We start from the raw sequence: 140,707 nt of genomic DNA, 5'->3' as shown, positions 1-140,707 counted from the left end.
GCGCATTCTGAAAGAGGGCACTTACATGGCAAAGAATTCAGAGGAGGAACCTGTTAACACAGATGGGATTTTGTCTGTATATTCGGTGGCGCCTTGGCTTGTCACTGTTCCTCTCAAAGGGAACCCTGAAAAACAGCTTCAGAGTGATCATCAGACTGTGAATGGTAGAGAGGATCAGAGGTGATGTGCTGAATGTTGCCAATTTTATGTGCAAACAGCGCTGTGAAGCTCTTCTAGTTGAATGACATGATGTGCCTTCACCATTTTTCTACCTCTTGCTGTTTTGTAGAAGCTGCCGCTGTCTCTCCAGCACGTGGTTCAACAGGGAACACTTTTAATAGCCACTGTGATTTCAAATTTCTTTTGAACAATGTTGGCAAAGGCAGTGATATTTAAGATGATGAAAAAGAGAGATCATTGTATCCAGCAAACCCAGGAAATTAACTTTGGATATTCCAGTTCGGGCAATTTAATATTACTTAATGTTGTTCCTACAACATCACAATGAGTGTTGCTCCAATTCTTTGACTGTAACTGACTAGCAATGGTTTTGTGAGGTCATAGCTTCTAGTAATATTTATAAGCTTGTGTTCTGGTGTATGGTTTTATTGTTATCTGAGTATGCTACATTTTATTTTTCTTGTGTTGTCTGAGTTCTGTTTTTTATGGAGTTTTGCATTCCTGTTAAGATGGCTAGTGTTTTGAATTCCTGATTCATATTGAGCTTCAGTGTCTTTACGTTGCTTCCCTAATTTGACTTCATGTAAGGTATTTATAGTCATATTCTAATTATAACATAGTAATAATAATATATTATAATATCTCTTGTTTATTTCTTGTTTTATTGTAAAGGTAAATGTAAATGTAATGTTCTGTTATGTTTCCCCATGTGTGATCCTCCATGGTCTCCTGTGGGTTCTTTTTTAGATTCTTGTTTATTTTACATTTTTGTCATTGCCAAACAAAATATCTCCACATTCAATCTTGACATGTTTACATTATGATATTCCCCTTATTCAGGATCTCGTCATGCCTGGGCCCTATACTAGCAAGTTCAGCATCTTTCCATTATCTCGATTCACTTACCTTAATGTCTTCAATCAGGAAAAGCGATCGCACAAAGCTCCCCATCAACTTGAAAAGCTAACCCAGGGTTTCCCCTGCTCATTCAGCAAGAGGTGGCTTTGGCAGCATCTGAACAATCACAAATATTTGCAAGTGTACTGGCAGCAGAGGAGAAATAAAATATAAAGGAATTGAAAACTATACTAGTAAAAAAAAAAATGAAGCGGTTAAACAAATATTACAGGCTGAAAGCAAAACAGCTACGGCAGATAAAGCAGCGCTGTGTGTGTGAGAGAGAGGAAAAGCACTGTACAGCAGTTCAGTATTAAAAGCTCTGTATGGACGTGTGTGCACTTTAAACGCTTTAGTCAGTAAGACTAGAAAAGTATATTAATAATGTTTAGCTTATTTCACGTTCAAAGAACAGTTTCAGTTTTTATTCTTTCAGCTGCAACCCTGGTGTTGTTTAAGGGTAAGAGAGGGAGCAAGGAACAAATAGAAAAGTAGATTTCAAACGAAGGCTTAGCGTATGTACACATTTCAAATTGGGCGTCTCCTTTTTTACGATTAATTCTAGTAATGCTTATGAAATAAAATTGCTGTCAAATTGTTTGGATATTCCAAGAGTCTTGATATATACATGCTGATTTCATACCTGTTGATCTCTAATCCATACCCTATCCTGCTCCAGGATAGGTATGTTACCATGGTGATTTACCCCAATAAGAAGGCCCGTACTACAAAGCAGGATTTTGTCTTATCCAGGTAACTTCAGAGTTAATCTTTGGTTTTCTGTACTATGCAGAGGACCGCTTCTTAGTGAGTGAAATCACCAGAGTAACTTATGCTGCCGACCTAACCTGCTCTGGAACAAGTTATTTTCCAGATTATAGATTATCCACCTAATGACCAAACAATTCTCAAAAAAACTGAATCTGCACTCAATTTCCCTCAGACTTCTGTGCATAGATACAGCATAGATATAGCATCTAATGCCTTTGTGATTACCTGATGAACATCAGTGATAAATATAGGCTCTTAAATGCAACTTTATTCATTGATTTATTTTTTTTTCCTCTTGGCTGCAAGGAATTAATAGCAAAGCATTAATATATCGTACTGAAAAATACACCCATTTCTACCAGCTGACCTTATATCACGTCAAAGCCTTGTTTAAATTGTGAGTTCACATTTGGTTCGTCTTTACGGACTCTCAGACCCTTCAACACCAAGTCTGCAGCTGAACCAGTAAAAGCTAAAACTGTCTTTTAATTACTAATTTAATAAAATACTCGATCATAATCTTTTAGAGTCTCCTCTGTCTTAATGATAAAGTTATGATATTGATAACCCTCTTAACTTACACAGTCAGCCTTTTTCCGGTTTCAAGTAGACTTAATTAACATAGTAGCTTTTTCTTCTTTTGTAAAATCAGTCGCTCCGTTGCCATTACACACTATTTGGTCTGATGCTTCCTGTGCGTCACCTTTCGTGTCAACACACAAGGGTTAGCTTTTCAAGTTTGTGTGACCGCTTATCTAGATTGTCAGTGTATGTGAATCCAGATAACTGAAAGATACCATGGGTATGTTGACCTCACTTCATAGTACAGGCCTAAGATGATGCTAATCATCAGACTCAGCTTCCATTTCTATCTCGGTTACACTTCTGTAAAGTTCCATGACCGAATGGTTAAACGGCCATGATGCTAAGTTGAATAAAAACATGTTAAAGACAACAACAAAAACAGCAGTTCAAATGGGATTTGTCAGGGGAGCGAATCCAAAGAAACAGACCACCAAGGAGACTCACTTTGAAATACATCCAAGGATTGATTCAGACAGTGAGGTCCGGGACCGTTTTCTTTGTGCGTACGCCATGTGATCAGCTGACCTGTGCTACTTCTGAGTGGAGTTTTCCAGCTGTGTTCTACAACACATGACACACACTCTATCATATACAGCTTTCCAACTATCGAGCCACAGTATGCTATGAAAGTGAAATTTGGTATACTGAAAATCATGATCTTAAACTCAGACTGATGACTGCTGTCCCTAACCTTGAGGCAGACCAATACCACAAGCTTTCCTGCTCCATAGCCTGCAATTGTTTCAACCTTCTATAAATGTTTCCAGCTGTTTAGCACAAAAAATAAGGTTATTTTATCACAGTTAAAGACAGTTTAAATGATGAATTATTCATATAACTTCAAAGACACGTCACGTACTAATCCATGTCTTCTTCTTTTTTTTTTAAAATACATAATATGATGCCTGCAAGCTTTAAACATCTTCTGGTTTATCAAATGTCATTTACACTTAAAAATAATCTGTCTTCTTCCTCGTCTGCCGTCTGCTAACTGGGAAATGTAGCTACAAAGGAAAAACAGTAGAGGTGCACACCAAAAACAGACCTCAAACCTCACAAGCATCTGAAGTTCACATAAGTTTTCATGCATCTTTCAGCTCAGCTGCCGCTAATAAAATAATATATGTACATTTTAATGTGTAAAACGTGCACACTCAATATTTGTCAAAACCACATCAGCTCAGAGGAATATCAGATTTCTTCTTTTAGACCTGAGTTTAATACATCCTCACCTTCAAGCGTTCCTGTGTGATTTTTCATATCATGCGGTATGACTGCTACATTGCATAAGTATGTTGGGTTTAAAAAAAAACTTTTTTAAAAAACTTTTTTTTATTGCTGTGCACATGCACATTTCATTGCATTTTTCCCCATTGAGTACTTAAACAGAATTCAGACTTATTTCCGTGGACATGCAGTCAGGGAGGATAAACACCACCTCGTGAATGACTCAGTGCAGAAATGAAGTAGACAACAGGGTGACTGGCCCATTGCACTTGAGAAGAGACAGAAAACAGAGAGCGTCTTTTTCTTCTTTTTTTTTCTCCCACCAATTTCCTCCAGAGAGGAGAAAAGAGGGCAGAAGGTGTGTTATTCTGTGTGAGTGAGACAGAATGAAGAGATGGGTAGTGAAGGGAGATAAGGTTCATTAGAGGAGGTGCGCGGGAACAAAGCGTAATCTCCATTTTAACCTTACCTTTAGAGGAAGGCCGCAGTTACCGCTGTGATAAAGGACTAGTGCAGCCCTAAGCTATGCACAGAATACTGATTAATCCCTTACTATTGTTATCAGGAGGTGTCAGCTAATGCTGTGATGGTGAATCGCGCCGCCGCTGCTGCTGCTGCTGTGGCTGAGGAAATGTTTCTCTCTATCTCTCCCCTCTCGGTTTCTTGCTCTCTTGCCCCATTCTCTCTGCCTATCCATCTCCCTCTCTTCATGAGTGCAGAATAGGTGCCTGGGGCCTTTGATGGCGTCAGGGGGTGGGGGGGAAGGGGGGGTTAGTGTTTTGATAAGTATTGATATCAATCTTATAAATCTGAATTTAATGACCTGATGTGCCTGGACTGCAGACATTTGTCATGCATTCCTCATATGAGGAATCAAGCTAAATAGGTTCCCTGAATTCGCATTGACTCATTCTGACAGGAGATTGTTTGCTTGTGCAATATAAACTATGACTATGACAGCCCCGTGTACTTGTGTTATTGACTTACCCTGCACCCAAGTCTGCCAAATAAAGGAAGGGCGCTTTTTGCTTGTGCCAAAGCAGGAAAGAGCAAGGAGTGATATGAGAGATGTGAAAGGTTTAAAACGGAAGAACGAGAGGGAAAAACACACAATTATGCATGCACGCACACACACACACACAAAGGAGACATCCTACATGGGAATAGTACTCAGCATAAGTACTTACCGTCCTTCCCTTTTTCCCTCCACCTCCTCCTCCACTCTTTCAGGCTGTCTCTCTTGATGGATTAGCCCATCAGTTAGAAATAATTAGGATGAGCTGTAGTCTTGTCTTGCTGAATGCAGTATTACAAGCGAGCAGGGTCAAGCCTTAAAAGCAGAACTCCAACCAGCTTTTACTTTATATTCCTAAGTGTGGTGGTGGTGGTGGGGGGTACGTGCATTCAATTGTGTCACTCTACTTTATTTCTCTGATACCTCTGCACAGGCGAAGACAAGCAGTTCAAGTCAAAAACCTGCTTTTAACCTGCTTCTGCTTCACGGAAACTGTATTAAGCAGTCATTTCCAGCTAAATTGGCGTTCAGCCATTATCTTGATCAAACACAACACCACAGAAAATCCACACAATATATAACACCTGTCACCGTGTTCAGTTTTAAGCCCGAAGGCGTCATAACATACACATTTTCACCTTCCCTCCGCTTCCCTCTTTCATTCATTTTGCGGAGAATCGCTCACTCATCGGCAGATGCTCTTGTCCACTGGAGGCCAGCACTCAATTCTGCAGATTGCTGATTAAATCCATTTCCATACTTATATCCCTCAAGCGTTCGCTGTTTATTAAAGTCCAACATACCTGTGTGGCTCACGAACAAGAGGCACAGAGCGCCGAAAGAAAACTTAAAGGGGCGAAGCTGGTTTAAAGGAGCTCTGCTGAGTCACTATTATATTTATTTATTTTGTAACTACCCAGTAGTGTTTTCTGGAAAGAAAGAAAACACCAAAGAAGAAAAAATGGCTGAATTTTTCCTAAGCACAAGTATAATTCAGTACTTTTAAAGTTACTTAAAGTTTGCAAATGGGTTATATACCATTAAACACACTTCGCTGTTGCTTCAGTCAAAGATTTTAAGGGCCAACGTCTGACAGGACTTATTTAATAGTATGGTCCCACTCAGTGTCGGAAAACAGGATGCCAGATAGCACTCCCGGCTCCTAATGACATTTATTTCCACCTGTATGGGTTATTATTACCATCCTTGGCTGCCTTGCTGTGCCTACTGTATCTGCTGTCTGCAGCCTCCCTCTGTCCTTTACAATTATGAGCCCAAAACCCCAGTGGACCACCTCACCCTTCCCGATAATGGCTTTTTTTTTGTCAGAACAGAATCTGACCTTCTGCTCATGCAGGAGAACAATGCTGTAATATCACAGTCATCATCGTCATCATCATTATCATTACTCCCATCTCTTTATTTAGCATCACATCAGCATCGGGAGGACATAAATAGTGTGTTTTTTAGGTTTGTGCTGTGTTTCGTTTTTTGATTCGGACTCTACCTCGTCCTTGTTTCAGCGAAGTATTTTCTAAGATGGACATTTTAAGCTATCCCTGACAGGCGCTGATCCCATGGTCACTGCCTGCAAAAAGAATAATCTTACTTTAAAAAAAAAAAGATCGAGAGAGACACCGAGACTGAAGTTCATTCCCAGCACAGATTCATTATTCAAACATGACCTTTCTTCTTCCTCTTCCTCTTCAAAAGTGGTACCTGCATGAATTTTGTCAGACAGGCAGTCTGGTTGGCACCTTCAGCAAAAAAAAAAAAAAAAAGAAGGGGGGGGGGGGGGGGAGGAGTTGGTAGAGGTACCACAGACAATCCTAGTGCTGGCACTTTTCCTCTTCTCCATTATTGAGATGAATTGAATTCTTAGAGCAGAGAAGGAGTGCGGAGTGGGAGGGAGCTGCGGCGTGCGGATTGTTAGTTTTTGTGTTTCGAGCCCTTTTTTTGGACAAAATGGAGCGTACATGAGAGAGTGCCTGGGTGTTTGCATAGCCTTTCATGTTCACTGCGTGGTGCCTTGTCCATGTCAGGCTCCACATACTGATCAAACTCTGAGCATGAGTGGCTCAGCTGGCTGCAGGGACAGAGCAGGAAAGCTGCACATAAAGAAAAAAAGACTGTTCACCGCTTTTATTGCTTTTGTGCTTTAATGTCCTTTTTTTTCTGCTGCAGGTGCAAACCCTGACCATGCGGTGGATTTGGCATACAGCACTTCATATGTCACATGCCCTTTCTGCCCCACATCCTCCAAGTGTGCTGGAGCCCGTGGATGGAAGCGTGAGGTTAAAAAAAAAAACAGAAAGAAGAGGTGATGTTCGAAGGACCGAGCCGCCCGTGGAGGGTAGTGATTTTATTTGCAAACACTGTAATAGCTTTTGTCTCATGTTCACCCATCTTTCCTATTTATGCTCGGTCCTAAAAGAGAAAAGATCAGCCTCGGAAAATAACCCATAGGAGGTGTTTCATACATACTAAGCGCTGGAAACGTGTTCTCTATCAGTAAGTCGTCTCGTCTCCACAGGCATGATGCATTTTACATGGCAGGCGCAGTGAGACCTGCTTCGTCCTGGTGATGGAGCTGAAAGGAGGAAGATGGAATTCCATCTACTGAACGCAAACCCATTTTCAATTACACAAAAAAAAACCCTCAGTGTGTGTCTGTGTGTGTCTGTAAGTGTGTTCGCATTAAAAGAAAGGGATTGTTCTAAAATGCAATCCAATCTTTGAACAAATGAGAAAAAGAAGTTGCTGCATCCCAAGTTTGGGAGCACAATCCACTTAGTAAGTCGAGTAAAATCGCTGTGTGTTTTACTCGACGTCGTGATAAGGAAAGGTATACCATCTGTTTTTAAAACAGAGAGTGGGAAAATATATATTTTGTTCGAACGTTATCTCAAGGTTTGAATGTTTTATGAGTGCAACAGGAGGTTAGCGCCAGGCCAAGCTGAGTACCCGCGCATGGATTTAATAGAGGCTGATACAGGCAGTGAATCACTTTTGGACAAACACCTCTAGAACAAACCGGGTGTTGCCAATGAGTCGGTCTCTAGCTTTAAAAATATAGTTAGCCACATAACTGTTATTGAAAATCAGGCAATGATTTCAGTGTTGTGACTCACTGTGATGAATGGTGCTCCTCATTTCATGTTTCCTGAAATTAAAAGCCAGAAAAAACAAAACAAAACAAAAACCAGCCGCTTTCATGATGCGCACACGTCACACTGAAATTGAATTAAGCTGTGGAAAATAAAGCTTATCATGCAAACCCCACGGTCTTGACATATGCCTTTCACTGTCACTTAGTTCTGCTTCTGACTCAAAATCCTTCTGCAATCAGCATTCCCTTCACCATCACGATCCATCGAACGTCTCCACTGTGTGGATTTGTATTGAGAATTTCAGCATGAAACGCACACACAGGCTACGTACCTCATCTCAAGGTTGGTAAATAGATATTAAAGCTCTGTTTATTGATGGGTGTTTAGGGCAAAGGCGGAGAGACTGGATGATGTGTGTCTGGATAAGACAGGTCCTTGATGTCAGGCTTTTTCACCCAGCTGAGTGAAAAAGCAAAACCCCGTGATAAACATGATGGTGTGTTTAATGTACACTGCTCAAAAAAACTTAAAAGGATACTTTTTAATCAGAGTATATATGGAGTATTACTTCTGAGATATTGATCTGGTCAGTTAAGTATCAGAGGGGGTTGTTAATCCGTTTTAGCTGCTTTGGTGTTAATGAAATTAACAACAGGTGCAGTATGAGGCAAGCCCCAAAACAGGAAGGGTTAGGATAGGGTCAAAATCACTACCGGTAGCACTTCAGGACGGCACAGCAGTACATGCCATTGCCAGAAGGTTGGCTGTTTCTTCCAGCACAGTCTCAAAAGCATGGAGGAGATCCAGGAAACAGTTATGCTAGGAGAGCTGGACAGGGTCATAGAAGGTCCTTAGCGCATCAGCAGGACCGGTATCTCCTCCTTTGTGCAAGGATGAGCAGAATGAATGCTACTAGATGATAAATAGACTGATTCTTATATAGTGCTTTTCTCCTTCCCCAGAGCACTCAAAGCGCTTTATACAACATCCCACATTCACCCTTTCACACAAGTGTTTTCTTCTATGCTTAAGTGCTTTCTGTCTACTGATCACACACATTCATACTCCAATAGCTGCACCCGACCACAACTTGGGGTTAGTATCTTGCCCAAGGGTATTTGGCATGCAGACTGGAGCAGCCAGGGATCAAACCACAGGACACAGAGGCCTCTGCAGCTTAGGCAACTGCACTCTGTCTGCCATTAGGAATCTGGATGAAATCCTTGGATTCTCAGACCCTGCACTGGTGCAGTGAGTTCTGGGCTCCTGCAAGTGTACAACAAAGCTCGGCTGCATGTGATGAATGTCTGCAGGCAGGATAGAAGATGAAGATTGAAGACACTCACCTGGCCTAAAATCATTTTCAGTTGCTGCCATGAAATGTTGGCAAAGATTCAGCCCCTAAACGTTGTGGCATCATTTCCTTCCTAACACATTACCCAGTCCACATCAGTATAAATATCCAGCCTAATTTTTCCCCATTAAGATCTGATGCATTTCCAAAGTGTTCCTTTAATTTTTCGAGCAGTGTATTTGTTATCATGAGAGCAGGGGGCTTGTTTGAATTGGATGGAAACATAGTTTCAAATGTAAGTTTGTGCGCTTATATTATGTTGGGATGTGCAGGTACAGGTATTCCCTGTATTTTTCTTTTCCTTTTGTCAAGCGAGTGTTTATCTACACTGGCAAAATGACTGGAAATACACAAAGAGCACAACACAGACCTGTTTCACAGCAGGCATTTTTACTGCAGGCATTTTGAAAGCAGGAACGGTGGACCCACAGAGCAACGAATGTTTGGTGCACATCTGCAGTTCTCCTCGACTACATCTCCAAGTGAGTCCTGCCGCTCCAGCTCGGCCACAGGTCCACCTAATCAGTCAGTCGTGGGCCACATCTGGCCCACACAACATTTATCAGTGCTGTAGGTACCAACAACGCAAGATGGGATTCTGGAAATAACAACAAAACTGATTAGAATTGTCAATAACCCCACCTGCATGTCTTTGGGCTGTTGGAATATCAGCCAGAGTACCCAGAGGAAACCAACTCCGGAAATCCACACAGAAAGGCCACAAATAACCAGAACCTCCTGGTTGTGAGACCACACTGCCAACCACAGAACCCCTGTGCTGCCTTTTTGCAAACTAAAACTATAAAAGTGTGATTTTGTAGAGGGTAGAGTTTAATAGCTCCATCGTGCAAGTGTTCGTCTAAAGCTGGACAAAAAGAGGGGGGAAAAAATGTCACGGCCAACCTTCCACTTACACAGCAGTTATAATAAACCCCATTTCTTGAGATGCAAAAAGGGAAAGTATGAGCCTCGTGTTGTCCCAGAAACGCAGTGTTTTTAATGGCAGAATTTGCACCGAGCATGCAGTCATGAATCTCTTTGTTTCGATGCAAACGCACAGCGTGAGAGTAATGTGAGGAGACAAGAGTTGTCGGGAGACCATGTGGCTCAGAAGTCTGTCCCTTTAAGCCCGGTGTGATATCATACCGGGATGGGTTCCAACTAAAACTTCAAATCCATCTTTTCTCTTTGGTTTCTAATTAGCGGAAGAACAGATGATGCATCCCGGAGACAGAAGGGAGAGCACGCGCTGTGGCGTGCACCAAAGCTTCTGGTGACTGCTATCAACCTCTTATGCCACCCGGTTCTTGTGATTTGGGGGGATTGTTTTTAGGTGAGTGATCCTCCCCCTCACCCCCCACCCCCTCCCTTTCTTTTTGCATGGCTCAGATCAGGGTTGGGCTAATCTCAGTTAAACTCTTAATAAGACCCATTTCACGGCATGCGGCCAAGAGATTAGATCTGACAGGGCAGGCGTGGGTTAGTCCTGAGACTACAGATCTGCAGCCTAAGCTCTGGATTGGAAATGTTCCAAAGCATGGAGCAGCCAGTTGAATGGAGAGCTCTCTGTTGCATGATGATACCAGGAGCATGACTAGGAGAAAGCCCTTATACTTTTTTACTCATCTCCCAAGAGATGCAGTTATTGTTTTTAGAGGGGTTTTTTCTGTTTGTTTGTTTTACTGGTTCAACTTTCTCGCCACCAGATGTTGGTGGAAGTTTTGACTGCTAACCTAGAGCACCCCAGAGGAGCACCGCCGACCTCACAAGCACTGCGAGCTGCAGCAGCAGGAGCAGCATATGAATCATGTTCTATATGAAGCTTAAAGACATGCTCTCGCAGTCCTGAGTGAGGCAGGTGAACTCAGCTCGCCATATGGCTTAGAGGGAGCTTATTAGGCTCTGAGGCAAAAAACACATTATCCACAGTGGACCAAGGCCACCTAGGGATGATTTCCATTACGAAAGCCTTTAATTCTGTTGGTATAAGTAGGAGAAAAGGGGGGGAGAGAAAAGTAATACTTTAGCAGAGGAGCTGCACTCTGGCCGCTTGGCTCGTGCAGGGATGGATGACTGGCAGCGAAGGTGAAGTGTGATTAATTATCTGAGCGCACTTATGTAAGTTATTACACTGTAGATACAAACAAATGACTCCCTGCTCGACCTAACTCCTCTCGTCTCTCTCTCATCGCATTATTACTGAAAGAAATTCCACATATTAAACTGACCCCGTGATAAAACAAAAACAAGCAAAACATCAACATCAGGCATTTATAACACAAACAGAGAATGAACACCATCCAGCCAGACAGTGATTTGTTGACCCTGTTGCACTGTTTTCCCCTCACTATGTTACTTATTTACACTTTTTTATGGCACTTATTATTGTTGTGCTTTTCAACTGGCTGAATCGTTTTCCCTCCTGCCAAGACTCATTATAAACCTTATATCCAGAAACTACCTTTTTATTTATTTATTTTTTGTAAATGTGGAGATAAATCTGCCTCGCCATATCAACACTATGCCCATAGTGACCCCTTGAGGTTCAATGCTGGAACTACAGTCAGACTGAACCATTAGACAGATTTGGTGTTTTGCATCTTGTCCTAGCAGATAAGATACATGTGTCACCCATCCATTTAAGTGTCTCTGTGGCCAAAGAGTTAACGTAACTCTGCTATAATTGTATTTAAAATTTGAACCTACAATATGTCTGAATCTCTTTACTTTTTAAAATGCCTTCAAACTCCTGGGCTCTCTGTCATATGTAATAATTTTGGTAAATGGGCTGGTTCTTATATAGCTTTACTACTCTGCTTGAGCAATTCAATCAATTTAGTTCAGTTTTATTCATATAGTCCCAAATTACATCAATAGTACCCTCAAGCAAGCACTTGGCAACAGTGGGAAGGAAAAACTCCCTTTTTTAATAGGAAGAAACCTGCAGCAGAACCAGGCTCAAGGAATGGTGGCCATCTGCCACAAGCAGTTGGGGGTGAGGGAAGGACAGAGGATACACTGTGAAAGAGAGCCAGGGATTAGTAATAACTAACAAGCACTCTAAGCACTTTATACAAGCTTTCTATCTAACATTCACACTCCAGTGAATGCTTAGGGAGCGACTCAGGGTTCACCACCATGACCAAAGATGTTTTGGGAGTGCATACTAGAGCAGCCAGTGATCAAACCACCAAACTTTTAATTAGCAGATGACCCGCTGTACCTCTCTCTTCCCCTATAGTGTAGCTAGGACAGGCTCCAGCCCTCAAGTGACCCTGAATTATATGAGTGGAAGATAATGGACGGACAGACTGCTCCACCTCCTGACCCACAGCTGCCCCCAAAACAATCCAAAACTGTACCTTTATTTGCAAAATAAAGGTACAGTTTTGGATTGTTTGACTAATAACTCAACACTCTGGCTCTCATTCCACTTTTGGAAACTCTTGCAACTCCAAGTAAGCCTGCAGTCTTAGAGTGAAGTGCTCTGTTGGCATAATAGATTTTTTGTGTTAACTAATGTGAAAGAAAGCATCCCATGTGACATCCTTTTAAAAAAATTACGAGAGCTGAAAACTGGTCTGATGAAAGAAGCAAAAATTCTGCTGCAGTCTTTATGGTTTGGGTTGTACTCTCAATAAAACCAACAAAAAAGGAACTTCCTTCTAAAACTCATCAGAATGTACTTGTTCCCAGAAACAAAGGCTTTTCTCTGTAGGAAACTGTCAAAAAAGGGAAAGAAATTCACGCAATAGTGTGTTCTACTCCCTCTAGGAGAACAAATGTAAACTTGCTCCAGTTCAGACTCAAACGGAAAATGTTAGACCCTGGAACGAAACCTGAGCAGGAGGACAAGCATATATTAATCTCTAGCTTAGGAAACAGACATCTCACAGGTCCCCAGCTGTCACCTTTATTAAATAACACCTGTACGAGCCGGTTCGCGCTGTTCTGTAAGGGAATATAACGCACAGTTGAATGACATCTTCCATTTTTCAGCAATTTCCAGCATCGAAAAGCTTTTATTTCTTAAAACAAGAACACTTGACAAGTTCAGAAAAAAAAGCATGTTTTTTTAGGATATAACTGAGCTCACAAAGGCTTCACTGAGTAGTGCACCTTGTAACGTGACTAACTGGCATTGCACACCATGCCACTGCTGTGTAGCCATTACAGGATGGTAGTGGATCCTGAAAATGGGCCTTTAAGCTTATGTAGCTCTTACATTCAAAATCATGAAAATAATTAATTAATCAATCATTGTTGGCAGCATTTCTAATCAATTTCATGTCATAATAGACAAAAGAAAATAGAAAAGAAAAGAGGCGACATTCAAAGATAAAGCTGTTCCAAATCTGACAGAACAAGTGTTAGAGGGAGTTTAACTAAGGACACACTTCTGCAAATATTACTGCAGGATTATATTGTTTGTAATCTCCGTGCTGAGGGGCACATCTAAGAGAATGTGTATCGCTTGTCTCTATAACCTGTAGATGTGAAGAGCTCTCAGGAGCTGCATCAAATTAAATTCCTCCCTCACTTGATATGTGAGCTCATTTAAGCTTCTCGGCTTTGCTTGTGCAAAAAAAATGAAATAAATAAATAATTTAAAAAACTTTATCGCAAAGCAACGCGCCAGACGTGAACCTCAGGTGTTTTTTCTTTCTTTTTTTCTCCCCAAACTTCCTGCGATAAAAGTTTCATCCACACACTTCTGAACTCTTAGAGAAAAGATTACTGAATAAAAAATAAACCGTATCTGAAGATGAAAAACCGAGAGTGGCCAAGTGAGACGTGCACATGACAGATTCAGGATGTCACCTGTAAAATGAAATAAAAATGTATTTATTTTTTAAACACACAGTATCAGGAGGCAAGTAAGCTCAATTTATTCTGGATTTTCCCCCTTTTTTACAGATTTCCTTTCTTTTTCTTTATGCCAACTTATCTCTGCAGTTTGCACTATTGTAACAATCCTTCCCTCCCGGGCAATAAAGGAGAAGGAATGAGACCTGAGAGATTTCCTCTAAAGAGATAATTATCCCTCTCCTCTTCCTTGTGAGCTTTTCATCCAGTGTCCCTCTTGTTGCCAGGAAACCAACCAGGGTAAAGACTCTTCGCAACCCTGCTCTCCAGCTGAATGTAGCGGTGGAAAATCGTTATCATCTCGCTGCTTTTCGAGGCTGTTGATAAATAGGAGATAGCGAGGACAGTCACGGGACACGTGTGAGGCCTTTTGAAGCTGCGCTCTCACTGTCGGTGAAGGTGATTTCGAGGCGTACGGACAGGGTGTAATAGATGAGGTCGGCGTGTTCGCTCTGAGAGAGACATCACAAACGCGAGAGGGGGGTCTTTGCTGTAAGTCATCCACATCTAAGTCCTTATGTGGGATAACCCTGTGCCTGGTTGGGAAGTGTGTAGTTAGACTGAGAGCACCTACAAGAGAAAGACCATAACCAGAACATATCAAATGTTCTTTACTTGTGGCTACTTGTCTATATTGCTGCACTCGTCTTAATTACATTGGTTTAACCTGTGAAACGTGAACACATAAGATAAGGAGCACCAGTCTTCCAAAAAACAGAACACTCCTCTTTTGATGTTTTCATGGCGAAGCAGAGTGCTGTCCAACCATGGATGACCACAGTATGAAATATACATCATTTTCATACTTATCAAACTGGTCATCCTGAAATGAAAGAACACTTCCATCATTAGAGGATAACAGGGACCATTCAGAACAACTTTACATTGACTTGTAGTGGCCATTCTCTCTACAGGGACAGGTGACCTGAACCATGCCGGTAAAATGCTCCCAGGAGCATAACACTGTAATGAGACAGCAGGAAGAGCAGTTGTTGTCTTTAAAGTAGCCAATATGGAGACAGATAAACAGATAAAGGAAACCTGTTTCCCACAAGCCTACATTTAGTGGCTCCGGCTATTCGGGGGGAGCTACTTTGAAAATGGAAGCAAATGACATCAATCCCCCTGAAAAATACGGAGGAAGAAGAGTCCCAATGCACAGGAAGTTTAAGTGGGGTATTCAATAGATGTGTTGCTCTGTAGACTGTGTTGCATCTCTTCCACTGCAGACGGTCAAAAGATTTAAAAAAGAAATGCTTAACACGCCCAAATGAACTATGCATGCAGGAAGTGATCTGTGTGCATTCTCTTGTTAATGTTATTGTGTGGAGGAGACACAGTTTGTTCTCGGTGTAACTGGATATATTAGATAAGTGCTTTAGTTATCTTGATAGAAGTCACGTGTGTAACTGCTGTCATATCTATTGGACAGTTAGTTGTCCACTAGACGGCGGTATACACATCAGGCAGTTATTTCAATATTGCGCTATATAATATATCCATCCATCCATCCATTCGCTTCCGCTTCTCCTTTTCAGGGTCGCGGGGGGCGCTGGAGCCTATCCCAGCTGTCACAGGGCGAGAGGCTATATAATATATATATTAATATATATGATGATAATATAAGCAATACAAATGTATCTTATATTTCTTCATTAAACTTTTATTCCGCGTTTCACGGCAAAATGTGCAGAAACGCATTTCTTATCGTGCACTCGCAATAAAGGTCATCCGGGAAAAAATAAAAATACATTTAAAAATAGAATTAAAATTTTTTCATTGTAATTTGGTGTGAAAACGTTAAAACGCGGTTTTATATTGCGCACGGAGGTCAAAGTTCACTAGTTCGCCTCTCAAAATGGCGGCTGAGCCCACACGGGAATGGAGCGATGAGCAGCTCAAAAGTGATGATTTGTCCAAAAAAGACATAATAAAGTTCCTGCAGGACAATGCGGCCCACTCGGTATGTTTCTCCCTTTAGTCTCCTCGGGATTCCGGTTGGGATATCTGCAGGTTACCGGTTTGAATTCTCACTGTGAAGTGCAGCATGCAGCACGGCTAGCTCCGATGGGATGCTTTGCTTCAGCACAGCAGAGCACAATGTTCAGCACTATCTGCACATTAATACGAATGCAAACAGCTTCTCTTAGGCTTTGACCTGCGCAGCTCCTCGTGGCTTGAGCGCAAACGAGTTAAACTTTCTCCTTCTGTTCGTTTGTTGTTATTTCAGTTCCTCAACGAGCACAAGCTGCTCGGAAACATCAAAAATGTTGCCAAAACTGCAAAGAAAGAGCAACTGATTATCGCCTACGATCAGCTCTTCGAGAGCAAAGTAAGTCACGATTGTCATCCGCCTCGATGATGAACCTTGATAACGAACATAAAATGTGTAAACGTGTGATTTGCAGAGGTTTAAAGGCACAGAAGCAGTGGAAGAAGTGACGGAGAAGGTTAAAGCTGTGAAAGTCGAAGAAAAACCCAAAGATGTCAAGACAGAAGTTGTGGATGAGGTACTGATCCACACCATCAAATATCAACTTTTTAATATCATCATTTATATAAAGAAGGAGACCTATAATATGTTGTAATTTCTTTTGTCCATTCGCATATCCCACATGGGGATAAGTGTATTATAACCACGTGCATGATACTGATGCTCAATGTTGGTTAATGGGGGGGCGTGCAGATTTTGGTTGTGTAGATTATGGTTACTGGAGTGAAAAATTCAGGTGTACTCATGAAGACTCAAAAATGCTGTAATAATAATGTGAATTGGGAAATATTTTTTCATTGTATGCTAAAGTACAAAAGGCCGATTCTGGTGAGCACTCAGCGATTATTCACATTTATTGACTACTGCTTCATTACTTCTCTCAGGGTCCTCCAAAGTACACCAAATCAGTGCTGAAAAAAGGCGACAAGACAAACTTCCCAAAGAAGGGCGACACTGTGAGCTGCTGGTACACCGGAACCTTAGAGGATGGGACTGTCTTTGACACCAATGTTCCCACAGGTATGACCACATCGCACTCGTAAGGTGATGCTCTGTCGCTAGTCGTGCTTTTGCATTATTGAAAATGTTAAACTAAGTAATTTGTACTTTTTAGTTATGTAGATAAAATCTCTATGTAGCGATGAAGAATCTGTCCTTGTTGTCTTCGATCTGCAGGGGCGAAAAAGAAGAAACAGGCCAAACCACTCAGCTTCAAAGTCGGCTTGGGCAAAGTCATCAGAGGAGTAAGTTGCTCTGCTGTTGTCATTTAGTTTTCTGAACTTTTATTTCTATGTCTAATGTCTGTAATCATCACAGTGGGATGAGGCCCTACTGACAATGAGCAAGGGTGAAACTGCTCGATTGGAGATTGACCCTGAATGGGCTTATGGAAAGAAGGGCGTCCCTGAGTCCAAGTATCCTTTTTTCCCTCCCCTCTTTGGTATTTTGTACCCTGCGTGCATGTTTCATAAATATCGAAATATTTCTAAAGGGATGTGATGAAACTACACGAGCTGTCTGCACGTAAGGTCAGAGCTCAGCTTGTAATGTGGCTTGATTCTTGCTTATAACTGTCCTCCTTTATTGTTTTACACTAACATAATTAAATGAAAGCCAATTTTCCTTAACTCTACCTCTCCCAGAATTCCACCCAACGCAAAGCTGATTTTCGAGGTCGAGCTGGTGTCTGTGGATTAGCCCAAAGCATGCACTACATTTCAAGAATTCCCACCTAATTAAAGGCCTTGAGGTAGAGGGGGATATCAGCATGCGTCTTGGATTGCAATATTCCTGGGATGCCTGTGCTTTAGCATAGCATTACACATATACCAATTGGATTTTAAAAAAAAAGTTTGATTTGGACAACATGGAATGGCTTGTTAATAATGTACATATAAGAGACTGTGAAATGTTATCTTTTTGTTCTTTTGCATGTACAATGTCAGAAATAAATCATTTTCCCCAAATTTGTTCATTTCAGTTAACCGGTCACTGTACAGATTGCACCTGTCTACATCGTGTTCTTTAGCCTGAAGTCAACTGTATTAAGAGAACTAGTTTGTGTGGTGTACGAAGTACTAAAACCTCCCAGTAGTTTTATGCCAACTACTAATTGTTGTTCCTGGAAGATTTTAATAAGTTGTAAATACAAGACTTTGTGTCGCACCCATAAGGTGCGAGACCATTCTAAATATGTAAACTAAGGTATTCCATGTACAGTGATGCACGTCTTTAGGGTCTAAGCATCCAGTGTCTGAAGTTTAGCTTCAAAGCTAAATTTGCCAATTTTAGCTAGCATTAATTCCTAGAGACAGATGAACTTTGGCTCAAATACAGGACAATTGTCTTTATTAAGAAACCGCAAAGATTATTTGCTAAAGATCTAGATTTACATTGCAGGACAAATCACTCATCTAGACCAAGTCAAAATTGTTTTTATTTTGTACAGGATGACATTTAACTTGGTAAAAACTGACAGGTGATGATGCGGTTTCTCCTTTGGGGCAGTGAACCACTTAAGAGTTGGCATTGGGTCCCTTCTTCTTTCCGAAGGTGGGAACGACATTCACAAAGCGCCTGTTGTACTGGATGCGGCGCTTAGCACGGCCAGTCTTCTTCTTCTTCTTCTCCTGCTTATCAACCTGAAGAAAAATAAGTGGATTGGCATCATTGTAAAAGTGAAGTAAAAGCAGATGTAGTCTGTAGTATAGCTGAAGGCAGAGTCCCCCCAGAATTTTTTTTTGAAGAAGAAGAAGAGGTGAGGTTACACTTACTTTGGGAGTCTGTCCCCGCACTTTTCCGGCACGGGCCAGAGAGCCGTGAACCTTACCTGGTAAAGTGAAAGAGAGAAACAAAGATCATGCTATCAAGGTGGTTTTGTTAAGACAAACTATATTGGTGCCATCCTCGGTGTGCCAAGTTTTGAAGTCCCGAAGAAAACAAACATTCAAATATGTGAATAGCTACATGTCATGCACACATACCTCCCAGAAGTCTGCCAGCTACCTCCAGGGTGCAGTGCTCGGAGACACCGCAAGACACCAGAGAGGCATCATTCTCCAGAGGGCACCCAGCAAGCAGCAGCACCTGATCCTCAACCAGGAGACCTTCCAGAGCCTGGACATGAGCCTGGGACACAAACAGGTTTTCTCATAATAATCCTTTATTCAATATTGCCATTAATAAGGTACAATTTTTACACTGGTACAAGTTTTACCTTGATCTGGCCGACAGTCTCCTCTCCAGTCACCTCAAGGGTGTGAGTGTTCTGGCCACGTAAGAAAAGCTGCATCTTGATGCTGGGGGAAAAAAAGAAAAAAAAGGTAGGGCCAAGCATCTTTAGTCATGGATAAAACTTTTATTAGTTTTCATATAAAAGCATAACTGTAACGTCCAACTACCAACATAGCTATTTTATGTTTACTGGACTTGACTATATAACAAGGACTTTGACATCAATTACAATAACTGCTAATTAGGACATCTGATAAAACGCTGGCATCCCTTGAAAATGCTGTGTGCTTTACTTGGTGTGACAAGTAAAAATGTCTACCGTGACGATCATTGCGGAAACATACTTGCGGCATTAAAATTTATTATAACAAATCCCGACTACCAAACCTTCACTTTGCCTTCATACTTCATAGAATATGAAACCCACATATGATCCTCAAAGTAAATATCTCCGGTGGTAACCTGAAACTTATTAAAACTGTGGAGAAATAATGCACTACCAGCCGCCGGGAGCTGAACTGAAGCTTCTCCCGGGTCCTAGCCAAAGCTATGCTAACTTAGCTAGCCACATGGGGCACGCGTATGGTAAAAGTCCAGTAAAAACATATGAAATACACCTTCACTCGTCAATAAAAAGCCAAACTTATGGTTACGGATGACATATGTGCATCAATCGCAAGATAAAACATGTGACGACAAAGCCAAACTGGGAAATTTTTATTAAAAGTGCACAGCTCTCACCTCGTTTGATGCTAGTCGTGCAACGCTAGGCATAAAAAGGACTGTTTAAGGGTCTACACAGCGCATGTGCGGATTTACGTAACGCTCGTCGGACGCGGTGGCCACGCCTCTTGTACTTTGGTAGTGTCGCAGATTTATCTGTTCTAGTATAGCAGTTATATTTACGGGTTCATGTGATCTTCATAGGTTGTATTTATCTATTTTCTTTGATGTTTTGCAGAAATGCCTGCTCTACTGATATTTGTATTTTATTTTATTAAATTTTGTTTGTTTATTCTCACGGTGTCCTGTTTGTTAAGGTTTTGTTAAGTTTTGTTCTTGAAATTAACATTAACAAATATGGGGGAGAGGGGGGGGGGGGGGGTAAGTTTTTAAAACTGTTTGACTCATTAATATAATTAATATACACTAAATTATTCACGAAATCCTGGTCCTTGTGGTTTATACCAATGTCCCACAACCAACATCAAATTATGTCTTATGTATTATGTTTCATTTAATTATTTTTTTCTCCTACACTTCAGTATTACTGACTGCACATGGAGAGGGTTATATACTCGTCATATTCTTGTGTTTATTTCTTTACAAAAAATACTAAAAAGTTTGTTTGAATATGAGTGGATAATAGTCCTGGGGTGGCATGTCAGCATGTGACTCCCATGGCAATAACAATATTCTGTTACCTTCAGCAATGATTTCAGTGGTTTAAGTGTGGCTCATTTTCACATAAGGATCAAAACGATAGTTCATTTGTATAATTTCAGCCAACTGCTAAACAGTGATATACTTTTTGAGAAGGTTTTGGGTTTTTTTGTTTTTTGCTGTGAAGCAGCACCAGTACAGAGCTCATGTGATGCTGAGATTAGAGCTTCATTTTTACAGAAACACAAAAGTGGCATGAGAACATCTCATTTATCTTTGAGCTCATATTTACCACAAAAGATTCTTCATCCTACTACATTGTAACTGTTCTACATGTTAACTTTGTCATATATCTAGATGTAATGTGTATTTATCTTTGAGAAAATCTATTATGCTTACTTTGTATGTTCATATCAAACCTCAAAACCCCTGAACTTTATTTTTGTCTTCTATGACAGTTTTTGCCTGAAACACAGCTGGAAAAAAAGTTTAATTTCAATCCTTCAAAAACCACTCGAGCTTCAGCTTGACTAGCAATGCTTTTTGCACATTATTGGGGTATGTTGTGGGTGAAAATGTTTTCATATAAAATGTACTCATAATTATTGTCGTAAAGTGTAATTATTGAATGAGTTGCCAATGAACAACAAAATGTAAATTAAGGTTTTTTTGTTGTTTTTAAAGGCAGTTACCGTGTATACTGTTATATTCAGTTACCGTGGCTCAGTGCAGCATCTAGAAATGCTTGTCAGGGATTTCAGCTTTTGTGGAAACCCATTATTCAAATATATTTCATATTTTAATTACATTCCCGCCTATTGAATATTGGAAAGGAAAAGTTGTTTTACTTTGAATGACAGTAAAAGTGTAAACTAAACAGCTAATGACAATATTCATTCTAGCCCTTTGTGAATTATTTAAAACAAAACAAAAAACATTTAAGGATATCAATCTCTTTATTATGAAATCAAGTCAAAATAAAAAACAAGGAACTCTTTGTTGCTCTTTAGGGAAACATAACCATGAGTTATTACAAATCTTTGTGATTGGGGGGGAAGAATGATGACAGATACATTAATGAAAGCTTCCCCTTACAAGTTCTTTAACACAAAGACAGAGAGCAAACTAAGTCATCTGGCCTAGAAATTCCAAAAAGAAAAAGCCTTTGTCACACAGGGAAAAAATAAATCTGCCTTAACAAATAACATGCATTCAAGAACCCCAAAAAGAAGCCAGTGCTGGAGAGAATGACTGTAGCAATTAAAGAACTGATAACTGCTAAAGAGGGCCAAATATACTTCTATCAAGAGCTACAATATGTGGTAAAGTTGATTAGCACACTGTGAACCAGCGAAAAGGGGAAGAAATAAAACAAAAGAACAAAGCTTTTTGAAATCTCCATGACGTCTTGGTAAGAAGCCCCGTCCCAAGATGTAAGAAGGTCAAATGGATGGTCAGGCCACTATGTTGTCCATCATGTAGAAGGAGGGGGGTAGTACTGGTTATACTGGGCATACTGGTTGTATTGCCCCCAGGAGTTTTGTCCCCAACCACCGTACTGTTGCTAAAGAGAAAAGTGGGGGGAGGGGGTTAGAAGGGCTGTAACTGACCACACATACTTCTTGTGACAAACTAATTTCTAAGTGCTGTAAATGTAACTGATCTGTAACCCACCTGGTACCAGTTATAGTTGTAGGCAGAGGCATTTGCCTGCATGTCAGTCATGTTTGCTACAGCACCAGAGCCGTCATCCACACGCTGCCTCTTAGCATCAGGTTCCTGAGAGCTGGAGAGGTAAAGTTTAAATTAGTAAGATCCAGCTTATAGCTGACAAATGAAACAGCAGTTACAGCCAAGTTTGTTGTTTTTACTGTTGTTCTAACCAATTTGTAGATTTTCACTGAGATATCAAGAAATACAAGACGCTCTAGAAAATAGACTAGTAGTAGTCGTCACATGTGTCTTTCTAAAACCTTGTTAGAAGGGGGTGTGAAAATTTTCTGAAAGTGTTTGTGGGGATGTGATGGACGCTGCGTTTCATTAACCACCTGTCATACCCGTTCTCGGCCTTCCTCTTTGTCGATTCATTTTCTTTTTGTAGTTTCTGTTGTTCTTCATAGGCAGCAACAAGGCTGAAAGATGTAAAAGAATAAACATGACTCTTTACAAAAAAAAACAAAAAAAAAAACAAACAAAACAAAGAATGAATGTATTCATTTCTCCCTTTACCACTAAAAACAACTTACGCATTAATATCGCTGCCAAAGTCTTCAAGAAACTCAACTTTGCGCTGGGCAAAGAGGAGTCGTGATTCAAGAGGCATTGGGCTATTCAGGGCTCGGTCAAAACAAGCCAAGATCTCTGCCTCATTCTGGGTCACATCTCGATTGTATTCCAGCTCAAGCAGGTTTAGATACAGTTTTGGACTCGTCTACAAAAACCACAAAACACACAATTTAGTTGACAACTAGTGCAACACAGTTATATTTATCATGTGAACAGAATTCATTGCAAGAGAAACACAACCAATGCTATAATGTGTTGACCATCTGATATAGTCAACCCTCTCTCACCTGGTCTTTTTCAATAGCATCCAGAAGCACCTTCCTCGCCTTGCCCAGACTCCTCTGCACCTTCATCAGCTGCCTGGCCAGCTTCACAGCATAGAACGATGTCTCAGTAGCATTCTTCGCAGACTCCATCGCCTCCCTCAACAGCGCCTCAGCTTCCTCCAAGTTTCCGTGGCGACGCTCCAGGCTGACCCTCCGAAGGCGCACCATGGCGAGACCTGGGATCGATGCCTCCAGGGACTTCAGGATGCTCTGAGCCTCCTCTATGCTGCCTGGGTTAAAAAAGAAGAAAAAAGAAAGAGGAATGTCAGCTGAGCAGTTTTCCACATTTGTTTCTTATTCATGATCTCCATGCTTTATGTTGCTTTTGCATTTAATTTGCATGCTGCTTTGACTGACTAAGGTACTCACCCTGCTGCTCCTCAAAGGCTGCCCACAGCAGGTGGATGGCTGGTTTCTTGGGCAGATGGACGGTACACGCCTTCTTGTAGACATGTCTCACACCCTCAGTGCTGTATCCCTCTAGATATTTTGCATACTTCAGAGTGAAAAAGAGAAAGCAAGTTGGAAGAAAGCCAGGAGAGGACAGAGGAAAAAAAAAAAAAAAAAAAAAAAAAAAAAAGAAAGAAAGAAAGAAAGAAAGAAAGAAAGAAAGGCAAAAGAGACAAGACATTTTTAAACTACATTTTGAGTTCACAGACAGGCAATTTCTTCATTGACAAGATCGTTTTTAGAAATTTTCTGTGTAAACCCATCAGCACCTTCATGGAACCAATTAGATAAGTTTCTGTAAGGTAGTGGGAGACGAAGAAGATGCAACGTAGTAGTTGGCATATGCTGCAGTCAAATCTTGTGTGGCAAGCTGGCCATCCCCTAATACAACAGATACAGTCACATATCAACGTTACACGCAAAGAGTGCAGGACTGTGTCGATGTGATATCATCGTTGATGGGGGAAGTGCAGGGAGGTAGCAGGAGTGTCGGAAAGGCTCAAGGTCACTTTACCTTGATCCAAAACTCCTCATAGAGAGCGCAGGCGATCAGGCATCTTTCGAAGAGAACCACCACACGCTCCGGAGTCCCATTCTCAATTTCGAACTCCAAGTACTCCTTCCAGTTGTTCAGTTGAGTCTTCTCCAAGGCTTTGACGTGGAAGTACGGTCTCTTAATCTAAAGAAACACAAATTGATTAGTTTGATAGTAATGAGGGGGGGACTGAAAGAATAAAACATCAGTAAGGGAAAAAAAAACAAGACCCACCCCTTCTTCAAAGGCCCAGCGCTTGCTGACTTCGTGTTCATTGTGGTTGAAAACTTCCTGCCGCACCTCAATCACCTTGTGGCGCATGTTCTCAATCTCCGTCACTCTCTACATACAAACACACAGACAAAAACAAGGTTAGCACCCTTATTTGTGCTTCTCCGTATCACATTCTCCACTTGATGTAAAAACTTCTATTCCTGCAGCCAACGATTTACATCACCAGAGATAAGAAGCCTGCAGAGGGGAGAAGTATTTATGCACCCTGCATATCAGCCACTGGGTATAGGTGCTGGGATCAACGGGCCCCGGGTGATCCTGTAAGTTTTAGGGCGAGTCCCTGACTGGATACCAACGTGAATCCCACCTGGCATTGATTGGCCTGGCTGCTGACATAAAGACACCTCTTCAAACCTAGGCAAATTATCTTTTCCCTTTCATCATGGATAACATCCAAGCTCCTGCTAACCCTGCAAGCAGCAATTTTATAAATTTTTTTCCCCTACGGGATTGGCAGAGAAGGTTTTACCTTAGCAGGATCCGCAAGATCCTCTGTACCAGGTGGAAGCTCCTCCTGAGCAACTTGTGACTCTCCACTGTCACCAACCATTCCCGACAGGCTGGCTTTAGAGAGCTCGAGCCTTAGCTGGACAAACTCCTCTTCTGACAAGAAGTGCCTGGGGTGATTAGTCTGCACATGGTCTTTGAACCTGCAGAGAGAAAAGAAAATGTCAGTGCACAGCTCTTTCATACAATGATGTTATAATTTTCAAAATGATTTGCACCATGACTATTTATTCCTTTACCAAAGCATGAAATCAACTTTCAGTTAAGCTGTTCAAGATGGAAGATTAAGCAAAACCAACCAAGCAGACCATGGGCAGAGGTAGAAACTATTATTTGTGCAGTTCCAAAACAAACATTTCAAGACTGCAGAACAGGATATGTCCATCACTGGGTTTGGGGCTTTGTAATTTTAAAAACTTTATAATTTTAAAAACTTTATATTTGCCTTTTATGATGATTTTAATAACACACTCCTCAAGTGAATGCAAACTTTCAAACAAATCTGGAAACTGTTCTTTTACTGTACCTCTGGAAGTGCTGGGAATACAGCTGGGTTGGAATGCCCAAGATGCGGTCATAGATGGCGGTGACGTTACCCAACTTCTGCTGCTCTGTCTCCCAGTTTATGAAGGATTCCCACAAACGGTCTGAGCGAAAGTCAGTGCCTGCTGCAAGCACTGCATGCTCATAGGAGCTAATAGGAAAACAAAAAAGGAAAAAAGATTCATGAAATGTCTCATTAACTCATTAACATTTGAGAAGAAAGTAAAACAGTAGAGTGTGTGTGTGTGTGTCTATATATATATATATAAATAAAGACTTTACTCACGCTCGAATGCGCCCCTCAGTCTCTGGGTCATTAGGATCAGAATTCTCTTTGATGAAGGTCAAATAGTGGATCCACAGGTCGACACTGAGAGGGATGACCTGCAAACCTCTTCTGTACACCTTGGAAAAAAATAAATAAAATGAGTTTGTTCATAAAAGTCTGAGTTTTTATGCCCCAAATTTTGGTTCTTAACAGATTATTCTAGCTGGTCAGTTATTGATGACACAGAAAAGCAGGCACACCAAGTTAAAAAAAAAAAAAAAAAAAAAAGAGCAACACGTGTACAAAAGTACAAGAGGCATACTTACTTCTTCTGCAACTTGTACATTGCCATGCTTTTTCTCAATATCTGCATACTTCTTCCAGTAGCCATAGCAGTAGGGGTAACGTAGGAAAAACACATCAAATGCCTTCCTCACTGCTGTAAGGACATTCTGTAAAGAAGCAGAAAGACCAAATTGCAACAATTTAACCACCTCTTTTTAGCATTACAAGTAATTTCTGTTCAAATTTATTGGACAAGAATATATTTTCACTCAGTTTTGTAAATGTGTGTGCCTTCTGTTTACCTCTTGTTCTACATACTGCAGCAGATAGACCCACGCATTGAAATCTTCTGGGTTTTCCTCAACTCCCTTAAAAAGCTTTTCAAACTCTGAGGGCAGTTCAGGATCTGTAGGAACAGCTGCTTCTTCTGTTGTTTCTTTGGATGGGTCTTCTAGCTCCATGCCATCCTCTGCCACCTGTGTAGCCTCTGTCCCATCTAGAGAAGTTGACAAGGAATCATCAAGTGAGTTTAACTACAAAATTACAGTTTATGATTTGTGCATAATGTGTCATTTGTTGACAGTTTTCTTTTCAATAAATTAGTTACTGTAAGCACCGACAGAAAAAAATAGAGAGAGACACTATGCTGATTCTACACAGTACCTTTCTTGGTTGCTTGTTGAAAACTAGCTAAATCTTACGACGTTACACTAACAATTGGACCAGAGTCAACTTCATGACTAAGCATTTATTATTAAATCAATTGAGCCAACTGAAAAACAAGTTTTAAGTTACCTTGACTGTCAGTCTGTCCAATGGATTCAGACTCAATATTCATGTCCTGGCTGCAAGGCTCAGACCCTACAGGTTCTGTTGCTTGCTGTGCATCTTCTGTGGGCTGTGGAGGGGGAGGAGGTGGCGGTGGTGGAGGTGGGTGTTCTTGGAAGAGCTGAGCATTGGCAAGTTGAAATTGTTCCACAGCCTTCTCCACAGATCCCAGATCTGTGGAATTCATTTGCTGACCCGGTTGTTGCTCTTGTCCCATGGCATCCTGAGACACATCTGAATCCTCAGGCAAGACATTGGAGAGAGGCTCTGGAGCAACCTGGTCTACTGACCAGTCAGTCGCTTGGCCTACGACAGGAAGGTCTGGAAGAAAGGCATCCCCATTGCTCTCCATGGCAGGGGACTCAGTATCCAGCATTCCAGGAAATGTACCCTCTGAGATTTTCAGGTCTGTTGGGACAGAAAAAAAGTAAAGACAAACTCAGGAAAAAGAAAATAGATTTTTCCACACACCGAATACTATTACAGTTTACTGAAATATTAATGGTTTGTACAACTTAACAAAAAAAAAAAACTAAGAAAACTAGCTCTGAAATAAGCTAAAGTATTCCCACCATTTAAATAAATCAATAAATAAAAACATCCACTGAGTTTCCAATAATTTCTTTAAAAATACGCACTTAATGATACTAGTCAGGACAGCACAAAAACAATGTCAAGTACAATTATAATAAGGAACTTGGTGCCTAAAATAAACAAGTAAGAAATATCCAAGTGTGAACTGCAGTTATAGGTAAAATATCTACAAACAAGAAATTACTTTCAACTCACAATTTAAGCCAGTTTAGTTCTGACAAAGAATTTTCCACAACTATTGACAACGTGCTGTATTTTAAACTTGCCATGAACCTTCACTACTTAAAATGATACTTATAAATCTGACGCAACACGACGCATGTTTTTCGTTTCAAACTATTTTTTTTTATTTTACTTCCTTTACGCCTAAAGGGGTCAACCCTAGTAAAAACAGCCGCTAAAGCAACAGTTTACTTCCTTGTTCTAACATTAAACCAGTGCCAGTTTAAGCTTCAGCCCTAATTTAACTACTAAAAATAATTCCGCGTACTCGGTTGCTTACTCTTAGCTTCTCGCTTAGCTACCTTAATACTAAAGTTGTTTTCTTTTTTAATTTTACTTTGGGGATTTTTTTTTTTTTTTTTTTTTAAATGCAATATTTCCTTTAAAAAACGAGTAGCTTTAGCTTTGTTTGCTCCTCGAGGCCTTGTTGTTGCCGGGAGGTCTTTTCCATGATCAAAGTTCAATCAGAAGTTAGGCCTGGCGCCCGTCTATCTCAAATAAGTATAATAGTAGAGGTCGAGGCATGTTTCGTGTACGCGCTTGCTTAGTACGGTCCAACACAAACTATTCGTCTTTAATTAAGTATCTACATTTTTCATCGATTCTTTACGTTGATAGCAACGTTTACAGAATAGCGAATAGGAAACTGTTACATACATCGTAACTAGGACATTTACATGTACAGCCTTTGCTTAGGCCTCCAGGAAATAGTCGGTAGCAGTTAGCTAACAGCAGCACGTTAGCTAACAGGCTAATGTTACCCATTTCGCCACTAGCGATTGTTAAATTCGTTACTAACCAGATAAAACCAAATCAACAAATAAAAATACGTTTAAGAATCTTATCCGTATCTGTTGCGTCAATTTACTTACCCCCGTGGACTTGAGTGCAGCTTTTGAATTCACTTTATCTACACTATTGCGACCGGCCGCGTTTCGCATACCATTCTTAAGTTGGAGGAAGATGAGAGGGACAGTGTACGCATGCCCAGTCGAACTACCACCCACCAGCGACGGCGCGCTATTCGTTGTTCTTGATGTCTTGCCAATTTACATTTTATGATGAAATTAAAATGCAGAAACAATATTTTGAAGTTAGCCCATAGCTTTTGTGAATTCCTCCAGAAGTAATGAAATAAATAAATACATTTCCTGCAGTTGCAGTGTTTGTTAAAAGTGCTGCATATAAACCCTACATATTTTAGTGTACACACACTGACACAAGAATTCAACCGCTTTTAAACCGCATGACGCAATATTAAACGTGAGCTCTAAATCTTCTGTGGCTTTTGTACAATACGTTACACTGCATTGAATTTTTTTGAAAGTAACACTCTTTACTTTTATTAATAAAAAAACAAACATTTACAATCAACCAAGCTTTATACCACTTTATACTTCCATACAATAAATCCCCCAAACAACTTCTCTAGGTATAGAATTACATTTTGTATTTCACTTTTATTATATTTATTAAAGCATTTCGTTTTATTAAACAAACCACTATTGATCTAATTAATCACTTGGGACTCAGCAAGCTGCAGCAAGCAGGTAAAGTCAGGTAGGTCTGGTACTGTTGTGTGGGAGCTTTCTAGTTAACCTAACCCAGCTATGTGCCAGTAAAGGTGTTATTAGTTTTATTACTATATTTTCATTTAGACTTTGTCCCTAGTCAGCATCACTTCGTCACAATCCTGACATTTCTCCACCATATCGACTTCAAGAACTTGTTTACTTGCTTCCTAATATATTCCACACTTTGTTGAGTGCTACTGTTACAATACAATATTACCAATTTAATATCTCAGTGGTTATATTACTGTGGCAGATCAACATGTGTTGCAAGTTTATGCACCACACTGGCATGTTTGTTATTCAGCTGCCTCGCCTCAGTTGCAAGTAGACAACAATTTCAGAGATCCTTATCATGAATGTTTGTGCCTGAAAATGTGGAGCGGTATTTGAGATCCTAGATTTGACTAAATCTATGAAAATTATGTCTTTTTGCTTTTATAAAGTCATTGACAACTTTTTTTATTTTAAGAAACTTCTAAGAACAGTAATAATAGTTAGATGTTAAACTGGCAGGCACAACAGAATGAAAAACAGGGTGAGGCCCCTTTGTAAAATCTCACATTTAAACCCATTTCAAAAGTAAAGTTGGGACGGTTATTCTCATAGCCTTATTTTTGAATAAGGCTTATGAGTGCATGACTGTTTTATGATATTAGAATCACCTCTCATAATTTATTATGGCAATAAACACGAGTTCACTTATATTTATACTGACCGTGTCTTTCTTTAGGCAGCCTAAATTAATAAGCTGGTGTCAGGTAATGCTTTCACCAATGAAATACTGTAGTTCCTCCCGCCCTATTCACTCACATTCTCCACGTCACAGACTAATAATACAGGAACTGTTTGAATGGATGATAAGACATGCCAGAAAGACCCGAAAGTAAACCGTCTCCTGAGACCACCGGGCCAACTAAATCATGGCATGTGTTTCATGTGTGCGGTCTTGTGTGTTTTCATTGCGGTACGTTAAACCAGAGGCGATTACATCCATAATGAACGCCCAAATGGCGTCAGCAATAGTGCCTAATGGACCGGTCTGCAGTTCTTTTTTTCTGGGCGCGCATGCGAAATGGCGTGCAGTGCGTTTAGGGGCAGTCGCGTTTTTTAAAATCTAAATGAAGGGTGTGTTTTCCCAACGTCCACGGTAGTTTCTACGGAGCGTGGATTTTGAAACAATTACAACGTCAGTGCATAACTTTATTAAATCAATAATCTGGTGCAGATTTAAACGATTGTTTATTTCGTTGAACGATTTGATTTTGGGCTGTCTAATAAATCGAATTAAAGATTATTTGAGTGTTAATTACCTAATTTACTAATTCTCTAGCTGTTATGTTTAAGGAGGAATACGGACATGAAGATGGATTTGTAGAGAGTTTCTGTGCACCATCCTTCTAGTCTTTTGTTTTCAATGTAGCCAAATTTCTGAGCTCCGAGGTAGCCCCTGAATGTATCAGTAGTGTGTGTGAGCGGTATAGAGGAAGTGGCGGCTGATCTGGGTCCGCACCTTTTCCGGTAACACAGCACCGCCACCGCTGTGACTGAACGGCTGGAGAGAGAGAGAGAGGGAGGAAGAGAGACAGAGAGCGGCAAGAGCGGGGAGAAACGGTCCGGGGACAGGGGGATGATTGCCGCAGACGTAAGTATTTACCGCGGTCTTCGTTTTATCTGTACCGTGTTGCTTTTCTGTGTGTGAAAAGAGTATTTTTTTCGGATCCAAAGTTGTCCTCTGTACTAACACCCCTCCCTTCTCTGGACCGCTCCTGTGTCACAGGGGGAAGAGAAGAAAGTCGGATGAATCAATGACCTTTTGAGCGCTCTTCCTCTGGATGTCCCGGCGCAGAAACGGACCGGAGAGGTTTAATTTAGGCTTTTTAACAAGAAAATTACCGAGCTTTGAAAATTCACCGACTGGAATTAGCTAAGGCCAATTGTGGATACCCGGCAGCCAAGGAGGAAGTGGGAACCCCCGGGCTTGAACTGGGCCTGATTTTTGTATAGTCCGCTTCTGGTGAGAAGGCACTACTTTGTGTCAGTTTCCAGCTCCGCTGAGAGCAACAGGATTTCGAACGGAAAAAAAACTTGAAATGTGGCTTTTGACGGAAGTCAGTGCTCATAGGCGACTTTGAAACATATCGGGCTTTTTTCTTCTTCTTACTTCGGAATCCATTGGATCATGAAAACAGACCCCCACTCAAGTCTGTGAGGGCTCCATACACACTGCTTCTACTGAATGCTCAGGTCAGATCACCACAGACCAGCTAACTGTACTGTACAAACTTGCAAGCCACCACCTTTTGAACATTGACACTTGTGTCAGCCCACCGCTGCCATCACGTGGAGGACTTTCAGTAGCAACACAGTGAAACTGTAACTTCTCAGTGATATATCTCCCCCTATTTTCTTCTCATTGGAGAAGCTTCATTATATCTTCTAAAGAAGTATTTATGAACAGAAAACAAGATGGGGAAAATGCTTTCAAAGATCTTTGGCAACAAGGAGATGAGAATATTGATGCTTGGACTTGATGCTGCTGGGAAAACTACCATCCTGTACAAGCTGAAGCTGGGACAGTCAGTCACCACCATCCCCACTGTTGGTTTCAATGTGGAGACTGTCACCTATAAGAATGTGAAGTTCAATGTGTGGGACGTGGGGGGACAAGATAAGATCAGGCCGCTCTGGAGACATTACTACACGGGCACCCAGGGGCTCATTTTTGTGGTGGACTGTGCCGACAGGGATAGGATCGACGAGGCGAGGCAGGAGCTCCACCGCATCATCAACGACCGGGAGATGCGGGACGCCATCATCCTCATCTTCGCCAACAAGCAGGACCTCCCAGATGCCATGAAACCACACGAGATCCAGGAGAAGCTGGGCCTGACGCGGATCAGAGATAGGAATTGGTACGTTCAGCCTTCGTGTGCGACGACAGGGGACGGACTCTACGAGGGCCTGACCTGGCTTACCTCAAATTATAAGTCTTAATGTTTCCCTCCCTCCCTCCTCCTTTCTCACCAGCCTGGACACTTGGAGGCAAAAGAAGTAGCTGAGAATGAAAAATAATAAGTAAAAAGAAAAAAAGATGCAATCTGAAGCAATTAATACCACGACCCCTCTGCTGAGTGTGTATCAAAGAGGGTAGCATTTACTTCTAGTTTTCTTTCTTTCTCTTTTTTTGGATAATGTTGACATCACTATAATCACAGATTTCATTTAAGCAAAAAACCAACATATTTCTTGGCTTTTTTTTTTCTTTGTAGCTTGCTTTGGTTCACACTCTGTATAACCAGCACTGTTTAAATATACAGTACGCTTTCTTTTACAGCAAATTCTTTATTTTTTTAACTCCCCGTTTTTTGTTTTTTTGTGTAAATTTTTTTTTTTCAGGGGACTATGGGGGACACGTTTATATTTCCACCCCATGCTTAACCCTCATTCAGTATTCTCAGTCATCACCCAGCTACATATCCAAAGGATGGGGAAAGTCCAAAAAGACAAAAAACAAATGAAAAAAAAAAAGCCCATTGCCTAGCACAACCGCATATCACCTTCACTGGTCGAAGTTGCCGCTGTAATTTGTTAGAATGCGTGTTTATGAATATGTTAGGACCTTCCTTTTGTATTCGATTGTACTGGGATGAATGAGGACGTGTTAGTTATTTCATGTGCAGTGATTCCATCCATAATGTCTACTGTGGCGGTTTGTTCGAAAGACACTATGTGGACGCTTGATATTCTGACACACACACGTACACACTGTGATATGGATATATCTATACATTTTGTTGTTTCAGGGTTTGAATCTGTTACAACCAGTCTTATCGTTTCCTCTCGAGCTTCCGTTACTGTTGAGTGTTTGTAGTTTCGGCTGCCTTAAGAGGGACCTGAGTTACAGGTGTCCCCACACCCCCCTCCCCAAAATCAAGACAGCAGAAGGTATTCTTAGTCACTGAGTTTGCACTGCAGGACAGAGCGAGGGAGGGAGGGAGAGGGGTTGGTTAGCAACAAGGTGGCTGTGCACATTTTTACTCTCTGTGACTGACTTTTGGACCCCAGCAAATGTTAACCAAATACCCAACCCTCCCCATTCACCACCACCACCTCCTCCACCTCCAATGCAGGTGCTCCAGTGACTTCAACCCCCTTCTCTTTTCTTTAATTATTATTATTTTTAAAATCATCAGCCTGTATGGTCCTGCAAACACCAAACCGGCTATTCTGTTAACGCTTTATAGATGCCGCTGTTTTATTTCTTCTCTTTTTCTTTTTTTTTTCTTTTGCTATTGCTGATAAAATAATAAAAAAAATTATATATCCAGATCAGTACGGAAGTGATGCCTTTTCAATGAGCAGCTGCTACCGTAGCAAAAGTCATATTTCACAAAAAGTTCCCAAAAGAGGAAACGAGAGCTTCAGGGCGTTATAATGACTGAAAGAAACTCGAACGAACACGAAGTGAAGTGAGCCTCAGCCTGTTTCCTTTCTGCTGTTGAGTGTGTGTGTGTGTGTCTGAGTCATTTGCTGTGAATAAATGATGAGATCTCTAGTTTCAGAGAAGTGATTGTCAGGTAAACTACTTTGCCTCAAGTCTTAAAGTTTCACTCTGGTCATCAGAGTGCCGGATTCTTAAAGAAAGCAAGTTTTGCTAATCTGTAAGCCATGGTAGGTTAAAAGCCAGAGGGAACAGGACCGTAATTCACTGTCTTGGTAATGGTGAGTAATACTGAGCCTGAATCATAACTTTAATGAGGAAATTACACATTTTTCTGCTGAAGATTCTGCCTAAAATACAAGTACAATGAATTTATTCTCTTTTGAGTAATTGGGCAGTGCCTTTCTTTGCCTTTGCGCAACATCTGAGGTTAGTCAGCATCACAAAAGATCTTTACCGCCCTGGCATTTTGCCCTGAGTAAGCGAGCTGCCCCGAAGCACACATTTGAGATCAGGCCACCGTTTCAAAGCCATGCTTTCACCTCCGCGCCGCGCAGAGCAGCACAGACCTTCGTGTGTGTTTCCACTGCATAACAAAAGTAGGGACATGGCTGCGTTTGGAAGGTCAGGTTCCTCTCTCTGTACCAAAAAGAGGAGGGTGTGAATTGCGGGGAGTGACATCACTGTGTAGTCAGGAAATGCTTTGAAGGAAGAAGATAGTTGTCATGGAAATTGGTGGTTGAGGAGTGAATGCCTGAATGAAAACAGGTTGAACTACATCAACAGACAGGTGAAGTCCTGGCGCTTTTGACACTTTCTAAACTTAAGGAGGAAAGAGCTTCCTTAAAAGCTGACATAGCTGAAGGTATGACAGTGTCCCCAGCTATGTTAATGTAAAAATATTCAGAGGAGTCAGTCCAGGAATTCCTGCGCAGGAATTCTTGCTGTTTATCTCTGCATTTGCTCCGTTTGCTCGCGAGCTGTTTGCTCTGTGAGTGTGTGTCGGTTTGAAGTTTGACCTGTTGCTGTGTGGAAAGCACACATGTGACGAAGGACACTGAGATAGACACACAAATGAGACGGGCTATCTCTCCTGAAACCGCCGCTGTGCTCTGGATTTTTCTCTCGTACTGAAACCACTTTAACAGAACGTCCGAGGGGCCGTGCCCCGGCGCTCTCAGGCGTGATCTTGTTTGCTTATGACTTTCCATTCATGACTCTCATTGTGGATGCAATCAAAGTGAAACCCACAGAATGCCTTTCTCAAGAGGGTTCAATGAGAGGAAATGTGGCAAGGGAGAGCATTTTGAAACCGTTCCTGATGTTACATCAGCGCCGAGCCAGTTCATTGTGCTGCACATGTCGTTGGCCTTTTGTACAGCTGTCACTGCGTTCGGCAGCAGATGCACTGCACATATTGGCTGGTGTCAAATGCTGTCAGGCTCACCTGTGGCCCTCACTTAAAGGGCAGGATTTAAGACTGTTATTTTAATAGATTATATAATTTCATGTTTTTATTAGGAAATACCTGTGTCAGTGAGAACAGCTGCACTCACACAGCCTTCCTACACTCAACCCTGTTTCATTTTTATATGCATTCAGTATTTTTTTTTTTTTTCATCTGAAGCACTGCCATTGTATGTCTCAGGGTGGGGGTTGACTTAGACCATTGTACGCCTGAGAAGGGGGTGGTTTCAAACAATACTTTAAAACCGAGCTCATTGGCAGTTCCTCCGTCCTCGTTTTGTTTATTCAGGCGTTCCTCTTTGATTTCAGTCTGTCTTCAGTTCTTCATTCAGCAGGGCAGGAAACCATTCTCGTGCACGTGTCATCAATAACAGGTCTGTAGCTCGTGAACTTGCACAATCAACGAAGCGTCTCGCGCTTTCTAAGAAGCATTCACCTGCTTGTTCAGCGCTGATTCGGCATTCTGTGTTTTACGTGCCGCTGTAATCCTTGCTCTGCTTCCTAACTGCAGCACCGGCTGGGGTTATGTTTAAGTTAACTTCATGTGACACACACACACTCAGCGGCTACGCAAGCCGACACGTTGCCTCTCACACCTCAGGCACTTGCTGTCTGAATCCTCCCACAGCCGTTTCCACAGAGTGTGCTCACTTTGCTGAAAGAGTCAGAGGCCAAGTAAAGAACTCCACCGTTTTCTCCTCATGTTCATACAAATATGTTTAGGTGGTGCTTTGCTGGTGTGGGAATAGATTTGAAAGTAGGGTGTAAAGGAGGTAATTATACTTTAATGTATGTAAACAAAACAAATAAAAATCAGGTTTTACATTAAAAAACAATATGATGCATCTTTTCAATTCACTGCTGCAACAGTCCTACCCTTTGAGGCTTGAGCTTTCAGCCTTAAGCTTCCCTCTTAAACAAGGACATTATATTCAGTCATGTCCCCATGTCTCTTCGACTTTACCACCCAGTGATTGTTAGCGTGTCAGGGATAAGTATCAAGCTCGGATACTTGTCTTCTTTGTCTTCTGATTGAATCCTTACCTGCACTTCTATTTAGCAGAACACTCCTGACACACCAAGCTGCATCAGCCAGAGATCCAGCTCAGAAGGTTACAGCGTCTTGGTTGTCATGGGGCCTGTTTCAATAGCCCCGTTAAAGCAGCATGCAGAGTGACATTCAGCTTCCAGGCAGTTGTAAGCTCTTCAGAGTCTGTTGCACATTGCATTTCCCTCCTCCTTGGACAATGTGCTAATAATTATAGGGAGCCCAGGGCCTGTGTTTGCATTTGGCAAAGAAGCTTTGCAGTGGGAGGGATGTGAGCTGCTACAAACCCCACGCTGCAGCAAAGATTCAGGCTCAAATATGTAATTAATGGAGGCTTTTTTTTTTCTAACTGAAGCCTGTAAACGAGAGAAAAATTATTTTTTTTACAAATTTTACTTTTAATTACTTAATGAAATTATTTTAATTACTTTAATTTTACTACTATTTTTTACTAAAACTATGAAATGCCAAAGCCTAACTAACCAACTCTGAGGTCTTTTTTTTAAAATAAATTTAAGAAAAAAACTGTCACTGTTGGAATTGTGCTCAAAGTCTTTTCTACGTCAGTGAAAATCTGATAACTAAACGATTAGCACAAAGAGAATTATGACCTCTTGTCTTTTGTCAGCAGAAGAAACTTTATCAAATACATAACAGGAAGCGAGACGATTTTCTAATTACAGAGAGAGAGAGAGAGAACAAACGTTTCCTTTATAGATTAAGACAGACAAACTGATGGGTAAAAGCAATGTTGCGCTTTCGTTTGTGACAGGAACTGACATATGCTGCAACCTTCCTGTGTGACACATGGCACACCACAGCAGCATATGGACAAATTCAGATAACCAAAAGAAGATTAGCAGAATAGTGTGGAGACAATAACAATAGCAGAGTCAAATTATTGTTATTATGGACTAAATGATGTGTCTGCTAAACAGCACTGTAATTACCTTGACTGTCTTGCTGCTGTGTTTTCTATTGTGAAACCCTGATTGTTTTGAATATGGGTTTGGACACTGAAACGTAACCAACATATGTTAGTTTCCCTCTGACTCAAATCTCCCCTGCTTTTTTTTTGCTAAAACAGTCAACAAGTGTTACTATGCCTTCACACGTCCTCTAAAAACTGTGCTAATAAAACATAATAATCATAGGTTACAGGCTGCCATTTACACTGTCGCACTCTGAAGGGGGAGACAATTAAGCTAAATGTCCCCCTCTCTCTCTCTGGGGACTGTTGTCAACCTCCCACTTACACAAACACAGAAGCAGAGTCACCAATACAATGTTCATCCCTAAATAACACACAGCACTAAATCCCAAAATAAACTCACCACACACAGCCTCCCCACTGGCTCTTACTAATGTCCAATTTGGCGAGCCACCTTCTTTTATGTAGGACACAGAGCATATAGCTTCACACACCAGCAGCTGTGTGTTTAGTCTGTGTACTCGGGTCATGTACATTAGGGCTGCCACAAACGATTATTTTGATAGTCGACTAGTCACCGATTATTTTTGCGATTAGTCGACTAATCAGATCATCATCCATTAGACGTAAAACTACAGCTTATTGCACCAGCAGCATCTGCTCTTATATAACTATCATTAGCTTACAGCTTTAAGTGTTTAAGGTCTGTGCTAACTAAAAATAAAGACAAGATGATAGTTTATTAAATTTTAATGAAATTTGCAGATTGTTTCGGTGAAGTTTAATAAACTCCTTGCTATCTAAAATATAACAGGACACTGGAGTATATTCTGGAGCATCTCACACTTCTGATAATCAGCTGTCTGCTTGAAGTTTATTCAGCTGTGTAAAAACTATAACTTTAATCTCAGACAAACTGATTTACTCAGGAACAAATAAAATACTAAAAAAAAAAGGCAAACAATAACATTTTAAGTTATCTAAGTGACTCATATATATTTAACCTGAGTAGCGAAAGACGGCGGTGGGTTTGAAAACGATTTGCGGGGAGTCCGGTGTTCTCAGGGCGCTAGTGAGCCTAGCCCCCGGCTCGCTAACGAGCTAGTGGGTAACAGATGTCTCCGAAAACGTCGGAGCGCTTTTGAAAATATGTGGTGTCCTGATAAACTGAGCAGATATTTGAGGTTTACACAGCTACATTCTCGCCTGAAAATATGTTAAACGTTTATTTTGTGACCCAGAAAGAATAATAAGAGTAACATTAAAACTAACTAGCTGCCGCCATTGTTGGAAACTGCGCTGGGCCGCGCTATGAATTCTGGGACACAGCTGCTTCTTCTTCTTCTTCGGGGTTTAACGGTAGCTGACATCCTTGTACATGCAATGCTGCCATCTTCTGTTTCAGTCCGTTATTACACTCTTAAATCCTGCCACTTATTCCTGCGTCTTTTGTGATCGTACAAAGTTTCAAACGACGCCTCGACTATTAAATCAGTCGTCGACGATTTTGATAGTCGACGTAATCGTGACTAGTCGACAAATCGTGGCAGCCCTAATGTACATGTATGGCAGGTTGCTGAGAGGTGTTGGTGAGACGCTGTGCGAAAGGCTGCTGTCTCAGCTCACCTGTCAGTGTTTAAGCTGGAGCACAAGTGCATTGTCATAGATCCTTGACACACTGAGTGTGCACACTGATCAGCCACGACATTAAAACCGCTTACAGGTAAGTGAGCGCCATTGATCACTGTCAGATGGGTATGACCATGCATCTAAACAAGGTGGTGGCCAAAGCGCACCCCACATAGCAATATCACTGCAAATGGTAAATGGACTGATTCTTATATAGCACTTTTTTTTACTCTAACTGAGCACTGAAAGCGCTTTACACAGGTTTAGATATACCTTCTTGCATCTAAACCTTCTAGATCAACCATGCATGCAATGTGCACACTAGGCCATGACGTACAACCTGCAAAGAACTGTTGCAAATGTCCTACAGACAGGCAACACAAGGTAACTCCAAAGGTTTAGGTCCGACACTGGCAGGTGAGCTTCCATTTGTGTCAAAATTCCTGTTCACATGCCCGCTGTGTCTGTTGGCACAACACGTGACCAGATGTTATCTCTGCTTTTTTAGTCAAATGAAACATCTGGACCACATACTCAAATGAGAGGAAGTGCAACAAGACAATCGCGGTGAAGTTGGAAGGACACATCAGGTGTCGGATTAGCACCTGATACAGTTGGTTTCCCAAAATAGTTTTGTTGCAACTGAAGTACAATTCAGAGTTAAAAAGAGCTATGCAAATATTTTACTGTCGACGGTTTAGACACAAATTGAACCAGAAACAACAGATCGGTGAGGGACACGGGGTCTCACGCAATATTAGGCAGTGGTTTGATTGTTGTGGCTGACTGTGCAATTTGCATGTGTACAACTGCTCTGTTCACTTAGGTTAACCTTATGGTTTTTCTCGAAAATGTTGCATTTATTTAATCCCTTTTGCACGTTGGGATTTAATACAGTTCTCAGACTAAAATGCTGAAGTGCAGATTGCCTAACCCACTGATTTCAAAGGTTAATCCTGTCACATGCACAGCAGGTTTATTTGGTCCATCTATGATTTGTTTCTGTGAGATCTTCAGTGACTTCCTTATCTCTTGTTAATCACATGATCCTATATAATCTTTCTTTGTCTTGCTTTGAACCAGCTGGCCTAAAAAAAAAGCATTTGTAAACAAACTGTACGACTATATAACAGCTTGTTAAAGCTATTTCATACACAGTATATCACACTTTATAATTACGTTAGTTTTTAGTATTTTGCAACAAACCTGCTTGTGTGTGCAATTAGTCCAGCTCCGGGGGGGGGGGGACAAAATCACCAGCCCTGCCTGGTGTGTATTTGTCCTGTCATACAGAATAAGAATATGCTGAGCCATCTGCAATATCGTGTCAGCCCTGTGCTGAAGATGGCCTCCTCATCAAGTAAAGGGAGTGCAGTCTCTCTCTCTCACACACACACAGATACACGCTGGGTATCAGCAGGTATGTGTGCACTTGTGCATCACAGGTAGGTGACTGTTCCAAAGGACACACAGCACACATGAATGCATTTAACAGCTTACGAACTAAATCATGTACTGTAATTGTATTAAACATTAGGATCATTGTGTTTAGTGTGCATTATTCCCAAATGCTTAGGGCTCTGCTTCACCAATTCACAAGTTCTTACGACACACAGCGAAGACAGGGTCGCTTAATGACAGAAATACCTTTTCTTTGTTTGCTCACATCACTATGGCAACATTGACAAAGACTTGGCAGCAGATGGCTGGAACACATCTAAGTGGTCCAAATTGATTGTCTTGAATCCCATCTCTTACTTACCATTCTTCTACTTACATGTTTACTTTTTAGATCAGCACAAACTGAATGCAGATTGTTGAAATCAGAACACGACTCTGGCTATAAATCATGGAAACATAAGTCACATTCTGAGCTATGAGAGTTAGGCTCCTAATTCGAAACACCGACAGCGGTGTCAGTATCAGGTGTTCTATTGGATTGAGCTCTGTTGACTTTAGAGGTATATGCGTATAACAGGAGAGTCACTGATATTTGGAACACAGTAACGTAGAGCTATTCCAAAATGGTTCATGCTGGTGTGTCTTCTATTCAAACATCCACTTCTAAAATATTCAGCTACCACCCCATTTCTATTTTTTGCTTTACTTGAAAATACAGCCTGCCAAAAGCTGAAGAATGATAGCAGAAGTAATGCACTTCACATGTTCACAATTAGGCTGACCTGAAATTTGCTTACCAAATATGGTGTCTGGATAACTTGCCCACTAACCCTGTTACGCACGTGATACAGATAAATAGCCCCAATGTAGGTGACACAAACGATTTTGTAATATTGACTTCTAATGTACATTTTCTATGCTGTGAATATAAAAAAGACTGCATACTGTGATAAGCCCATGGCAATGTGTTTGACTGACAATGCAAAGTGGCTGCCAATCAAAGTGCCACGTCCAATCTGTCAAACGAGTTCAGTTTGTCTTCGGCGAATATGACGGGGCTATGAGGTCATGGAAACATGGCCTCTGCTGTTTCCTCTTCTATTTGTGGCAGCAGGATGATGCTGTGAATGAGACACTTTACTAATAGAGTGCCTTTTCAGCTCTCTACGTGACAACAAACATCTATTCTGCGGTATCCTTTAAAACGCAGATGAATCCCTCCTACTGTTCTGTTGCTGCAATCGTTCAGCGACGTCAGTAAAAATGATAAAACACTCAGATGGGGATTACTACATGATCATTAAACATAGTCAGCCAATTACCAGACATGGAGTGGGGTTGTATTCATTCAGAACATTCCTTAAATTCCTGGTTAGACATGACAGGTAAATAATCCCGACAGCGAAAACTGGATCCTTGTCCTGCTGATGGATTATTATGGCCACAAACTATGTAAATTAAAAGGAACAGTGAGGATTAGTACAAAAATATTTTCTAGTTTAATACTGAAACTGAAGCCGAACAAGGACAGGCAGACAAAAATAAAGAAGCAGAAGGAAAAAAGCAGGGAATATGGGAGAGATGGCAGGAGAGACTGAGGAGGGTGTGACCTTAATCTCACAGTGGAAAAGGAAGAAACTCACACTGAAACATGCACAAACACAAACACACAGAGAAGCATGCACATCTGGTCCATCCAGTTTCTACTTTGTATCTCAGAAGAAAAGTATGTTGGAGGTTAACCTTCTGATATCCAGTATACAAAAGATTACTTAGTGCTCACGCTGGTTGATCAGTTACTCTGTGACTGCTGTGGGCTGTCAATTATGAAATAAGGGTGTGGCTGTTTGCTTTGGTTAATTCTGAAGCTGATTCATGAGTCATTACCCACATACAGTGTCATCACTGCTCTGTAGCACTGCAAATGTGTTACTGAGGGCACAGTCATTACCTTTTGAAACTATTATCATAGCAATTAGGTTAACATCTGTAAATTTGCACATGCAAATGTTTTACTGCTGTCCCATATATCCAGTAAAAAGAGGCCCGACACTGCCACACACTGCAGAGTCATGCAGAGTGCTATACCGTTTCGCCTTGCAACTCTATCTGCAAGCTACTACATGTTACACCAGTAAGCCAAACATGAAAAAGGGGACTGCTCCACATGAAGACAACGATGCTGATCAGTGTGTCTCTGGCTTCTGTTCAAAACCCCTGCAGCAAAGGTTTTGCTTTCATGTGTTGGTGTGGGGTGGAGGTGTCATAGCTAAGCTTAGCTGTTCATTCGTTTATATTACTGGACAGTGCGTGTAAATAGAAGTGATATTTAAACTGGAAAATTAGTCACAAAAAAAACCATTCAGACTTTACTGGCTGGAAAGTTGTACTTAGCAAGTGCACTGCCCTCATGCGGTCACAACATGATGCCTTACTACAGTGTGAGAGAAAAGAGCGAGAGAGGGATGCACGCGTGGGTTCCAGCCGTCCTATATCCGTCTCCCGACTCCCACATGAAATCCAGGGAGCGGGGGGGAAGGTGTAGTCTGGGGCGCAGTGGTGACCCACATCTTAGCTCCACCACCACACCCCCCGGAGCTCCTCCTTACGTCAGACTGAATAATGGCCCGTTAGATCAGCATCACTTATGACCATACCAATAAATAAATAAAAAAATCCAGTGAGGTAGTATTTTACTTTAAATATAGTAGAATCCCTCGGTATGGCAGGGGGATGCGGGTACTTCCTGTGGATTTCGAAATGGCTCATTTTATTCTATCGGGGGGAGCCAGCTTCACATCACGGATGCATCCATTCGTATTCCGCGGGTGGATACGTTCATGGCGCTTTTACGTTCTAAATGCTGAACTGCATTTATTTATCTAATAATCGCACGTGAAGTTTTTATCAGCATTTTCAATCGAGAAGTTGCACGTTTTTCCCAACGGGCGTAAATTTTATCAAATTTTTCGACATATGCTGTGGATGGCATCCTCTTCCCCCAATTTATGGTACAGCCCACTCCCTACCGTTAGCCGTTGTTGTATCCCCTGCTACTGAACAGATTTGTCGCGATACAAACTAGCTACACACTGGCATTAAAGCCACGAAAAGATGCTCCTTCACCGGATTAAAACAATGAAAAAAACACCTAGAAGTCTGGAAAAACTTTGCCCAACAGTGCCCAAACTTTGGTAGACTACAACCAAAACCACTTCCCTACAGTTTCGAGTGTGTTAGCATTGTTTTATCTCACCACTATTGCAATTGGACGCGTTTTTTGCCCCATCTGGACCAGTCCAGTCTGATGAATTCACCGAAAAAAGACGGAGATGATGATGTGCCCGTTAAAGACCCGGTAAAATACGGCGAATTGGTCATTTTGGGGTAAGTCTTTTAAAACCTTAAGCTAGAGTGAAATTATATCGTTTGGTGAACAGCTCCAGTGGCAAATTAACCTTTAAATATGTAGCGGTTTCACCAGCACAAATAACCCAGCAAATGACGTTCGAGTTCAGCTTTAATCCACTGCTCTTACAAAATATATCGCGCTTACGGTTGTTTTAGGGTTATTAAATCAATCGTAGTAAGGGATTCTAGCTTATTTCTCATTTATGTTACATTGTCGTCGTTTTCCCTCACCGGTGTAGCTGTGTAGTAATGTTAAAAAGTAAGTTTTTAAGGCATTTTATCTCAAACTACAGCCCAGCATAGTTTCTCCATCATGTTTAAGTGTAAAGGTGCAACATCTGCCTTGGCCATAGTACATAAGGCTACTACGGATGTAGCCGGTTTTTCATCAATGGTTGTAGTGGCAGCGCTGGATTGCTCAGACCTGAAAATCCCAATGATGTCATACTTTGCTGGATCGGTGCTCGCTAAAAGTAGCAGGGAGGAGAACAGCGTCGTCTGAAAAATGCGTTTTGCTTATATTCATAGTCATAGTCGCGCTCTCGTTTGGTATTACTAATTAATAAAACGTCTCAGCCAGATGACCGTCCATGCCAGGGCGGGAGGGAGGGAGGGAGTGAGGGAGGAAGGAGGAGGAGGCGGAGGAGGAGAAAAGCCCTTCTACATCACCAGCGCACGCAAGTACAGGAGTGGGCAGGATGTGCTGATGACAGCCACCAGCTTCCACAGCACTTCCAGCCCTGCAGCTCCACTCTATGCACAGTTTGCAAGGACCAGGAAATTACAACACACATATACACATACACAATCATATACACAGCCTTACACAGGCCTCCCTTTTGCCCTGCAGAGCTTCCTGTGTATGCCAAAGATAACTGACCTAATGGCCTATCTCTTCCCCTCCAGCTGAACACAGAGTGAGGAGGCTGTAGCCCGCCTGCATTAGAATACTGATTAACGTCCGTTTGAACACAGCAGCCCTTTACACGCTCACATCAGAGTAAGGATGTGAGAACTGAATGCCTATTTTGAGAATTTTTTTCCTTTTTTTGGCTGTGGAACTTGAACACCAGTGTGCTCTGCAGTGTGTGCCGAAATGCGCCTCCTCGATGGCTAAAAAAATGCATTTTGTACAACCTCACTTTCAAAGCTGTGGTGATTGAGAGTCGGTTTTGATTGTGCCCTGCCAGACTGGTAACCTGTCTGTGGTTTTGAAAAAGAGCTGACAGACAAGGATAAAGAGATAAAGCTGATTAACTATCTTCCAGTGCCACAGCCTGGTTGTAGTAGTACACGGTACAGTAATATTGTGAATAATTGTTTTATTATATGGGTGATCACAGGTATATTACATTTGGATTTGTGGAATTTATTGCTCTCAAACATACAGCAGGTAATTTTGCCTGGAGGCAGGCAGTGTAAGAACAGGTTGTATCTTTTACTGCTTCCTGTCAGATTTCATAATTTTCTGGCCATGTTTTATGCAACTGTGGTTTGGCTTTGCATCTGTCAGCTTTGATGATCCCATGCCCCTTGTGGTCAATGTCTACTTCACTGCTGGCCATGTGATCTTTGCAGAGGCTGCTTGCCTGCTATCTCTCGTCACCTTAGTTATTCTGGACACCATGTACCACCACCATGCCCCGTCCAGCAACCCCCTCTATTCGCTATGCGAACACCCTCTTGTCTTCTCACACCTTTCTATTCTCCTCCATAACTTATCTCAATATGGTCTCTGTCTCATTCCTCTGTCTATCACCCAGCCCTTTCTCTAGCCGACCATTCAGTGTTTTGCTGAGTGCTGACTTTCACAGAGGCAGGCCTCCTTGGTGACTTGCCCTCAACGAAAATAAACCTCGTGTTGAGGGGCAGAAGGAGTGAATATTTCATATAGTGCCTTATGATGTGTGCACATTTGTGATGCAGGCTGAACTGCCCACAAACGCATCTTAAAGAGCTGCTGTCCTTCTGGCCTTTCCCCCTCAATCCTCTGCTTTGCGTGATCTTTCAGTCCCTGTTCTCCATCTCCCGTCCTTCATTTTATTCACTTATTTCTCTAAAACTTGTGATAGCTTCTGACTGTTTTTCTGCCTCCATTTCGACCAACCTGCTACCCTTTTCTCTATCTCCTGCAGCCTCTTATCCTTTGCCCTATTTTATGTGCTCTGACTTTTGGCCAAAGCCCTGAAAGCTCTGTGCTTGCGTGTCCGTGATTCCTGCACCAGTCTTTTCCTTGTTAGTCACAGTTTAGTTTGAACTGTCAGAGCAGGCCAGGAAGGGTACAGGTTTGCATTGAGTCATGCTCTTTAATTGGATTTCACATAAAAAAAAATCAAAGTTGAATGTGCCCTGTTTGTAGTATTTCCAGGTGACATACTTGATCTGTTCAGCATCATCATCCCACCTTCCTTTCCCGCTCTATCCTGAGGATTGTCAACCACAGAAAATCTATGTTCTGAGATTCATGGAATTGAAATGCACAATATCAACTTGCTCTTAGACAAGCTCACAGATTGAACCATCAAAGACAGTTTACATTTTTTCATGAATACAAATTTATTGAAGTGTTAGTATTAAATAATAAAAGAATAAATAAAAACAGGCCTGGGGTAAATGCAGTGAAAAACTATGAAAAATATGCTAAAGTTGTTCATCTAATTTATTTTCAGAGAGCTCATGTCAAAGTGATATTAGAGTGATTCAAGTGAGCGACATTAGGTTGCTGGAAACTGCTGTTATTAACAGTTTTCCCTTTTCATCCTTACACACAGCTGTGAGCTGTCAGGAGAGGTCACGTTACCATAAGTATAATAGAAGATTACCAACAGGTGTAACACTAAACCAGTGTCCTTCTAGCTTCTTAGATATGGTCGGTGACAGAATATAATGAGAGTGAAAGTAAACTAGTGAAGGAAGAGACAGAAAGCATCTTCATTGTCAGGTGTTGTCAGTCATGTCACCTTGAGCCCAGTTTGCAGCAAAAAAAAAAACAACAACTTTGCAAATTTAGAGACCGAAGCTGTTGCAATGCCTCCAAACTGCTGACATTCTGGTGTTTGCTCGCTCCATGCTACATTAGCTCTGCTGCTAGCTGCTGCTGTCTAGTGAGGAAGTAAACACAGAACCATAGTGAACTGAAATGAATGTATCAGACCACAGATCAGTTCAGTATAACCAATATCCAGACCAGTAACCAGACCAGTTTTTTTGTTTGTTTGCTTTGTTTTTTTAGGGGGGGGGGGGGCTGTCAGACTAATATCTGATCTTAATATTGGATCGGTGCTTTCCGATTTCAAGGAAGCAGTTTGAGATGATTTTACCTTTCTAGCATAGTTTGTGTTATCCTGCTGGAAGCAGCCATCAGAAAATAGGTACACTGTATTATAAAGGGATGGACATGGTCAGCTGCAATATTCTGGTATATTGTGGCATTTTAACAGGGATACTGATCGGTCAAGAACGTATCCCTCACATCATTATACCACCACCAACCTGAACCATCGATACAAGGCAGGATGGATCCATTACCAACATGTTAATGGCAGATTCTGACCCTATCATCTAAATGTCGCTGTAAAATTGAGACTCCAGTCTTCTGTTTTCCACTTTCAGTGAGCTTGTGGACATTATAGACTCAGTTTTCCATTCTTACGTGTTAATTATACTTATACGTCAGATTTATGTTGTAACTTACGCCATAACTGGAACCTTGTTATAACCCTACGCACCGACCTGATGTGTACCTCTGAGAAATGTGCCTACACATTGGGTTGATGGATACAAAAGACTTAAATGGCGTGAAAGGTTGTGGTGTAGGGGTGAAATGAGTTTCCAATTATTACGTAAGTTAGGACATACATTTCTAGCAGAGGTCTAAATAAAGCTTTAGCTCACATGAGTGGCACCCAATGTGGTTTTCCAACTGCTTCAAGTTTAATATGTTGTGCATTCAGAGATGCTCTTCTGCATACCTTGGTTGTATTGAGTGCTTATTTGAATTACTGTTACCGACTCAGTCTGAATGCATCTATGCCATACTCCTGTGAGTGGTATCAATAAGGCATTGTTCATCCCAGAGAACTGCCCCTCATCAGATATTTCCCTTTTTTGGACCACTCTCAGTTAAACTTAGAGATGGCTGTGTGGGAACATCCAAGCAGATCAACAATTTCTGAAATACTCAGACCACCCGTCTAGAACATGCCACTTGCAAAGTCACTTAAATCATCTTTCTTCATTCCTTTTGTAAATTCATCGCAGTGTCAGAGCTACACTTTACTGACACTCAAAAAGTAGGCAGTGCTTCCTTTTGTACTCAAATCAAGACCAAAAGTCAGAAGAAAACCAGACCAGATGGCTTTTCATCCCATCAACTGTGGGGAGCAGTGAAGATGGTTATTGTCAAAATTGTGAGTCTTGCCTGCAGGACTTCCTCTGAATGCTTTTAATAAGAAACATGTCCTGCTCATTAGTCACAAGCCTTACATACTGCCTTTTTTGTGAACTCAAGCTGTGAAAGAAATTACATTGACCCAGCTACAGAAAACATTGAGGACAAATTCAATATCTTAGTTAAGGTGTCAGAAGGATTTTCATTTAAAAGCCTTATATTGAGTTATAAAACAGTAATGGGCTGGACTATGTTATTTACCACCCTCTGAAAGAACCTATCATATCTGCTTGCTATTAATGAACACAAAGCTTCAAAGTATTATTCAGTATCCTCTCCAGACCACTTACTCAACTCTTTATGGTTAATGTAATTGGGCAATGGTGTGATGAAAATAAATCTGTCTTGCTGAAGATGCTTTATATTGTAAGAGGTTAGATGAAGAGCGAGCTCTTCTTTAGTGAACGTGGGCCTTAAGGACAAGCCGAGTGAGTCAGATCAAGTGCAGGTTGTCTTTCTCATTGAGGTTCAGCAGTTTAACATGAATCACGAGTGGCCTGAATGTGCTGCTCTAATTCATTTCAAACGAGCGAGCAGCGGTATTGCTGTAAAGATGCACATAATTAATTGAGCTTGCACTTTAATTGCCGTTATTTTCCTGACATCTTGGCAGCTTCAGTGTCATTTAAGTGATGACTTATGATAAGTATGCAAACAAGATAACTGTGTTTTTAACACAATTAGGCTTTCTCAATAAAGCTAGATGTCGCCTGTATTCCAGCCCAAATTAGATTACTTAAACATCATTTGTTGGTTTCAGTAGATATTTTTCGTCATGTTCTTGTGTTTGTTTATCTTCCTCCAGCTACAATGGCTCCCTTCCAAACGGAGACCGTGGGCGCAGAAAGAGCCGCTTTGCTCTGTACCGAAGGGCCAAGGCCAACGGTGTCAAGCCCAGTGCTGTGCACATCCTCAATACACCACAGGACAGCAAGGTACGTGTCCATGCGCATGTGTGTGTGTGTGCTATAGTTTTCATCATTGTGTAACATGAGTTTCCTTCCTGTAACCCCTGTTGTGTGCCAGAGGAAGGATGACTAATCATGAAGACAGGTTTATGTGGTCTGTCTGTGTGTGTGTGTGTCATCCTACATAAGGCTGTTTGATGTACTGAAAGATGCTGCATGTAAAAAACTTGAGCTGAATTAAGATTTTAATCTGGAGATGACTGATACTGATTACTGCTTGGATACTGTTTTTAGCTAGTACAAAATTCAGGTATCAATAAATCGGCCAACATTTATATTATTTTGGATGGATATTTTTTTCCCACACAGAGACTTTGCTTGGGTGGTCTTTCAAGTATATGAACAATAACCAACAGTATTGTTTATTTATTTATTTAATTTAAGATAACAGTACCACCTATGATCAGAATACCAGTTGAAAAGCCACTTACTTTTATTTTGAAAGTTCAGTCACTGTTAAGGTCCCATTATAACGTCTGTGCAGTACCTGACAAAAAGCACTGTATGACAAATTATTAACATTAAACTTCAGATTCGCAGCTGCAGTTGCTGCAGCTTAATTGAAGAGACAAGTGTAAGATTGTGTTGGTTGTACCGCCATTTTTATCATACATTAGCACAGAAGCTCAGAGATTCACAGAGTTTACAGAGGAAGAAGTTGCAACAATCTGAAATGGTAAATGGCCTGTATTTGTATAGTGCTTTACTAGTCCCTAAGGACCCCAAAGCGCTTTACACAACCAGTCATCCATCCATTCACACACTGGTGATGGCAGCTACATTGTAGCCACAGCCACCCTGGGGCGCACTGACAGAGGCGAGGCTGTCGGACACTGGCGCCACCGGGCCCTCTGACCACCACCAGTAGGCAACGGGTAAAGTGTCTTGCCCAAAGACACAACGACCGAGACTGTCCAAGCCAGGGCTCGAACAAGGCGAACTCCCAACTCTTGAGCCACGAAAAGATGAGACCTTGTGGAGAAAAACTTGGCTGTTCTTTGGTTCTTGGTTCTTGTTTTGACTTCTTCTCCTCCTATATGAGGTTTTGTCTGAATGGTGACACCTGTTGTTCAGGAGAATATTGCAGCAGGTATCTGCACTGTAACAGGGACCATAAATGGAAGAGGCTGTGTGATAATGTTACCAACAGTGCACCAATGTGGCGAGTATACTGGGGCCAAAACCATGTGGCAGGGCCAACCTGGCTCACTGGCAGAGTTGGTTTTTTGGCTCTCCTTGACACCATTCAGCTGTCCACCAGAAAGTTCCTGGCCCAGCAGTCTTAGACTGCCACTGAAAGCAGTATTCCTTGCTGTTTTTTGGAAGTCTGCTATAAGCCGCAGAGCCACACTAAATAATATCCCCATGGAGCGAGGCAAACATTCAGGACCACCTAAAAGTAATGCTGTCATGTTCATCACCACCACCTAATGTGATCTGAAAAAACATAGAACTATCTCAAAACCTGGGAATTTTTGACAGTGTCAAATTTGTGTCAGAGCTGTCGTATTATATTTGATTTCAGTGGTGTACTTAATGAAGCTGAACATGAGAGTGATCAGATTTGTGGGATTGTATTACACAAACTGGTTAACAACTTACCATGAAACCCACACCACACCACCATCTGTTCTGCTGTGTTGTTACATGTGCTTTGCTGAGAGCTGACTCTGTAAGAGAATCTGTGTGATGACACCATGTCTAGACTCTTCCAAGCATCTTATTCAGCAATTTCCAACACAACAAAGAAAGGCTTTTATATCAGCAGACACGTCATCCAGTATCTATATTAGATCAACATCCACCGGCTGATCTGTTTGTCTGGCGCTTAGTAGAAGACCAGCACGTCATTGCTAAATGCTGCTCTTAATGTTGGATGATGGTACCGTGGTTAGCACTTTGGCTTCACAACAAGGTTCCCGAATCATGGTGAGGTGGAGTTTGCGAGAGTTCTCTGACTTTTACCCACAATCCAAAGACATAAGTTAGGTTGTATGATTATATGGGTAAATGTGGCTTGTAGTCTAAAATGCAGTCCCCAACCTTTTTTGTGCCACGACCGGTTTATGTCCAACAATATTTTCACTGACCGGCCTTTAAGGTGCCGCAACAAAATAAAACCAGTACCGGTAGCAAAAAAAGAAGATTTATTCATAACACATGGGGAAAAGACCCAGGAAAACCGAGTTGACGATAAAAACCCTAAAACCGATCAATTTCACAACTCTCACGGCCCGGTTCCAATGACTCACGGCCAGTACCGGTCCGTGGCCCGGGGGTTGGGGACTGTTGGTTTAAAATGCTTGGAGTGGTAAGACTGGAAAAGTGTTGTATAAATGCCAGTCCCTTTGCACAAACTGTTTGAATTTAAAGGCGCCTTTAAAAACAAAAATGTAGATATACTTTATTTGCTTATAACTGTGTGTTTTACTTAAGAATATGGGTGGTTAAATGAAAAGAAAGAAGCTTCCAGAAAATGACTGCTGTACCACATGTTGTTGCTGTTGTTGTTGTTGCAGGCGGTGCACAGCAGGGGGCAGCACAGCATCTCTTTCACCCTGTCCCGAAACCAGACCGTGGTGGTGGAGTACTGCCATGACAACAACACAGACATGTTCCAGGTAACACAGCAAGCAAACAAAGTCAACTTTTATTTTCTTTTGAGTGATGAGAGGATTCACAGCAAAATGTACTCCAAGAAGTGCGATCATGTGCAAGTTTCCAACTGTTATGTAATCCCATCAAAGTCATTTCTACAGGAGGGTAGATTATTTTGGTTCAGAACTGGGACCATTAAGTGTTAAAAATAAAGAGATTTACGTCATAGCTCCAAGAAAGTCTATTTTTATGCACACGCTTGTGCTTTTCTATTGCTCTTACAGATCTTTTTAAACATAAAAATGAACCATCTTGCCCAGATAGCTCAAAGCCATAAAATTATGAGCACTGATGCTTTAAAAGAAATAGCTCTGCTTACCAATAACATTTTAATGAGACATTTGTTTCAGTTAATAAATAGTATTTTTCTGTGCTGTCCCCTGCAGATTGGACGCTCCACAGAGAGTCCTATTGACTTTGTGGTAACAGACACCTCTGGAGGAAAGGAAGGCGAAGATCCTTCCATTGCTCCCAGCACCATTTCCCGTTTTGCCTGCAGAATAGTGTGCGAGCGCAACCCGCCTTACACTGCACGCATCTATGCTGCAGGCTTTGACTCCTCCAAAAATATTTTCTTAGGGGTGAGTAGACTCATACTCCAGCAACAGGTTTCTAATAACAGAATATTTTAGATTTTAAGTTATTGAAAAATCTAACTGAGTCCCAGTTTCTTGTCTACTGTACACATCCTGATGATTTAAGAGAGCTTAACTTTCCATGAAACGATCTGATAAAAATTGCAGTGTTTGACTAGCTTTCACTCATTTTCAGTCCATTCCTTGTACCTGACCATTTTGAGAGTGTTGCTTTGTATGTTACGCCACTTAACACTGACCTATGAATCATTCAAGCATAGAAAAGCACCTGCCTGCAAGGGATGGGTGCGTTGTCCATGTGTTTCCATGTGTATTTGCACATCTCAATAAATTGCTGTACCCATTTTCCTTGCAAAATGGTGCGGTGGCCAAAGACTTTTGCACAGTGCTGTGGGACTTCTGTTGTAGAAAGTGATGCACTGAAGATCTAACTGCAAAGTCTTTTTTCCCTGTGTTTTTGGACTGCCTGTATTTGAAAGTAAGACGAGAGCAGCACTCTTCATGCTGGGAATAACAGTATGATTGACACAATAAAAATACTTTCTGAAACATATCAATATTATGTTTTAATGTCTTTGCTGCCACAGGAGAAAGCAACCAAATGGAAAAATCCTGATGGGCATATGGATGGCCTCACCACTAATGGGGTGCTAGTGATGCACCCACAGGGCTTCCCAGAGGATCCCAAGCAAGGCCTGTGGAGGGAGATCTCCGTCTGTGGAGATGTTTATGCGCTGCGGGAGACACGGTCTGGACCCAGCAGGGGGACGCTGGTGAGTTGCCGCAGGTTTGGTTACCATATCTACATTTCTTCAGTGAACTTTCGGGGTCTGTGTTTGCCTTTTATTGTACACAAATATCTGTTTGTGCGTCACTTCAGGCGGAGGGGGAGAGCAGCGCACTACGTGACGGGTCGCTCGTCGATCTCTGTGGTGCTACTCTGCTGTGGCGCACCGGTGAGGGGCTCATGCGCTCTCCCACTCTGCGTCACCTGGAGGCGCTTCGTCAGGAGCTTAACGCATCCCGGCCCCAGTGTCCCGTCGGCCTCAGCACACTGGCGTTCCCCAGCCTTCCACGCAGTCATAGGTCAGGGCCACACTGATGGTTAAATTAAGGTCTTGTTATTTATTTAAAAACGGATTATTTCCAATTACTAATTTTAGGAGAAAATTCTTCACAGGTTTTTCTATTTTGTTACACACGCATGCATTAAAAAATTTTCTTTAAAATATCGGTACACTTTATTTAACTTCAGCCTTGAAGAGCGTCAACCCTGGGTCTACCTCGCCTGTGGCCACGTCCACGGACGCCACGATTGGGGCCAGAGATCGGAGAGAGAGGAAGATCCAGGAGAGGGTGAAGGCTCCACCACCCGGCGAGAATGTCCCCTGTGCAGGAGCGTGGGTCCCTACGTGCCGCTGTGGCTGGGCTGTGAGCCTGCGGTGTATGTGGATGCCGGAGCCCCCACTCACGGTTTTGTGCCATGTGGCCACGTCTGCTCAGAGAGGACAGCCAAGTACTGGGCTGAGACTCCTCTGCCCCATGGGACGCATGCCTTCAGACCTGTCTGCCCCTTCTGCTCCACTGCCCTGAGCTCCCCCGGCTGGACACGGCTCATCTTCCAGGGCCCCATCGACTAATCACCACTTCTCAGCAACAACCACAATAGCAGGAAGCTACCTGAGCTGCGTTCATGCGTTCAAATGTTGATCAGTATGATAAGCGTGTGTGTTCTGTACAATAACACTCTCTGTTACTGAATGTAGCTCAGTGCTGACAAATCCTTCCCTTTGTTTATCCTTTAGGGCTTGCTGATTAGTGTAAGATCAAGAAAATAGGACAGAATTATCAGTGCTGTCAATTCAAAGTGTTTTCTAAATTTTAAACCATTTCCCGCCCCCCTCGTGCAGGAGTCAGAGGGTTTTAATTCCAGCTGAACACAGTGGCAGTTGATTTCAGTCATTACTCGTCTTTCAGCGAGACACAGCTCTCAGAAGTGATGCTGCACGTTCACAGCTTAAACTATGATGCTGCATTTTAACTATATTATCAAATGATAGCCACATGACTTTCGTCAGTCTTCAACACCATGCATTGTATAAAATGCAAGTAACTTTTGCACTTATTCATCTTCTACCCTTTCACATGAAGCGTAACCACTTCTGCTGCTGTGGAATGAATATATATATATATATATATATATATATATATATATATATACTTTTTTTTTTTTTATTAGTTCATTGGCTGCGGCAGGACTTTCATCACAAAAAAACTTAATGCTTCTGGCATCAACTTCCATAAAAAAATATCTTATCTGACATCAGCATTATAATTAATGGTTTTCCTTTCTGAACTAGCAACCGTTTTATATTTCTAGCTGTGTTCTCAGTGGGCTTTGTTAACTGCGGATGGTTGATGATTATAATGTGGGATCAGTGGCTCGTGCTTCCATACAGCATTTAACACTCTTCCTGATCCATGAAGGAAAACTTCACAACTATTTCTGAAGTTAAGGAATTAGAAGCATATGTTGTTGGAGTCCTTTACATATCACTGTAGAGTAAGATCTATGCACAGACTGCCCATTAATGACAGACCCCTATGTGTTGTAATTCTTTGGACAGTAACCTGCAGATTGTTTGATTAGCTCCGAAGGGCCAGAGGGAACACTGCAGTACTTTTACAGCAGATCTTTTCCTAATTATGAAGCAGGGTAAGGATAAACAAAGGCTTGGAATGAAAACCGGGTATGAACTCCACTTCCCAACTCTGAAGCAATAATAGCACTCCCATAGATAAGCTAGATGTTATGCTATGTTTAGCCAAGTGTTAGGTCAGCAGTCCAATTCAAATGTGGCTGAAATGGTTTCCAGGTAAAGGGCTCAACCAGAGGCGTGTTCAATCCCGTGACTTATTTCCAAATTGGGGGTCATAGACCAGAGAATATGAGTGATACCACAAGCTGCAGATTTGAAAGACTTAATGCCTGATCCATATTTAATTACTAATTCTATCATTTCTTTACTGTGCTGGTAATGCTGCAAAACTATCCAGCTTGTTCTTTGTTAATTTGAACACACTTCTGGTTTCTGAATTATGTTAAACAGGGTGTATGGTAGTGTGATGGAGTGTCAGTAGGCTTGACCTTGTGTAACCTCAAAACATTTTTTTTGGGTTATTGTTTCAAAGAAAACTATTTTGTTAGGAAACGGGGAGGGTTTTATTTGGGGAAGTGGGAGGAATTCTTTTAGATGTTCAGTGTTTAAAAAAATTATACAGCAACTATTTTTCTATCTGACAATTGGTTTTAGTTAACTGTTGTTACTCAGTGTACGTACGCAAGTTGTGTATGTTACGAGATATAATCGTGCGGTAGATGTAGGGGAGCTTGTGAGTGAGAAAACATTGCCAACACTGTGTCTAACGAACACACACACTTTCACACACACTCTGCTACCGTAAAACATTGCCCAGACAATGAATGTAGCCAAAATACTTTGGGCTATATTTAGCCTTCCCTGGTGCTCATATTGAATGGTCTATATTGTGATACTATTTTTGTAACTGAATATTAGGTGTAGCTTGGTAAACTAGCTCAACAAGTAAATTCAATAATAGCCTCAAGTATGAAAGACATAACTGATTTAAAAAACAGAAAAAAAAGAAAGAAATACACTCACGGGAAAAAATTGTGTCTAGCTTGCATGTGCTGAACGTACACATACAGTATGTACACTACACGTACACGTACTCGAAAACTTTGCACGGTGGAGCGCCAACTTGCAATTCATGCTGAGAACGTTTGAGCTGTCTTCCGAGTCCTTCGTTGGTTAAAAACTGCAGCATTTCTGTTTTGTTTTTGTTGTTTTTTGGGGGAGGTGGGCTTTAAAGCAAGAGGAAAAAAGAACGAGCGCCTAAATAGATCCTCATACTTGATAGATCCACGATCTTTGTGAATGAGACCTCTTGAATCCCACTTTGTACTACTATGCTAATATTTTCCACCAAACCAATTCATCACAGAAAGACATTCACATCGATACTTGTTTACATTTTGTATTTGGACCCGTCATGGAGCATTTAAAGCTAATGAAAGACAGCATGTTTTCCATTTGAAGGGGACCTCTTATGCTTCTTCAGTAGCTTTGCATGGTTCACAGTTCAGAATAATCCTTATTTACCTTGACAGCCCACTCAGTTCATTTATTGTGTGAATAAAAGCCATTTTGGCTCCCCGCCCACGCTTTTAACTTTATTCTGATTGGCTGCCCCTCACTCAAAGACTGTTTAAACAGAGGGTGGGTGGGGCTCCTGGTCTCATTGTTAGAGCTGAATTCCTGAGATGACCGTAATCATATGGGCGCAGATGTAGAAGAAAACAGAGCCTTTTGGGTCGTTTGAAGCTTTACCTTGTTATTTGAAAGGTCGACCATTATTAATATCAACATCCACTTTTGTATAAGCATGTGTATGACAGAACAAGAGGAAAGACATAATAGGTCTCCTTTAAAGTCTAAATATAAGATTTGTAGTGTGGTGGATGAGGGTTGTGTTACTGTTGCTCAGGATTAAGGATTTTAGAGTCACAGCTGAAAGATGCCTGATAAAAGGCACTTTGAGTGAAAAAAAAGTTCCAGATTAAGGCGTTCGATGTGAGAGCAGCCACATCTTATGTCCAAATTCTAGAGGGCAAACAGTCGGGTAGATCACCACAGGTCAACCACTTACGGGTCTCATGAAACAGGCAATGAAATCATGTGTATTAGCTGGCCTTCGCAAATCACACCAAATCCAGTGAATCTTGCTTTTGACAAAATATTTATAGAGAGAGAGATATGCATATATACAGTACAACATGTAACACCATTGGCATGTGGATGGAGAACAGTTGCAGCACCCCCACTGGGTTCTAGTTTATGAGCTAACGTACAATATTTGTTTGAGTTTTCTTTTTGTTTTATTCTATGACTCACTTTGGGTTATGGACATCCATATGTAACTTTTTTTGAGTTTTAGATTTTAGTATTAGTTAAAAAATTAGAGACTAAGTATTTTAGCTCAGCATCAGGTTGTTTGATACCACCAGTAACATCATCAGCTCTTCCCTAACTTCGTTTGTTATCATATCTATTAATTGACCTTCATAACCAGATGGCCAAACCTCAACTTCCTCAACTTATGAGCTCGTCTCATCGTAGGCGAGTGAGTAGCTGATATGTATAATACAGCATAAAACCTCACAGTTAACAATGCATTCCTTTAACTATAATCTGTGTTGTGTACAGCTATTTTGTATTATTTTATAACATATTCTTCTGTAATCGTCCGGTGCACAGACAATCGCTATACACATGTCAATAAACCAGTTCAAAGTTTGCCGTGCTGTCCTTTCTGTTTAACAAGGGAAACAAGAAGGCTCCAGCAGAGGGCGCCCTCTACCAGCTCCGAGGTTTCCACACCATGAGCAGGGTTGCTTTGAGTTGCATCACCTGTTTTAAATAATCATCTGTTTTATGAGCACTTTTGGCAGTCGAGTACGGTACATCACCGCGCAAATGTGATAACGAGCTGCAAATGCCGGCAAAATTACAGGCGGCTTGATTTCAAGCAGAAATATAAAAGACTTTGCAAAGAATTCAGGGTGCCTGGTGAAAGGCTCCCGAAGCCCTGCGTGGAGTGGTGTTATTCAGGAGTTTGTACAGAAATTATGTCACTTCAACCATGAGGAGGAGGCTTTCTGCTTTTGAATAAGCGTTTTTCACGGGTGTCGTGCCGACACGCTACATTTAAAGTCTTTCAAAGCAGGAAAAGAGAAAACCCAAAGACTGCTAAAACTCGAGAGACGGTATGCACAGTTTTAATTTGGGTGCATGCACTACAATTTTCATCTCATGAGCGGCAATATGTTCTTAATTTTAATCATAGGCACATTTTTTAGAAGAAAATTTCCGTACACTCAAAAACGCCAACTTTGCAGAAAGAGAAAATTCACTACCAGTTCTCTTTGTCCATTGGTTTGAGTGCAGTTCACTTTAGAACATCAATGTGATGCATTTAATGCTCGATGCTTGCACCAGATGCACTGTAATGACATAAAAAATAGTCAAAGTAAGAGATGTGCTTGAGGGATCTGGCATCTAGATGATATCCCAGCCTAAGACACATCAGATGACCCATTCAGCAGGCTGGTTGCTGCTATTACTGTATAACCAGTAAGTAATCCACTCTACAGCCTCATTTGGAAGTTTTTATCCAAACAGTAACCACCGATGAAAAGAAAACAAGCCAAACTATGTGTAAGACCTCTGGTGGTCATGTGACAAAAAGCATATAAAATCATTAAACGATGGACGTTACCTTTGGGTCTGAAAAGTGATCTGTGCATAAGAACCTGTAACCTGGATTCTTTTTTGCAACCACCAGGGGGCGATACACGTGGTTGCAAAAAGACTGTAACGCATATAGAAACTGCCCTCTGACCCGCCACTATCATATATGGCTTCAAAAACATCAAGATGGTGATGGTGAAAATGCTCAACTCTCGTCTGAGACCAGAACTTCACAAACCAATGGGTGACATCACAGGAGCTGCATCTATCTTTTGCACTATGACTGGTAAATGTGGTAAGCTGTAAAAAGGAGCTACATAACATGTGCTTCAAGTTGTCAAACGGCGCCTTTTAAACCAAACATGATCCTATGAATGTAGCCAAGATTTATTTATCCTTTCATTTTTTTTAATTTTTTTTGATTAACCATAACTTAGTGCTTAACAAATAGTAAGCAAAATATTTCATATTGGAAAGTTGGGACCTGAATTTGTGACCTGATCACTGTGAAGGTCCCAGCATACTACTGCATGGTAGTATGTATGTTCTGCATGTAGGTGCTAATATGTTATCTAGCTGTCTAGTACCACTTTGGGGGCACTATCAAAAATATGTGAAACAGCTACAGATTTTATATAAAAGATACACAAACATACAGTCTGTCAGTATGCATACATATAGCTTGCAGATCCTTTCATGTAGCTAACTTTTCAACCAGCAAGTATCCTAAACATAGCATCGTTATCACTGGGCAGTGCACTGATGGCTTCCTAGAATGCACTCACATGCATCCTCCTAAGCCTCTGCAGAATTCCCATAATGCTTTTCTCTCCATAGTTAAGTCTACTGTCCCTTATTTTTGCTCAACTACAACCTTTGAATACATTAAATGCGTACTGAGCTGGCTATTAGGTGGAGAAAGCTGTTTGCTGGTAATGTGTATGGTACAGGTTAAACTTGTAATGGATTTGAATAAGTTTAAAACAGCTGAACAAGGAAGGATAGGGACAGCGAAAGGGTGCCCAACAGCTTGTTTTTACCCCTGGCCCACTAACAGGGATATCTGGCTGTATTCTGTATGTGGTTGTGTGTCAGGGGATGTGGCATAAATGATGGAGGTATAGTTTAGGCGAACAGAGGAATTCTCAGTGGGGGGATTTGTAGGTTTTGATCCCAGCTAATTAATGTGAATCCCTCAATGGGAGTAATGATATCTGTGACTAGGAAGTTTGAAGGGGACTCTCCGGTCTCTGTGTATTTATATATATATATGTGTGTGTGTGTGTGTGTGTGTGTGTGTGTGTGTTTTCATGCATGTGTACATATGTGTGTGTGTGGAGGATGTGTGATAATCAAAGGCTCTGAAGTACGTCTCTGTGGACTCAGCTCTCTGCTCTCGAGGAGGCAGGGGGCGTTCAAGCCATTGTTCCATCAATCTCCCCATTAACTACAAACACTGGGAAACTTTAATTAATCTGGAGCCACAGATGATTAATTAACTTTAAGACTTTCCCCTTTTTTTTCCTTTCCTGCTACACATTTCACTAAATCCCCAAGCAGCAAAAAGTGCTAATTTAGCCACATAATTTACAAATCCAATTAAAGCCAATATTAAGGCATCACAATATGCTGTCCTGTGTTCTCTGGTCTTATAAGACTATTCTCTTTTGTGGCTCGACTAGTGGTGAATACCAACACACGTAAGCTGAGCTGACTGTATTAAACAGGGGTTAAGAGTTGTAATAAGTTTGATTATTTTATGGAGTTTATTATGCGGTGTTATCCTGTTAGGGAGGTGACGCTGTGGCAGTGGATTGGTAATCCACACAGTTTTAGTCTCACCAAGTGGTCTCCCGCTCTACCACCACGGACGCAATCCTCACACATCCCAGTTTGAGAGAGGGAGGCCCAGACTGGATGTGGGTGGATGAACGTGTTGACATATGACAGAGAAAGGAACCTAAACGAAATGTGTCGTGACACTAGCTTTTTTCATCTTTTAGTTTCTGTTCTGCTCAGTTTGCTGTTGAATCTTTTTTGTATTTTATGTTATGTTGTTTTTTTTTATGTGTAGCGCCTTCCCTCTGATGCTAAATGAATATAGGCCAAACATTTCTGTTTTCAAATATTCCCAAAGTTCCTTCTCTTCCTCCCTGATACAGGCTGCGTGACCAATAACAGCCCTGAGGAGGCATCTCCGTAATTCCCTGTAAATGACAACTAATGAAGATGGTACGTACTCTCATTGCTTTGTGTCTTTGAGGGGGAAGGGTTGTTCGGTTCAGTTAATGCAAACATATGCATCAGTTTTGTTTTATTCAGTCGCCTCATGGCTGGGGAAACTGGGGAAAACTAAATGCTCCTTTTCTCATTTTCTTCTCCTCAGCGACGTCAGCGGTCAGAGACGAGCGCTCTCCTTTTTGGCTGTATCAAGCACATGCTCAATTAGCGTCGCATGGTAGGTGAGAGCCATTTCGAAAACATTTCTCATTACACCTTATCGCAGGGGCACAGAGGGGGGCAACATAAAGCAAATTAGAGGGGTGAATGAGAGTTGGAGAACGAAGGAAGAAGGGAGGGCTGGAGACATCAAAGTGTTCCCACTCTATTTAAATTGAGTGATCTTGTGTGAAAGATCCCCACTACATAAAGATTAACCCCATCCTCCCTCCCACACACACACACACGGGGCTAATATCTCACACCCACATACCCTTGGATTTATGTGTCAAGGGTTAATAACTACGGGGATGAGGACACTGGGGGGTATGTGTGGGGCGTTCCTGCAGATGCACGTGTGTGTTCACTTATATGTGGAATCTGCATTTGTATGAATTATTGGAGCAGGGGAGACGGGACAAGAAGCGGGCAGCAGAGGTGGGGATCGCACAGTGAGTGCGAGAGAGGCTCAGTTTCATCTTAGACCAAGAGACTGACGTGCTACAAATCCCACCAGTAGCACCACCAAACAGACCTGCCAGCACTCCTCAGGAAACCACTGACACACACACACACACACACACACACACACACACACACACACACGCAGAGGCGGAGAACTGATGTGTTGCTTGTTTTCTTCCAGTTTCATCATGTACGTCAGCTTTTCATTACCCCGTTAAATATAAGTTCCAGGGACGTGTAAAGTGAGTGCAGAGACTCACTGAAGCTCCTCTGGTGTTGCATTTGCAGCACAAATGTTAATGTCTGTTTTTCCTTTTGTTTGCCACACGCCTGCACGTGTGTGGGTTTTTTAGTGTTTGTGCATGCATGTGTGTGGATTTGTTCCTCTACCTGTTTGTGCCTGGTGTCTTTTAGTATATAAAAAAATGTGTGTGTGAGAATCCTGTCTTCCCCACGCTGTGTATGTGCGTGTGTGTGTGTGTCTGCTCAATCCCACCCAGTGGATTAGTGACGTCAGAGGAGCTCACCCTCTCCCTCTGATAAGGGGCGTGCGCCGCTGCCGCCCGCTCCCTGCTCCCCGTGCTCAATTTCAGATAGTGCTAATGGAATCTGTCCCGCGCGATTGTAATGCGAGTGAGACTCATTTTCCACGGAGCTTGGAGCTGTCAGCTTGGCAGGACAGTGAAGAGGAGGGGATGTTGGGAAGGAGGAAGGGAGAACCAAGGAAGTGAGAGGGCTGATGGGAGGATGAGGAAGGAGAGGATGATGAGGAGAGTGTGTGTGTGTGTGTGTGTGTGTGTGTGTGTGTGTGTGTGTGTGTGGCTGACATGTGTTTTGGTAGGCCTCTTCCTTCTTGTCAAAAAGCTGTTGTCTAGCTTCCCCCACGCTACTCATTATGGTGCATGCCTATACACACAAAGACACACATTTCCAGATTAACGTCTTGTGATTTAGGTGTTTTTTGGTTAAATTGCAAGTTGCTAAAATGGGTGTTCACTTAATGCTTTTCTAGCATTATGGAACACCAAAAATGGGATCCCGGGAAAGTGGAGAAATTTTAGAGACATTACTTTGCTGTAAGTATTTCCCATGAAAAGTATTCACAGAGACGTCTTTGGAGAGTATTACACTAGATTATGTACTGCAAACTAACCTGTTTATCCTGGACAAAACTACCCAGTACTTTCATGCAACACTTGAATAACACAAAGTTGATATACTTAGTTTGTTTTGCAGGATGTTTCACAAAATGGAAATACATAATTTATCAAAACACATCGTGTACAAATCCAATATGTCATATGATGACATTTCATGTAACCTTTAAATCTGCAGTTTATCAGGTGTCGCTGAGCAGTCCTTAAATTTAATTATAACCTGTCTTCTTTCTCTCCTGTCTCGTTTGCCTTCCTACAGCTTAAAGAAGCAAGTCTGAAAATGTAAGGAATAGAAAGTACAGATATTTGTTTAAGTAAAAAGTTATCAGAAGAAAAAACTGAAAATTCTACCTAAGTACAGTAACAAAGTATTTATACTTAATTACTTTCCACTTCTGTTGCTTTCCATGTGAACCAGTTACTTGCACGCTAATCTTACTTAGCACTCAAAGTGCTTTTAGACTACAAACAACCCCCATATTCAGCAATTCATACACATGTTAAATAAATTCAGTCACATGTCCATGCAGTGGTTTGTTCTATGCCTTTTAAAGTTATAGCGTATAACATCTCACTACTAGCTGCCAGTCCACTGTTATTACGTGTCCCCATCTATTGACTCTGGAGGAGATTTGTGAAAAGAGTCTGACTTGATAGTGAGGTGGGTTGTTGAGGATATCCTGAATTTTTCTCTCAGTAAGCTTTGCCGTTTTTGCTGCTGTTAGCTTCCGTTAGCCACTCCTAGCCTCGATTAGCTGATGTTAACCAGTATTAGTAAGAGTGTCTTTGAAATGGATCTGACAGTGTTGGACACACACTTAGTGAATAAGCTCTCATATGATGTGAGAATGTAATCTAACTATGTATCAGAGACACTCAAGCCAACATTAGCTAGCATAATGTTGGCTTATAACCCGCTGTTGTAGTTGGTTCTTGCCAGCTGTCTGGAGACAGGACGGTTGCATGTCTAATCTGCAGACAATAAGTAATAAGTAAACTGTACCTCCAAAAGTTGATTCTGTTCATCTGGACGTAGCGTTTTGTGGGAGAAACGTTTTGTCACTCATCCAAGCGACGTCTTCAGTCTCAGCTGACTGCAGGTTTCCCCAAATCTTATAAACACTACATTTGCATAATGACTGAAACGAGCCCACTGAAGGAACAATGGGCTGGGAGGTCAGTTCCTTAATCGTAATTATGCAAATTCTCATGACCACTGATCAACAACCGCTGACCAAAACCCACTGATCAAAGACCACTGATCAATGGCCATGAGTCCCATTCACAGAGAGTTGGGGAATGGCTGCAATCACAGCATTGTAAGATGGCGAAAGATGTACCCTTAGGCCCCCTCCTCGATTCAGAGATGGTCTTTCCCTTTTCACGTAAATGGCCTCCTTGACTCCGTGCTCAAACCAGCGTTCCTCCCTGTCCAGGATGTATACATCCTCATCCTTGAAAGAGTATCCACTGGCCTGTAGGTGTAAATAGACTGCCGAGTCCTGGCCTGACGAGGTAGCTCTTCTGTGTTGTGCCATCCGCTTCGCCAGAGGTTGTTTGGTTTCCCCGATGTATAAATCCTGGCAATCCTCCTGGCACAGCGTACACTATGTTGCTCTGTTTGTGTCGGGGGACCCGATCCTTGGGGTGGACCAATTTTTGGCGCAGCGTGTTTTGGGGTTTAAAAGCCACAGAGACCCGGTGTTTAGAAAAAATGCATCTCAACTGCTCCGATACTCCTGACACATATGGGATCACTAGAGGTTTTCGCTTGGGCAGCGGTTGTCCTTCTCTCCTGGATTGGCTGGAGCTTTCTTTAGGTGCCTTTCCAGCTTTGACAAACGTCCAGCTGGGATAACCACATTTACTCAGGGCCTTCTTGATGTGCTGTTCTTCTGCCTCCCTGGCCGCTGTGTCAGTGGGGATGGTGTTCGCTCTGTGTTGTAGCGTCCTGATGACACCCAGTTTGTGCTCCAGTGGATGATGAGAGTCAAACCTTAAATACTGATCCGTATGTGTAGGTTTATGGCACACGTCAGCTTTTAGATGTCCCCCATACTGATGGAAATCTCACAGTCTAAGAAGGCTAACCTGCCACTTTTCATATCCTCCCTGGTGACGTCCAGATGAACAGAATCAACTTTTGGAGATTTACTTTCCTGGATGATTGAGAATACATCAAGAAGTAAACTGTACCTTCAAACACTATAATGTTCAATGACACACACACTCAAACTCTGCCCTTGTACTCCATATGTTGCCCAAGGACACTTTGACTAGGATAAATGGAATCAAACCTGTGACCTCTCCATTAGTATACAACCCACTCTACCTCTCTTAGGAATGAAAAAGCTTCTGTAGCCAAAGCTCTTGCCCCTTTCATACAGATCAAAATTCACTTCAAAAGAAATTCCACTCATTGCACTGCAGGAAGCAGAAATTTCAGATAAATGCAGCCCAAACTGAAACCTGATCTCTCTGAATGGTTAAACACTGTGAGAGATGAGCGAGAAAATACGTTTGAACTGGCTACTGAGTGTGGGTTGGCTTCATTATACACACTTTGAAAATAAGAAAAAAAATGGCAATGTTTACGAGCAGCATGGTTTTAAAAAATAGTACCTGGGGAAAAAATCTATAGTAAGATTTTTTTTTAAAATTATTTGTTCATTTATTTATTTATAAAAAAGAAAAAAAATGACACAGAATTATTCATTATTAGTTTTATTCTTGACCACAAATTTCCCAGCTGTCATGGTCCCTGTGCCTCTCTGGCTTGCTCATGTTGGCCACAAGTTTGTTCTGTTTTTTCTCCTGCTTGCCTGGGTGGAGCTCATTGTGGGCTCTCACCCTTGGCCCACGCGCCAGCAGTGATTACAACACCTGTTGCTGATCAGGCAGCGTCCCTCTGGCCTATTTAACGCTGCGGCACAGAGTAGTCGGCGCTGGAACGTTGAACCTCCCGTGTTCGTGCTCTCAGCTCTCTTTCTGAAAGAAACTCTCTCGGTGCTGTGTGGTGTTTTGATCTAATCGGTCTCTCTGGAACTTGTGGCGGACCCAGACCTGTGATCCCCGTGTGTGTGTGTGTGTTAACATAAGTGGAAATTTGAGCGAGAGTGGCCTTGGAGAAGCGAGCGAGCGTGAGGAGTTTGGGCTGAGTGGAGAGCGAGTGTGGATTCCCTCCCCTGGAGCCCTGAACCCCTGCCTCATTCACTGAATATACACATCACTGTGGTTTTCCTTCTGTGTTAAAAAATTGTCAACCTTTTGCTTACCAGCACGCAGTCTGCACTTGGATCCATCTGTTAGCCGTGACACCAGCAGTGGATATTTTGATTGATACCACAGATGTCCAAGAATTATCGAAATCTCGATGTGCTTCAAACAACAGCCTGCAGATGGCAGCGTTTGCCTGATGAACTGTCCAGTGCACACTGACCAGTTCTCATCTCTGGCTGCAATTCGGGTGATGCTTCTCACTTTTCTGCCTCACCATATCATTTACTAAAACATCTCTCTCATGTTCATTTTGGCTTCCAGTTTCAAAATATTTGTTTTCTGATGTTCGGATGTGCTGCTCTCTTCCCTCGTCTCTGCTCTGTCGGAGTTACATTGCTCACTTTTCTGATGAAGTGCGCCAACTGAAGCGAGGCCTGAAATTAAGGCAAAGAAATTAATTAGATTAAGTTAGAGTTCATTCGGTCCAGGCCATGCACGTCATGCTGTGATGCTCACTCTCAGTGTTGGTATGTTCAGTGAAGGGGAGGGAAGGAAAGGAAATACCAATTTGACAGCATTTCAGGGATTACAGCGGTGGAGGGCATCTTTAATCTGGGACAGACTGTAGCATTTGTCTGCACTTAAAACTGCCATCAGTCCAGTCTTCATCTATTGGCCTGTCACCCAGTCCCATGCAGTTTAAAAACACACTCTCACACACACACTGCTGGAGCTGATTAGACTCTGTAAAATAAATAAGCAGCAACCTAAATCTCACAGCCAGAGCTTTACACAGCGAGGGCCCCCATTACTGAAACTCTGGCCTAAGAGTTTAGTGCCAGCAGACTCTCCTTCTCCAGTGATGGAAGACCGTTTCAGTTCTATGAAATGTCCAGTGCATATTTAGATTATTTTGAGCCAAACACTTTTCAGACCTTTGCAGTTTTTCCTCATGCGACTGCAAAGCTAAAAATGTCTAATGGACTCCAGTAGAGAGTCGCACAAAGAGCACAACAGGACATATATGCTTCTGCACATACACAAGCATTGTTGCACGCATGCAAAAGAGCATATGCTTAATCACCACTAGCGTTTCCCAGGAAATAAAAAAAAAAAAGAAGAAGCCTTGGCGGATTAAATCCTTTTCGAGCCGAACATTAGAGAAGTGCAAAGTTCAGCTCTCAGAGAAAAAAGGCAAATCATTATCTGCCAGAGCGAGAGAGGGAGAATCAGAGGTTGAAGGCGGCAAACTGTGATACTGAGGAAGAAAGGCGTCACGTTGAGAGGAAGACAGACTGATAAAAGAACGGAGCTATCGGCAGAGGAAGAGAGAAAGGGCCCCACAAATTGGCAAAGGGAAGTCAGGGTCTCTCTCTGCTTTGCATTTCATTTACATGGCTGGCCGTATCGACCAATCGGATTGGGAGAAGAGCCCGAGGCTTAGGAAGGCGAATAAAGACTCCAAATGCCTTCACTGCTCTCATCCCTCTCTCTCATAATACCCTGTCTGCCCTTCTTTTCTCTCGCTCCCTCTCTTTTCTCTCCTCACTGTCATAATACCCTTTCTCTCCCTATTCTCTTCTCTCTGGCTGGTACTATAAGTAGACCCTGCCTGATGTGATAGTGGGGTGAGGATGGAGAGGAGAGGTGAGGAGGAGGAAGGGAGGGCTGGAGAAATTACTTTTTCTGCCACCCACTGAAAGTAAAAAGCAATACTGTGTAAGTGTGTTCTTGCCTTTACGGATGTATTTGCAGGGACACGTGCACACGTGGAGCGTTTTTGTTCTTCCAAATACAAACCACACTCAAGCCGGAGATTACGTTTTGGTTTTTTTTGTTGTTGTTCTTTTTGATTGTTGGGGTTTTGTGTGTGTGTGTGTGTGTGTGTGTGTGTGTGTGTGTGTGTGTGTGTGTGTGTGTGGTTGTCCTGTGGAACTCGCAAGCACAATGTAATGCCAGCAGAGCATGCAAGGGCACGCTCTCAGTACATGTTAATTGATTAATACGTGCTCTATAATTATTGGGAATAATATGGTGTAATTGCACGCTAAACATCAATGATAATTAGTGTAATACTGATAAGCAGACATGCGACTTTTTTGATGTGCATTTGATGTTTCATACATGCACAGACACACACACATACACAAGCACATTATAATGATATACGTCTCATTTAACTCATTTCAATAATGGCATGTAGACAGCCACATTAGAGAAATGCACAAATGGCCCAGGACACATGCAACCATGTAACACACACACACACACACACGCACACACATAATCCTTGAGGGTACAATTTTATGATGGATTATGACTTGAATAGTATACCACCCATCTGTGCACGACCGAGCCTCCATCCCTTAGTCAAATGAAGAATTTGGGGAAAGAGTTGGAGGATGAGACGGGAACTTTTTCACCTCTTATGCAGATAACAACTATATCCACCACTTTATTGCAGCAAATTCAGATGCTCACTTTATGAAGTGGTGAAACAGCATTGTGATGTATTTGGGCAGAAGCTGCGATTCCTCACTGTAAATATCCACAAGTAACCAGTCAGAATCATTGTAGCAGAAGTAAAGGAATATTCACAATTGTCTGCTTATTGTATACAATTTAACCAAATAGTCAGCACATGAAGACATGATTGTAATAGAACTGATCAAATTAAAAATGTAGCTCAATGTAGAAAAAAGTCTTCTTGTAATTTCCAGATCAATTACATGAACGATGTTATGAAAGAAACACGTGAACATCCTCACCTTTTCACTACGCCCTCTTTCATGTTTCCAAAACGACCCTGTGAGCTGGATTGGAGTCTTTGCTTGGCTTATTATGGTCCCCGCACTTTATGTTTGATACCCCTGATTAATTGAGTTTGTATCCGGGAATGGTAAATGAGGAAAGATATTACCTGGCTCAATAAGGCTAGAAAAAAACAAAAGAAAACTAGGAGCGGCCTTATGTCTCCTGTCTTTAATCTGCTGGAACACCTTACCAGTTTTCTAAAGAGGAAGTCAGAGAAACAAAAATCTGTAATGCAAATGATCATCTGAGAAGAATGGGACAACCTGTTTGCAAATACTGGTATGCTTGCAAGCACGGTCAAGCAAAATTATAAGTAGAAAAATACATTATTATAATGGAATCTAACCAGTGAAGGGGAACCAACTTTTATTGCAGTTGGTTCTTAAAAATGGAGCTTTTATGATAGTTTTAATTAGTCAGACATCGTTAATTTTCACATTAATTGGCTCCATTCTTTGTGGGCTTTGGCTGAAATAAATGAAATTCCAGAGAATGACAGCATTTTATAACATTTAGGTAAAAATAGATCAGGTTACACCCCTAGTGAATATTGCTGTTCATAGTGTCGGTCCTCGGGAAATCACCAGAATAGGTCTCGTGAGTTTGGGGGATTTTTTTCTCGGAAAAATATGAACTTGAATTGAATTTCAGCATAGCTATGGCCTTTTTTTTAACCATTTTTTTATTTTATTTTATAGAACAATCTGCAGTGTCATCAAAGTGCATTTTCCCATTCTTGAAAATAACGTAGACGCATACTAGAGCTACTAGTCACTGTCAAACATCAGCAGGACCCCACATTAACACATGTGTTTTGCCTATCTTCTTACCATTTCCAAAGAAAAACAGTAGAGAATCAGTTATGCCAACAAGACCCCTTCAAAAAAATATTGCATATCTTGAAAATATTAATTGTTTCATAATGTGGTTGAAAATTAGTTAAATTTCATTGGTTGTATGTTCGTTACACATAAAATGAAATTTTGCTTTATTTTTGATGATAATAGGTGAAAATCATAAATCCAGTATCTCTTATTATTAGGATATTTCTTTAGAACAATTTTTAAAAGGATTTACATTACAGAAACATTTCACTTCTCAAAGTATGGCCATTTATGTGCTCAGTATTTGGCTGGTGATCCTTTAGAATGAATTACTGCATCAGTGCAGTGTGGCATGAAGCCAGTCAGGTTGTGGCTCTGCTGAGGTGTTACTGAAGCCCTGGATGCTGCGATAAAGGCGTTAGGGTTGCTGTATTTTGGGGTTGGGTGTTTCTCATCCTCCTCTTAACAATAACATAAAAGAATGGTGGGCCAACCACTATCAACGCAAGCAGATAACATAGCATCACAAATCATCACAGACTGCAGAAACGTCACACTTCACACCTTCCAGACTCCAGGATGTTGATTTCTGAAAGAAATAAACAAATTTACTTAAATCTAAAAAACCTCGGACCACTGAGCAACAGCTCACTTCTTTTTCTCATTAGCCTAAGTAAGACACTTAGGTTCAGGAGTGGCTTCACATTAGGACTGTGATAGTTAGTAACCCCTTTCCTGTGCATGGTGGCACAATGCACTCGGTTGTCAGTGCATTAAATGCACTCGGTCCACTCCTTGAATCTAGTTTTCTACTTAAGGCTGCGGCCCTTCCTGCTGTTTGCGCATGATGTTCTGTGCCTTAGCCTCCTTGTGAAGGTTGACGATGATCGTCATTTGGACAACAGTCAAGCCAGCAGTCTTCTCCCAGGAGTGTGGTTTCTTGTGCTGAAGTAGACTAAACCATATTTATGCTGTATGAACAGCAGTCTGCTTTCAAACCGCTGTTTGAAGTTTGAAGTAAAATGCTTCATCACTGCCACCTCCCTAATCTGTAGTAAAACCTCGAGTCATAATCATTCATCATCTACATCATCTTCTTTCTTCTTCTCTTTCTCTCTGTCACGGACACACACACACACTTCCCCTTCATTGCCGTTAATCATTAATAACAATACCTTATTTGTCGGGGAGAAATGTTTACAATGAGATCCCCTCCTCCGGCACCCCAGTATGTCAGTGTGCCACCAATTACTGAGCACAAACTGAATGAGGTCATAACAGGATGGGGTCATTAGCAAAACAAACCAGCCACCCCCATGGGGGAAACAAGAGGCAAGGCAGAGAGGGAAGACAGTGGAAGAGCACCCCCCCTTCAATCCCACCGTGATTGAATTTGCACACAAGCACGAGCCCAGTGGCGCTTTAATAGCCCGCCTCTTCTTTTTTACCGCCATAAAAAAAAAGAGCGACAAGGTCAATTTTGTTAAATGTCCTTGAGCGCTCGGGGTACCGATAATTTTTGCGCAGTTCATCTTTTTGGCTGCATGTCAGGATCTTGGCATCCATTTACATCACCTTCCAGTAATTTGTGTGATAGGTTTAGTCCACACATGTCATTAAAATATACTTAAATGCCACTAAAGCAGTGAATTACATCATGCATACAAAAGCAAGTGATGGCAGTTGAATTTACATGCAAGCAACTGATGGCCACTTCTGGGCTTCTGGCTGATTTTTGCAGTTTGGTTTCTCTTTATTACGTCACTAGTGACAGTTTTTCCATTCATGTGCACGTTTTTCTAAATCATAACGCTGAAAGTACCTTAACACCAACCACCTTTAATAAGCCATCATAATATGTCTGTCATGATGCAATAAAGCTCAAACTTTTTTGAGATTCTGTCTTCGTTACTGGGCAAGTTGTTGGTTATTTTATGTTGCACTTGCATGGTATTGCAGGACTCAGATTTGACAGAACGTTTAAATTTGATACAGCAGAGGTTTAGCTATTCTAAGGTTGCTGACAAAACTTTAGAGAGACCCGAGAAACACTGCCAACAGATTCCTTTGGTCTCGTTAAGCACTGAAGATGTGAAAGAGCTGGTAGTGAACGCATCAGGCTACAACTAAAAAGGCATTGTTCATATGGGAAAAGGCCTTCTGAGTAAACTTTCAGTGGCTTTTTTGATGTATGCGGTCCTCAGACAACACGGATAAACTGCTTATGGTGCTTATGTGTTGTTATTCACAGTGATGTTGTGTTTGGGCACTTTTCTTGGCTGGGATTGTCTGATGGTTTCTCCTTGTTGACCCTGCAAAGAAAAGCAGGACAGTCGATATACTGTGGGTCATAACAGATGTGGTAAAACATTGTTAAAAGCCACCAAAGTTCAGCAGTTGGCGCCATAAGCCTCCAACAGACACATAGAATAAATGAATCAGTAGGCATCAGTCAACGTATTCATGCTGTAAATGTTATCTTCCATATCACGTTCAGCATTACCATACCACAAACGATGAAAATATTGAAGTTGCTGAAAGCAATTAGCAGTGATACTGTCTGGTGTGTGTGTGTGTGTCCTTTGTTAGCTGGAGGCATATTTGTGTTTGCGTATCTCCATTGTGACGCGTGTAATCCGAATGCTCTCAAATCCAGAGCAGGTGGCCAGGCGTTTGGCGGCCGTGGGGGCACGCAGGGGGCACGCTCCTCCTGCTCTCTCTCACACACACAAACACACACACGAACGATCCACAAACGTAACACATATACAGTCGCTCTGTACTGTGTGCTTTTTATATTACCTCAGGGTAGAGGAAACCTATAGAAACACACCTGCATCGGTCACCTTATACCTAGTGGCCACAAATACATCCACACACACACACACACCCCATTGGATGTTTTTTAAGGGGTGAGAGACCTCTGTGGGAAAGCACGTGCCAGCATTTCCTGTCGAGCCCTCCCTGGCCACCTCCTGCTTGTGTAGGGAGAACAGACACGCTCATCTCCAGGAGCTCTCTTGACGCCCTGAACAGGTGAGCCGAGTCAGGGCGGGGCAGGGAGTGAGGCATCTGTCAGCAAACTGTGCATCCTTCCTCCTTTACTGTCATAGTGTGCCACTTTGTTGAGATGACTTTTACTGATATCAGCAGGACCTTTTTTTATTTATTTGTCAAATGAAGTTTGTCTTAAACGGTTTGTTTAAATAAGTTGGTTCATTCATCACCTCATGTTTAACTGTTGTATTTTTAACTGGTAACATGAAATCTCTTTGAGGTGTATTTCAGTCACAAGTTTGCTTTAAACTAATTTATTCGAGTTAACTGATATAATCAAAATGATGTGCATTCATAAATGGAATACTGCAAAGGACTGGTAAACATATCATGGTATACCAGTATATGACAGCCTCCCCACAACCCCAAATTGGGAATGCAGTTAGGAAGATGGATGGATGGATGGATGGATGGATGGATGGATGCCAGTTTCCATCGAACTTTTTGCGTATGCACTCACCTGGCCTCCTCTTCACTGGCATTTCCGTGTGCTCTACAGTAACTTCCTTGACGGAGCTTCATTCATTCATCTGTTTGCATCAAACGCTTTTAGCTGCAGCTCATGGATGTAAATTTGTCCATTAAATGCATATAATCTGTCATTAAAACATCTCTTTTTTCCTCTTATAAGGAGATTTATGTTTTTTTCCAGCTAATGGTCTGTGTCCATGAGCGCAGAAGTGCTTTGTTGGCTGGATGTCCACGGTGGACATAATCCATGGTGGTGTGTGCTAAAGCCACATGGATGCTTTGAAAACAAACAAACAAAAAAAAAGAAAGAAAGAACGAAATATTAGCTCGGCATTACTTTAATGTATAGCACTAAATCTCTAATGGCAATTCATTCCTTTATGCTGGATTTTCTTTAAACCTGTAATCAGCTTTGTGTTTTATGTGTGTTTTTATGGTGCTGTGTTTCATGGAATGACATGTCGCAGCGTTATGAATGTTTCTGGCTCACATGTGTAACACTGGCCATATGGTGGAGACTCCCAGCTCAGGCCAAATGCCAACACTACATATTTTGCTAACATTTTATTGCATTTTGTATCAGACTCAGGTCTCGAAAATCAGTTAATTCTGCATAAATTGAGTTATCATAGGGTCAGATTGATGTACAGATGTATCTGATAGATTTCTGTTTTTTATTTATTTATTTTACAGGATTCCTTTAAAATGAGTTTCTTACTCTGGATGGTTTGAAAAGATGAAAAAAATCATCAAAAAAAAAGCCTGTTTGCATGCAGAAATACATAGATTTCAGTATGACAGTGGACAACACCGCTGCTCACAAAGCAGTGAAAATAAATGCTTGTTTGTAAAAGTAATTCAAGGAGATGGCGTCAAATTAGAAACCTGCACAGAGAGGGCCCCGATTAAAATACCAAAACAGCATCAACAGAAGGTGAAAGCAGCTATTAATATTAGAACGACACTCAGGAGGTCCGGTAGGCGTGCATTTTATCCAGCAAATTTTGTCATAAACTGGAAAAAAGCCAAATAAGCATACTGATTATGAGGGAGGGCACTTATGCGTAGGTGGGCAGCAGTGTGTTATTGGCAGCATCTGCTCGTGTCCCTGTTAACTGTGAGGAACATGAATGGCATCTTCAGAAAACGTATAGAAAAATGTGTTAAGTAAACTAAAATGAGGGCAAAAACAAGGATGTTACACCAATGTGAAATCCACTGAATGTATTTAAATAAAGTTGCTTGATGTGAAGTTGCTGACGAATTCCATTTAAGGCTGCTTTGTGCTTCTACTTCAGCCTTTTTTAAGGGGGAGCTGTCAAACCGTATTATATTTATTTAACAGCTATGGTTACAAGTTACTTTTAAGATTAAGATTTTAAACTAAAAAAAATACAGTGAGTGCATTAAACACCTTTTTGGCTTTCAGCTGACAACCATTGTCAAACTTATGATACCTTTAAGAGCAGCCTTTCTCCTTTTTCTTCTTCTGTGGTTTTATAGGCAGCTTAAAGAGTTAAAAACTGTCCAGTTTTATTTTTCTCTGACCCTTAAATCGCTTCTTGGATTTATTCTAGATTAAATCTAAACTGTATATATATAGTGTGCTGTAACCTATCTCTACTTTAGCCCTCTATAGTGTTAAACAGCAGTATTAACTGTCTAATCATGGTAAATTAACAATCATAGAGGTCACATTCTGCAGAACAAGCTCACATTTTGCTCAAAACACTTATAATGTTCTTTAACGCTCTTCTGGTAAAGTCTTTTTATTGTTGTGGCAGTATGATGGCTGAAGTGCAGAGTCAAAGCACCACTGCTGAGCTTTTTTCTAGCAGGAACAACAGCGGCATTTACAGTTAAAGCAGCTCATGAGACAGTAGCAGCGAGCATTTACACCAGAATGACACGAGGTGCAAATGAAAGCAAATTTAAAACGAGGTCTGCTTTAAAGTGAGCTCCTAGTTGAGTGTTCTGCCACGCTTTAAGTCCCATTAAAGCAACACATGGCGACATTTAGCGTGTGTGCATCCGATAGAATTTAGTCTAATCTTATCAAATTGTGTAATCCATGAGATGAAATCACTCTAAACGTTACATGGATTAACGTGGATAGAAAAGGTCATGAAGTGTTAACACTCTTTTAGTACTTTTTGAACCATTTAGCATATTTCTCAACCGCCAGTCTGACGACAGCACAGAAACACTATTGTTTCATTCATTTAAATGAGATTCCATGAGTGCTGTTGTTGCGGATGAATTATGTATGTGTTGCTGTGCTGATATGTGATAGACATTGCCTCCCTGGGAATGTAGGACACATACTTATGCATAACAATAGTTTTCGGTTATGTTCTCACCGACTGGCCGTTCATCTCGAAAAATATTCTTTTCTTTTTACGAGAAAGTCTGTTCAGTTCATCGTGTGCTTACATTATTTGTCGTAGAAGGAAGCAGGTCCATATCTCAAAACAGATGGTTACTGTATTCAAATGTAGAGGAGGGTCGCCCCAATATCTTTACTGGCTACTTTATTGTTGTATGTCATACGTCTGCCAGGAACACCCTGCAGCTGCACTGGAGGTTTAAAATCAATCAGACAGGCCACTTTTGATAAACTGAACATCGTTTTTTAATATTTAGTGTTATGATATTTCTCTTTACAGTCTGCAAGGGGCATTTAGGTCTGTTACCAAGAGGGGTCAATCAAAATAGCACATCTTTTTTATGCATGTGCTAATGAACTGATACAGACTCTGTCATGACCAGATGGATACATAGATAGACCACCTTTATATCATCATCATCATCATCATCATCATCATCATCATCATCGGTGTCTTCTTTCTTTTTTTTACAGTGTGTGTAATTACACTGTTATAATAAAATAATATCCACTCTGCTCTTTACTTAACCTAAAGTAAACTGATATAGTACCAAATAGGCTACGTTATTGGTCAATTAAAAAAATAAATAAAAGTCTGTAATGACGTCAGTGTCTCAGAAAGCTAATGAAATTGGAACTTTTTTCCTCCCATGTGAAATTTATGTGATATCCTGTTAAATAAGCCCGTATTCCTAAAAGTGTGTTGTGGCACTTCAGGCTACTTTTGTGTCCTTCTCTCGTTACGTTTTGTCACCATCAACAGGAGTTAATTGTTGTTTGTGTGCCCGCTCCGTCGCCGCTGTGAAGTAGGATCGAGACGCACGTCCACTCGGATCTTCTCTTCGCCGGCGGGGAAACCCGGAAATCCCTGGCCGAGAGGAAGTGGTGCCGCTTGGGGAAAGCCCTGCCTCGGGGCGAGGGTCGACAAAATGTGCGGGCTTCTCAGCCAAGAAGAGGCTCTTTTTATTATTATTATTCTTGAACATCCTCAAATGCGATGAGAGGATTAATGAAGCGCGTCTGCCTGGCCCATACGTCCTCTTTAGTGCCGTTTGTGCGTAATTAAAACCGAATGGATACTCTGCCCCCCCTCCCGGTTGCCCCCCTCGCTGCAGGAAGACCGACTTACTGCTTTTTTGCTAACATTTATTATAAAACCTGTTGGAGTTTTGACACTGTTGTGACCGATAAAAATAAAAATCCAGACTGCAATTTATTAGGAACAGGTTTTTGCACTGATTTGTATTGTTTGTTTGTTTTTATCCGAGAACTGATCAGGAGCTCAACTCTTTATAGATACGTGGATTGAATTATATTGAGACCTCAGTTTCGGGTTTTTTCTCCATCAATTATAGTCAACATTTCTCATATTATGATTTGTCCCTATTCATATAAATAATTTTATTCTTCCTCAACTCATCATTTCCCAGCTGTTCTACATTTTTAATAATATCTATTATTTATCTTACGAATGTCGTCTGCATTTAGGTTTTAGAGCCTGTGCTAATTTCAAGCCTTTTCTCTTTACAAACGATCTGATTAAAACACAGAAGCTTTAAAGTGTTACAGGTATTTAAAATAAATAGATAAGAGCGCTCAAAAGGCTGCAGTCACATTTGTTCCTCTGCGGAAGCATAATTGCGCATCAATTAGTGCTAATTGGGGGTCAACTGAATAATACAAAACCCTTCAGTGGCAGCAAAAAGCCACAGATTTCAATGAACGTTCTGACATCTCATGTCACATCCTAATTAGAGGAGTGACATCAGCCTTCCTATGATTTAATCCACGCACGGGCTCTCTCTTCCTTAAACCCCAAAGCGGCTGGCCATAGGTTTAAGACCACTATACACAAACCCATATGTCAGCAACTGCACATGATGCTGGCTGTGATAACACCGTACTGAGAGTGAATACTTCATCAGGGACCAAGGAAAGCATAAAAGCGTTTGTGGGTAAATATGATTTTCGAAATGAGTCATGTGTGCTCTCTAAATAGTCTTTAAAGAAAAGCCTCCAGAGTTTGGGCCTACAACATATTCAATTAGAGAAAACTACTTTTCCCCTTTTTCTTCATTTCTAAGGAAGGGGAGCGTTTTATTGTGTTATTTGTTTTTGCACTGGCGTTTCAGCGGATGATCACACACACACCCTCCGAACCAAACTGATGTTTAACGGAACATTTTGCGCACAACCTGTCTTTAAGCTCGTGTTTGCCCCTGGACTCTTGAGCAAGCACAGCCGTGTCACATTTCTCCGTGTGAACGGGCCAGTGGCGCGCGTGAATGAAAATGTTGGGATTACCCGCTTTCACGAGACGGGATTAACATAGCTCTGTCATAATTCAAATTCCTCCTTGCCCGGGTAGTTGTGACAGACACGGTGAACTGTGTAGGCAGCTGTGATCAGCAGTAAGAAACCACAATTCAGATAATTAACCGCAAACGATGGCATTCATGTCTGAACTGAATAAACGGAGGCGATAGAATACTGTGTTTTTCCCCCGATGAAACACGTGATAAAAGAAGAAAGAAACACAAGAAATGGATCAGATGGATGCACAAGTGCAGCCGAGGTGGATCAGTTGAAGTTGTTTTTATTGGGATTTTAGTGTGTTCGTTTGTTGCCCCCCACCCCACCCCCCGCCCTTTACAGCTCGAGTGAAATTCCTCACTGCTTGCTTCATTCATCGTGCACTCCCTATTTTAACTAATATCTCCTTATAATAATTTATCAACAACACCCGAGACATTAAAAAAACTATCAAATTCACAGCTGGCTCGTGGCACACGGGTTTTGCGCAAAGCGCAATTGCATACAGGTTGTACAAAAAAAATACAGACACAAGGGCAAAATAAACACATCAGGGATTTTATGCTCACACGCACATGGACTGATTGTCTCGTAACTTCCACATATTTTCTCATAAATTAAATAGTGCATCCAGGTTTATGTTCAGAGCTGCTCTCACTCACTCACAGCGCAAGCACACGTTCTCCTGCGCAGCGTTTTCATCAAAGGGGCTCTTCAGCGATCCAGCAAAATTAATAATAAAAACAAAACAAAAAAAAGACAAGAAGGGAGTCTTTAAGTAGCTAAGGAGAAAACATGACCATGTCCCTCAAACTCAACCAAGTTAGGATTCGGATCTTTCGATCTCTTGATCCTTTTCCTCACTTTTGGTTAACAAATTTGTTCCGTTCCCTTGATCAAAGTTAAGAAGTCAGTGTATTTTTAATAAGTTAGCCCAACACGCGAGACAGCCGCCCGCCAGTCCTCGTCTATGCTTTGCCCCGAGGTAGAAGTTAGGGCCTGTGGTCGTGGTGGTGTGTGAGGGGGGGAAACGCCACACTTGCCTCTCCAAACCTTGGGCTTTAATTTGCCTGTACAGTCTGCAGTTAACGACAGCTGTCCATTTATTTCGTACCCCTCACAACACTTGGAATTTCCACGCTGATTGGTCTTTGTAATCCAGACAGTCCGCGTTGAAATTGAGCTTCCACGAGGAGGCTGTTTGGTCCTTGTAGTCCAGGCAGTCTGCAGAGCCATTGAACCCGAGCCCCGCTGGTCCATACGCCGAGGAGGAGAGGGACGACGCCGGGCTCAGGTGGCTAGACACCCCGTTGCTGCTCATGGGGCTCATGGCAGAGCCTGCGGCGGAGAGCTGGTGGTGCATGGGCGAAAGGTAGGAGCTGCAGTCCATCCCCGTGAAGTAGGACGAGGAGCCCGTGTAACCCTGGTTGTAGCCCGTCGCCTGGGTGTAAGTCATGGGGTACGAGCGCTGCATGCAGGAGGAGGAGGAGGTAGACAGTGGGTCTGAGAGCGGGGAGATGGAAGCAGGGCTCCAGATGGACACGGGAGCAGCACTGCTGCTCACAGCCGGGACTGATGTGCTCGAAGGCGGCGTGAACTGGCCGCTGGCTCCGCTCTCTGAGCTGGCCTCTCGGACTGGCGAGCCTTTCTTTTTCACCGGCCTGCTGACAGCCTTGTTCTGCACGCCAGTCTGGGTTTGCTGGGCCTGCTGGCGATGTTTGGCCCGTCGGTTTTTAAACCACACCTGAGAGAGAATTACTGGGATTATTATAGGTATCATTTTCTTTTAAATGCAATAATGAAAAATAATGTTAAAATAAATAAAGAATTCACACATTAAAATATTGAACACGTAACCGCAGTGGGGTAAATACAAAAATTAGCTGTTTTTCTCATCATCTCACTTCCCTGTAGGAGTAGTATGGGCCATAATTAAATAGAAATGCGAGGAAAAAAATATAGCCTATTTTAGAATTACAAGTGAGCACATTCCCAATGGGAATAAATGAGGAAGTAACAATACAGTCTCAGAGGTGTTGTTGTCAACCTCTCCTGTGAATGGGGAGCCTCTCTCACCTCTCACTGACACAATTACCAAATATCGACTTCCTTCGGCAGGCTCGCGCTATCAGTTATGCTCACGACTTACTTGCACTCTGGATTCAGGCAGGTTGATCTTTAAGGCCACCTCCTCTCTCATGAAGATGTCCGGGTACCGAGTCTTGGCGAACAGATTCTCCAGCACGTCGAGCTGGGCCCGAGTGAAGGTCGTCCTCTCCCTTCTCTGTTTGCGGGGGGTTGCTGATAAGAAATGGGGAGAAAAACAGCGATTATTGGCACATCCTGACTTTTAGCACGATTTGAATCCAGCAACTTCTCACCTAGAAATGTTGCCTGTTCCGTATCCTCACCTGAGCATTAAATACAACTATCAGCGTTTTCAGCTGAGATAACTCAGCATTCCGTTAAATGTTTTAAACCTGCTGGACACCTTAAGAGACAGTTTTTTTTTCTATCGTGAAGTGGTTGCGGGCTTACAGGGTATATTACCTTGGTATCCCACGGAAGGATGCAGCAGGTCCACTCCTGAGGTAGATAAGCTCAGTCCGTTCATCGTGTAGGGCGGTTGCTTCAAATAGGACATCATGCTGAGTGTCGGTCAAAGGAGCACCAATGGAAAGAAATAAGAAAAATATCTCAGAAGAGAGGGTTGTTTTTATTTTTTAAAAATCCGGTCGCGTCTCTGTTTACTGAGTCAAGTCGTCCAGGCGAATCTGAAGTGAGACATAACCATTTTTCGCCCTCTTTCTTTCTTTTTAAAGTGAGTTCTTGAAATCAGTCCGCTAATTTTTACGCGCTCCGTGCGCAGAGCTCCGGGTTTAAAGAAGTGGGCGTCCTCTTAAACTGGCAGTGCTCTTAAAGCCAAGTGGAGACCCCCAGCTGTCCGTACCAGACTGAAGATGCTCTGTCTGGCTGACAGGCGTTTACGCCATCAACCCCCCCCATACACAGTGCCTCCCCTCTCCTCACACACACACACACACTGCTACTATAGCCCCGCCCCACACACCTCCCTCCAACTCCCCACCCCTGAAACACACTCCGCTCCTCCTCTACTAGTACCCACCGAAAACAAAACATTGTCGTTAAAATGCGCGCACACACTGGGCCCCAACCGGGCTCACAATTAGCATAGACCCACAGGTTGGGCGAAGCTAAATAGACAGCTGATTGGGGGACATTTGCAGAGACAAAGCCCAGTGTTGACCGATAAGTAATGCTGATAACAAAAGCCTTCAGGGAACAAACAAAAGAAGCCAGCGCTGCAAACTGAGCAGCTCATTCAAACACAACCGAGCACCTTTACTTCTTTATACCGGCCCTTTGTTTGTTTCCATTAAAAACCTCCCTGAGCATTCAAATGTAACGACATTAAAATACGAAGAACAGATAATTTGAAACACGGAGACATTTACCCCAAAGTGAAGGTTGAAACTCCTCCTTGAAGTATGGACACGCACACACACACACCCTCTTTCCTTAATGAATTAGATTTGGAAAGGTGAGACTATCGAAACGTGTTGATTAGAGAGGAGGACTTAATCTAAACAAACAAAGAGATAGCCTTCTCTGTTGATGGTCAATCATTTTAGAGGAGGTCAATTTTACGAGCAAAACAACAACAACAACAACAAACCCCCCCCCCCCCCCCCCCCCCAAAAAAAAAATAGCATTTTAATTTCAACCTCACGTGGAAGCTATTTTTTAAAAAAAATTTAGGCATTCAAAAACAAACTCTTAAATTGCACAAATAAATACAAACATAAAAATACATTAAATTAAAAATCGAATAAAGAAAAAAAAGAAAAAAACATTTTGCATTATGTGACAGTTTTACTTCGAGGGTCCTGTTAAAGACATACTTACTCTTTGATCAGATGATAAGCACACCTTAATATTTTATTAATTGCTAATATATTGGGCTAACTTCCGCAGACACCTGCAGCCGGTCCGAGGCCTCTCGTTTCCACTTACACCTACCTGTAGAATAAGTTTTACAAGTTTTACAAGGACTCGGGGCGCTCCGAGCCGGACCCCTCGTTTTTATACAGCCAACATAACGGCCACTCCTGTGCTCAATCTGTCGCTTTATTTCAACCCCGTTCAATAATAAATACCCTGCCTGGATATTTAATTATTATTGGCTGGTATATTTTTTTCCTCCCCTTTTTCTTCCTTCTGTAAGAAATTAACGAGATAATCCGGACGGCACGCGCTGGCCTGATTACAGGACGCCAGCCACGACTCCGCATTCAGGCTTCCTTAATTTTCTGCGTCACGAAAATAAAACAAAGACTGGCATTGTATTTATCAGACCAGCTGACTGCCAGACACCCCCCCCCCCCCCCCCATTACCCCCAAGCCCCATCACAACCAGCCGCACAACTCACTTTCCCAAACTGACAAACGCTCATGTGGGCCTCTGTTATTATTATTATTATTATTATTATTATTATTATTATTATTAAACAAAGTTTTTTAATGCACTGCTATCACATTTAAAAAAACAAATCAGGCAGGTTGTAATTAAAGCTGTATTATATTATTATTATTATTGTTGTTGTTGTTATTATTATAAATAATCTGAGGGGCTTTCCCCCTGAATAAGATACAAAAAACGAACTGATTTCGATGTGTTTAAGCTTAATTCTATCCAAGGCTTCTACTGAAACGTCCACAAGTTGCGGACTGCTCCACAGTCCCGCTATTCCTCGGCTCACTGCGTCTTTGCTTCAGGCGTGCAGCCCGGCAGAGGCAAGACAGGGAAAAAAGTTTCCCCCTGAGCACGCCTCCTCAATTATCTCCCTGTAGGCTAGCTTCATGGCAAGCAGCTCCCAGTGGCTTTCATTGTCAATTAAAAAATAATAATAATAATAATAATTTAAAAAAAATAGAGTCAATCTAAATTAACGGCGGAAGTTAAATGGGCCACTTACTTCAGTTGTTAGGCGCTCGGTTTTTGGTCATGGGCCTGTGAAGGATTTATGTGCCTGCGGTAAACCTTTGGATGTGGATAATACCGAGAGATGCTCGGTATTTATGCTGAAAAAACGTGTGTGAGAGGAGAGAGAGAGGAAGGAAGGAAGGAAGGAAGGAAGGAAGAGATGGAGGGGGCGAAGAATTTTAGCAGCCAATGGAAATGAGACAAAATATGATGGGCAGGGGGGTTTCAAAAGATGCAGTTGGAGAAAAGTGGCCTATTGCTGGCTCCGAAGCATCGCTGATGCCCAGCAAAGGGAATTAAAAAATAATGTAATTACATATACGTTGATATATTTTGACACAGGTAAAATATGGCATGGTATTTATGGGCTAAGGTGTGTTGCCATCAGTGCTGTGACCATCAAATATTACAATAAACCAGCTGTGCTATTATGACATAATTATAGTAGATGGATTGACATGGAGGCTGAAGACAAAATATTAAAAAATAAGAAAAATAAGAAAAATAATAATAATAATAATAATAATAATAATTTCGGAGAGATCTGTTGTGGTTTGATTCTGTGTAACTCCATGAAGAACATATGAAGAAAAAATAAATGTAAATGTTGGTTGAAACTTTGCGCCCCCACTCCCTACAGTCAAATCCTGAGCAATGTGTGTGCTTAAAAAAATTCTGTGGTTGTAGGAAGGAGGTGCAGGTTGCATTTCGGGATTAGATTACCACTAAAGCTAATCCCTCTATGCTCTTTTCTTTTCGCTCATCTGTTGTGCTCGGGCTTAATCCTGGATCCCAGGTCGGTTTGGATTTAAAAAAAAATCATCAGTTTCCGACAAAACTTTGGCCTCCTCATCCCTAAATGAAGGCTTTGATTGATGCTCCCAAACAAACAGCAGGTTAGACAACTAATTAGGAGTCTATGTGCCAGATGAACAGACTGCGAGGCTGCTGGGTTGTTAGACAAGCCTGAAATCAATAAGGCCTGCACTCTGTGTGCTGCTACAGCAAATCTCAGCACCATTCGTGTCAATTCCTTGCATAAAGGCTTTAAAATCAATCAATAAATAAATAAATAAAACTGTGATTTTACCCTTATTTTTTCTTCTTTTTTTTTTTAAAAGTGCCTACTTTGGTCATTTCTGGATCTTTCCAAATCTCTATAGGCCTATAGCCTTTACAGTTTCACTGCAGGCCGTGGAGTTTTCCCATTTTCTGCCTTCATGGATGCACGCTAAAACAAACAGCCTCACCGGGCTTAAATATCTGGTCTCCTTGTTGTCCCACAGCGATGTTCTTGGCTCACGCAGAGTCCTTTCATCTTCAGCTCTGATATATAATTCATCGGAAAATATCTAACAGCCCTGGGGAGCGTTTCAGCTAAACGGAGCCGTGGTTGTTAAAAGGTGAAGTCGCTTGTTAATGTCTGTGGCAATATGCCCTCCCCCTGTCTCCCGGCGAATCGACGCAGTCACGGTTTCTCCTGCTGTTAGGGAGACGAATTGAAGGCTAAGAATCGTGGGACTGCAACGCTGCTCTCTCTCAGAGTGTACTGGATAATGCTGGCATGAGGGAAGTATGTTGAGCTGCTGCCACTTCTCTTTTCCAGCACCCATTTGTTTGTTCCTTGTACATCAGGGTGACAGACTTTAAATATTAAACATTTGTTTAAAGATATCATAATCACAATCTAATGAAAGAGTTTGTTCTCTTAATTCATGGGGTATAAATGGGGGTAAATGTAACATTTACATGATGTAAACACAATATACCAAATTGTATCGCTTCATGGATTAATATTCTTAATCTTTATTTCCTCTGACTACCTCTCACTTCAGTGGTCTAGGCCTAAATCAAGGTCAAATCAATGACTTGGCCCACTCTGTCAATCCCATCTGTTACACGCTGATGGGGGGGAAACTATATTGGACATTATCGTGATTTTTTTTTTCTTTTGCCATCTGCACCTGACAATGATAACTTTATTGATAGACATTGTGGAAGAAGCCATACATGTATTGATGATTACAAGAAGACAAACCGAGCGTCCCTCGATATTTAACTATTGTACTAACAGAAGGCTCTGGGCAGCAGCTGAACAACGGAGACAAAAACCTTCTTATCCTGTGAGGGGGAGCTGTTTTCCAGCAACTCAAATGTGAAGTCACACTGGCAAAAAAAAGTGTATAGAGCTTTTTGTGTCTTATTGGTTGGGAGAGAAAAATGTTTGCTCCCCAACTGGTTGGTAAATAGTTGCTAGAGGTTGCTGGCTGTTGCCAGGTAAAATTGGCACCAAAGATGGTGCTACATCAAAAACCTCCTTATGATTGCTTTGCTGAGGTCACTCGTAGTTTGCATGGAAGATGCTGGGTTGTCTGCAAACATTGGCCAACTGCTAGCCGAGTGGTTGTACGACTTACAGGATGCAAACCAGAGACAAACTTTACTACTGCTCAGCTAGTAGTTAGCAAAAAATTTGCAGAGTGACTACAGCTAGGTACTAGTGACCAAAGGAATTGCAATTAGACATTTGCCCCCCCAGTAAGAGAATACACATAGCCACTGATCAGACCATAGGCCTTTGGGACTGTGTTTTAGGCAGCTGATTTCCCAGAAACTACCATCAACCTCTAACAAGCACTTGCCAGCTTGTCAGGGAGCACACATTTTTCCCTAGCAAACAGTGGTTGATAGATGGTAGAGAACCAGTCTCCAGGCCTGTGTGGCTGGGGACTTATTGCCATGCTCAGATTTACATGACAAAATCCAATTATTGCAACAACACATTAAATAAAATAGCAAATTTTAACACCTTTAAATGCTAGCGTGGTTCGGCTACATGTACTTTTCCGGTGAAATGACATTTTGGAGATTCTTCTTTGATAGTTTGGTGTCAGTGCTGTACTTCATATTGCACCTGCAGCACAGTATTACAATTTTCCCATTATAGTCCACTGCCTCATGGCTGTCATAGCTAATATCACATCATATTCATGCCCTTCATTGAGATACATCCACCACTTGTGGTTTCCCCATGGGAGAGTTGAATGCCTAGTGCCTGCTGGTACCTCGTTAACCTCCCACGGCCTGTGGCTATAGTGTTAGCCAAACTGAGAGGCCTCATACCTGGGTATTGGTCAGCAGGGACTGGCCCCAGGAGCCCAGGACCCCCCACCAGTTGAGGGGAGGGAGGCAGGCGGGACAGAGGAGGGCCAAACAAAAACACAACCTGGCATCCCCACGGCAAACAGCCCACCTACTGACAGCCAGCATCTGGGGCACAGCACACAGCCTTCTCTATTCACATTCTGATGATGGCAAATAGTGAGCAGCAAACACACAATGCAGCCTAACACACAAATTCAAGCCTTTAGCAGAATGAAACTGGTGCTGGTAATTGGGTTTAGCTCCTGGCTATGGTTTTGGTTTGTTTTGCTTCTATAATTGGTAAACTGTTACATCATCTTTAGCTATGACATGTGAAGTTTTCCTGTAAGATTGTCCCAGAAATATACAGGTGAAGCTCTTTATGAGGTCAACTAAATGCTTTGAAAGCATGCATTCAAAAGATTAAAGTGCATGTGGAGAGCAAAGTTCGGAAACTGCTCGATAGAAAGAGACTGGGGAGAGAGAGTGGCAGAGAGAAATGAGGAGGAGGAGTGTAAAGTTAATCCAGTCTGAATTGATGGGCCCGGCTGCGGGAGTGACACTGAAAACAGTTTTTCTTTTCTTTCTTTTCTCTGCAAATTTGCTCTCCCCTCTCCCTCTTTCTTTGCTTCCTCCCGTGCCTCTCGCTATTTTTCTGCCTTCTTATCCTTTTTAATTAGAGGGGCTATTCTGCTGCACAGAGGACCTTAATCCCCAACTGACCAACAATGTAAAAAGCCAGCCTTTGAACAGCCGACCTGCACCCCTCTCTGTCCCCAAATTCCCCACCACCACCACCACTGCCGCCGTCACCACCAATCATTGCACTACCGCTGCCACTCCACTGCTGCCACTGTTGGGAAAAAAAGCAGCCTTCCCCCCTCACCACCATCTCCAGCTTTTCCAACATCTTGGACAAAGCTCTTGAGGAGCCACTGCAAAGAGAACTTGTCTGAAAGAGCATTTCAATATCCGCCAAGGTTTTCAAAGAGCGCTGGTTGGGACAAAAACCAAGGTCAAATGGCAGGTGACTTTCTTTGAATGAGTTATCAAAATAACCAAGCACAATTTGAAGTGCGCAGAAAAGAGCTCGAGGTTCCCAAGGAAGCTGTGTTTAGCTAGTTTACGGATACAATATGACAAAGCACATACACGCACGCTTACAAAACGCATTTTCCTCGCCATGTTGAGGTTTAATTGGAGAAAATATTTTGAAAATAAGCCGTTAGATGGCACAGAAGCTGGAAGTGGGTCCTGCAAATTCCCCCACTGGGTCTCATTTCCATATGTATATGGGTCTCTAGATGGAGTCCATTAACAAACCCCTGTTGTCTTGTTAGATGATTATGTGTGGCCATTATCAGCAAACTACTTAGTGAATGAGATAATAAATCAGAGGGTCACAAGGGGGAGAACTTAATAAAGGCCTCGGGTGAATTAATCATTGGCGATAACAACACTTTACCTGAACACGATTAATCATGTGTATCAACCTGGTGCCCTCCCACTCCCAAACCCCACCTCTTTATTAACTGAATGTAGTCCAAATATTTAAACCTTATAATGTCATTGTCACAGCAAAACACCAACTTAGCCTAAAAGTAATTGAAATAACTTCTCTGTAATTTTGCTCAAGCTGATTTTCTGTCAACTTATTGCCAACATAGCAGTCTGACAAATTGCCACTGGAGCACAATAACAGTCCTCCTGCTTTCAACCCTGCTCCGCATGCGAGTGATGGGAAAAATGAATTTCCTTTCACCGCTGACTACCGCACTTTTCTATTTTTAAAATTTTTTTTGCATCGGGCATGCTGGCTCGACACTGTTTCACACAGAGACAGGCCAGCCAAACCTTCTGCCTGGCTAATCACAGGCCCAATATTTCCATAGCAGGCAATTAGCATCTTGCTTTTATGTGTGAAATGGCTGAGGCGACGAAGGAGTGAGTCCGGGAGAGAGGCACAGTAAAAAACAGAGAAAGAATAAAAGAGCAATTAAGATGTTGGGTGAGCGGAGGACAGAGACAGGCAGTCTGCTGCCGTGTGATTTGAGGCTTGCAGGCCTGGTAATTAGCCCTTCATTGTGAGATAATGGACTTGGCCAATCTTCCCGGTTCCTCGAGCTGCCCGGCTCGACTCGACCCACGGAAGGTCAAAGGGCACAATGTGCAGCTTGGCTCCTATATCTTTGTGTCTAGCCTGTACTTGTGTGTATGTTGTGCGCGTGTGCTACTGGTGCTCGCATCGTCTAAGATGATAAAGTTCAAGCAAGACGAACGAAGCACAAAAGAAAAGTGTTTGCATTCACATAAATTAATAATCTCTCCAAATCTGCAAAGCATTCTGGATAAGCAGCCTTCTGGGGAAAAGTGTGCCAGTGAAAGGCAGGGGCCAGCTTGGAGGCACTGGAGTCATCACTCTCCCAGCCTATCGCGCCTTTCTCCAGCCATCTTTAGAAAAGCGGTAATCTGTGAACCCTGAATCATAAGCTTTGGGTAAATCTATGTAATACGGGTAATTCGATGAAGCAGTATTTTTCCTGGTGAGAGGCAAAATCCTGTTGACTATTCAAGGATTGAATCATCCAACAGTAATGCCATTAGACCAGAGCAGCGGATTCCTCAGAAAATGCTGTTTAATTGCCAGTAACCAGCCATTGTTTGATGATGGGTAAACACTAGCTGGGGGTGTTGGGAGGAAAGGGGGGGCTTTGGGGTTGGTGTGGTGGCGAGGGATGAAGCGTGTGAAAAAGATGGCCCCTTCGCCTTCAGCCAATCGCCACCGAGAGACAGGTTTACTCGGGCCCGATGAAGCCCGGGCTGCAAAAGTGGCAGCGGCACTGGCTTAACTAAAGTCTTCAAGAGTCTAAACGCAGAGTAACCCTTTCCTTTTAATACCGGATTTGCTCAACAATACCATTTAAGGGGGTGTCTATTCAAGACAGACATTTTTTTTTGAGTGGCGAGGTTTTTAAGGATCAGACCTTGCTGCTCACGTTTATTAGCACAGGACTCCGCAGCTCAGGGATTGTTGGTGGTTGTAATCGTCGTTGCGGTTTATCCATGTTTGTGTTTGGCTTTTACGTATATACACCGTGACACTAAGACCCCGTTCTTGCTCGGAAAATCTTTAAGAACAATACCCCTACCTACACCCAGACATTTATCCTAAGCCCCACTTATTCCAGCTTTTTAACAATAAAAACTGATATTAACTGTCCAAGTCAGCATGAACTGATCTAAAGCTACCAGAGTGCTTTTTTTTCCTTCTTTCTTTTACTAGCTAATCCAATTCTCACCACATAGGCACTTTTTTTATGAGAATTTGAACATTTGAGGTGCATTGTTGTCCCTCCCCGCTTTCAGGCCTGTCCTGGAGGAGGCAGATTGGAAGTGAGAGGTGTGGCGGCCCAGGCTCTCCTCCATTGTGAGCTGGTGCCTGGGAGACAAGCAGCACTGCCAGACCAGACACTGATTGGGTTTGACACTGCATCCAGGAGGCAAGAAGAGGCTTTTCTTTTGCTCTTTTTCCCTATAAGTAAAAAAAAAAAGAAACCCCTTTTTGTAAGAAATGCCCCTCCTCTCCTCTTACTCCCCCTGGTTCTGTTGTGCTGCTTGCCCTCCTCCTCAGCCTTTTTCTCTTTTCATTTCTATGACTCCCTCATTTCTTTCTTTTTCTTTTCGTTTTTTTTATTCTCAGATTAAAACCCATGGACTTCTGTTTCTTTTGTCTTTCTCTTTTATGTTCCTCTCACTTGGTCGTTGACCAGTAAATTGGATACTCTGCATCACAACATCACAGAATTACTTTTGTCCTTCATCCCCAAAGCAGACGAAACAGTAATTGTAAGTGCAAACAAGGAGGGCACCGTGCCACAAACTGAGCCCAGTAGTACGTCCTTGGGTGGACTCTTTGACATCTAAGCTTTCCTAATCGCCATGCCTCAGGCTATGATCGCACTGTGCTCAACACTGGGCCTTTACACAGGATTTATCCTTTGACTTATTTAGCTCGGGATACTTTTTTTATTCGCAGAGGACCCAAATGATATATTGCACCTGGGATTTATGTCCAGCGATTTAATTTGGAATCAATAGCTTTGACATTTTGGAAGCCAGCTTAGCTCAGAAAAAAGACTGGAAATGTGTATTAATCTGACAGCATGTGTAGACATTTTGGGATTTGTTACCATTAAGTTGCTGAACATTGTACTGTTAATTTAAAGTTAAGGCATTGTTATAAGACACAGCTGATCATCACTTTATGCTGTATTTGTTCCATCTGTAGAAAAACTGAAGCATAGAAATGACCTGTTGAGGTACTAACAGCGCAGAAAATTTTTTAGACTGAAGTTTTTGTGCAGATTTAAGAAATAAGATGTAAGTACCAGTAAAAGACATTCATGACGCACTTCAATCGCTACTCTGACGTCATATGAACGACAGCATGATGTTCATTTTGTATATTACGATCTCCGTGAGTCTCCAGAAGGGCAACAATAATAAACTTTCACTGTGATCAAGAAGCGGCTAATATATGAGCATGCTGTCAGATTAGATCCATCCCATGCTGGAGATCTGGTTTCAAAAAGCGGCAATCAGGATGGGGCAAACCACGTGACCTGGCTATGCCCACTGTTTATATACACTCTGTGGATTTAATACATTACTGACTGAGCTTTATAAGTGTGTTAATATGAATGTTATGTTCATCTGGAGCCTGGCTGGCTGTTTACCTATGATTCCAGTCTGTGTCCCAAGCTAAGCATGAAAGTGAGCAAAAAAGTAATAAAAACAACAGATAGAGAATAGTCCCAGCTCTGAGGATTATGGGTAACGTAACTAAAATATTGCCACATAAATGCCAAGAGCATTAAAATAGGAAACTGTGAGAAGGTGGGCTTTTCTTAGAATTGATTAATCTTCCACGCAGATCACCAAAAGAGAGCGCACTATCTCGATCCGCTTAATAGAGCCACTAATGACGGGCTCCATTAGTTTAATATATGCTTTTATCACTGTGTCCTTAGATGACTGTAGCATTTCATTAGACATGTCTGCCTCATATCTCACTTTGCACCCAGAGGAAATTGTGAAGGGATTAATTTTATGACGGACCCCCTGCCTCTTCCTCCCTCCCTTCCTCCTTCCCTTCACTCCATCACTTCTTCCCTCCCACCCTCCTCTCCTTTCCTTAGCTCCCAGCCACAGCCAGGGGACCCAGGAGGAATAGTGTCTTTGTCGCCCTGCCGTTTTCCAGAGTTGAGGAACAAGAGGAGTTTAATCCTTATTGTCCAGGAGACTGCAGAGGGTGAAGGGGGGGTCCTCCGGCTGTAAAATGATCCAACCGGCCTCAGCTAATCCCCTCCTAACCCCCACTCCCGGGCCTGACCCCCCTCCTGGCCTTAATTCACCCCCCTATATCTACCAGGGTATCACACTATAAATGCACAGATCCATGCATATAAAACTGGGATTGATTCACTTGAAGGAAATCAAACAAACATCAGGTAAATGAGGACAGAATTAATTTTTTAAACCAGTGTTGGGATCTTCCCGACCAATGGAGGTGATGTTCACGGGGACACAGCTCCCCCCACGCATTTTTGCACATTAATATAAGCGAATTGCAGATTTGTTTGAAATGGCAAGAAGCCCTGTTTCGTGATTAGAACTTTACAACGTGACAAATGTGAATATGCACATGCTGCCAGTGACAGAAAACAAACAAACATCCTGTCATCATTAGCGTGATGAGGAGTGATGTGAGTCGATGCGTCTCACAGTGTGATATATGTGTGCGTGTGGGACGTGTAGGCTGGCGAGAAAGAAAACACTTTTATTGTTCCTCTTATTAACTGAAGGATTATTCGAGATCAGACGGGACGGGGCTGGACATCTAGTTGACGTTAAGTCTTTCTCTAACAAGACGGGTGCTCTCCACTCCGCACAAATCTTCTCCTTTCATTTTTCCTACCTTGCGCAGACACCTCCCTCCCTCCCTCCTTCTTCTCCATCTCTCTCCTGTCCCGTCTTTATTTCTCTTCTGTTTCTCTCTCTCCCCTCCTTTCTTTCCTTTTCTGCACTCCTCCCTGAGTGACAGCTCAATACCCAGCTCTCCCAGGCTTATCTAGCCTCAGCAGATGGTTGACTTGGATCACTGTTCATACGCCACGATCTGGGCTGGTGATAAAGACTGTTACAGAGGGAATATATGCTATCTCTGTCAGGCTCGCTCTTTCTTCCTTTTACTTCTCCTCTTGATCTGCGCTGTCATTCTCCCCCTCTCCATCCAATTCTTTTTAGCTTGTTTGCTCTGCGCTCCTTCGATTTCTACCTGGACTCTTCCCACTCATCTCCTTGTCGTGTCCTCCACCTTTCTCAGCTGTCCTCTTTGTCCCGCTCCCCCTTCAATCTACCCCTCTGTGACTCCTCATCTCTCTCCCATCCCTCAATCTCTGTGCATTGAATCTGGTGCTGCGTGATTGTCTCTGCTTCCCTGCTGGGCTGGCGCCTGTCTAAAGGGCCCCAGGACCCTCACACACTGAGGGGCTCCAGCCATGCCAGAGATCCCTCTCCTCTCGTTTCTCCTCTTCTTCCCTTTCAAAAAAGTCGAATGGTGTCTTTCTTTTACTTTTGCAATGTATGAGTTGCATACAGCATGTGTGAGTTTCAAACAGTGTGCCAAAAAGAACAGTTAGTAAACAGGTGAGATGAAAGCGCAGCAGTCTATACTCACATCCACACTGCTGTCTTTATGCGTTTAATTTATGTGATCACTTCACTCGGGCCACTGATGTACACTTCAAAGGCTGCTGCTGCCCATTTTATGTATGCTTCACTTGCTTGGTTTGGTCATTTGATGTCCTCCTCACATATTTTTCTTCTAATTCCACGCAAGCCAAAGGAGCAGGGTATAGCTGGCACTGTTGGGGGGAAAAAAGGGTTGGGGGTGGGGGGCACATGGTGGCGGGCAGTGATATGAATGAGAACATACAACAGACTGGCGAGGACATCATTTGCACGCGCCATACATTGGACCAACTCTGTGATGAATGCCGGCGTGGCACACGCGTAGAAATGATGCTGAAATTCATATAAACAAGAACGGTGATGCTGCCGTGGGTACATATGGAGCCCACCGTCCCATGTGAGGTGGAAAACCTCCCCTCCTTGCGATTTACTAGTGGCTCGCCTGCTCTCCAATACTCCAGACAATTCAAGGCCATCTTAATCTGAACGGTGGAATCTGGCAACCACTCCTGAGCACCTGCATCCGTCCAGCCTGACCCGCTTTTGTTCTGGTCCGACCCCCTAACTTTAGCCCCTAATTAACCCAACAGAAACTAATTAAATACAGCTCTAGTGGACCAGACGCCAGACAAAAAGAGAAGGGAAAAAAAATCGAAGAAGGAGGAGAAGAAGAAGAAGGAGGACACAGGGAAGTGAGCAGAGTGAGGGGAGCAAGCCAATGTGACAGGCAGGAGCATGAGAGAGGAAGAGAGGAGGGGGTCCAAAGTTTGGCCTCAAGCCCCTGAGAGCGGTTCAGACAGACAGGAAGACAGGCGGAGAGATTTGAAAGAGGAGGGAATTCGGGTTTCAGTGTCAACCCTGAGTTGTCTTTACCGTGTTCTCGCTCTACGCTGATCTCCATACTGACCTTATGCTTCTTTTACATGCTGTCATTTTTTTCTCCAGATATTTTGGGTTCTTCCTCATAGATTAGCACGTCTGCCAACTGCTGTAATCACAAGCGCACCAGTCACATGACGCAACTGACACCCTGGAGATATTTGGAATAGGGGAGAGCCACGGAAAGACAAGAGCAGCGTGCAATGAAAGCAAGGCAAGGAGGGAAGAAAGGTGGCGGTGGCTGCGGCGGTTGTGGTGGTGGTGCGGGGAGAAGGTGTGGGACAGGCTTGTGAGAAAGAAGATAGGCCTATAAAAATATGGGTTCAAACCAGCCAAATGTCTCTGGCAGAGACGCTGCTGCTCCTCGTCCCAGCCACGGCTCGCCTAAGTGATAGAGAAAGTAATTAAGAGAAGCCTGTTCAAGTAGATAGGCCTGCAAAGGAGATTTGAAGAGGGGAACTGATTGTGCATGTCTGATTCCAGCTCTTCAGAGAGTTCTCAGCCCCAAGGCTTAGCTTTAAAAGAGACGTCTCTCTCTCTCCCTCCTATCTCGGCCTCTTTCTCTGTAATGTATATTTATACGTAAAATATGACTCCCTTTCAAAACTCGCGTATGTTCATGGCAGCTGTGTAGGACGGACAACGACTGAAAGATCAATCCGTGTTAGCATGAAAGAGCAAAGTCAGGCTCTCTAGCATCTAGCGCTCCCACTTAGACCTTTTGTGTCATGGTCTGGTTGTGGCAGGCCGACTGGACTCAACTGTGTCTTTGTGAGAAAGCGATCCACTTCAGAGTACCTGGAGCTACAGCTGGAGGGCGCTACAGAGCGATACTGCTAGACGATTTTCAAATCCTTGCCTCGTTTTGGTAAAACTGTCCACAGTTTGAGCAAATATTAGTCGGGCACGTCTTTGTGAACAAAATGTGCAGTATAGTTTAAATTGTGTTCTGTGGCCACAGGTGCAAGCCAATAATTTTAATTTTGGAAAACATATTTATGGAAGTTGAGAGGAACAAGAGTAAGGATATATGGATGCAGAGGAAAGACACCTATATGTGTCTTGTGGAAACTATTTAGTCATCAACACAGAAGCTGAATTTTGATGCGTGATTTAAAGGGTTTTTGGAAAGGTACGGCAGGTCACAGTGTTTTTGCTGCAGATTTGAATTCATTTGAAATTCCCTCCACTTAAGATGAGTATAAATGTTGCAAGAAATCTGCCAGAAAAACTGAGAAAAAGCTGGAGTATCTGTCAAGGTCTACCCTGAGGTAAGGAAGAGACGTAGAGCAAGAAGAAACATCCAAAATGTTGACCATCGATTACAGAAAAAGCAGGACTTTAACCCTGGAGAAACCATGGGGTCAAATTTGACCCCATGGTTTCCCTAGAAAACCATTGGGGTCGGCTCTGACCCCATGGGTTCTCCAGGGTTAAGGAAAAGAAAGCAAACTTTCGTGCTGGCAGGCAAGACAAATATGATGCTGAAGATGGAGCTGCCAGGCAGAAGGAAAAGAGGAAGACCACAGAGGAGGCTCATGGATGTAGTGAAGGAAGACATGCAGAGGGTTGGTGTTACAGAGGAGTGTGGTAGGGATATGGTGAGTTGGAGGAAGATGATCTGCTGTGGCGACCCCTAAAAAGTAGCAGCCAAAGGATGAAGATGTAACACATACACTGATGGTTGATTTCACCCATTTTGTCTGTTTTGAGATTAAAAGACACATCTCATTTATCTTGTTAAAGAACACCTTGTGAAAAGGATAAGCTTTATGTCTTTGACAAGAGCTAAGCATTACAGTTTTTACAGCTCTTAGAATGAACTCACCCAAAACCTTTGATTCAAATAAATAAGTCATCACCACCAAAAACAACCTTACAGATAAGGGGAGTCAACATATATAAATATTTGGTCAGAATCTGTGTGGATACTAGAAATGCATAATTTATCTTCTCGTTTCCTGAAGTTCTTGTCCTATGAATTCCTGCTGACACTGAATAATTAGAGCACTGTACTGCTATTTTAAAAATATCAAAGTTAATACTCTGTAATGTCATGCTGATTTCAGGCTTACCTAAATGTGTGTGTTTTGTGAGGGGAAAAGCACGTGGTGACACAAAGATGTGTAACACAGTTACCAGGGCATGAGGAGCATCGATACTCAGAAACAGGTACTGTGGTAATAAAACATGGCCCATTGTGTGCAACAGAATAGTACAGTAACAACATTTTTCAGAATCACTTGACTTCCTGTCGTTTGAGTTTCAGTGACCTCACACTTTGTGTTCACCCTCACAGTGTAACAGGGGAAGGACCCCTGTGCAGTCTTCTGCGTTGTTGTCTTCTCCTTCCTATGCTGGCACACAATCTCTCTCCTCTCGCTCTCCACAGGCAGGCTGCTGCCTCCTGTAAAATTTTTGTTTTTGGTTGTTATTTTCTGGGGGGGTTTCTTGGCACATGATATCACAAACTCTGTTCCAATACTCAAACTCATGACTTGTGCACCTGGCAAATTTTATCTGGAGATTATTCCTCTAATGTGAGCCTAGACTATTTTGATTACAAAGACAAATGTATATAGGTTTTGTGGTTGAGCAGGTGATCCGTATGCCAAAGGCTGCTACTGAGGCTTGCCCCAGACCATTTCCTGCATGTCATTCCCTCCACTCTTTCCATGCTTCTCTGTCAGCTCTCTGTACTTTTGTGTCTAATAAAGGTTAAGGAAAAATGAAACCTTAAAAGGAAATAAACGTAATAAAAGTGAAAGAAGAATATGAATATGTTCCTTAGTAGACTAAGGGAAATGGTTAAATGTAAATATAAACAGAAAACAAATTATTTTGTATTATTATCATGTTGAGTGTAATATGAACCGCTGCAGAGTTGTGGTTTTCCTGCTTCACAGCATCCTGGGAATGATGAATTAACAGCAGCCTACAGTATGCTTCTGGAAAGGACAGTAGGCCATGATTGGATACTACTGGACATACACGCACAAACTTGCACCATCTTTGCAGGATGAAGCGACAAACTGGTCGAATGGCGACATCTTGTGGAGAAAATGCAGTGTTGCTGTTGTTGCGCTTACAAAACTATTCCATATGCTAAAGCTTCGGTTTGGCGCCCTCTGCTGGTAAGGAATGATATGTTCTTGGGTTTAACGGGGCAGCAAAAGGACTTCTTCAGTCACCTTTGACTTATCCAGTGTTGAAGAGGTCTGCATTACCACAATGTTGTGAGTACAGTGTGGCAATGCAGGGTACGACACAAACATATGTATTATTTAAAGCAGACAGAACATAAAGGCGAACAGAAGGAGGTAAATATCAATATTGACTGGTTAGATAAATTTGACAAACAATATAAAAAGTTTCACAAGGATGACCAAAAAGAGGCTCGGGGGGCAGGGGGCAATGGAAGTGGGGAAAAACCGTACAACAGCCATGCTTTACACTACTGTCGTAAAACGTGTATGAATGCCGTTGCAATGGCGTTTGCTGCGACGGCACTTTGCGGCAGCAGGGAAATCGAGGAGAAAGCAGCGACAACCATCGCCAGCGGAAACGTTATCGCCCCAGAAAACCCTGGATTTATGCAATATTCGATGAACTAGCTCGTACATTGGTTGTATATGCCTTCGCCTTGTGGATGAAATTGTGTTCAACGTTTTCCAAGTGTCAATCACCACCTTAATGCAGTGGGATGGCCACAGTGCCGCCTGGGCCTAGTAGCGCACTGCCTGCATCCCCGGCTGAAATTCCTCTTTTCCCCGCGGCTGGGAGCGCGGAACCGGCGGTGGAAGACGGCGTGCCGGCGTGCCACGGGGAGCAGTGTGTGCCTGCCGGTACAGGGACGAAGTCTCAGTCGGTAAACGAAGTCAAAAGGTCGGTCAAGAAGAAGCAGAAAAACATGCTAGCGCGAGCTAGCCCGGCGGCGCTTCACCTCAAAATGCAAGCCCGAGAGCAGCAGCAGTTGAACGGCTTGGCAAGCCCCTCAGAGGACCCTGACAGTCACCAGCACGTAGGAAACCGGCCTGACAATCCCAGATCGTCCGTAGACAACTGTGACAACAGCATTGGCAGCAACGAGGAGGCTCCTGCCGCTAGGAACAATAGTGAGCACTGCCAACACGAAGGCCACAGCCCCTGTTCCAAAAACGGCAGTCACTCTCCTCATGGTAACAATAGCGTGAACGGGATGCCGGGTTTCACTACAGCTGAGGCGGCCTGCGAAGCGGGAAAAGAGTTGGACCACACGCCGCCCTCTAGACCTTCGAGTGACGAGCAGCCGGACGCTGCTGGGCCCGGCGGTGAGGAGAGCCAGGCTGACCTGCAGCAGCCGCCGGCCGAGGAGCTCGCCCGGCTCGACTTGAGCGATTCCCCCGGGGATAACCACGGCATCCGCTATGTCCGCTACGAGTCTGAACTTCAGATGCCGTGGATCATGAGACTGATCACCAAGGACTTATCTGAGCCTTATTCAATTTACACGTACAGGTACTTCATCCACAACTGGCCGCAGCTCTGCTTTCTGGTAAGTAGTAGATTGAACGCACCGCTCACAGTTATGAAGTCTGACTGGTTACTCTGAGTTGCAGGAGCATTATAGGAGTTGGGTGTGACAGCTTTGTTTTTCACATCCAAGCCTGTCACAGCTGACCTCCACTGAAGCTAAAGCACACACATGTCAATAACATTTCAGCTCATAAGCTTTGTTTCCATTTTACTGCTGGCAGGCAGTAAACAACCTGTCTTCTGCTGTTACAGATCCAACATTGATTCAGTTTTTTAGGTTATTAATGAATCAAGAAATGTGCCAGCCCACTCATATGTACAGATTTGTAACATAAAGCAATTATAAAATCCTAATCGTCAGTATTAGCAGAGAGTAATGTGCCTTAGGTTTCCTTCTGCATGTGCTGTGTCATGGTAGAATTTTCTGCTTTGAAAACACTGGCCTGCCTTCTTTTCATTCTGTGGCCATCAAGGTCCAAAACATCCCATTTCCAGTTTTGGCTGGATCACCACATGTGACAGAAGAGGAAGTGCTATTTAAAAAAAAAAAAAGAGAAAAAAAAAGGTCAGAGGTCAGCACGTGGAGCCAGCTGAACTGGCAGGATGACAGGAACTTCAGAGGAACGGTTGCTAGGCTGTCAGTGGCCACCCCAGTGGACACTCGTAACCACTGAGCGTGTATTTTTTGCTCTGTGTGTGCATTTCTCGCAGGCCATGGTGGAGCAGGAGTGTGTCGGAGCCATTGTATGTAAGCTTGACATGCATAAGAAGATGTTTCGTCGAGGCTACATTGCCATGCTGGCCGTGGATTCGAAACACAGAAGGAAAAGCATCGGTGAGATCTCGGCGCTCCTCTTCAGAATATTCAGTCTCTCCCTTCACCGTCTTCTCTGCTGTCCCGGGCAACCAAATCTCTTTATGCAAATGCACCGTTTAGATAGACTCTGCACTCAGAGTGATGAGTAACATTATACTTTAATATATTGGAGATGGAGGCCATACATGGGTTTAGCTTCTTACTTAGAGTCCACTGTTTTGTTTCAGGTACTAATCTGGTGAAAAAGGCCATCTATGCCATGGTGGAGGGCGACTGCGACGAGGTAAGCGAGCTAGACCCAGTGGCGCTGTTTATGAACCAAACTTTAACACATTTGCACACATTACATAAGAGCCGTTATTCAAGCCAGAGTGCCAGCATATTCAGTCATACTGTGAAAATATGCATCCTACATAAAATCAATAGTATAAGCACATGTTACACTGTTGGCATTCCATTCTAAGTTGTAGGTTTTCTGAAAGGAACACAAACCGAAAGAGAGAACATTTATAGCTGTTTAAAGCCGTTTTTATTTCAAGGTCCAGTTTTCCTGGGCTGTCCTTCACTTATCTAAACTAGCTGGTAACCTTGATCCTCTACCATAAACTATTTCATATGCTCTGCCTCTCCCTGAAAAGCCAAACATGCACGCTGCTTCCTTTGCAGACTTTGAATTCCTCTAGAAGATGAAACATGTGATACAGCGTTACGATTTCTTCAGTCTCTTTGCTGGTTGAGACCAAAGAGCTGACACTCTGATACAACCCAGCAATATCCAGTGCTTTGAATGTGTACACACAAACGGTACATGTTTTTATAGGATATGTTTTTACTTATTTAAAAAAAGAAAAAGAACAAGCAAATGTGTGGGTGGGTCTTTAGTGTCCTGTGCTCGTGCTTTCTATCCAAATATCTTCTCTTATAAAAGCAGTGATTTGCAATAGCAACTTAAATATTGCACCTACAGCTTGTTAGCTACCAAGATATAACACACAAGTAAGGTAGGTTTAGAGTTTGAGTATTTATTGGTCACAGTTGCAGTTGAAGGTTTCTAAGGTGAGGAAACGCTGTCACTATATACTGTACAAGTGCATATTGATGTCTAAAGTGTTTGCTGTCCCCTGAAAATATTTCAGCTGTTAATTTCATTTCATTTGTATAACGTTAAATCACAGCAAGAGTCACCTCAGAGACCCCATGATAATGCAGAAAATACTCCAACAGCCTCTTATGAGCAAGCACTTGGTGACAGTGGGAAAGAAAAACTCCCCTTTAACAGGAAGAAACCCTAACTATATATGCTTTATCAAGAAGGAAATGTTAAACTTAAAAGTAGAGACTGTCTCCTGAATCCAAATTGGGAGCTGGTTTCACAGAAGAGGGGCTGAGAGCTGAAGGCTCTGCCTCCCATTCTACTTTTAAATATTTTAAATATCCTAGGAACCACAAGTAAGCCTGAGAGCGAAGTGAAGTGCTCTGTTGAGAGTCTTTAAGATAAGATGGGGCCTGATTTTTCAAGACCTTGTATGTGAGGAGATGGATTTGAAATTTAATTCTGGATTTGACAGGGGCCCAATAAAGAGAAGCCAATATGGGAGAAAAATGCTCTTTGCAATGTTTATAGGGGTCTTATCCTGTGGATTTGCTGGACCTCCACTGTCTTGGACTGGGCTGTTTCTCAAATTAGTAGCAGATGTACCAGCTTTTCATCTGTTCTGGTTAGAGTGGCTAATATTGAGGACCACCACAGTGGTGACTGAACAGCCCTCCTGTCTAGAAAAGGCCTGGAGCTAGCAGGTTAGGAGCAAGGGAGTGAGGTTTGTTTAACAGAAAATCAGTCTCGAATGGCTGAAAAATGGGGACAAGTAAAGGCAGTGTATGGTGAAAAAGAGAGGAAATTTTATGTTGATCCCATGATGGCAAACGAGTTCATTTTCAGTATTGTTAACTTTTTTTTTTATTCTTCAGGTAAAGAGTTCAAGTCCAAACAATCACGAACGACCAAATAACGAGTACAGGCTCCAAAATTCAGTCAGCTCACTCACGCACTCATTTGTGTGTTCCCAGGTTGTTTTGGAGACTGAGATCACCAACAAATCAGCCCTGAAGCTCTACGAAAACTTGGGTTTTGTCAGAGACAAGCGGCTCTTCAGATACTACCTGAACGGAGTGGACGCGCTGCGGCTCAAACTGTGGCTCCGCTAGCAGAAAACAGAAGGGATGGGAGGAGGACGGGACAGCAGGTGCTGTTCACCTCGAACACTTATCAGCTTGACAGCCTCAGCTCTGCCCTGGTCATTTCACTCTTATAGTCACACATACAGACACCTACACACACACACACTTACACATATACCTGTGTCCAAGGAGTATGCACATAAGTATGCATAAAACAAGCAGACACACCCTCCTTTTATCCTTGACCTCTGAACAAGCGTTTAGGCAGAAATGGACTGAAATCCCACCAGGTGTTACACGACGGGGGGGGTCTCCCGCTGCCTTCTGTGACAAGGGCGGGGCGAGTGAGGGTGACCTCATTGAATGGGGGACATTGCAACCTTGGAAGCTCGGGGGCGCCTGTTCGACCAGGTGTGAGGCAGCTCAAGTGAGGATGTGCATCCAGACTCCACCCCCTACAAAAAAATAACAAAACAAAAAGGACAAGGCACCACACCAAAATCCTGCAGAACCTGGGACAAAGCAGACTTTTAAAAAACACAAGGAAAAAACTTTAAAAAAAAAAAAATCATCACCACATGAAACAAGGAAGTGGAGCGGTAAACACAGACTGGGAAGATATTTGTGGAGTTCATTTTTGTTTTGTTTTCTCTTTTTTAACCTTATATGTTGGGCAGGGGGACGGAAAAAGCTATAGTTTGTGTGTTTGTACCGCCTGGTGTTTTTCAGAAAGCAAGTGGCTTTTGTTTTTTGTTTTTGTCATTTGCCGTTGGTTTCACTGTGAGCGAGTGAAGAACACGTTTGTATGACTGCGCGTGCTTGGTATGTTTTTGTCTCCCCATCCTGTCCAGCAGGTGCAGCACCCCCTCCCCCGTTGCTGCTGCTGCTGCCGCTGCTTCCATCACCTGCCTCAGCCCCCAGGACTGAAGCCTGTAAAGATATGCATGCTTTTTGTTTCAATGTGAGTGCGGGAATAAGAGCTTGTCGACTAACTCAGACTGAGGCCAATCCCCAACTCCCTCTCCAAGAAGCCCATCCTGTGTTTGTGTACGCATGTTGGCGCAGAGCAGCTGATTGAAACAAATCACTCCATTAGCACCTCAAGCTTTGCCCGACTCGTGGACCGTTTTAAGCTTCGGTGTCTTCATCGTCAAACCTAGACAGGACGTGGGTGAGGAGTTTTTTTTCTGTTTGCTTGTTTTTTTGCAGATCATAACTTATTTTTTCTCCCCAAATGCACTGACAGCTACTGGAAAATCCCCCCCCTCTCAAAACAAAAAGGAGAATACAGCATGTTTAAAAGAGACTCCTCACCAATGATGGTGTGGTCCGACCTCTCCTCTCCTACTAATTTGCAATATTAGCCTGAATCTCCTCGTCGTGAGTGCCACTCAAACCTATCAGCGCCGACAGCCGCGGCCACAGCGATCTGCCCGCTGAGTGGGCAAACCTCTGCAGCCGCTTCCGGTCCACCAAAGCGCGAGATCAGAGACAAAGTGTTACGTATGCTGGATTCCTGGATGAGTGTGCTGTGTGCGTGCAATTTAAATTAAAAAAAAAAAAAAAAAAAAAAAAGCGAAAAATTGAGAAGTATTCTTACCAGATTATATTTTATTCTTTTGTTCACTTTAACTTTGTTTCCATTTGTCTACTTGACACCTGTATAACCTCATGCCGCTCTCAAGCGGCCGAGTCCACAATGCACTTCCCGGGCGCGTTAACCCGACGCACCGCCAACCTCGCTATAACATTCTAAGATCTCCTTTCCTGCGAACGGATGCGCCCGGGCAGTCCGACGACACACTAAAGCGGCAAAGAAAGCTCGCTTGAACAAAGGTCAGATGCACTTCTTTGGAAATTTGCTGCAGTGTGTATGCGTGAGTATGAATGTGTGTCTCCTGCTGTTTTTGACAATGGTATGGATCATGTTCTGTTAGACCTTTACATCTCTACTTTCAGAGTCCCCCACCCCACCCTGTCCCTGCCCCGTACAGGAAAATCGAGCCTCTAAAAGGTGCTGCCATTTTGTTCTGGCCTTATAAGGACAACAAGAACTCCTTGTTAGATACAGGAAGGAACAAAAAAAAGTGGACCTTTATTTTTCAGGAGTAGGGTTAGTGCTTGGTGTTGTAGCGAAGGCAGAAAGACGGATTGCAGTGGTTGTTGATGGGCGAAAAAACCTCTTTTTTTCACAGGTTGCAAATGCAAGAACAAATTATGCAATTGGGCATCTGTGTGCTTTTTCTCCACAATATTGAAAGTAGAAAGCACCACAGCGGGCTGCCATGTGGCACTATTTCAATTCTTTCTTTCTTTTAAAATCTGCTGCACCAGAACAGACACATGCTTTCAGCAAACATTCACAGGGAGTTTTAATGTATTAGGGTTTATTCCCCCTTTTTCAACCACTGAGCTGAGCTGGTACACCCCCAGGAGCCGAGGACTGGAAGGGAGAGTAGATGTTTACAGAGTCGCCACCCACATAATGGTCTGTCTATGTAAGTTTGTGTCTGTATGCATTTGGAACAATGGACAACTTTTGTTTTTTCAGATTTGTATACGAGTGTTCTTTACGTTGAATATATTGAAAGCATGTTTTTTTTTTTGTTTTTTGGTCATCTGTTGGGTTTGGGGCGAATTGTGGTGATTTATCAGATTTGATTTTTATCTTTAATTTCTGTGCTACTTTAACCCCATCCAGAGATGATGTGAAAGTACAAAAACAATCTATAGATCCCCGAACGCCAACTATTACCTTTGCTGCTCATCAGACACTGTTTAGATTTTTATCAAACTACTTGTGGTTTACTCTGGAGGTCCCACCCATCTTCCTCATTCAAACAGAGGTGTTTTCAGTTTTGAAGGAACTGGGTCTCTTTGCCTCAGTCATGCCAAACTGTCGCGGTTCCATTAGGGTATATATGGGCATTACAGCCTGCCACAGTGGCTGTGTTCAGATCACGCTCACAGACCGAAGGGCTTCGTCATCAATAATCAGTTTGGAGCTGTGCCTTGTGGCGTTGCATCCATTACCCAGTTTTCTCTCAGAGACTCAGTTTTGCCCTGAAATGACATCAGAAACAGTTGTTTTTCTTCCCCCTCCCCTCATCCTGATCATCCACTGTGCTGTCATGACCTCGGGTGACTGAAATCCTAAATTTATAACCCTTAATTTCTCAGTTGATGTAAGTTCATTGATCAGATAATTATTATTAGCATTTGTTTTGGCAGTCGATGTGTGACACAAAACCACACAAGCGAGCAGCTGGTCCACAGGGGCTTTCTGCAGCCTTTCTACCATCTACGAAGTGTGAAAAGAGGAGAGCAAAAGTTTTGTTTTTCTTTTCTTTGCATGTCTGTTTTTCTCTGTTCCTCTTCCTGTCCCCTCTTGATTTATTTTTGATCCGGAAATGTCCAATAGCTTTTATTTAATGTGGAAAAAGAACACAGAAATAAATTATTAGATTTTTTTTCTTTTCTTTTTTTTAATGCTGTAAAACTGGGTTGTCTTGTCTGCTGTCTGAAGCGGCTGTATCTGTGTGTCAAAAAAAAGAAGTCACAATCAGACATCAAAAAGAGCTGTTTATTTGATCACATCCACATCAAGAGGGGGGAAAAGAGTCTACCATTTTACATCACACATACCCTAAAACAGTATTATATTGTATAAACAGGCATTTGTTCATTAAGCATGTCAGATGGTTCATGAAGTTACAGAAAATGTTTTTTTTTTCCCAAACAAAAGACACTTTATTAACATTGGGATAACAAATGTGCATCAAATACCTAGAACTGCTTTGTGCCTCTTTTCTGTCTGGACTGCAGCAGAGAAGTTTCTTGAATTTATCTTTCAAAAACGAGATTTTAAACTTAACCTGACTTCTGCTCATTTTATCCAAGCAAGGTAAAATTCTGGTTCGAGAGCGTCCGACAAAACCCTTCACGTCAGCAGCAGATCAGCACACACGGAAATATGAATCTGCTTTCTTGTCTCGTGTTTGTGCTCTTCCAGCCAATAGGAACACTTAATTTATGGGAAATCTCTGCAGCAAGTCGGCGTATGTATCGACTGAAGCTCAGTCATGCACTTAGGGACAAAAATGGAGTTGTAAGTGGCAGTGAGTTCATATCGCATTATGCTACATACTTTTATAGGATGGTGGTATTTTGCACGTGTTTCTCACAGTAACTAATATGAACAGATGCCTTTCAATAAAACGTTTGCATTTGCACAAATTTCACACTTTAAACCAAGCAAATGTGACAGGTTCTATCGGGAATAGTTTGACATTTTGGGAGAAAATGCTTATTTACTTCCTTAACCTTCTAAGACCCAAACTCTTCCACAGCATGCATCTTTAATCCCTCTTTGATATTTGGGCATATCGGGGCCCGATGAATGTAAAAACAAAGAAATACCAGATTTTTTTTTTGTGGGGGGGGGGGGTTACCTGATTTTTGTTTCTAAGAAAAATGAGGGCCACAAATGAGGATATTCGTTTAAAATTTCGACAGAAGAGTAGCAGTATAATGTCCTCGTAAGTGGATATCAGGCCCTTGTAGAGCAAAATTTAGTATTTGGGTCTAAATAACCAAAAATGTGATGTCCACATATGTGGATGCCAGGTCCTAGGAGGTTAAGAAGAGTTGGAAAAGAGTTTAATACTACTATGATGTCTGTCAAGTGTGTGTGAAGATAATATAGATGGTAGAGACTTCTAGTACTTTGCAAAGCTCTTGAGCTGCGCTTCATTTCTTTGTCTGGCTGCTTGGAAATAAATACAGACAGACTTTATTTTTTTAGAGGTGTAACTTCAAAAGTTCTCCAGGCTTTTCTTTGGCATGAAATTGGCTGCTTTTTCACTTAATTTCAGTCCAGTCCTTCTACCTGACCATTTTCAGAGGAATGTTCATTTTGTAATACTGACCTATGAATCATTCAAGAATAAAAAAGGCACCTAACTCAAGAGATTAACCAGTGTAATAGACAACTTGGTGAAGAACCAATTTAAATTGTACCTTTAGGCAGTTTGTTAATAGCAGCCTGTCACTTGATTTGTTTCCATTTCCAGTTTGACAGATATGAAACCGTATTTTTAGACCAACAAGGTGACTCCTAAAGAGCTATTAGCAAAAAATACTGGCATGTCTTGGCATGGTGTTCAGTGTGGCCTTAAACTATTTGAGGAAAAAAGAAGTGGCAGACGTAAAACTACAGCAGATGAACAGTATTTGAAAGTCCTGTCCTTAAGAAATTGGAAAAATCCAGCAAAGACCTGGCCCTTCAGTTGATCCGTCTTCACTGAAGCCTCATCAGAAATGATCTTAGTGCTCTCTGTAGCTATCGAGAAGCTATTTTTAAGGAAGGGGGGAAATGGAGAAAAGACCGAGGTATGCAAGAGCTGGACTGAAAATCATTGGCAAGAGGTCTTACGGAGTGATGAATGAAAATCTTCAGATTTTGGTTAATTATCAATAAATACCATGGAGGTCAGAAGAAAGATGCAAAAATAAGTGTCCAACAATCACTTAACTGCGTTCTGTCATGGTTTGAGGCAGCGTTTCAGCCAGTAGTTTTGGGGATCTTGTCAAAATTGATGGAATGCCAAAGTACTGTCAGAGCCACAGCTTAATTATTATTTTTTTTAGCAATGCAGTAAAAGCATACCTGACAGAGTAATACTATCAGTTGTGGATTGGGCTTCTCACAGCCTGGACGTCAACATTATTGAAGCAGCATTATTGAACAGAACAAAAGGCAGCCAACATCCAAAGAAGAGTGTTGAATGTCCTTCAAGAAGCCTGGAGAACTGTTCCTGAAAACTTAAATAACAAGAAAGCTGCTTAAGAGAGTTCAAGCTGTTTGCAGCTTTAAATAAAACACTACCTGTTTACCAAATTAATTGCAAAATAGTAAGAAATGCAGGGCGTATCAAGACTTTTGCACAGTCCTGTAGCTTTTTTTTTAGCTCAGTAGCTTTTAGCTTACCTTTGCCTGAAGCTTGCCTAACTCTGTCTGATGGTTAGAAAATAATTAAGAGGACACTAATACTTTAAATTTCTTCTATTGTTTTTTTTAAAGATTGATTTCGTAGTGAGTTCTGGAAATGTTAGCCAACATGTTTGTTATCGTTGGACCAAGCTAGGCTAGCTGTTAGTTTCAGTTTACAGACAGATATGCTTCCAGTGATCTAATCCAGCTTCCTGTAAATTAGCAGTTTTCCCAAAATTATTGAAGTCTAGGAATACATAAGACTTTATTTACACTAACACAACTGACCCCCAGTCAGCTACATGTACTACATGTAATGTATTTACATTATTTGTGTCAGGTCACTTTTCATTCAATGTATAACTTGACGGAAAACATGCTGGCTTTCACATCCCCCCCTTTTAATTTGCCAGCAACACTTCCATCCTACGAATACCGCTCCCTCAATGCATTATTATTTTTATTTATTTAGTTATTTTTGTTGTCAAAAAAGGTGGAAAACACCAATCCTACCACACTCTTAGACTCAGCAGCATCTGACAACATTTAGACAAGTGCTCAGATAATTTCAGAAAGGGAGGTGGGTGCCTGGTTGACCTGTGCGCCACCTATGCAAATACTGCCCTATGCTCAGTCCCTTTCAGTGGATCAGAGGAGTCATACCCAAACAGCCCCAGGGTAAGTGGAGATGCAGTAGCGATGGGGGTGTTTGCTAAACATCCAGTTTAGGAGCAATAGCGGCTGGTCACCAACAAAAGAGGCCCAAAAGGTTCTCATCAGAATTCGTCCTCAGAGCTGTCGGCCAGCAGCATGGCTTGGTCCTGACGGCTGGTGCCGGGTTCTCGGGGTTGCTGGAGAGGGAAAAATCATTTTAAGGTTGAGCTTATGCATTTAAGATCCACAGAGACCTGCTCCATGTGACTGGTCAACAATAACGAGTGAAAACAAGAAAGTAAGTTATTGACCTCCTGCTGTCTGACCTTCCTCCTCTGGTGTTTAAAGCTGTTCCTCCTCTTGCGGTGAATCATCCTGATGCTGTAGAGGGCGCCAACAATTAGCAGGGCCCCTGTGATACCGATACCCACAGGGGCCAACATCCCGGACACGTAACCCGCCTGTAGAGGGTGATGGCATAGAGGTCAAACCCAAACCTATCCATCCATCATCTTTCACCATCTTCCACTTATCCGGGGCTGGTTCATGGGGGCAGCATTCTCAGCAGAGAAGGCCAGACCTCCCTCTCCCCAGCCGCCACCTCCCGCTTATCCACCCCCAACCCTATACAGATTAGCTAACATACTGTAGTTGATTATGAAAAATGACCTAAGCATTCTTTATTAAGTATACCTGGCACGAATCTATATTTTGATCGTCATCAAACTATTTTAACTGTGCAACCCACTGAAAACTATGAACATGTAACAAATATTTACACTATGCACCTTAAAGAAAACCCTGGCAGCTCAAAAGAAAAAGATATATCAGTGAGTCATCCGTCGCCTCATGGCAAGGTAAAAGAAAAATTGACCTTTTTTACAGACAGCAGAGGGTAGGCTTACCTTTTCTCTGATTAGCTCCACCCAGCTACGCACTGGGAGAAAAGAGACATTCGTTTATCAGAGCAACAGATCTGAAAATTGATAAGCTGAAAATTTCTTTATTTTTGTAGGTCTTTTATAAGAGGGCAACACATGTTTGCAGAAGTGCTAATACTAAAAGTTATGTCCCACTGCTGATTAAAAATATGGGTTAGAAATTGTGTTCTCATACTCAGCCCCTGGTTGCGTTGAACCCAGACGGGAGGTGGTGGGATGAGACTGTATGGAGGCTGCGTCGAGGATGTTTTAGATGTTTCTGTTTGGTCTTCTTCACTGTCTTCTTCCACCGATTCCTCAGAGTTCTCAAAGTCATCTTCCAGGTCCTCTGTGGAGAATAATGAAAAATCATCCAGGAGCGTTGGAGGATGTACAGAGGGACACGTGTTATGACTGAACATGAACATTTTCGCAAATGGAGTGGCTTGTAGGTGGCATTTAAAAAACTGTCCTACCCTCAGAGTCCATCTCCTCTGATGTGGATTTGTGTGCTGGCTGATGGGTTGTCATGGTTACCATTGTCATTGCTTGCTGGAAAGATGAGAGGGAGGGGCCGGCCGAGGACACGTTGTCTTCCAGGTTTAGTGTCCTCGCAGAGACTACGTTTGCTAAATGAAAAACAGAATAAGAGGACAGCAGGAGCAGTGTGAGCACAGCTGTACGTGTTTGCAAGAGCGCAACTTCAAAAGCCATGCACAGTATACAATACTGCTGTCTCTGCAGCTGTTGGGTCAATTCATGCCACAATGAAGTGGTAGTGATGAAAGATTCAACCACTTTGTCAGTGTCAGACGGAGTCTGGCAAGAAGCAAACTTAGAAAAGGTAAATGTAAACGTGAAACCTACCAATAAAGGCCAAAAAACTTCACCTCCACCCACCGAGGCGACTTCACACAGAGAAAATGTTCAGTGTTGTTGAACAGTTAAAATTTCTGATCCCTATTATAGTTCTACTTTGGCACCACCGTGAAATACTTTTAATTTGTAGGAAATTGACTAAATCTTGAAAAAAAACTGAATGGCAATGTTGATTTTATTTATATGGCACATTTACACATTACACACAGACTATATGTATGATTTTATATCATGATTCCATATGATCTAATATCCACATTCGGGTCGTGCCACATCATCTGTCTCACCTTTCACCGAATGGTCGTCCGGCTCAGTTCTGACTTGCTGCTGAGAAGCAGATGGACCCGAGGAACTGAATGGCTCTAGGAGCTCGCTGCCAGATGTCTGCCAAGGTGACGTCCAGTCTGGAATAAGGACGGGTGAGGCATGTGATGGACCGTCTCTGTCACTCTCTACGGTGACCAGCTGGTCCAGACCTGCCTCTGACCGAGGAAGCCCTCTGGGCCGGCTGCTGCCTGACACGTGGGTGACCGCTGCTGCTGCCGCCGTCGCACTCTCAGATGTGATGTCTTCAAAAGGCTCAAAGATGAGAGGGAGAGCCTCCGATGACATTGTGGCCTCTGTGGATTCATCCTGGGGCATTGGGAGGGCAGTTTCCGCTGCAGGTGGTGCCAAGACAAGCTCAGAGTCACATGGAAAATCACTGTGTGTAGCATCACAATCTAATTGAAACGTTTCCGATCAGCTGGCTTTTATTTATTGACTGAACGAAGACAAATGACGATGAGACAGGCGTCTCGCTGTCTCTCTACACACATTTCAGCTGACTGCTAAAATTAAAAATGTATGTTTTCTACAGAGAAGCAGCAGCTGTATTCAGCACATACTGTAGCTTATGTAGTATTTATGACAGAAAGCGGCCCTTTGAAACAGCTTCTTTGCTCACACAGCTTTCTCATTATAAACTGCTTCAAAACAATGCAGCAAAGGCACAATGAAAAGAAGATGGTTTGGAAAAAAATGTTCTTTTGAGATAAGAGGCTAGCACACAGGAAGGGGGGCTGTCACAAGAGAAACTGTTACTACCTTTAGTCCAAAGCATTCTGAAGGAGGTGGAAAAATGCTTCTGAACGCTGCAATCCTTTTACATAAGACTATTTTGGGAGTTGAGTTTCCTTTGCCATTGGGAGAAAGTCTCATCAAACAGACAATCCTCACATGGACGCACACTGGCTCAGACAGACGTCTTTAATCCAATTCCCTGTCCTGACTCACTGAATAATAACCAGCTTGGCCCTTTCACAATAGCCTGAATGGAGAGTATGAAGGGTGAGAAGGAGTGAGAGGACATTCGGGGCTAAACATATATATACATATATATTTATATATATGTATATATATATATAGAGAGAGAGAGAGAGACAGAGGAGGGGGCTGACTCCTCCACGGAGCTGTATAACGTACCTTGCCACCAGCCTTTTCCAGGCTTGTGTGTGTGTGTGTTCTTTTTTTTCAGACTCGAGTCAAGAATAGAAAGTAATTAGACTGCCATGGGTCCCAGCTGGGGTTCAAAGTGGAGTCTGCAAAAGGAGGCGCCTTCTTTGCCAATCATCAAAGGCAAAATCCGCTGCTGGATATGCCATTCCTATTTCTGCCATACTTTTTAATGAAGCCCTATGAAACCCTGCGAAATCTAGCAAGCTGGAATGTTGTTGGAACAAATTCTTACTGGGGTGACGATTACTGTGGAGCAATACCTCGCACACTTTGAAGGCATACTGTGACTTTTTAGTGTGCACATGTGCAACTGATGAAGAATCAGGGAGTAGAGGGAGTGCCACCCCAATAAAATGAAACTGTGCATGCCTATTTTATGCTAACATTAATCGCATAACTGTCCTGCCTTACCTCCGCCGAGTCTTGCTGCTTCAGTCCACAGACTTTCCGGGCCATCCTCTCTGGGTATCAGGCTTGGTCCGATTTCAGGTAAAAATGGGTCTGGTAGTGAGGACATAGTTGTGCTGTCATGGCCCCAAATTCCCAAAGGTGAAGAGGTCTGATGGGTAAAAACATGAGGGGTGGGACTGTGGGAGGTCTGGGTCCAGAGGGAAACAGAAGGATTTGGAGGTTCTGGCAAACTTCTTTCTGTGTCTTTAGCCCAGTGAGAATCAAAGCTTTTTGTCCCATATGCTCCAGCGGGGTTACTCTTTTGGCTGTACGAAGTCTGCAGGTGTGATGGTGCTGAAGTGGAGGTCAGTAATCTACTTGGAGTCCGTTTTCGGGTACTGGTGTCCATTTCCGACTGCTCTGTCCCACCTGTTGGAATTAAATGCTCACCGTGAACTGGTGCATCCTCCTTTTTGCTCTCTGAATCCACAGACTCTGACTGCTTTTCAGAGTCTCTCATCTCAGATGTGCTCCCGATCTTCTCTATCTCGGCGCTTTGGCTCCATGCCTCTCCACCAGCCTCACTCAGCCTAGATCTTCCATCAAGACTGTCCCCATTTTCTGTCTGCGTCACTGCATCAGTCCCCCTGGGTCGTTCATGTGGGCCAGTCCCTCCTCCTCCACCTACATTCACTGTCAGGTCACTCTCATGTCTGGAATCTGATGGTGTAGGTTTTAAATCTGTAGCATGTGTTGACCCGGTGGTTGTTATCGAGCTGGCACACAGTCCTTCACAGGAGCCGGCGTGCGTAGGGCTGAAGTGTGGGAGATTTAACGGGGCTCCGTAGACACAGAGACACGTCCCAGTCAGTAGGAGGTGATGGAGCATCCCAAGCATCAGCATCTCTGGCTCTTCTCAGTGCCTGCTGACAGTGAACAGAAATGACACATGCTAACAGGCTTAACAGAGGTGTAACCAATCCCTACCTACAACTTCTACGCCTTGTCTCCCAGCTGACATATACAGACATGGACAAAGCAACGGTGGCGGTGCTTGAGAATGGAGACGGACACCCAGCAGGGCCAAGTTAGAAAGTTTTTCAACTATAGATTAAAGGGTCAGAATGCAAACTGTGTTTAATTTGAGATCGCCATTGATAACCACAGAGAAGAGGATTAACAGAGCATTTCTGCCTCCCTCTGCTTTGATGTTGCGCTTGCATTTTTTTTCTTTTCTTAATGCGGATGAAATTCCCTTTCATCTCTGACTCTTTTGTTCGTTTTTGTATAAACAGAAGGAGCTGCTCAGTGGGAGAGAGAAGCAGAGAGAGAAAGAGAGGGAACCTGACACAGCAATCCTCAGCACCCCTCCACACTTCACCTATAAATAGCACCAGGTTTTCTATCCTCTAGGATCCTCTTCAGATGGCTCCATGAAGAATTTGTACATTTCCACTCAACTGCATCCAGCTCAAAACAGAGCGTTCCTCAGAAAGGATGTGTGTGTGCTCACGGTCCAATTGCACACTGGATTTAAAGACATTTAAAGAAAATCACGTACCATGTTTGCTGCTTCATTTGATGTGATAACAAAGGCCAACTAATGATCAATCACTGCTGTCAAAATGAGAGAGATGGCTAGTGCATGCAGGGTTGACACCCTTCTTATTGCCTGAGTCAGACGAGCGTCTGAGTGAAATTCTTTCAGCAGTGATGATGCACAGAACTGCATGTTACAGGATAAACCACTATCCTGCCTTCCACGGAATCAATACAGTTGATACACTCAGCCGGTACGCTCATGCAGTCCCCCACATGACAACACGATCACCCGAGAATTTGGGTTGTAAACAAAATTCACACTGCGGTGTTGAATCATACTTCTCGAGTCTGCACAGAAAGGAGCGATGCACAGGCTCACGGGCACCGATGCATTCCCCCAAGGCGCATCACCCATCACATTCGGGTGTCGAAAGCGAGATTTTGCATTAGGCAAGAATTAAAGTCGCGCAGAGCTAAAAATAGAGTGTTACCTTGTGGAGTTCATGACGGGTTTCTTTGCTCGGAGGACGCGGAGCTTCTCTCGCAGTGCGCGAAGAAAAACGAGAGTCGGACACGCACACAAATTCAGCGCTGTGGAAGGCAAGATGTTGGAGAGGCTTGTTGTTGTGCAGCTCAGCGTCACTGACTCAAAGTCAGCCTACGTACCTCCGCCTGCTTCTGAAGTGCTGCCACCAAATGCTCCAAAGCTGCAAGATTTATCATGAACTGACAGCCAGTGCTCTGATTCAAATGTTCAGATGCTTCTGTCACTTCTTTCTTTTTTTCTGTTTCGTCTCTAATGCAGACTTGTGCAGTTGTTCCCAAAGGGTCACTTCATGCTGGTGGTGGTGCTGAATAGACAGCTCCCCCCACTTAAAACTGCTCGGCTGCTCCTCTGTGTGAAAAGAGGAGAGTGGACAAGTTCTCGAGTTCTTAATAAAAATATTTATGAATTCACTTTAATTGTCACAGAAGCCAGATGCATTGGGCTACATTAGATTAAAAGCAGCACTTATGGGCCTGTACTTATGGGGTGGTCCATTTTTTGGCGCAGCGTGTTTAGAAAAAATGCGTCTCAGCTGTTCCGATACTCCTGACATATAAGTTGATCACTAAAGGTTTTTCTCTTAGTAGAAGAAGATATCCTTAATGTGATCATTTGAGATGTTCGATCCAAATATCTATAGTATCACCAATACCAATTCCAACACTGGAATTGGATCGATACTAGCCTCATACGATCGGTACTTCGGTGTGTTTTGTTGGGTTAACTAATTATTGTAAAGAATAAAAAATGACAGTGATTGGGTGATCATTAAGATGTGTTCAGAATTTTCAAATTGATTATGTCTCATTTCATAAATCATGGCCAGGGTAAAAGTCTCAGGTTCAGTAGTCGTGGCCCTGTATTTACTTGCTATTGGATCTATGGCACGGATCTAGTGATCATTTCAGTCACATACCTCTGGCTGTGAGTACAGAGGTATGTGCGATCGTGGGCGATCGTGGCTCAAGAGTTGGGAGTTCGTCTTGTAATCGGAAGGTTGCCGGTTCGAGCCCTGGCTTGGACAGTCTCGGTCGTTCTGTCCTTGGGCAAGACACTTCACCCGTTGCCTACTGGTGGTGGTCAGAGGGCCCGGTGGCGCCAGTGTCCGGCAGCCTCGCCTCTGTCAGTGCGCCCCAGGGTGGCTGTGGCTACAATGTAGCTTGCCATCACCAGTGTGTGAATGTGTGTGTGAATGGGTGGATGACTGGATATGTAAAGCGCTTTGGGGTCCTTAGGGACTAGTAAGGCGCTATATAAATACAGGCCATTTACCATTTACAGAAGCACATCTCACCTGTTGCTCAAAACTTGTGTTTGCAAGGAGCAGCCAATCAGAATAATGTGGTTTAAAGGTATATAGAGAACTAAAACGGCTTATTTCAGACATGAATGAACTGAGATGTCGTACCAATTATGCCTAGTATGTGGTAAATTTTATTAAAAACAAAACAAAACAAAAAACACCCAGCATGCCCCTGCGGGCGGTTTATCCTTCAAGCTCGGGTCCTCTACCAGAGGCCTGGGAGCTTGAGGGTCCTGCGCAGTATCTTAGCTGTTCCCAGGACTGCGCTCTTCTGGACAGAGATCTCCGATGTTATTCCCGGGATCTGCTGGAGCCACTCGCCTAGCTTGGGAGTCACCGCACCTAGTGCTCCGATTACCACGGGGACCACCGTTACCTTCACCCTCCACATCCTCTCGAGCTCTTCTCTGAGCCCTTGGTATTTCTCCAGCTTCTCGTGTTCCTTCTTCCTGATATTGCTGTCATTCGGAACCGCTACATCGATCACTACGGCCGTCTTCTTCTGTTTGTCTACCACCACTATGTCCGGTTGGTTAGCCACCACCATTTTGTCCGTCTGTATCTGGAAGTCCCACAGGATCTTAGCTCGGTCATTCTCCACCACCCTTGGGGGCATCTCCCATTTTGACCTCGGGACTTCCAGGTTATACTCGGCACAGATGTTCCTGTACACTATGCCGGCCACTTGGTTATGGCGTTCCATGTATGCCTTGCCTGCTAGCATCTTGCACCCTGCTGTTAAGATTATAAATTATAGGAAGTGTGCATAAAGAAAAAGAAAAACCAGAGTGCGTGTGGTGATGTGATGTGTGTGAGAGTCCAGTCTTATAGTGATGTGTGTGGGAGAGTCCAGTCCTACACCTGGTTCAGGGCCCGAATAGCCTGGGGGAAGAAGCTCCTCCTCATTCTCTCTGTTTTGGCCTTAAGGGAGCGGAAGCGCTTCCCAGACCTCAACAGTGAGAAGAGTCCATAGTTGGGATGGGAGAGGTCCATCATAATCTTCCTAGCTTTGATCTTGCACCGCTTGGTGTAGATGGACAGCAGGTCAGGGAGCTCTGATTGAATGACGCGTTCGGCCGAGCGCACCACTCTTTGCAGATCTCGTCTGTCCTGCTTGGTGCTGTTCCCAAACCAGGTGCAGATGTTTGCCGTCAGGACGCTCTCGATGGTGCAGGAGTAAAAAGGAGTTACAACTGATTTTGACAGTTTCGGGAGTAGATTTAGTTGCAAGAAGTCTGCTTTCTCTCTGCATGTTCCTCTTACAGGCTACCTCCACCTAAACAGAGTTTATTTCAAATTATTTTTATCAAATAGTTTTTTTTATTGTATTTTATTTCATTTTATCGCTACACTTGAGTCTCACAGAATTTAAAAAAATCGTGTTTAATTTTCTTAAAATCGAATGTACATCAATTTTAACACTGGTTTCAATAAGTGCTCTGCAAGCAAAACATTATTTTGGCGTTATTCTTAAATTTTACTGAGTTAAGCGCATTTTAATCAGGCACCCTCCTCGCGTGATGTCACTACTTTCTGAAGGCCCCGCCCAGTCCAACAGGAAGACAACAGACCTGTAGTGGGATGCTAATTTGAGGCTGCTGGCGCTAATTATACGTACAGTTTTCGTCCAAAGCCGACGCAGCTTTTAAAATGCCATTATTTGATGGGCTCGGAAGCGGAGGAGAGAAGACTGCGATTGTTATTGACTTAGGAGCAGCATACACAAAGTGAGTATTAACCGTTAGCCCGCCCTGCTAATAGAGCCACTCAGCTAGCAAAATATGCTAAAATGCATCTTTGTTTTCTGAAATAACTCGCCCGCCTCTTAACTATAGGTTTATTTTAGGGAACTGAAGACTTAAAGTCTAACACATCGTTAAATTTGACCCCAAAAAACCTACTACAGTTTTGGTAGTGAATGCTGATGTGGGCTAGCTTGTTAGCCACGTAGCCAATGCTAGGCTAGGTTAAGTAACTGTCAGCATTCAGCTAGCATTTTTTTTAAGTTAATGCCAAGTGCTATCAATGCTAATTTAATAATTTTAAAAGCTCTCTCATTAGACCTTAAACATTCTTCTTTCGGCTGCTTCTTTTAGAGCTCGCCAAAGCAGATCACCTGCCGTCTCTCATACCCTATTTCTAGGACTGCCTATCGCTGTCACACCAACTCTCTGCGTGTCCTCCTTCACTACATCTTCCCTGGCAGCTCCATTATCAACATCCTTTGTCCACCATCCCTCCTCTGCATATGTCTAAACAATCTAAACGTTGCCTCTGTAACTTCACAGTCACAGTCCTCACATGTGTTGTATATTAACGGGTATTTATAGTGAGCAAATGGATCTTTATTTACTGAAAGCATTTCAGTGTCATTTTTGTTATATTTTGCTGGAAGGCAAACAGACATTAAGTCATGTGAAGATCAAGAGGACTGTTATTATCTTCTCAAATACTGTCGTCTTTGTTTGCAGTTACTGCCACAGAACATCCAACACAAATATGCACTGTTGTTTTATTTACAACTAAACTGTGGTGCTTTTGCCCTTTTTATTAAATGACTGTGTCTTTTAGAAATACGTTTTTGGTTTTCATAAAGTTTGAGGGAACTAAAATTATAGTATTTAAAACAGTTACTGGTAATGATTATTATATAAATATTTATATTTTCAGCATCTCCTATTATGCTAGCTGACAGCTTCCTTTTCTCACAGATGTGGCTTTGCAGGGGAAACGGGGCCCAGGTTCATAATTCCGAGCGAGATCCGCAAACCGGGACAGCAGCAGGTGAGTCTGCCGTGTTCTGCAGTGGAATTATGTAGAATTATTTGTGGAAATGGAATAAACAAAAATATTTGGTATTTGATTTCTCATATTCAGGCAGTCAAAGTGGTTCAGTACAACATCAATACAGAAGAGCTTTATGTCATTCTCAAAGAGTTTATCCACATACTGTACTTCAGGTGAGATTCTTCTCCAATAAATGACTAGGTTATTGAAGTTCTTTTTTTCTTGCGGCTACATCACATCAGAGTTTGTTTTCCCATTTGCCTCATTAGGCACCTTCTGGTGAACCCTCGCGACAGAAGAGTGGTCATCATCGAGTCCATCCTCTGCCCATCCCACTTCAGGGAGACACTCACAAAGGTTTTCTTCAAACAGTTTGAGGTACGAAAGCAGAGACACGTGCTGGGATCAGACCAGTTAATATAAAGTATCTGTTTGCAACTCTGTGCACAAAAAACAAAAACCCAACACGACAGAGCACCATCAACTCTAAACAACAAGTCAGGAAAGATTTCTTTTCTCAGTTTGGTGCACAGCTGTCATGGAAGCATAAGCTTTGAGGTTGTGATGTGTGTCATCAAGTTCTTGGCACACGAGTGCACAAAAGTTGATTAGCAGAGAACAGCAGGTGTCCCCGTCATTCTACCTGCCCTAGTTCCCTGAACTGCTGCGCTTCTTCTCTCCTCCTGCAGCTGAGCTAAAACCACACTTGATGATCACAGTGTAATCCACTTAAAATTAGCTCTTGTGTAAATCCCTCCTTATATTTAATTAATTTGACCTGATTTAGAAGAGGTAACTAATGCATTTATTATGATAACTACTGTTACTTGATGCAGACAAATTATTTTGCCTATGGGTGCCTCATATTTAAGTTTTGTTTGTTTGTTTGTTTGTTTTTTGTAGTTCATGCTCAAGGTTGTGTATGAAAGTCATGGCATCATTGAGTATGCTCTATGTAATGGATAATAGGAAATAATAGTCAGTGTAATTAGATGCCTGACTCATAAATGACTGTTATCAGTGGCAATTGCATTGTCAGATGGGTAATAGATAGTAGCCTAATCTACATATCATGTTCAACACTTTAACAACCTGTTATTCAAATTTTACATGATTTCCACCTAAACTTTATAATAAACTAGAACAATCTAATAACTGATAAACAAAATGATTATGTTAACAAGGAAATTTTAGTTAGTAGAGGAATTTCTAAAGTTTTACTCCATGAATGATTTCATTTTCTAGGTGCCATCTGTGCTATTTGCTCCCAGTCACCTCATGGCCATCATGACTTTAGGCATCAACTCTGCACTTGTGATGGACTGTGGTTACACAGAGACGCTGGTGCTGCCCGTATCCTTTTCCCATCATGAGCGTGGTCTCTAGAACAGTGAACAATATGGTCTGCTATATACATGCTATATGTTTTAATTGATGCATCTTACACAAATTTAATATTTGGCAGGCATTATTGTACTGTTAGCTTCAGGTCTAGGACATTTATGATGCTGATCTTAACTCTGGAAATCAGGTTTGTGAGTGTACTCCTATTTTGCCAGCCTGGGAAGCTTTGCCTCTGGGAGGAAAAGGCATCCATAAGTAAGTACTAAAGGTTCTAACAGCATCAGTGTAGTGATTTGTACACATTTAACTGAGAAAATAATCCATCTGAGTCTCTCTTTCCTGCATCATGATTGAAAATCTCTGACTGTTGAATTGAATCATTTCAATCTCTTGTTTCGTTGCATAAAATGCATGTGTTTGTTTATTGTAGGGAGTTAGACAGCTTTCTCGTGGAACAGTGCACCGTGGACACAGACACAACCACAGGGCAGAGCGTACAAGCCGCCATTGGTAAATACAGAAAGTCAGCACATACCGTCTGTCCTCTTCTTTTAAATGGGGACACTTGTGAAGGCATAACTCTGTTATGGACTGCTGATTGGTTTTTACAGTGCCAAGAATAGAAGAATTTAATGGCTGTGACCCATTATGTAGCATTTACTATTCATAGGAAGAACTTGTTTCTGTGTGACATTTGAGTGAATCGCTTTTTCAGTTTGTGAATTATGCATTATGCATACAGTCTATTTTAGAGATTCTCTCCACACTTTTTCTTGATGGAGGGAACCAGACTGAGTATATTGAGTTGAGCTGTGAGATCTACAGCTGCAGCAGAATGAGAGGGGGAAAAAAAAAAAAAAAAAAAAAAAAAAAAAAAATATATATATATATATATATATATATATATATATATATATATATATATATATATATATATATATATATATATATATAAAAATTTAAAAAGACAACAGGGTGTCTGTCTAGATGGGTCATAAAACATCTCTGCAGTGAGCACAAAGCCACTAAGATCTCTGTAATTAACTCTCTACCACTGACTTTGAAACTGTATTTCCCCAAAACTGTGTAATGATAGTAGTGCCAAACACCAAAAAAGTCTCTGTTTCAGCAGTGGTGGCTTTTCCTGAAGTTTTTCATAGCTGGATTCGTTTCAGACCCAGCAGTCACACTTGTCCTCTGCTGCAGTATCGGCTTCTCTAAGTGCTGATTCAGCATCATAAATCAAACGGGAAAGAGAAATAGGAAAATTGGCTGATTGATGCATAAGTAAATTCAAGGAACTGAATGTTCATTTCTTATATTCCATTTTTAATCTCTTAACCAGGGACTATCCCAGAAGAAACAGTGGAAGACATCAAGGGTAAGTTTGACTGACATTCCTTATTTATGCCATCCTTGAGCACCATGGACAGTCTATACACAAACAAATCTGTCTGTCCATCCTTCATCCCCTGGAATATTCTTGCAGCGAGGTTGACCTACATTTTCTAATCAACAGAATTCCTTGTTTTTACTCTGAGAACAGTTTGAGACCTGTCTGTGTTTCTAGGATGTGGAGGCTACAGCCTTTTTGTTGATAGACAAAAGTGTGTCTTTAAATTTTTTTACAAGTAAAAAATTCCTTTGCCTTTTGTGTGGCTTTTTTCTGGAACAATGAACGATTAAGAATAGGCGAAACACCCATCCACTTATTTTTATAATGATGCAAAAGTATAATTTACTGAGACTGTGCTGCAAAATGGGGTTGTCAGCTATGTAATAAATGTTTCATTTAGGCTTATTTGGGTCTTTATGTCTTTTTAATTCATTGTAAGTCATGAACAAAAACCACAGTTATGGAAGGAGTGAAAGGAAAATACTTCAACTCCTTATGCTTGGTCGCAAACATTCTTGTCTACAAGTTTGGTTATGTGACCGCCAGTGCTGTTTTGTTTCCTGCAGTGAGAACTTGCTTTGTCAGTGACCTGCAAAGAGGCCTCAAAATCCAAGAAGCCAAATTTAACTTGGATGGCACAGCAGAGGTAAGTCAGCTCTTTGTATGCTGCTTACCACAACTGCCCAAACATTTGTGCTGAGTAAATGACAAATGCTGCACTTTTTAATGAAACACTTTTAAATGTGTTCATAGCGGCCCGCCCCTCCTCCAGATGTCGATTACCCGCTTGATGGAGAGAAAATCCTGCATATCAAAGGATCCATCAGGTATGCTGTCATAGTCTGCTTAAAGAAAGAGTTGGACAGAGAGAGCCTTCTATTTTCCTGTAACGTTATACAGCTTCAGGTATTTCCACGTGTTCTTATAATTAAAATGACTGTGTAATCACCCTCAGCTTGCTGTTATAATTATCATAAAGCCATTTTCTCCTTTTTTCCAGGGACTCAGTGATGGAGATTCTGTTTGAACAGGACAACGAGGAGAAGAGTGTGGCCACTCTGATACTCGATACTCTGGTTAAGGTAAAGACAAGTTTCTCATTTAGTCATAGTAATGTGTATCGTTAATATGTTATCTGTGCTGATACTTACTGAAAGTACTATTTATACCTTGGTATAAATATATGTTATATGGTTTTTGGCTACTTTTGAGACATTGGCAAGCTATTGTGGTCATGAGGACCACTAACAGCAGAGATCATACTAGCTTGGGCTAGTCGTTTTAAGAAAAGCTTTCACTCCACATGTTTTGATGCATGATCAATCATCCAGGTAAGGCAATCTTTGAAAGTTGTTTCTGGACGTAGCCTCTACTGAAAAACATCCATCCTGGACAGGGAGGAACGCTGGTTTGAGCGTGGAGTCAAGGAGGCCATTTACATTAAAAGGGAAAGACCATCTGTGAATCGAGGAGGAGGCCTAAGGGTCCATCTTTCACCATCTTAGAATGCTGTGATTGCAACCGTTGCCCATCTGTCTGGAAATGGTACTCATGAACATTGATCAATGGTCTTTGATCAGTGGTTGTTGATCAATGGTCATGACAATTTGCATATTAATGATCAAGGAACTGACCTCCCAGCCCATTGTTAGTGGTGCTGGTTTCAGTCATTTTGCAAATGTAGTGTTTATAAGTTTGGGGAAACTTGCAGTCAGGTGAGACTGAAGAAGTCATTTGGATGAGTGACGAAACGTTTCTCCCATTGAAAACGCTTCATCCAGATGAACAGAATCAACCTTTTGGGATTTTGGACATAGTGTTCTCAGTTGGATAAACTCGGGGTTGGGGGAAAATCAATACAGCACAGTGTCGTGATATTTTGTGTGGTGATATTGTATCGATACAGAGGGTCAGAATGTAGACATTTTATTTAATAAATTAAAATACTCTGGGAATACTACAAACAAGACAGCTAACTCGCATTAAATTCCCTCTACTGAACAAAACATCCAACACTGGACACATTTACCACCTAAAATTCAGAACAAGCTAATGGCTCAGTCACACACTAAAACCCCTTGCATTTAAAAATAAATAAATGAATTGGTGGTTGCTTCCAGATTTTACTACATTTTTTTTTTCCCCCCCACAACTTGTGGTGACTACATGGTTTTGTAAACTTGACAGTGTCGCACACTCACAACCACTTTACATCACAAATCTATTTTACAGTTCTCACTAAGTCTTTATCAGTGACCACATCTCGAGGGAACTCAACTCAACTCAGCTGGCTTTCAGCTGGTTGCATTCTTGTTATTCCTGAAGAGCACAAAGGTTACTAAGGAAAAATTTATATTTTAAAAGTGAACTGCTGTTAAATGTGATTTCTGCGTATGTAGGCAGCAACAGATGTAATTGGTGTATTATCAGAAACAGATTGCATGTAATTGCCAACTTGACCCCTTTCAATTGTAGACGAATAGCAAACCTACTCTGTCTTATGGCAACATTTATGGCAGGTTTTACTCTGTGTTGGTGTGCTTTACAGTCGCATTATGCAGCAAGACATAACCTAAGTGAGCTAACATTATCTTATTGGATAAAACGGATACTGGGAAGTTAAACGTGGAGGAAATAATTTGCAGTTGAAAAAGATGATGGTGTCACTGAATTACTCAGCTTATTGCGAAATGTTAAAAATTGCGGCAATATATTATCACGGGTGAAGTATTGTGTTAATGTTGTATCGTCAGCTGTCTGGTGATTTCCATCTCTAGGGGAAGCAGTTTTTCACTCATCCAAGTGACTCCTTCAGTCTCAGCTGTCTGCAGGTTTCTCCAACTTTATAAACAGTATATTTGCATAATGAGTGAAACCAGCACCACTATCAATGAGCTCAGTTTCATGATCGTCAATATGCAAATTGTCATAACCACTGATCAGTCTCCAAGAGTGCCATTCACTCTTGGAGAGTTGGGGAGTGACTGTAATCACAGCATTGTAAGATATTGAATAATGTACCCTAGGCGCCCTCCTCGGTTCAGAGATGGTCTTTCCCTTTTCACCTAAAAGGCTTCCTTGATTCCCTGTTTAGTAACAAGAACCACTGGCCTGTAGGTGTAAACACAGCTCCAAATACTCTTTGCACACAAGTACTCACATTGTCCAGCACTGAAATCTTTTCCCCAGTGAACTTGGTGAAAGTCATGTCATGCTTGTTTTGTCCTGTATCACTTTCCCTTGTCTACCATTCGTGAACAGGTTTTCTTTAAGTGTGTTTAGTGCAGTCCTCTAACAACCCGTGGCAGCCGTTTGTCACTTACTGGAGAACAGAAACTAATGCTGTTCCAACTTGATGACTACAGACGTGTTTTAAAAATGATAATTGTGTGGATGCTTTAAGCAAGACTTAAGGCTTGTCCCGATATATCTTCAGACACTCCTGATGCTCACAATTCAAGAATTTTTTTCTCACCTATTACCGTTCTGAGATGAGTTAGACTTGTTTGAGGGTAGGAAATTTGTCCCCCGCTCAGATTTCTTCAGATTTCAAACTCTGGAAATGAGGCACTTTTTTTCTCTTGTCATATCTTTTTGATGGATTTCCACAGATCCCTGAAAATTTCCATGACTATTCACCAAAGCCTGCTGTTTCTTACGGTGAAAGAATGATTTTGATGCTCCATATAGATTTAGAGTTACCAAAGGTTGTTTGAGAGCAAGTCAAGGCAGTTTTTGGTTCGCCTCTACTCAGTTACAGTGTATTACAAGTCATATATCTTTAATAATTTATATTTTATCTCTGAATTATGAAGACCTGAAGATTCCCCCATCTCTTCTGAACAAAACAATACCTGAATGACCGTTCTAGCCTCTACGGTTAGGAAATTATGGCCATTTGTTCAAGGGGAATCCTGAATGTCAGTTACTGTAATCTGATTACTTTTTCAAGTAACTAGTAAAGTAAGGGATTACTATTGCAAAAACGGTAATTAGATTACCGTTACTTTCCCGTAGGAACGCTGCGTTACTGCGTTACTAAAACCGTGATTTTTTTTTTGCGAGAATGTCTCACGACAGTGACGTAAGCGAGTGCGCCGTTAGTGACAACAGCTGTGTGCAGATCAACAATGGATCACATATCGATTGTGGGAGAGAGTATGAGCGTGCAGCGTTTAAAGCGTGGAAGTACTGACCTTACTTTGATTTTGATTCCATAAAAAGTGACAAAAACATTAGCGTCCATCGTGCGTGGGAAGAAAACTTCTTTTTACAGTGAAAAAACCCCTAAACTTCCGAGCAAGCACCGAGTGCGCTACGACGTAATGGGAAATTCACAGAGAAACTCGCGGATTCTTCCACTGACCGCGGCACACCTGCACCAGGGTAAACCTCCGCCTACCGCAGTCCTGCTTTACAGGTGAAAATAGAGCAACAGGACCGCTGAGTCTTTGACTTTATTTATTTTCTGCTGTGTTTTACTTGCATTTATTTGAAAGACTGAGTGTAAACACAAAAAATATTTTATTTTATGTGCTGGAATGTGCAGAAAATAGGTTTAAATGTTAAACTAATTTATTCAAGTCAGAGAATGTTGCATATAATTAAATTTTTGCTTGATGCATAAAGTTAAAATATTAAAACTGATAAAGCAAGTTAAAAAAAGAGACTTTTCCATTTGATTACATTTTGTATGATGGATTATGTAGAAAAAGTAGAATTGGGCTGAAAGATCTATCGCTTTATCACCTCTTCAGGTTGTAAATCGTGTTTTTAAAAAGTAACTATGTAATTAATTACTTTGAAAATAAGTAATCAGTAAAGTAACGGGATTACTTTTTGGGGGAAGTAATCAGTAATTAGTTACAGATTACTTTTTTCAAGTAACTTGACCAACACTGCTCCTCAATCATAGTATTTCTGCTAAAGCACAGTACTTCTGCTACATCATAGTATTTCTGCTAAATCATAGTATTTTTGCTAAAATAATGGTATTTGTGCAAAATCATGGTTTTGGGGCCAAATCATAATATTTCCGTTATGTTATAGTATTACTACTAAGTGGAGGAATTTCTGTTATGTTATAGTATATGTGCTGAATATATTATATGTGCCAAATCATAGTATTTATCCCAAATTATAGTATTTATGCCAAATTACAGTATTTCTGCTAAAAAGCAGAAATAGTACCTTTTAGCAGGAATTTCTGCCAAAAGATAGTATTTCTGCTAAATCAGAGTATTCCTGCCAAATCATAGTATTTGTACTGAAACATAGAACTTCTGCCCAATCATAGTATTTGTACTAAATGATAGTACTTGTGCCAAATCATAGTATTTGTGCCAAAGCATCGTATTTGTATGGAGTCATAGTATTTCTTCTAAATCATAGTATTTCAATCAAATCTCAGTAGTTGTTGTTAAAACGCAGTATTATTGCCAAATCATAGTATCTGTACCCAATCATAGTATTTCTGCTAAATCATAGCATTTGTGCCAAATCATGGTATTTGTGCAAAAATATTGCATTTCTGCTAAATCATAGTATTTCTGTAATCTTATAGTACTTGTACTCAATTATAGTATTTGTGACAAAGTTTAGTATTTGTACCAAAACATAGTATTACTGGTAAATCATAGTATTTGTGCTAAAACATAGTATTTCTTCCAAATCACAGTATAATTGCACAATAAAGGTTCTTGAGCCACTACTCGCCTCTGTCAGTGCGCCCCAGGGCAGCTGTGGCTACAATGTAGCTTGCCATCGCCAGTGTGTGAATGTGTGTGTGAATGGGTGAATGACTGAATGTAGTGTAAAGCGCTTTGGGGTCCTATGGATTAGAAAAGCGCTATACAAATGCAGGCCATTTACCATTTACCATTTACATCAGTGTTTGTGCTAAAACAGTATTTGTGCCAAATCTTAGTATTTCTTCTAAATCCTGAATGGAACACATTATCAATGTGGTCACTGATTTTGCATGCCGGGTTGAGCTGTGTTTTAGCTCAGTGAGATGAGCTTCCGTTCTCAGACTGGGAGGCCCGGGTTCAAATCCCGCTTATGGCAACATTTCTTTCGGTTAACAGTTAAACTTTTTTAACTCTTTTCAGCAGAAATTCTGCTTTTTCAACTCTTTTCAGCAAAATTTTCAGCCTTTTCACCTCTTTTTAGCACAAATCTCAGCTGTTTTCAGAAAAAAAACCTCTTTTCAGCAGAAATTCTGCTTTTTCAACTCTTTTCTGCAAAGTTTTAGCCTTTTCACCTCTTATCACCACAATTCTCTGCAGCTTCTGCTCATTTCAGCAGAATTATCAGTCTCTCCACCTCTTCTTTGTGTGAGAGAGTTTGGCGCAGTGAGATGAGTAGCTGCCTTGAGACCAGAAGGGCCAGGTTCGAATCCTGCTCAGGGCAACGTTTTTTGTTTTTTTTTTTCCAACTTTTTCAGCTTTTTTCAGCAGACATCTTCAGCGTTAAGGCATCCACACAGCATTTTCGCAGGAAATGTATATTTTTCTAGTGATAATTGACTTGAAGTGGAAACGGTGGCATTTTTTGTTTTGTAAAACCCATCCGCACTGGAAACTCCCACCAAAGCAAAATACTCATACTTGCTGCACTGCTCCTGTAAAACAAAAGGGGAAAAAAGGCGTTGATAAGCTTTCCAGAGGTTGCCGGTGTCACTACTTACACAACGCTGCCTTATTACATCTAATGTTTTGGATTTGGATGCATTTGCATTAAACACATTAAAGTGAGCCAACACTTTTAAAGATCCTGCTCTATGAGCCATGACTGGAGTGCACTGACTGTAAACACGGGGCAACTTAAAATGTGTTTGCTTGCCCCTGCTAGCTTTGTTTTTATAAGAGGAAGGTTCTGTCAGCTCTCTCAGATTGAATTTTTCCTAAATACGAGGAGCATCGCAGTTTGTCCAGGCATTTACTGATTCTGAGCCTGTTAGCAAATCCCATTTAATTCCAGACCCCTGTACCATCACTGTCAGCTCTGTATCATAGCATGATGCCATTCTCACTCTCCTTCTTACTTGGGGAACATGAGTACCTAGTTTGGCTGAGCGTTTGACCTTGACCTTCAGTGTTAGGGCAAGGTCAAACAGCATGGAGCATTTTGAAATCTCAAGTGTTTACAGCTTTTTGAATCATTTGGGTAAAAATCATAAAAAATACCATTTTAGGTTGTTACTCGAGGTTGTCAGGCAGAGGTCATACATCAGCATGTGGTTACAAAAAGCAAGCTTTTATAAAAGTTTTAAAAGTATGTTGTGATAGAGGCATTATCAGACATCAAAGTTTGGGGGAGTTGCACTCTGCGTGCTCTTGTTATTACTAGTAACTCATTTGATATAGTTTAAAATTGAGTTAAACTGAGTATTAGCACCACCCGTGACCAACATGACCAGATTTTGATAGAACTTCTGTTAGATTGGGAATAGTGAAGGTGGGAGTGATCTCTGTCAGCCTAATCTAATGCATACAGTCCCGCCCGTCGATTCTACAACGTTTGTTCACACTATTTGGTGTGCTTCAGCTCAGTGTGTTATGTACTATAATGCAGGCTTCATAATTCCTTTGATTTTTGCTTCATTGATCTTTCCTAGTGGTGGATTTCAGTTTGTTCCTTGCTCTCCTTTACTGAACCTTTAGCATCTCTGGCTGGAGGAAGTTAGCAACCCCCGCAGCGTCGTTCTGCACATTATCCAGCAGTTAAACGGGCTGTGCAGTTTGACTTTGTTTGGCTGCTGTGATGCAACCATTCAATGCAACTAAAAGCATTGTTGCTCTTCACTACAGGGATCCAGTCAGTCCAGAACAGCCTATTTAAACTCATAAACCCAAACAGCCGACTTCACACAACTTCACACTTTTACTGTAATGATGTAAACGTTTAAGTCGGATGTTACACAATAGTGAACTGCTCATAATGTTCTGATGTATTGCAGCTCCCCTGAGACCACTCACAATAACGTCACAGTCCCTGTTATGTATCATGTTGTTTTAGCCCATTTTACCAGAATCCTTCTGTAATGCTGGGATGACTCCCACCTCCTGCCTCTTTTTCCCCATAGCAGCAGTCGGATAGTGAAGAACAGATGTTTTCCACCGTTGTTGTTTTTTTTTGTTTTTTGTTTTTTTTTTGTTTGTTTTTTTTTGTTTTTTTTCCCAAAATATCTGTTTGTGTTTGTTTTAGTGCCCCATCGACACCCGTAAAGTGCTCTCTGAGAACCTGGTGGTGATCGGAGGCACCGCCATGCTGCCCGGCTTCCTGCACCGCCTGCTGGCAGAGATTCGCCTCCTGGTGGAGAAACCCAAATACAGTAACGTGCTGGCCAGCAAGAGCTTCCGTATTCATTCTCCCCCTGCAAAGCCCAACTGCACTGCGTGGCTTGGAGGTCAGATATGAAATTAAATTGAATATTCATGCTGAAGTGAAGGCTTGTGGATTAAAAAATCCATCACAATCATCACTTCTGATAAAACACACTGCCAGCATTTTTCTACTTTTAAGTAAGAAGAAAAAAAAGTTTGTGGCTCCTCTTGTAACATTTGTAAACTCCTCACCAGGTGCCATCTTTGGAGCCCTTCAGGACATCCTAGGCAGCAGGTCTGTGTCACGGGACTACTACAACCAGATGGGGCGAATCCCAGACTGGTGCTGCTTGAGCTCCCCTCCTCCCGAGTCTTTGTATGAAGCAGGAAAGACCCCTCCTCCACTGATGAAGAGAGCCTTCTCTACAGAGAAGTAGAATATATTAATTCCAACATTTCAGTAATCTGTAACATAACATCACAACACTTGAAGTTCACTCTTAACGACACAAACAGCTCAACGTGTTTTTAATGTCAGGTCATCAACCTTACAGTTATTGTATGTGTTTTTATTTTGACTGTTTGATCAGGCAAGCAGAGTTTTGGAAAGAATATCAAAAGAAAAGAGCAGATGTTTGGATTTTTCAGCATTTGGAATATTTTTGCACATGAATTCTCGCTCTATTAAATCTGGAATATTGTCTGAGCTCCACGAAGCTGCGTCTTCTGTTAAAGCCTCATTTAGCGAGATGCTAAATCTGTATGTACTTCTCTCACTCTGATCCACACCTCCTGTTTTATTTTTTTTTTGGTTGGTTTTTTTGTTTTGTTTTTTATTTTCCTGTACTGTTTTTGCACTTAAAGTGAGTCGCACAATCCACTGAAAAGTTTCTAGTCACTACCAAGGTAAACTTAGTCATTGATTTGTCAGCAGACTTACAGAAAATGCTGCTGTGTAAGTCATTTATTTTGGTCACAAGCTACGCTTCCTGCTTCTATTTAGTGGGTCAGCGTGATGCAAAGTGTTTGCCCACACGTACGCAATATTGATGAAGTGTAATCAGGCTGAGTAACTGAGAAGATTTGTGTGTGTGTGTGGTGTTTTATCGTGTTGTTCTGTAGTCCTCAAACCCTGTGGAAATACACAGTCAAACATGCTTTCAGTGATTTTTCTCCCATGAAAAGTGGTAACTGTAATGTTTTATAAATAAATATCCAGACTGACAGGAGGATGTTTGTGTAGTTCTGGGATTAAAAAAGAAAAATGAAGAAATTGAGTTATATCCACTGCCTCTGCACTCGTGCTGCACTGTGTTTAGATGACGGTGTAGGTTATGTTCTTATTCAGCCCTGCCCCGACACACTGTTAATTGCCTGCATGTCCTGGAACCGAGTCACATCTGTTTGGCCTTTTGGGTCACATTAATCACTCAGTGCTGCTCTGTCTGACGGCTTGGGAACCAGTAGCATTTACCCACAATGCACCTGTATATCAAGACTGGCAAACAAAATTGTGGGAAATCAAATGTTTGGATTTCAGTGACAGGAATAAACACTGAGTGATGCAGATGAAACGAAGGTGTGCATTTGTTTCTTTTTCATTTTCTTTAGTGACGGCAGTAAGCCGTCATTTCAATTTGGAGTGTAAAGTGAAAGCTTTGGTGAATGCTCAGGCACAGGCAGAAGTTTGATCGTACATGAATGATCCTTTACTGAACATCAACTAAAAACAGACTTGCCCACATCTGCACATACAGAGCAGCGCTGTCCCACCTGCTCCCTCTGCTGCAGCTGAGGGAAACCCCACGTTCCCCTGAATAGAAGTGGGACTGGAGTATCAGCGTGGTTCCCAGAGACAGGAAACAGCAGCTGTCCGTCTCTCTGTCTGACCTCTTGTCTATCTGATTTGGAAGCCTAGGTGGGAACTTGGAAAGGGGACTCCCCAGATATTGGTTCAGCCCTTCCTTTTAGATTGCAATAAGCGGTCATTACACAAAATCTTTATTTGATCAAAAAGGATCGGTTATGACTTTTTATAATTTTAACCATATGAATTCACCATATGTGCAAGTAATGTGAGCCAAAAGCTCAGGCTTCACTTTTTTCTATACTCAAAATCTTTGACGTTAATGAGATCAGACAGCCCTTATGCAGTCATTTTAGCCATAGAGCTGTGGCTGTCAGCATGGAAGCCATTCAAACCTTCTGTTTGTAAGAGGCAGCCAGTCAAAAGAAAGTTGGTTTAAAAGGTAAGGAAGGGAAACTACACTAAAACAGCCTATTTCATACAGTGGATGAATTGAAGGGCTTCAAAAGGACTTGGTATAAGAGACAAATAAGAAGTCGTGCAAAGCTGCCTTGAAGAATCCACAAATATATGAAGTTGGAACTTGCATTGTAGGCCTGTGCTAGGCTTGGTGAGTACACTATATTTGCTTTCTTTTTAAAATAACAAGATTATCATTGTTCATTTAAGATTTAAGATTTGAATGTAATTTTTCTCTGAAGAGCACCAAACAAGACCAACATCAGTTTTGTGGTGAGAGGGAACACATCCTCCGTCTTTGGTATCGCCTCCACAGAGGCTATTTTTCAGAACGCACCAGACTAAGTATCCCATAAATCACAGTGGCTGTGAAAGCACATCTGAGCCCGCCTTATAAATGTAAGGCCATGCCCTGCAGAATCCGAGAACAAGAAGTGTGATTTGGCTAGCTCGCAGCACTTGCGGACATGCGTGTAATCAGGAAATCAACGTCAACTGTAAGTAGGAGGATCAGCAAACTGCAAGAGAGCAGGTGTTGTGTAAAGTAAAACGAGACATTTATATATCAGCTAAAGTAGACGTCCTGATAACAGCCACACATGAGTGCACATACACGTGGCGAAAGGGTAGCTCTGAGACATTCTGCTCATTCCTGTCACATCAGTTCTGATAACCTGAGGTCTGCTGCATGCGTGCCGAGACTAAACACGCAACACTCGAAGGTCCCGAGTGCAAAAACAATGTTTGGGAGCCATAAACTTCTCAAACTAACAACCAGATCCAGAAGTGGAGCCACATCAGTAGAGATGCACCTTGTGCTCCCTGTGCTGTGCCAGTTAGTATTTCAGTATTGTAATCGAGCCTGAATAAAGCATTAGATCTCTTTATTTTAGCTCTTTAACATCAAATCACAGGAATGTCATGCTTGGAAATCCATCCAGTTTGTATTTCAATGTTCCAGAAATCTGGAACATTGAAATAAAAACTATTGTAAAACTAATATAACTGTTGTACTTTGGCGCTATATAAATGAAACTGACATGAATTTATTTTCATTGAGCATTTAATCCACTACACAAGGCAGCATCAAGTCTGAGTTCTTGGTTTAAAATATATGTAATGTGAAAAATCTATTAACAGATTTGTTCTCTGCAGACGTCATTGTAGTTGTCACTCAAAGTAAATTGCATAACTGCATTATTCAGTTGTTGCCATCAAAATGTTGCAGCAGAAACGGATCACGCAATCAATGCCCAGGCTTTTTTGGCCTAATTTTGTTGAGCCTTTCCTGTTCTTAGCTTGTATTGGTCTTCTGCTGCTGTAGCTCGTCTGCTTCAAAGCTCAACGTGCTGTGCATTCAGATATGCTCTTCTCCTTGTATGCAGATGGCAAGAAGTGGTTATTTGAGTTACTGTTAGCTTTCTAACAGCTCAAACACTGTTAATTCCTCTCAGACCTCGACAAGACCTTTCACTCAGAAAACAAATGCTGTATTTTTTTTTATTTTCGCCTCATTCTCTGTAAACCCTAGATTTGGTTGTGTGGGAAAATCAAAAAAATATCATCAGTTTTTCAAATACTCACCAGAACCAGTCTGGCATCAGCAACTGACTCATTCACTTTCCTTCCTCATTCTGAAGCAAGGTTTGAACTTCTGTAGATTTTCATTGAAATCTGTAAATTTCATTGAACCGCTGACATGACTGAGTGTATTCCTTTGTTGTTATTGATGGCTGCCTAGTAACATAAAAAAAATCTGTTGACACAGCACATGCTGTGATCGGGGACCATTCTTAATTTCGTTGTTCTCGTGACAATGACAATAAAGTTTCTGATTCTGACATGTATTTTTATTTTATTTTATTAAACACAGCATATAAAGCGCTGCTTATATGATGCTATGAACTCTGGGTGATTAACTTCAATATTTGTTGTGGTCAGCAGCTGAAACAGCTTTGGGATATCTGAAGAATTTATCATAATTTACAGATGACACTTCACTGACTTTTATTTGCTTTCATAATTAAATAAAATATGCTTGTGTGTTCTGATGTAGGCTGATAAATTGCATAAGATGATTATTATTTTTGTATGTACAATACTATGCAAAAGTTGAGTCACCCCTCATTTGTTTAGATGTTGCTCCTCAAAAAGGTAATGGATGCAGTGATTTTATTAAAACATGTGCAAACATACAATGAAAAATATAAAACAGAAACGGAGTTTATGCAATTTAGGTGCACCCCGCCTCTAGCCCTGCGACAGCCTACATCAAAATACACAAGCATATGTTATTTAATTATGAAAGCAAAGGATAAGCGAAAGAGAATTAATGGATTTCTAAAAGAAACTAGAAATATTTATACAATAAATACGAAAGAGCCTAAGGATACAATTTAAAGCTGGTTCTTTATCAAGTTGTTTTTTTTATTTTTTATGGTTTAATGATTCACAGGTCAGCGTTAAGTGGTTTAACAAACAACCAAAACTTTCCACTGAAAATGGTCAGGTGCAAGAACTGGACTGAAAACGAGTGAAAAAGCAGCCAGAATGGAGAAAAAAGTTTGGAACAAAATATAAAGAAATGAGAGAAGGTTGGAAACTTGTATAAATGTATTCGACTGACTTCTGAAACGTTAAGCTCAGGTTTAGACAGTCACGAGGCTTCATTAGGATCATTTCCCCAGGGACTGGTGTTGGTGTACGTGAGCGACAGGACGGACTGATTTTACATCACCACTTCCCTTGAATTCTTTTCTGCAACAGTCACCGGTTAATGGTAAGCGTATATAGTATACATTCAGCCATGCTGGCGCGCGCTTTTCATCGCAGCCTTCCTCGCCCAGCGGGACTGTGCTCGTTATAAAAGCTCCAGCCGCTTCTCCGCTCTCCCTTCAACATTTTCATTTCTTTCTGGCCGACTAGGGGATAGCAGGAATTCATTCCCGGCAGCAGCAGCATGCAAACTTTCCTCGGAATCCTGCTGCTTCTGCTGGTCCTTCAGCGGGTACCTGCGCAGGTAACTCCACCACCAATTGGATTTTCTCTTTTTTTTTCTTTTCATTTTCCTTTTAAGGTAAGGGTTTAAGACCCATCACTGCATTACTTATCAAAGTTAAAGCGGGCTAAACTTAAGACTGAATCTCTCTGGCTGGAGTTTAGTGAAGTTAAAAAGAATTAGCCTTGTCCTTTTCCCCGACTTTTCACTTGATTCCACGCGTGACAGCATAAAACAGCTGTACCCCCACAGTGAATGCGCTATCTGCATTCATAGTGGGTTACCAATAATCTGTGTAGACGTAACTATAGCGTCAGATGTGTGTTGCTCATGCACACAGAGATTTAACGGGCCCCAGAGCTCAGCTAGAGGCTGTAATGTGGCTGAAACCGCGCTCACAAGCTGTAATTTTGCATGCGATTTGCATGTTTCCTGGCTGTTATGAGGGAGATCGTGACATTTTCTGCGTGATTTTCCCTTGGGCGCTTCTTCTTGGTGTGCAGCTTCATACCCGAGGCCACACGGGCACATTTAGTATCACCCAGCAGGGCGCTAAGCGTACAACGAGTATCGGTTACAATGATAAGGTGTAGGGTTTGTTGGTTTTTTTTAACACACTGCAGAATAGTTTTAGTATCCATTCCCAAAAGCTTCTGGGATATGTGAGTTGAAGAAGACTTTAGAGTCACCTTCAAAAATATTGCATCAGACTAACGAAGATCTCCTTTGTGCTATGCAGACTGCGTGAGACAGAACCACTGGTTAGTACCATTATTATGAATTTCCACTATGGGTCACAGATTTAGTCTGACCGGAGGCCATTTATGAATCTGCCCCCCTTCCTTTCCTCATAAATTACAAACCTAATCAATGCACTGTGTTGTTCACAGCACGTCATGGCTGAATACAGCTGTTGTATGCAGCTGGTCCAACTGGTGGATGCTGCGGCACATTTAACAACTCTTGGCAGAAGCCAACTCGTTAAATTATGCTCTTTTATACTGCCTGAGCTATAGAAGCAGTGTCTGTGTGTGAGATTAGGAAGCCTCCGTTCCCATCCGTGTTCGCAGGGTTATGAGGCCAAGAGAGAATTTTAAAAAAGAGAAAGAGATCTCTTACATTCAAAAGGCAGAAGAGAGCCAAGATCAACTGTGCACGCCCCAATTTGTGGTTCAAAAAAATCGGGAACTTTGCCAGTCCTGAGTCTGCAGGCCGGGCTGTGAGAACTTCAGAAAATTCATGCTGTGTCACATTTTACTTTTCACTTTTTCAGCATCGCTTTTACTTTGGCTGTGGTTAGTGTGTAACAGTCCCATGAGAGAATGCTCAGCTATTCTCAGCAGCTATTCTTCACTGTTATTCTTTGCATGTTTTCAAGGCTTTTTGACCGCGTGATAATAAACCAATTGAGAAATCAGAAGCACTGCTGTTGTTTGCTGGCTCATTTTACAGCTTTTTTTCCCCTGCCGCTTTTCAGCCGCACAGCAGTGCGCTCCTCACACCATATTGCGTCATCCTTTTTTATTATCTCATCAATGTGCCTGCACTAGTTTTATTTTTACACCAGAGGGTGCTCCGTAGCTGCAATGAAAACCATTTCCACCATGCCTGGTTCCCCCCCCCCCAAGATGTTTTCATTTAACACAATTCAGAGGGGCTACATACTGACATTCATAGATAGATAGATAGATGGTATAGGTATTATTATAGGTGTTATCAGTGTCTGTATTGATCTACCAACTTCTAGGCTCCTGGCTATTTGCTGGTCCTGTATTATCTCCAACAATGTTTGGCTCTTTTTAAAAAAACAAAACAAACAAATTGAATTATTTTTATTATTTGCAGATATCAGATGAAGGGGGTCCCAATACAGGTAAGAGTGATGCCCTTTATCATGGCCCACTGAAAAGGCTCTCCTACCTGCTGCAAATGACTTAAAGATTAAGATCCAACCTCTTATGTAGTAATTCAGTTGTCTGAGGTGATGGCAAAGTGCTCGTGTCAGGTCATGGACCAGCTGGTGTATGTGTACGATGAGTACCCCCAGTCGGTGGAGAACAACTACATACCTCATTGTGTGGTGGTTCGCCGATGCTCTGGTTACTGTTCGGGTGAGGAATTCAAGTGCCTTCCTACCCTCGAACGCAACGCCACTCTGCAGGTGAATCAAGTTCTGTTCACATCAATTGTATTTATGTAACACTACAACAACAGTCACCTCAAAGCACTTTATTGTTAGAAAAAGACCCGACAATATTAGCAAGAAAACCCCAACATTCAGACGACCCCCTGTGAGCAAACAATTGGTGACAGTGGGAGGGAAAAAATCCCTTTTAACAGAAAGAAACCTCTGCCAAACCAGGCTCAGGGAGGGTTAGCCATCTGCTGTGATCGGTTGTGTGACCATGTAGCAGAGAGTCAGAGATTAAAAACAAGTAATGATGATATGCAGAGCAGTGTATAATAGTCAAAAAAGGTGAGTGACAAAGAAAAACTGAATCATGGGAAGCCCCAGCTGATTAGACCTATTGCAACATAACTAAGGGAGGGTTAAGGATCACCTGATCCAGCCCAAACTATAAGGTTTATCAAAAAGGAAAGTTTTAAGCTTAATATTAAAAATAGAGAGGGTGTTTGTCTCCTGCCTCCAAACTGGTTCTACAGAGTGGCCTGAAAGCTGAAGGCTCTGCGTCCCATTCTACTTTAAATACCCTAGAAACCTTAAGTAAGCCAGCAGTGTGAGAGTGAAGTGTTCTGTTGGGGTTGATATGGTATGATGAGGTCTTCAAGATATGATAGCGATATTATTCAAGACCTTGAGAAAGAGTTTAAATTTGATTCCAGATTTAATGGGAATCCAATGAAGTGAAGCCAGTATTGGAGAAATATTTTCTGTTTAGATTCAGTGTTTACCTTCATGTAGAGTTTCAGCTTCTTCTTTTTTATTTTCTCAGCTGAAGATTTCTTCCCAAGAACAGCCCGTGGAGCTCACATTTCTAGAACATCAGCAGTGTCAATGCAGGTCCTTTACTGAAAACCTCATCTTTCTATTAAACACTAGATCCAAGATTATTAGTTATGCCACAGCTGACTTCTAAATGTGTCTGTGGTTTGTTTCTTCTCTTAGAGACCCTGAGAATCTTCCATACTATGAAAGATCAGTAATTAAGTCAGTAAGTAACACAGTGAGTAATGAGTGTTTTGTCTATCAGAGTTGAAAACATCAATATTTCTGATGTCTTTCTCCTGCAGCAGCAGCAGCAGCAAGTCCACTGAGAGCAGACCTCGGAGGAGGAAACATACCAAGAAATGGCTGTAGAAAGTAAGAGACTGATTGCTCCCCTGTGGCACTCACACACACTTTTCTTTTTAAATGATGTTTGGGCATTTACAGCTACATTCATCAGTGTTTCCTCCCCTTTGCCAGACCACCAAGGGCAGCAAAGCTAAGCAATATCATAATAGTCTGGGTGCTGCTGTGTTGCTCTTCCCTTTGATGACCCTGGATAAATTCAACAAGTACTTCTGATGAGTCTGTGCTTCTGTAAGGTCGCGAAGTATTTGCAATAGTCCAGGGTTACTGATAGTCTGAAGGTTAAGTTTAAAAATCTTTTATCGGAGAGAAAAAAATATCATGCATGAGGAAGCGCCGAGGCTTCTATATCTACATTCTTAGTTACAGCAGGCAGCCGAGCCTCTTCACTATGTTTGCACTAACTCATAGGTTTTTGTTTTTTTTCTGGCATTTGGGGATAATGGTTCCACTCTGACTTTGAAATCGCATCTGACAACGTGTTCAAATCTAACCTCTGCGCAGGGGAAGATACATTTTATTTATCAGGATTTCAATAAATCCAAGCAGTTCAGTCCCAGAGCAACAGCAGAGCCATCATTTTACAGACAGATCAGAGACACTACCAGCTCTCTCTCTCTCTAATGTGCTTTTTTTCTTTTATTATTGATTTTTTTTACAAGGGGAATTATTATGTAATGAGCAGTAAATTAATGCACAATTACAACTTTGCCTCAAAGAGTGAAATGGGTACATTGTAACCAACAGCATCAGGTGGCACCTTATGAAGTTGCTCTGCATAATGGCCTCCTCATACATTCAGATTTTTCAAAAATGTGCCTCCGAACATGAGCTTGATGCTTCAAATTTATAACAGAAAACCTTGGTTGCTAATGGCCGGTGTGAGATTTGGAAAGAAGTCTGTGTCTGTACTGCAGGTAAACAAAAGAAACGATGCCACTAAGTAGCTCTCTGCAACTGTTGCACGCAGAAATCGCTCCCATAATAGGCTCGTCTTTTCATCACCTCCTGAAAGGAACTCTTATTATCAAATAAATTCATGCAGTGAAAGATGAAATCCACAGTCTTTTTTTTCTTTTTAGGGCAAAATTGCATTGGGTGAAACTAACATAAGAGGTGAGGTGTGCAAATGTAGTCTGAGCAGTCTCCGCTGGGTGAATCACTTGGATGTCTTCCAAAGTCACAGCCTCCTTAGTAAAGGAGAAATTCATTTTGTCACTGTCTGAACTGTGGTAACACAAGAAGGGAATTTCAATTTAGAAGCCTCAAGAGGATATGAGTTTTTAAACTTGATACTAGCTTCAGCTGAGCACGGTGATCATATCATCAGAGCCAGTAGGATCTGCAGTGACTGAGTTGGGTCTTTTAAGTACTGGCTTGAAAATAACTTAGGTTGTTTCGGGGTTTTTTAAGTTTGAAGTTGTGGTTTCCTGGTCTTACCATTACCAAAATGTCTGCTTGGTGGTGGTCTGCAGGTTTTTCAAACAAAAGCAGCCGAGGAACATGTGTGGTCTCGGTGTTCTGCCTGTTCTGGTCATGATTTGTACGCCGTAACTCAGGCCTGGAGAGCTGCTGTCTCGCAACCCACTGTTTAGTGGTCCGGGGACCACACAGTTGCAGCACAGCTTTAATTTTTTCCATCAGATTCAGAAGGCTGAACTATATTTGCAACTTGAGGGACATAAATATTCTCTTTGATGTCGTCATGTGAACGTTTAGCGAACGTTTGAGTGTTGACTTTGTTTGTCCAGGAGGATGATTTACCTTTAATTTCTAAGAAACTTCACTTTAGACCGTGGCGCTGTCTGACCTCGCAGGCGCTGTCGGCTTGTTTTGTAATCAATCGTAAAATATCAGAACTGCCAACTTAGTGGTGATGTGCAGGGCTGAGATTGAATTTAGCACATCAGTGGGTATCATAGCATTCAAATCCCATTTGAAATTTGAGGATTAGTTTGGGATGTGACATTAAAAAAAACACTCAACCTCATAGACATCTAACTATATAGGAGGGAATGGCTCTACATATGCTCAAGTTATCTTGAAAGGGGCAAGCATTGGATGCAGTGTTTGGGTGGTTTCTGCTTTTTAATGTTAACTAAACACCTGTAAAACTTCAGGACTATTTTTCTTCACAAGTGGACACAAAACAAGGTGAAAACCTTCCATTTTGTCATCTGAGGAAGCTTTTTATACTCTCCAGTCTCATATTGACTTTAACGTCCAGAGTTTTATAGATAGAGCGGGATTGGACACAAGCAATTCGGAACATCTTTATTTAAAATAATAATTTAACCCCTTCATTCGTATGTTTCTGTCTTTTTAGGTGCCAGTTCCAGACAAGAAGATCACTCTTCGCTGATTTGCACCTGGTGAATATGGAGTGGTGAACATCACATATCTCCATCCATTCCCATATATTTTATAACTTATATACTGTTTTGTTTTGGGGTTTTTTGCTGAGTAATCACCAAAGCAACCCTAACCCTGGATGTGTACAGTTCCTTTGGCCATGGCCTCCATTTTTCCGTTTTCATCTATTTATCTTTTCACTTTAAGCTTGCTGCTGTGTTACGTTTTCAAAACAGACACAGTATACAGAACACATACAGAATAGGATCAGAGATAATGGCTGGAATGCTTTGAGCTTTTCAACCAGGTTTAAAGCCTAAATCCATCCCTTAAGTGTTTATTAACTTGTCAGATTAATGGCATGTGGTGTCTTTGTGATTTTTATTCTGCTGTCTGCATTTTTGTGCCATTTGTATATAAAAGAATATTTATATATGTATCTATTTTGTTCACAATGACTAAAAATAAAAATAAATATATAAAAAGTGAGAACCCCCCCCCCCCAGCCAAGTCATTATTATTATTATTATTTTAATCCTATATCATGTTTTTATCATGGAAAATGATCTTTTTCTGATCGGAGTCTATCCCAGCGGTGATAGGAGGAAAGGTGGGGAACACTCTGGATAGGTCGCATGTTTATCCCTCTGTGGCGTGGTGTTAACCTCAAACAACAAACCAGAATTTTTTGGGTTATTGCAGTGTCCATTTAATTTAATGACTGAAGGCAACCTATTGTTCAGTAAAATGAGGAGGAGATGAGGGACTGACCTTTGACCTGGTGGCGAAGCACTCTTGTCAGGAACAAAATCCACATTGGATGTGGTGCCAGCTACTGCCAAGACTAATATTATTTTTACAAGTTTAAATTAAAACCTATGAGCATGTACACAAATATATAAAGAAGTATATTTGGTTGTTTGTAAATAGATTTTGATATAATTAGTTTCCTAAAACAGCATTTTTTTAGGGGTTTCTTACCTCAGGGAAACATTATGCAGTTAGATCACTTTTCTTGGGGCAAAAACTAAAGCAGAGGTTCTGTTGTTATGGAAACTGATTGCTTTAGGCGCCACCCTGCTACCATTGATCCGATGATTGTCTT

At 42.0% G+C, this 140,707-nt stretch overlaps 10 protein-coding genes across 18 annotated transcripts; 6 read left to right on the top strand and 4 right to left on the bottom strand.

Annotated features, from left to right (window-relative positions):
- The first annotated feature begins 15,827 nt into the window (after nt 1-15,827).
- On the top strand, nt 15,828-17,965 carry fkbp3 (FKBP prolyl isomerase 3). The gene is made up of 7 exons (XM_085247019.1): nt 15,828-15,968; nt 16,236-16,337; nt 16,414-16,515; nt 16,883-17,018; nt 17,175-17,242; nt 17,316-17,413; nt 17,642-17,965. The coding sequence occupies exons 1-7, from the start codon at nt 15,864-15,866 to the stop codon at nt 17,694-17,696; spliced, it is 666 nt and encodes a 221-aa protein (XP_085103145.1). The 5' UTR covers nt 15,828-15,863; the 3' UTR covers nt 17,697-17,965.
- Nucleotides 17,966-18,417: 452 nt separating this feature from the next.
- On the bottom strand, nt 18,418-20,071 carry faua (FAU ubiquitin like and ribosomal protein S30 fusion a). The gene is made up of 5 exons (XM_085247020.1): nt 19,974-20,071; nt 19,216-19,297; nt 18,983-19,127; nt 18,773-18,828; nt 18,418-18,640 (listed from the first exon to the last, which is right to left on the bottom strand). Exons 2-5 carry the CDS (start codon nt 19,288-19,290, stop codon nt 18,515-18,517), a joined length of 402 nt encoding a protein of 133 aa, XP_085103146.1. The 5' UTR covers nt 19,291-19,297; nt 19,974-20,071; the 3' UTR covers nt 18,418-18,514.
- Nucleotides 20,072-21,552: 1,481 nt separating this feature from the next.
- On the bottom strand, nt 21,553-28,747 carry prpf39 (PRP39 pre-mRNA processing factor 39 homolog (yeast)). Of its 2 annotated transcripts, none has more exons than XM_085247157.1 (15): nt 28,626-28,747; nt 26,905-27,345; nt 26,412-26,605; nt 26,151-26,276; nt 25,843-25,961; nt 25,540-25,707; nt 24,976-25,156; nt 24,447-24,554; nt 24,192-24,356; nt 23,597-23,723; nt 23,189-23,457; nt 22,862-23,046; nt 22,664-22,747; nt 22,290-22,401; nt 21,553-22,179 (listed from the first exon to the last, which is right to left on the bottom strand). In XM_085247157.1, the coding sequence occupies exons 2-15, from the start codon at nt 27,311-27,313 to the stop codon at nt 22,090-22,092; spliced, it is 2,337 nt and encodes a 778-aa protein (XP_085103283.1). In that variant the 5' UTR covers nt 27,314-27,345; nt 28,626-28,747; the 3' UTR covers nt 21,553-22,089. The 2 variants fall into 2 exon arrangements, with proteins under 2 accessions (XP_085103283.1, XP_085103284.1); XM_085247158.1 differs by having other exon boundaries at nt 22,673-22,747.
- Nucleotides 28,748-30,826: 2,079 nt separating this feature from the next.
- arf6a (ADP-ribosylation factor 6a) lies at nt 30,827-33,656 on the top strand. Its single transcript, XM_085246406.1, has 2 exons — nt 30,827-30,969; nt 31,105-33,656. Exon 2 carries the CDS (start codon nt 31,794-31,796, stop codon nt 32,319-32,321), a length of 528 nt encoding a protein of 175 aa, XP_085102532.1. The 5' UTR covers nt 30,827-30,969; nt 31,105-31,793; the 3' UTR covers nt 32,322-33,656.
- Nucleotides 33,657-43,286: 9,630 nt separating this feature from the next.
- LOC146557570 (E3 ubiquitin-protein ligase pellino homolog 2) lies at nt 43,287-54,496 on the top strand. The gene is made up of 7 exons (XM_085247120.1): nt 43,287-43,631; nt 48,911-49,040; nt 51,593-51,694; nt 52,118-52,312; nt 52,915-53,100; nt 53,208-53,413; nt 53,583-54,496. Exons 1-7 carry the CDS (start codon nt 43,552-43,554, stop codon nt 53,965-53,967), a joined length of 1,284 nt encoding a protein of 427 aa, XP_085103246.1. The 5' UTR covers nt 43,287-43,551; the 3' UTR covers nt 53,968-54,496.
- A 23,647-nt stretch (nt 54,497-78,143) lies between these two features.
- LOC146557569 (homeobox protein OTX2-like) lies at nt 78,144-82,846 on the bottom strand. 2 transcript variants are annotated; one of them, XM_085247357.1, is made up of 4 exons: nt 82,802-82,846; nt 80,355-80,452; nt 79,954-80,105; nt 78,144-79,548 (listed from the first exon to the last, which is right to left on the bottom strand). In XM_085247357.1, exons 2-4 carry the CDS (start codon nt 80,449-80,451, stop codon nt 78,922-78,924), a joined length of 876 nt encoding a protein of 291 aa, XP_085103483.1. In that variant the 5' UTR covers nt 80,452; nt 82,802-82,846; the 3' UTR covers nt 78,144-78,921. The 2 variants fall into 2 exon arrangements, with proteins under 2 accessions (XP_085103483.1, XP_085103482.1); XM_085247356.1 differs by lacking the exon at nt 82,802-82,846 and having other exon boundaries at nt 80,355-80,744.
- Nucleotides 82,847-97,058: 14,212 nt separating this feature from the next.
- Nucleotides 97,059-104,594, top strand: naa30 (N-alpha-acetyltransferase 30, NatC catalytic subunit). Its single transcript, XM_085246094.1, has 4 exons — nt 97,059-98,119; nt 98,812-98,935; nt 99,145-99,200; nt 100,985-104,594. The coding sequence occupies exons 1-4, from the start codon at nt 97,289-97,291 to the stop codon at nt 101,120-101,122; spliced, it is 1,149 nt and encodes a 382-aa protein (XP_085102220.1). The 5' UTR covers nt 97,059-97,288; the 3' UTR covers nt 101,123-104,594.
- Nucleotides 104,595-104,663: 69 nt separating this feature from the next.
- armh4 (armadillo like helical domain containing 4) lies at nt 104,664-113,626 on the bottom strand. 4 transcript variants are annotated; one of them, XM_085246090.1, is made up of 8 exons: nt 113,461-113,626; nt 111,449-112,353; nt 109,828-110,199; nt 109,138-109,290; nt 108,858-109,010; nt 108,647-108,678; nt 108,053-108,202; nt 104,664-107,938 (listed from the first exon to the last, which is right to left on the bottom strand). In XM_085246090.1, the coding sequence occupies exons 2-8, from the start codon at nt 112,329-112,331 to the stop codon at nt 107,864-107,866; spliced, it is 1,818 nt and encodes a 605-aa protein (XP_085102216.1). In that variant the 5' UTR covers nt 112,332-112,353; nt 113,461-113,626; the 3' UTR covers nt 104,664-107,863. The 4 variants fall into 4 exon arrangements, with proteins under 4 accessions (XP_085102216.1, XP_085102219.1, XP_085102217.1 ...); XM_085246093.1 differs by having other exon boundaries at nt 108,068-108,202; XM_085246091.1 differs by having other exon boundaries at nt 111,449-112,350.
- Nucleotides 113,627-116,337: 2,711 nt separating this feature from the next.
- actr10 (actin related protein 10) lies at nt 116,338-129,905 on the top strand. The gene is made up of 13 exons (XM_085246815.1): nt 116,338-116,546; nt 117,531-117,603; nt 117,697-117,779; nt 117,876-117,984; nt 118,852-118,959; nt 119,138-119,205; nt 119,381-119,460; nt 120,296-120,331; nt 120,913-120,992; nt 121,100-121,173; nt 121,347-121,428; nt 128,555-128,756; nt 128,929-129,905. The coding sequence occupies exons 1-13, from the start codon at nt 116,470-116,472 to the stop codon at nt 129,108-129,110; spliced, it is 1,254 nt and encodes a 417-aa protein (XP_085102941.1). The 5' UTR covers nt 116,338-116,469; the 3' UTR covers nt 129,111-129,905.
- Nucleotides 129,906-133,514: 3,609 nt separating this feature from the next.
- On the top strand, nt 133,515-140,072 carry LOC146557565 (vascular endothelial growth factor A-A-like). 4 transcript variants are annotated; one of them, XM_085247940.1, is made up of 8 exons: nt 133,515-133,718; nt 133,865-133,958; nt 135,783-135,810; nt 135,902-136,098; nt 136,892-136,959; nt 137,065-137,106; nt 137,193-137,259; nt 139,577-140,072. In XM_085247940.1, exons 2-7 carry the CDS (start codon nt 133,899-133,901, stop codon nt 137,254-137,256), a joined length of 459 nt encoding a protein of 152 aa, XP_085104066.1. In that variant the 5' UTR covers nt 133,515-133,718; nt 133,865-133,898; the 3' UTR covers nt 137,257-137,259; nt 139,577-140,072. The 4 variants fall into 4 exon arrangements, with proteins under 4 accessions (XP_085104066.1, XP_085104065.1, XP_085104068.1 ...); XM_085247939.1 differs by having other exon boundaries at nt 137,190-137,259; XM_085247942.1 differs by having other exon boundaries at nt 137,065-137,110.
- Nucleotides 140,073-140,707: the final 635 nt, after the last annotated feature.

Source organism: Mchenga conophoros, linkage group LG15, assembly GCF_057382185.1.
Source record: "Mchenga conophoros isolate Kocher_MC1m ecotype Shallow Benthic linkage group LG15, M_conophoros_male_GT1.1, whole genome shotgun sequence".
NCBI lineage: Eukaryota > Metazoa > Chordata > Actinopteri > Cichliformes > Cichlidae > Mchenga > Mchenga conophoros.
Note: the sequence above shows the minus strand (reverse complement) of the source record. Positions and strands in the feature narration are given on the sequence as shown.

Bases quoted from the DNA above. Each gene is read 5' to 3' on its own strand.
- fkbp3 (XM_085247019.1), top strand. From the start codon at position 15,864: ATGGCGGCTGAGCCCACACGGGAATGGAGCGATGAGCAGCTCAAAAGT. The intron at 16,338-16,413 runs GTAAGTCACGAT...TGTGATTTGCAG, and splicing joins ATCAGCTCTTCGAGAGCAAA to AGGTTTAAAGGCACAGAAGC. The intron at 17,243-17,315 runs GTAAGTTGCTCT...TAATCATCACAG, and splicing joins TGGGCAAAGTCATCAGAGGA to TGGGATGAGGCCCTACTGAC.
- faua (XM_085247020.1), bottom strand. From the start codon at position 19,290: ATGCAGCTTTTCTTACGTGGCCAGAACACTCACACCCTTGAGGTGACT. The intron at 19,128-19,215 runs GTAAAACTTGTA...TTTGTGTCCCAG, and splicing joins AGACTGTCGGCCAGATCAAG to GCTCATGTCCAGGCTCTGGA. The intron at 18,829-18,982 runs GTATGTGTGCAT...TCACTTTACCAG, and splicing joins AGCTGGCAGACTTCTGGGAG to GTAAGGTTCACGGCTCTCTG.
- prpf39 (XM_085247157.1), bottom strand. From the start codon at position 27,313: ATGCTGGATACTGAGTCCCCTGCCATGGAGAGCAATGGGGATGCCTTT. The intron at 25,708-25,842 runs GTGAGTAAAGTC...TTTTCCTATTAG, and splicing joins ACTGAGGGGCGCATTCGAGC to CTCCTATGAGCATGCAGTGC. The intron at 22,402-22,663 runs GTGGTTAATGAA...TTACCTCTCCAG, and splicing joins GCCGAGAACGGGTATGACAG to CTCTCAGGAACCTGATGCTA.
- arf6a (XM_085246406.1), top strand. From the start codon at position 31,794: ATGGGGAAAATGCTTTCAAAGATCTTTGGCAACAAGGAGATGAGAATA.
- LOC146557570 (XM_085247120.1), top strand. From the start codon at position 43,552: ATGAATTCACCGAAAAAAGACGGAGATGATGATGTGCCCGTTAAAGAC. The intron at 51,695-52,117 runs GTAACACAGCAA...TGTCCCCTGCAG, and splicing joins ACAACACAGACATGTTCCAG to ATTGGACGCTCCACAGAGAG. The intron at 53,101-53,207 runs GTGAGTTGCCGC...GCGTCACTTCAG, and splicing joins GACCCAGCAGGGGGACGCTG to GCGGAGGGGGAGAGCAGCGC.
- LOC146557569 (XM_085247357.1), bottom strand. From the start codon at position 80,451: ATGATGTCCTATTTGAAGCAACCGCCCTACACGATGAACGGACTGAGC. The intron at 80,106-80,354 runs GTAATATACCCT...ATTTCTTATCAG, and splicing joins TCCTTCCGTGGGATACCAAG to CAACCCCCCGCAAACAGAGA. The intron at 79,549-79,953 runs GTAAGTCGTGAG...ATTCTCTCTCAG, and splicing joins TGCCTGAATCCAGAGTGCAA to GTGTGGTTTAAAAACCGACG.
- naa30 (XM_085246094.1), top strand. From the start codon at position 97,289: ATGGCCACAGTGCCGCCTGGGCCTAGTAGCGCACTGCCTGCATCCCCG. The intron at 98,936-99,144 runs GTGAGATCTCGG...GTTTTGTTTCAG, and splicing joins ACACAGAAGGAAAAGCATCG to GTACTAATCTGGTGAAAAAG. The intron at 99,201-100,984 runs GTAAGCGAGCTA...GTGTGTTCCCAG, and splicing joins TGGAGGGCGACTGCGACGAG to GTTGTTTTGGAGACTGAGAT.
- armh4 (XM_085246090.1), bottom strand. From the start codon at position 112,331: ATGCTGATGCTTGGGATGCTCCATCACCTCCTACTGACTGGGACGTGT. The intron at 109,291-109,827 runs GTGAGACAGATG...TTTTTCATTTAG, and splicing joins GGACGACCATTCGGTGAAAG to CAAACGTAGTCTCTGCGAGG. The intron at 109,011-109,137 runs GTAGGACAGTTT...TATTCTCCACAG, and splicing joins AGAGGAGATGGACTCTGAGG to AGGACCTGGAAGATGACTTT.
- actr10 (XM_085246815.1), top strand. From the start codon at position 116,470: ATGCCATTATTTGATGGGCTCGGAAGCGGAGGAGAGAAGACTGCGATT. The intron at 118,960-119,137 runs GTATCCTTTTCC...TCTGGAAATCAG, and splicing joins CAGAGACGCTGGTGCTGCCC to GTTTGTGAGTGTACTCCTAT. The intron at 119,461-120,295 runs GTAAATACAGAA...TCTCTTAACCAG, and splicing joins GAGCGTACAAGCCGCCATTG to GGACTATCCCAGAAGAAACA.
- LOC146557565 (XM_085247939.1), top strand. From the start codon at position 133,899: ATGCAAACTTTCCTCGGAATCCTGCTGCTTCTGCTGGTCCTTCAGCGG. The intron at 136,960-137,064 runs GTCCTTTACTGA...TTCTTCTCTTAG, and splicing joins CATCAGCAGTGTCAATGCAG to AGACCCTGAGAATCTTCCAT. The intron at 137,107-137,189 runs GTCAGTAAGTAA...TTTCTCCTGCAG, and splicing joins TATGAAAGATCAGTAATTAA to CAGCAGCAGCAGCAAGTCCA.